This window comes from Staurois parvus, unplaced genomic scaffold (assembly GCF_062004578.1).
Source record: "Staurois parvus isolate SC_StPar_1 unplaced genomic scaffold, SC_StPar_1.0 ptg002119l, whole genome shotgun sequence".
NCBI lineage: Eukaryota > Metazoa > Chordata > Amphibia > Anura > Ranidae > Staurois > Staurois parvus.
Genome location: NW_028319915.1, coordinates 44,189 through 175,551, shown reverse-complemented (window position 1 = coordinate 175,551; position 131,363 = coordinate 44,189). Strand labels below are relative to the sequence as shown.

The 131,363-nt window shown below is 47.4% G+C and overlaps 2 protein-coding genes across 2 annotated transcripts; both read left to right on the top strand.

Moving 5' to 3' along the window:
• The first annotated feature begins 34,093 nt into the window (after window positions 1-34,093).
• LOC149432658 (uncharacterized) lies at window positions 34,094-64,781 on the top strand. Its single transcript, XM_089665083.1, has 4 exons — window positions 34,094-34,136; window positions 44,966-49,696; window positions 51,820-51,893; window positions 62,543-64,781. Exons 1-4 carry the CDS (start codon window positions 34,094-34,096, stop codon window positions 62,648-62,650), a joined length of 4,956 nt encoding a protein of 1,651 aa, XP_089521209.1. The 3' UTR covers window positions 62,651-64,781.
• Window positions 64,782-74,197: 9,416 nt separating this feature from the next.
• Window positions 74,198-106,981, top strand: LOC149432657 (uncharacterized). The gene is made up of 4 exons (XM_089665080.1): window positions 74,198-74,342; window positions 95,693-99,361; window positions 103,743-103,819; window positions 106,476-106,981. The coding sequence occupies exons 1-4, from the start codon at window positions 74,282-74,284 to the stop codon at window positions 106,575-106,577; spliced, it is 3,909 nt and encodes a 1,302-aa protein (XP_089521206.1). The 5' UTR covers window positions 74,198-74,281; the 3' UTR covers window positions 106,578-106,981.
• Window positions 106,982-131,363: the final 24,382 nt, after the last annotated feature.

The following is a 131,363-nucleotide window of genomic DNA, read 5'->3' as shown; positions in this document are numbered from 1 at the left end:
CTGGCCATCTTGAAACGCTCCTCGTTGGAGTACTTCTCCCTGAGGATTCCACTGGCTGGCTTCAGGGTACTCACATAAGAGCTTTGCCGGTGGACTGCCAGCTCCATGGAGTCAAGTTCAGGCCGCATGAGTTGCCTCTTAGTACTCCATACTCTCTCAGAGCTCGCCTTCATTCTCTTCAAATCCAGCTTTAGCTTGCTCAGCTTCTCCTCCTCCCTCTTGATCCTGGCCACATGAGCCGTCACCCATCCTCTGTAGGCAGCATACAATTCACCCTGTTTGGAGGCACTTCCCAGGTCATTGGTCTCCATTGGACCGGTACTCTGCTCCCCTGGGGGGGTACCCCCGCCCGGATCATGGCCGGGCTCCGCCATAGTTTGCCGGGCTTGGCCAAAAATTTAGCCCCAGGCCCGAATGAGGCCTCCAGGCCTCAGGGAGCTTCACACGCACACCACTCTGTCTGTGTCAGCAGCACCACGCCCACTTCCTCTCTCACAGGCTGCTGGGACCAGACTGTAGGATAGCTGGAGGAATCCTAGAAGGGTGTGCCAATTGCTAGGCTGCTCCTCAACCCTTAGAGTGAACCAGATTGTATGTCAGATTTGTATCTGCCTGTGTGTGGTCAGCCAGCTGGATTGGAGTGGAGTCTCCCTCTAGTGGTGGCCAGAGGTAGTGTGGGCTGTGAAAGCGTATCACGGCCGGTCTTATATATTCAAAGTAAGCCCCCCTCATTCCCTCTTACCCCAAGTCAGGGTCGGACGTGCACACCTCGGTTAGCTAAACGTTGTGGGCGTGTGCATGTGGGTTGGATCCGTGACATCCAGAGCAGCCTGTATTTCTCCTGAGGTGACCTGTGGGGGGGGTTTCTTTGAATCCCGGACAATTCTTCTCACAGTTATGGCTACAATCTTTCTTGGTCTATCTGACCTTGGCTGGGTATCAAGAGATCCCCGAACTTTCCACTTCTTAATAGGCGATTGAACAGCACTGATTGACATATTCAAGGCTTTGGACATCTTTTTATGTCCTTTTTCATCTTTATAAAGTTCCATTACCTTCTTAGGCAGGACTTTTGACAGTTCTTTTCTGCTCCCCATGGCTCAGTATCTAGCCTAGTCAGTGCTTCCACGTGAGAGCTAACAAACTCATTGACTATTTATACACTGACACTAATTGTGATTTAGAAAGCCACAGATGTGGGACATTAACCTCTAATTGGCATTGTAACCTCTGTGTGTGTCACCTTCTGTGTCTGTACCAAGGCTGAACATTCCAGGGGGTGGAGACTTCTAATCCAGGCCATTTGGGTGATTTCGGTTATCATTAGGATTTAAAAAGGAGTCAAACAACTCTGTGATAATAAAGGGCTTCATGTGATCATCATCCTTCAATAAAAAAGCATTTTTTGGCAGATCAGTCATATCAATGCCAAAATTTCACAATTTCTACCAGGGGATGCAAATTTGTGAGCACAACTGTATAAGTATGAATCAACCAAAAGTAATTCAAAAACTCAAGTCCAATCAATAAAGTGTTCTTCTGTGAACCCTCCTTTGGATAACAAAAAGTATGTGCAGCTGTCACAAATTCCCGTGCAGAGACATCCTCCACCATATATCTGCTCACCATCCCCCACCATACAGTACCATCCCCATACCATACCTACCATATAGTATTTAGTCCCCACCAATGGTACAAGTTCTCCCACTTACAAAGATGAGAGAGGCCTGTAATTGGCATCATAGGGAGACCTCAACTATGAGAGACAAAATGAGAAAACAAATCCAGACAATCACATTGGCTGATCTGGAAAGAATTTATTTGCAAATTATGGTGGAAAATAAGTATTTGGTGACCTACAAACAAGCAAGATTTCTGGCTCTCACAGACCTGGACCTTCTTCTTTAAGAGGCTCCTCTGTCCTGCACTCATTACCTGTATCAATGGCACCTGTTTGAACTTGTTATCAGTATAAAAGACACCTGTCCACAACCTCAAACAGTCACACTCCAAACTCCACTATGGTGAAGACCAAAGAGCTGTCGAAGGACACCAGAAACAAAATTGTAGACCTGCACCAGGCTGGGAAGACTGAATCTGCAATAGGCAAGCAGCTTGGTGTGAACAAATCAACTGTGGGAGCAATAATTAGAAAATGGAAGACATACAAGACCACTGATAATCTCCCTCAATCTGGGGCTCCACGCAAGATCTCACCCCGTGGGGTCAAAATGATCACAAGAACGGTGAGCAAAAATCCCAGGACCACACGGGGAGACCTAGTGAATGACCTGCAGAGAGCTGGGACCAACATAACAAAGGCTACCATCAGTAACACACTACGCCGCCAGGGACTCAGATCCTGCAGTGCCAGAGGTGTCCCCCTGCTTAAGCCAGTACATGTCCGGGGCCCGTCTGAAGTTTGCTAGAGAGCATTTGGATGATCCAGAAGAGGATTGGGAGAATGTCATATGGTCAGATGAAACCAAAATAGAACTGTTTGGTAGAAACACAACTCGTCGTGTTTGGAGGAGAGAGAATGCTGAGTTGCATCCAAAGAACACCATACCTACTGTGAAGCATGGGGGTGGCAACAACATGCCTTGGGGCTGTTTCTCCGCAAAGGGACCAGGACGACTGATCCATGTACAGGACAGAATGAATGGGGCCATGTATCGTGAGATTGTGAGTGCAAACCTCCTTCCATCAGCAAGGGCATTGAAGATGAAACGTGGCTGGGTCTTCCAACATGACAATGATCCCAAACATACCGCCCAGGCAACGAAGGAGTGGCTTCGTAAGAAGCATTTCAAGGTCCTGGAGTGGCCTAGCCAGTCTCCAGATCTCAACCCCATAGAAAACCTTTGGAGGGAGTTGAAAGTCCGTGTTGCCCAGCGACAGCCCCAAAACATCACTGCTCTAGAGGAGATCTGCATGGAGGAGGAGATCTGCATGGAGGATGGGCCAACATACCAGCAACAGTGTGTGCCAACCTTGTGAGGACTTCCAGGAAACGTCTGACCTCTGTCATTGCCAACAAAGGATATATAACAAAGTATTGACATGAACTTTTCATATTCACCAAATACTTATTTTCCACCATAATTTGCAAATAAATTCTTTCCAGATCAGCCAATGAGATTGTCTGGATTTGTTTTCTCATTTTGTCTCTCATAGTTGAGGTCTCCCTATGATGCCAATTACAGGCCTCTCTCATCTCTGTAAGTGGGAGAACTTGTACAATTGGTGGGGACTAAATACTTTTTTACCCCACTGTATATCTGCTCACCGTCCTCCCCCAAATATCTGCTCACCACCCTCCACCGTACATCTGCTCACCACCCTCCACCGTATATCTGCTCACCATCCCCCACCGTACATCTGCTCACCATCCCCCACCGTACATCTGCTCACCATCCCCCACCGTACATCTGCTCACCATCCCCCACCGTATATCTGCTCACCATCCCCCACCGTATATCTGCTCACCATCCCCCACCGTATATCTGCTCACCATCCCCCACCGTATATCTGCTCACCATCCTCCACCGTATATCTGCTCACCATCCTCCACCGTACATCTGCTCACCACCCTCCACCATATATCTGCTCACCATCCTCCACCGTACATCTGCTCACCACCCTCCACCGTATATCTGCTCACCATCCCCCACCGTACATCTGCTCACCATCCCCCACCGTACATCTGCTCACCATCCCCCACCGTACATCTGCTCACCATCCCCCACCATACATCTGCTCACCATCCCCCACCATACATCTGCTCACCATCCCCCACCGTATATCTGCTCACCATCCCCCACCGTATATCTGCTCACCACCCTCCACCGTATATCTGCTCACCACCCTCCACCATATATCTGCTCACCATCCCCCACCGTACATCTGCTCACCACCCTCCACCGTATATCTGCTCACCTCACGCAGTGTGACCCCACATTATACAATGTTTCGGTCTAACTACTCTTTTGGTCCCATATGGACTCAGAAGATCAGCTTGCTGAATGAGGACTCCAATGTAAGCTCCCTCCTGATAAACATCTTGGTGTCAGTCCTCATTAAAAAGAACTCCACATAGTGCTTTATCCTTTTAAACTTTTATTCATCAATTAAACATAAGAAATGCCCTCACGTTCCGGAGGTGTATATTGCACCAGGTATGATGAAGTGATGTACAGATTAGACACAAGGTGGCAGTATCATCTCAGCAGCAGAGTCCTGCACATGCTCAGAACAGACACCATCCGTAATATAATGCAAGGCAAAGCACGGGCCCTCTAAGTAAATTCAATTGCCTGCTATAATGCCGTTCCTGGAGCCGTTTCCAGAGTACTATAACCGCTGTCCCGATGAATGGTAACGTCATGACGTCATCCGCACACTCCTCCCCGACGCGTTTCGTCATCACGTGACTTTATCAAGGGGATACGATCAATAATTTGCCGCACTGAGACATGGCTTGTGTGCACTAGCGGCTACAGTATTTATATGGTCACTGTTTTAGGATCATTTTGTTTTGTTTTTATGCACCATAGTAAAGGTCAGAGGGTGTTACTGTGGTCAGTGTTTGTAGAGCAGCTGGAATGCCTAGGACCACCGCACGTTCTACAGAGTTCTACTGCAGCCTCAGAAAACGCAAGAACATATGTCAGGAATCTAGGAGTGACCAGAAAGGTGTGGACTGACACAGGGAAACGCAGGTCTCAGGTACAGTATAATACAGTTTATTATTAGCAACCCAGATATATATATAAACGCACAGTGAACAAACCAACCTTCCACTAATCTTAGGAGGTGCAGGAATTCAGGCGTAGTCAGGGCTGGAGAGGTGGAACGGTCAGGCCGGCCGTAGGGTTCTGTAATGACCGTTTGGTGGTACCTCTAGCGATCCCCAGGACAGGATTCCCCAGGGCGCGGATTCTAAGTCCCAGTCTGCTTATTCACCAGGGCCCCTGATGGTGGGGATGGACTTGGAGCAGACAGGAACCAGGTCGCGGCCCCTGAGTACACCTGCTAGTGGTAGAGGGATCCGCCAGAGGTATGTGCAGGTAGGGAAGCCTGATGTGAAGAGGCAGAAGGTGTGAGCAGGGACGGCTGGATCCGTGCAGGATGGATGGATGGCAGAGTAGTTAGCGTGGTCAGACGGGCCAGGTCAGCAATGTGCGGGCAGCAAGGTACCAAAGGAGCAGGCAGAGAATCGTCAGGGTCACAAGCCGGGTTCAGTAACTCACGGGCAACGCGGTACAGGGGATCAGGCAGAAGGATGGTCAGGCAAGCCAGGGGTTCAACAGGAGACGGTCAGCAGAGGTCAGGATCAAGCAGGGTCAGCAACGAAGCAGGAACACAGGATACCAGGTACAGAGGCTCATGGGAAAACATACACCAAGGCCCAGATCACAGGCCTGGTCATGCCTTAAATACACCTTTCTGCAATCAGCCCCAGGTTTGGCTGATTGCAGAAGTGAGCTTCTGGCTGCTGAGAACACCCGCTGGCCAGCTCTGGTACTGCAGCCCACACGGCAGGTGAGTCCCACCACCAGTGCTGAGTCCATTCCTGACAACATAATATGCAACGTACAAAATGTAAAGGCATAGTCACTAGGGACGCACCGAAATTTCAGGGGCCGAAAACACCCCTATTGGCCGATGTGAAAATAAGCACCGATACAGGTGCCGGAAATAACCCTGCCCCTCACAGCTGCTGCCCCTCGCCACTGCTGCCGCCAGCCGCCGCCGCTTGGTGATTCTCGGCCTTACCTGAGCAACCACCAAACAATCCCGGCGCAGGGCATAGAGATGTGTGAAGGAAAGGTGGCCTCCACTCATCTCTATGCCCTTGGAGGACCGGAGCGATGTCACTTTTGGTTCCGGCGCCTTGTAAACAGGCCATTTTTTTTTCAAAGTACTAGATCAATTATTTTTTTTGATCTAATGCTTTACATTGCAGAGGAGAGATGTGGGGTCCTATTTACCCCTGATGTCTCCATAAAGAGGACCTGTCACTAATTATGTCTCATTGTCCCCCCATATCTCTCCATAAAGAGGACCTGTCACTAATTATGTCTCATTGTCCCCCCATATCTCTCCATAAAGAGGACCTGTCACTAATTATGTCTCATTGTCCCCCCCATATCTCTCCATAAAGAGGACCTGTCACTAATTATGTCTCATTGATCCCACATCTCTCCATAAAGAGGACCTGTCACTAATTATGTCTCATTGTCCCCCCATATCTCTCCATAAATAGGACCTGTCACTAATTATGTCTCATTGTCCCCCCATATCTCTCCATAAAGAGGACCCGTCACTAATTATGTCTCATTGTCTCCCCCATATCTCTCCATAAAGAGGACCTGTCACTAATTATGTCTCATTGACCCCATATCTCTCCATAAAGAGGACCCGTCACTAATTATGTCTCATTGTCTCCCCCATATCTCTCCATAAAGAGGACCTGTCACTAATTATGTCTCATTGACCCCATATCTCTCCATAAAGAGGACCCGTCACTAATTATGTCTCATTGACCCCATATCTCTCCATAAAGAGGACCTGTCACTAATTATGTCTCATTGTCCCCCCCATATCTCTCCATAAAGAGGACCTGTCACTAATTATGTCTCATTGTCCCCCCATATCTCTCCATAAAGAGGACCTGTCACTAATTATGTCTCATTGTCCCCCCCCCATATCTCTCCATAAAGAGGACCTGTCACTAATTATGTCTCATTGACCCCATATCTCTCCATAAAGAGGACCTGTCACTGCTTATTTCTATCACAAGGGATGCATGCATTCTTTGTGATAGAAATAAAAGTGATTAAAACACTTTTTTAAAGGGACAATGTAAAAAGAAAAAAAAAGTTTAAAGCGCCCCCGTCCCCCTGTGCTCACGCGTAATGGTGAACGCATATGTAGGCCACGCCCACATATGTAAACGGTGTTCAAACCAGACATGTGAGGTATCGCCACAAACATCAGAGGAAGAGCAATAATTCCAGGACTAGACCTCCTCTGTAACTTTACACTGGTAACCTGCAGAAAATTTTAAAGCGTCACCCATGGAGATTAAGTACCGTAGTTTGACGCCATTCCATGAGCATGCACAATTTTAAAGCGTGACATGTTGGGTATCTATTTACTCGGCGTAACATCCTCTTTCATATTTAAGAAAATAAATTGGGCTATATATATTGTGGGGTTTTTTTTTAACCACTTCCCGGCCGGCTGTTGTATATAAACAGATGTTCGGTGGCAGTGCAGGGGCGGGTGGCCGTTTATAAATGGCCTCCCTGCCCCGTGCTTGTGCCTGCTCCCTGGGAGCGTGCAGCACTGCGACACAGTGCCTGCTCTGTCCTCCGGACACAGCGGAACACCGATCGTCAGATGGGACCTCTCTGCGAGGTCTCGATCATGTGATCACTGATTGGCTAATCAGTGATCACATGCAGAGTAGAAAGCAAGATGTCACTTCCTGACATCATTGCTCACTACTAGTGAAATCTGTGAATGATCACAGAGATCACATGGTACAGGGCTATTCACAACAGCCTTGTACCATGTGACAAGCTGTGACCAATCACAGCTCTTACAGTATTTCTCAATGGCTGCAAGAATGTCAGAACAGTACAGATATCCCCCAAATGTCAGGACGGTACAGATATCCCCCAAATGTCAGGACGGTACAGATATCCCCCAAATGTCAGAACGGTACAGATATCCCCCAAATGTCAGGACGGTACAGATATCCCCCAAATGTCAGGACGGTACAGATATCCCCCAAATGTCAGGACGGTACAGATACCCCCCAAATGTCAGGACAGTACAGATATCCCCCAAATGTCAGGACAGTACAGATATCCCCCAAATGTCAGAACAGGACAGATATCCCCCAAATGTCAGAACAGTACAGATATCCCCCAAATGTCAGAACAGTACAGATATCCCCCAAATGTCAGGACAGTACAGATATCCCCCCAAATGTCAGGACAGTACAGATATCCCCCAAATGTCAGAACAGTACAGATGTCCCCCAAATGTCAGAACAGTACAGATATCCCCCAAATGTCAGAACAGTACAGATATCCCCCAAATGTCAGGACAGTACAGATATCCCCCAAATGTCAGAACAGTACAGATATCGCCCAAATGTCAGAACAGGACAGATATCCCCCAAATGTCAGATCAGTACAGATATCCCCCAAATGTCAGGACAGTACAGATATCCCCCAAATGTCAGAACAGGACAGATATCCCCCAAATGTCAGGACAGGACAGATATCCCCCAAATGTCAGGACAGTACAGATATCCCCCAAATGTCAGAGCAGTACAGATATCCCCAAATGTTAGGACAGGACAGATATCCCCCAAATGTCAGAACAGTACAGATATCCCCCAAATGTCAGAACAGTACAGATATCCCCCAAATGTCAGGACAGTACAGATATCCCCCAAATGTCAGGACAGTACAGATATCCCCCCAAATGTCAGGACAGTACAGATATCCCCCAAATGTCAGGACTAGAGATGAGCGAATCGAACCAGGCGAACCGGAATTCGATACGAATTTCAGAAAATTTTCGATTCGCGGCGAATCCGAAATTTTGCCTACTTCGGGTGCGCGAATCGAAATTTTCCCGATCAGCCAGCAAAAGTGTCTCTGCAGAGAGCTCCGCTATTTCTGACATTTCTAAGACAGTTCCTTCACATGTACAGCGGTTGAAACATTGTATCTATTAGTTTCCATTTAGGATACAGATGTTTCAACCGCTGTACATGTGAAGGAGCTGTCAGAGAACTGTCAGAAGTAGAGGAACTCTGCACATACACTTTTTGCCGGCTTGGAATTATTCTTATTTTCATCCTACTTCTTCTTCTTCTTCTTCTTCATCCTCATCCTCATCCTCTTCTTCTTCTGAGGATGAGGATGAGGATGAAGAAGAAGAAGAAGAAGTAGGATGAAAATAAGATTAATTCCAAGCCGGCAAAAAGTGTATCTGCAGCGCTCCTCTAAGTGTATTTGCAGAATGTCATTTATGGAAAAAAATAGATACAATGTTTCAACCGCTGTATGGAGTGAGTGTCCCAGAACTGTCAGAAATAGACAGAAAGGCCCTGATTCACTATTGGGCGTGGGCGCATATTTATGGGCTTAAGCCCAATTTTCATGGGCGTCCGTCCATTTTTGACCCTGCAACCTAATTCACTATTGAGCAGAGCCCATAAGCAGACGCCCAATCTAATTCACAAAAAGACACACGCCCGGAATCAGACTCACAAAAGCAGACTTGCTAAGAAGCACGTCTAACACCATGAAAAATCACTGTAGAGACATGTTCACTTAGAAATTTGCTTTGCCAAATATCAGGACTTCACTTTAAACAATATCTGCTATTTCCAAAAAAATTAAGAATGTGTTAAAAATCGTTTTTCTCAAGGAAATCGACACAGTAAAAATCTAGATGCCCGTGCAGTGTCTTTGGCAGATAGAACTGAGCATGTGCAGAACACATTTTAGTCCTCTGCCATGGGCGTTTGCTTTTTAGCCACTGACTAATAGTGAATCTGATTGTGGATTCCTCTGACAGCCGGCACTCGGTCGCGACTACTGTGTTTAATAAACAGCATTAAGCATATCTTCATGTAATCTAATTAGATTTCCTTCGTTTTAGTGATTATATTTTTGTTTCTTATCCTTTATAATTATTTCTGTTATGATTTTACTTATTTTGAAGGTCTAGATAAAATTTATTTTGAAAGCTGAATGTAAAAATAAAGGTCCGCAATAAAAAAAAAAAAAAAAAAAACAGCGTGGGTCCCCCCTCTCATCCATACCAAGCCCTTCGGGTCTGGTATGGATATTAAGGGGGAACTCCACGCTGAAATTTAAAAAAAAAAACAGCGTGGGTCCCCCTCAATATCCATACCAGACCCTTATCCGAGCATGCAGCCCGGCAGGTCAGGAAAGGGGGGGGGGACGAGCGAGCGCCCCCCCCCTCCTGAACCATACCAGGCCACATGCCCTCAACATGGGGGGGGTGCTTTGGGGCAGGGGGGCTCCCCCCCCCAAAGCACCTTGTCCCCATGTTGATGAGGACAAGGGCCTCTTCCCCACAACCCTGGCTGGTGGTTGTGGGGGTCTGCGGGCGGGGGGCTTATCAGAATCTGGAAGCCCCCTTTAACAAGGGGGCCCCCAGATCCCGGTCCCCCCCCCTACGTGAATGATTCTGCGGTACACGGTCCACAGACTCATTCACAAAAAAACTAAGTGTGGTGTAAAAAAAACACAGTACAGGGTCTTTGACAAGTCCTTTATTAAAACAATGTCCCCCGAAGTAGATCCAACGTCAATCGCGGCGGCGGCGACCCGAAAAAAGGAAAAAAAAAAAAGGTTCCGCTCCCGTCCGAGGCTTCCAGCCTAGTGAAGAAAAGCCTAGCTGACAGTTCTTATATAGGTATGGGCGGGGCCAGCCGGGGACATCATCCCAGTGACCCGCCCCATGTCACATGCTTGCTGTTCCCGGCTGGCCCCGCCCATACCTATATAAGAACTGTCAGCTAGGCTTTTCTTCACTAGGCTGGAAGCCTCGGACGGGAGCGGAACCTTTTTTTTTTTTCCTTTTTTCGGGTCGCCGCCGCCGCCGCGATTGACGTTGGATCTACTTCGGGGGACATTGTTTTAATAAAGGACTTGTCAAAGACCCTGTACTGTGTTTTTTTTACACCACACTTAGTTTTTTTGTGAATGAGTCTGCGGACCGTGTACCGCGGAATCATTCACGTAGGGGGGGGGACCGGGATCTGGGGGCCCCCTTGTTAAAGGGGGCTTCCAGATTCTGATAAGCCCCCCGCCCGCAGACCCCCACAACCACCGGCCAGGGTTGTGGGGAAGAGGCCCTTGTCCTCATCAACATGGGGACAAGGTGCTTTGGGGGGGGGAGCCCCCCCTGCCCCAAAGCACCCCCCCCATGTTGAGGGCATGTGGCCTGGTATGGTTCAGGAGGGGGGGGGGGCGCTCGCTCGTCCCCCCCCTTTCCTGACCTGCCGGGCTGCATGCTCAGATAAGGGTCTGGTATGGATATTGAGGGGGACCCACGCTGGTTTTTTTTTTAATTCCAGCGTGGAGTTCCCCCTTAATATTCATACCAGATCCGAAGGGCTTGGTACAGATGGGAGGGGGGACCCACGCTTTTTTTTTATTATTTATGCAATAAAGGGAATTATTTTACATTCAGCTGTCAGTGGGGAACCCCGCTGACAGATGAAACATTAACTCATGGCTGTCGCTCCTACAATCCCGCATGAGTTATGTTATCAACTCATGCAGCATTTTAGTAATGAAAACCAATGCAGCGCTCATGTTTCAGCTGTCGGCGGAGTTCCCCACTGACAGTTGAATGTCAAAGTATTGCAGTGATTTATAAACAGTTCTTTAAATAACTGGCGTGGGGTCCCCCCTCCCATCCATACTAAGCCCTTCGGGTCTCGTATGGATGTTAAGGGGTAACTCCACGCTGAAATTAAATAAAAAACAGCATGGGGTACCCCCCTAAATCCATAACACATACTTATCCGAGCATGCAGCCCGGCAGGTCAGGAAAGGGGGGGACGACAACGAGCGAGTGCCTCCCCCCCTCCTGAACCATACCAGGCCACATGCCCATACCAAATTATTCAAACATTTGTAAACAGACCAATTAACTGAAATGGTTTGACATTTGTACCCCAAATATGACGTTCCCTGAGGCGTTGGTAAACCGAGGTACGCCTGTATTAGTATTGCAATCCTTTGTATTGGGATACATAGAACCAACATACATCTGAATTGGCAACATAGCACAACATTTGTGTCACATTGGAGATATCTGGCTAGTTAAACTGACCATGCCCAGGGACCTAGGATTGATTCACAGCACAGAAATACAGGCTGGGTTAGCAATGTAGCTCTGTGGGTTAGTGGTTAGCACTGCTGCCTCACAACTCTAGGGTTGTCGGTTCGAATCCCAACCCCGGCGAGGTAGTAGCATGATCTCTGTGTGTGGCTGTCTTCACATACATGTTCTGGCAACATCTTTGCATTCTGTCTAAATGATCCCTAAAATGTGAATTAGAATGAGGCCTTGTCTGTTGAAACACCTTCAAAGCTGCACCTTATGTGAATGTCATACAATGGGATAAGATAAGGGCCTGAATCACTAATAGATTTGATAATGATGGTTTACACTCCACCCACTTTTGTGAAGGATTTGGCAAGCAAAGAGCTGACAGAGAGAGAGAAGAGTGAGACGAAGAAGAGTGAGCGAGAGATACATATGAAGAGTGATAAAGAGAGACATTCAGAAGAGTGAGCGAGAGAGAAGAGCGAGCCAGTGAGACAAAGAAGAGTGAGCAAGAGATACATACTGAAGAGTGATAAAGAGAGACATTCAGAAGAGTGAACGAGAGAGAAAAGACTTGGTTGGTGAATCCACACATCAAACTTGTCACAAATCCTGGCGTGCATTTTTCCCCCAAATGCATAGCAGACCCTTATCCCAGCAGGCAGGTACCGCACGCCTTCAAAGATTTATTTCCTTTGTTGATTTTCCTGCTTCGCTCACACTATATGCAATTGAAAATTACTCTTTAAGTTGCCAATTTTACTGTGTTTTCTAGAGAATTACTAACTAGTTGTGTTTTCAATTGTGTGTAGCATTGCGATTTCTATTTGAGTCTAGATGTTAAATTGCTAATAAATGGCCACAATTCTCAAATACCTTTGAACTCTCGCTGCAACAAATGGTGTATGTTAATACACTCACATTCACATTCATTATATCCAATATCAGGTACGATGTCAATGCACAAATCGCACCTGAAATTGCACACCCTGGATGTGACTTGTCATGTGATTGGCATGGCCAGCAGCTTGCTCTTTGCATGGCAAATTGCACCCAATGTTACTGGGGGCCAACACCACTGTCACATCTAATCTGATGCGGCAATTGTCCAACTTACAGTGAAGTTGCACGAGTTCACAATCCAATTGGATGTGAACAGAGCCTACAGTGGCCAATAGGGTGCGACTTGGTCTACGATTTGCAAGTCGCCTGTCATGCCAATTGCATGGCAATCGCAAACAATGTTACTGGGGGCTACCCGGTCACATTAAAGCAGATTTCTAAGTGGTGTTATTGACACCACAGTCACATCATGTGACTTGCATAGAAGTTGCATGATTTCAAAGTCGGGGTACATGGTGATTTCAAGTGCAATTTGCAAGACATTTGACATCGATCTCTCAGCAAATTGCATGAAAAGTAGTGTATTCATTACTCTATTATTACTTGCGGCTCCAACCAAGTTTGAACCACAACAATATGAACGCTCCAATAGCATGCACATTGAGTGGGACTTGGCATGTGATTTGCACAACATGCAAGCTGTAAATCGTCTGCAAAGTCGCACCCTATTGTCTGCTATTAGAGTGACCACATGGGTGCGTTTCAAACACTGATTTCTATAGTAGTACATGTACTACTTTAGTGGCAATTTGCATAGAGATCTGTGTCAGATGTCTTGAAAATTGCATTGAAATGGTCAACTTTACTGTAAGTTGCATGATTTGTAAATCAGCTTTGCCCAGAGTGTAATGTTTGGTGATGTTTGATTTCTGGAGTGTTTTGCCAATTGATGGGAAATTCACCATACTAGTCAAATCGATTTGTCATTTTCAGTATTGCATACAAGATGTGGTCATGTGACTATCTTAACTCATGCGAGAATCTGGAGGGAATTGTGACCATAGTAGCAATAAAGGTTCCAATTGGGGTTCCCTTTCACATCCCTGCTCAATGTTCTGTTGTATGCTGCACACGTACATTTCACTGTATATATCTTTCTGATTTGTGGGGCCTGTATACCAAGGGTTAATGCAGGTAGGAAGCGGATTCATCAGGTGAAAACACTTTCACTGATCAAACTAAGGTCAGTGGTGGGTGTGGCTTCATTGGGTGTGGGGCCTTGTTTGGCGTGCTCCAAATACAACCTAGCTTATATAAAGACGTGCAGTAGGGAGTGATTTGGCCTGTTACTAGGCCGGGTGGTTTGTGACTAAGTCCTTGCTTGTAGTGGTTTGGGGGAGGAAGAGATTTTGTGCTGAATTGCCCCAGACACCACTCAGGCTGTGTTTGGAAGTGGGCTGGAAATGTTTGCATATTTTTGGCCTTGTAAAGTGTTTGTGTGTTATTGCACAATGATTGTGTTTTTTCTTTTTGCATTGAAAGCCTCACACATGTCAATCGTTTTGTTTAAAATCTGCTCTTGTTTTAATTTTGCTTGCTTATTTAGACTCAAATGCATTTTTCTTACAAACCTGCTGACAAATGTATGTGTAGGTGATTTGTAGAGGTGGGAGGGGATTTGTAGAGGTGGGAGGGGTTTTTCACATATGTCTTGTTTTCTTTATATTTTGATGTGTAGACTTTTTTGTGAATGGATCTTTATACTAAATGATTGTGTAAGTAAACCTTATGTGCACGAAAATGTTACTTGATTCATCTTCCCCTTTGTTTCCTGCTATAACCTGAGCACACACAGTTCATTAGAAGTATCTTTAGATTGTAAGCTCTTATGAGCAGGAGTGTTTTCTTTTTGCCACATCAATCCTATTTTTGTGACTCACCAAGATATTGACTGTACCTACTTGTTCCTGCTGACCAAATAAATGAAGATATATTTCATCAATAAATGTTTCACCGATGTTTTTGTGTTTATTTTATGTTCAATATATGAACAACCTTAATAGTTACTTTGTATACTTATATAATCTGCTCAAATGTAGCTTGTAAGAGCGTGAATATGCAAGTGTGTGCAAACTGGCTTTTTCAAAACCAAACAAAAAAATAAAAAACCTGCTTGCACCACAATATTATGTACTAATGAATATGTCACATTCACTGTGCAGCCAGCTACAGGTTTTCTACAATTTGATTTACAGTAATAAAATAGTCCCCACTGTATGTTTTTTGGCCTTTGGCAACAAAGATATATTAGCCAAGGTTTAAAAAGAAAAAAATCACTAAAACACACATTCGCGAAAGCTATCATAGCCGTGCATAGAAATGAGCGATCGTGCATAGATATGCGCGATCGTGCACAAATAAACGCCAAACAGGTGTCCCCCATGGCGCACGAGCAGCTATCCTCCCGGAAGTCCGTCATCTGGTGCGCACGCACCCGGAAGTGGTTGTGGGGAGTGTAAGTGGATGAGAAGTGGTTGGAGGTTTTGTGTTGGTTGAAAATTTTGATAACTTTATTGGCATTTGGACATGGCGAGAGCACAGTTCTCAACTGAGGAGATGATCCTTATATGTAAAGTAAGTGTGGCCATTGCAAATATGTTTATAACATGTGAGGGACAAGTAATTGTAATTTTGTGGGTGGGGCCTAGCAGAATCTCACTTGGTGCACATGCTACTTATCTGTACATTAGCTCCTGGGTATTGATGGGTCAATGATATTAACCACTTGCCTACTGGGTACTCCTACCCCCTTCCTGTCCTGGCCAATTTTCATCTTTCTGCACTGTTACCCTTTGAATGACAATTGTGCGGTCATGCCACATTGTACCCATCTTAAATTTGTATCAGTTTTTTCAGACAAATAGAGCTTTCTTTGGGTGGTATTGACTTGCTGCTGTGAGTTTTACTTTTTGCTCGATAAACCACAAAATAGCTCATAATGAATAAAAGTCTGTTTATATTATAACATTTGGTAAACTGGTAATTTAGCAACACTGATGTGCGTTGATGAGGCGGCACTGCTGGCCACAGGTGGGCGGAACTGTTGGGTGGCACTGGTGGGCACTGATCATCGGGGCCGACCCCTGCTTTGATAACTGCTGGTTCTCGGCAGTACTTTCCACACATTCTGACAGCGTGATGAAAGTGCAGCCAAGACCCGGCAAATGCATTTCCCGGTGATCAGCGTGTCATTGGACATGGCTGATCACATGGTAAAAAGCCGCTGTGATTGGTCTTTACCACATCACGTGATCAGCTGTGTCCTTAGGACACAGCAATCACGGAGAGCGCGTTCTGCCAGGATGTCATATGACACCCTCCCAGAGCTGCCTGGATGCAGTGTAGCGTTATTCGGCTATCTGCGGTCGCCAAATAGGTAACCAGCTAGGCCTTCATGGCTAATCTTTGAATATCTGGACATGTATACTGCGTATAATGCATTACATTCTACAATGTGTTGGTGTACATGGTATTACAGTGTGCAATGTGTTGCTGGATTCTGCATGACAGTGGACAGCGTATCACAGTGTGCAATGCGTAGCTCCAGCCTGCATGACAGTGTACAGTGCATTACAGTCTACAATGTGTGGGTGTACACGGTATCACAGTGTGCAATGCGTTGCTCCATCCTGCATGACAGAGTACAGTGCATTACAGTCTACAATGTGTGGGTGTACACGGTATCACAGTGTGCAATGCGTTGCTCCATCCTGCATGACAGTGTACAGTGCATTACAGTCTACAATGTGTGGGTGTACACGGTATTACTTTGTACAGAGTATTACAGTGTGCAATGCGTTGTACACTGCAGTGTGCACTAAAGCATTTTACACTCATGCACTGTACACACTAACGCATTTGACATTTCTAGTGTGCAATGCATTAGTGTGCAATGCCTTGGACAGTACAATGCATTTGCAATATTGGTGTATGTTTATTAAGCACAGATAATTCATCTGATTTTAGTTATCAAGGAGAAGTCTTCTCTGTCCCCCTGTTTATGAGGTGGAGGACAATTGTTTTCCGAAGAGGAGAGGAGACATTTTTTTCAAGGAGATCTGTATAGATTTCCAGAGATATGTGTAGATGGTTGAGGGGCTGCATGTGATCTCCGGAGATAATTGTGATTAATGATCACCTGAGTTAAACCAGTGAATGAAAAGTGTAAAAAAACATGGATTGAAAATAATCTGCACTGACCACTGTGCTTTGTCAAGCCACATATTGGCACATTCTGGTGTCACACAGATGCGATGTGAAATTTGCAGTGTTTTCTGTGCAAGCGCTGCACCGCATCACAACCGCAACCCCTTCATGCCACCTGCTGCGGCTTTCTAGGTGAAGTTACCAACACACCAATATTGGTCCACAAAGCGTATTGCGATTTGCCAAATTGGATGGCATGCCTATTCACACCCATGTGCATACCCTGAAAAAGGGTCCTGCACATTTTTGGCCCGGATGCGGTGCAATTTGAGGTGTGCAAAATGTTTGTCTCTAATTGCAACGCACACAAATTGCATGTGATTTGCCCAGGAGTGCGGTGTTAGACCACAATGCATGTATGTGAAGCCAGAATAAAAGGATGTGGATTTTGTCTATTTTTACTTGCGCATGTTAACATTATGGAAGTGCGTTATTCTTCTGTTTAACATGCTATAGAAATGCAACATGCATTTGGATGGAGTGTTTTTGTATGTGCATTTTGGAAGTATTCTAAACACACATTGACCCTAGGGCCACACCATATCTTATGCAGGCCATAGATGGGTCGAAAATCGGCCGATTTTTCGGCCGAAAATAAAATCGGCCGATTTTCGGATCGTTGGTGGGCTATTTGTTCGGCCGTTTTTCGGTATTTTGGCAGATTTTTTTTTCGGTAAAGTTGGAAAAAAACGGCCGAATTTGCCGATCGGCCGATTTTCGCGGCAATGATGGGCAAATCGGCCGATTTTTTTACTGATAAAAAATCTGCACATGAGCAGTGACCTGCAAGAGGAAGACAAAAAGAAGAAAAAGAAGAAGAGGATGATGATGATGAAGATGATGAAGAAGAGGATGATGATGAAGAAGAAGAAGAAGAAGATGATGAAGAGGAAGAAGAGGATGATGATGAAGAAGAAGAGGAAGAAGAAGAGGAAGAAGAAGGATGAAAAATGAGAGGAATTCCAGTATGGCAAAAAGTGTCCCTGCAGAGAGCTCCGCTATTTCTTTGACAGTTCCTTGACATTTACAGCGGTTGCAACATTGTATCTATTTGTTTCCGAATAAAAACATCTGTATCCGAAATGGATACAAATACATTGTTGCAACCGCTATAAATGTCAAAGAACTGTCAAAGAAATAGCGGAGCTCTCTGCAGGGACACTTTTTGCCGGCTGTAGACGGGATGAAAATCGGCCGATTTTTTTTTTACCATTGCTGGTAACGTCGGCCGCTTGAACAACCGATTTTTCCTTTTTTAAAAGAAAAATCGGCTGTTTTTCTCCCCGTCTATGGCCTGCATAAGCATTAGTGTGCCTGGGGGAGGGGGGGACCTTTGGCCTTTCCAAACACAGTAGATGCTCCAAGAATGTTTCCTTAAACTCTTGAAATGGTTAAAAAGGAAAGACACTCTAGATAGCCTGCACTGAGAATTGACTGTCATGATGACGTGTCAATGATTATTTGCTCTCATTTTTCAGGAGTGGTACTGCTTGCGGTTGAAGCTGGTAGAAATCCACCTTCACGTCCTCCACTCACCTTCACTTGTGGCCAGTGGATATTTTGTGGCCGCAGGCAAGAACTGGCATCGAGGACCTGCATAATGACCCTGGCATGCCAGAGGTGGTTTGGAAGCAGCACAGCAATTTGACCATCCCTTTCCTCTATGTTGGTTTTAGGGGTGCAGAATTGCTTCTCGTTGGTGAACGGACTGTCGCCGGATATCAGAGTCCCCATATTTTCAAGATATGTTTTAGCCATGTTGGCTTATTTTTATGTTATTTTCCAAGTGTGTGGCACCTAACCGCACAGTAGTGTGCTGCCATGCGTATTTGTGGCTGTGAATGGGGCTGTTTTTAATAGACGTGTGTAGGTGCAACAACGTTTTCATCATGGTACCTGCGCACATCTACATAGGGCATTGCATTTCTTTGCTGTGCTGGAAAATGTGTGTTCTTGCATGCGTTTCTGCACCACCAATGGTGTGAACAAGTCCTAAGGGCTGGTTCACACTATAGAAACAGTCTAGATGTGTTCCTGATGGGTTTTTTTCATGCCCTTTTGGCATGCATGTTTAGTGTGTTCCAGTACATTTTGGATGCGTTTTGGACATGTTTACATTGCATTTTTGTATCCCTTCCACTTATTTTTTTCTATTTTCTTTGTATTCAATGTAGTTAGGGACATGTGCGTTCTAGTACATTCAAGGACGTTTCAATGTGTTCCAGTACAGTTCTGTGCAGAAACAATGCAGCGTGGTCAACTTTGTTTACAGCACCTGCAATGCATTGAAAATGCAAGCGCTGATGTGAACTATGACATTGACAACCATATAACCTTCTTTCTGTGCGTTTGTGATGCTGAAAAAGCAACTGAAACACATGTAGTGTGAACTGGCCCTAAAGGTTATTAGAGGTCAGGGAACAGGACTGACCAGGAATTGTGAATTCAATCAGACTAGTGGTGAGATACAATCAGCAATTGTATAATAATGTGAGATCTGAGCTGTAGCTGATAGAAAATGAGACACATTCACTTGATCAGTAAATAGATAGTTAAAGAGTGGGGCGGTGATCCATAGATTTGCATATGGGACAGGTGATGATGGGGTGGGGGAGGGGGTCAAGTTGTATAAGGAGACAGATTTAAAAGAGAAAAAAGTTACAATGAAATATACACGGCATGAAACTTGCACATGACCTAATTGGCAGAAGAACAGTACGCAAGTAACATTCATCCACTTTCTAGTCATTAGGCAAAATCATAATTGATTGATCAATATTCCTGCCACAACCCAGAAAATTGATCTCCATTTTTTTGGGATGTTGCCAAGACTGGGATTAGAACCCATGACCCAAGTGCTGTAAGTTCTGAGCTCTAACCACTAAACCACTGTGGGAAACACAGTTTGAGTTATAATGTAGAATAAATACATTGTTTAAAAATGATAGAGCGAGCGCTGGTCAAATGATATAGACTAGTAAAATGGTCTTACACAAGATAAATATAACCACGAACAGTAGTGCATGAACTCGTGAAAGGTCATCCACCCCTGTGACAGTGTACTACACTATTGAGCACCTTTCTGGCTCCTGTGGCTGAGCTAATTCCTCCCCAGGACCATTTGGGCACCCACCCTGATGGATGGATGGATGGATGGATGGAGCTGGATGACTAACCCATAGCTGCCAGCATACCGCTGCACCCCCAGATGTGCGATGTGTATAACCCATGCACATTAATACTTTTGTTCTGGTGAGTGTAGACCAGTCCCAAGGGTGGTTTACCTTTCACGAGTTCATGCACTACTGTCCATCACGGAGAGACCACACGTGCCATTCATAGGCACTCTCTGAGTTGGTACTCTCACACGAAGGACATTCCATTATTCAGGAATGATTATATGAACTTATTTTAGCACGATTTACCAGTTTACATCATTATTGCAATTCTTTACACTTTTTGGTTTTTACATGCGTTCATTATTGATCACATGCATTTATAGCGCTGCACTTGTCTTTAACATAGAATAGTTATGTGATTAAAGAGAATGAAGACATATAACTATATTGGGAAATTAGAAGTATATAAATTATTTGAGATATAAGTGTGAAAATGTTTAACATTTGAAAATAGAATGTATGACATTCATTAGTAAATGCAATACTTTCCTGATCATTTTGGAGAAACAGCAAAAAAAAAAAAATAGCAAAAGAGAATTTTCAGAATGTAATAGTACAGCTGTATTAGAATTTTCTATCAGAAAAACGCCAATTTTAATAAAGCCCGCGCTTGTGCGCCATCTAGCGAATATATCCGGTATTGCACCTAAAAATGTGCCAGACAGGATACCTCATTCACTAATGGCAAAGTAGTCAGTAGACGCTCGTTAATGAGCTTGCTAGACGCTGGTCAGACCACTGATTGATTGACCGGAGTCTGCCTGAATGGTCAGTCTCTGCTATTACACTCACATCTTAGTGAATCAGGGCCAAACTGTCACAGAACTGTTCTTCTTCTCATCCTTCTCCTTCTTCTCATCCTTCTTCTCATCCTTCTTCTCATCCTTCTCCTTCTTCTCATCCTTCTCCTTCTTCTCATCCTTCTCCTTCTCCTTCTTCTCATCCTTCTCCTTCTTCTCATCCTTCTTCTCATCCTTCTCCTTCTTCTCATCCTTCTCCTTCTTCTCATCCTTCTCCTTCTCCTTCTTCTCATCCTTCTCCTTCTCCATCTTCTCATCCTTCTCCTTCTCCTTCTTCTCATCCTTCTCCTTCTGCTTCTCCTTCTCCTTCTCCTTCTTCTCATCCTTCTCCTTCTTCTCATCCTTCTCCTTCTTCTCATCCTTCTCCTTCTTCTCATCCTTCTTCTCATCCTTCTCCTTCTTCTCATCCTTCTTCTCATCCTTCTCCTTCTTCTCATCCTTCTCCTTCTTCTCATCCTTCTCCTTCTCCTTCTTCTCATCCTTCTCCTTCTTCTCATCCTTCTCCTTCTTCTCATCCTTCTCCTTCTCCTTCTTCTCATCCTTCTCCTTCTCCTTCTTCTCATCCTTCTCCTTCTCCATCTTCTCATCCTTCTCCTTCTTCTCATCCTTCTCCTTCTCCTTCTCCTTCTTCTCATCCTTCTCCTTCTCCTTCTTCTCATCCTTCTCCTTCTCCTTCTTCTCATCCTTCTCCTTCTCCTTCTTCTCATCCTTCTCCTTCTTCTCATCCTTCTCCTTCTCCTTCTTCTCATCCTTCTTCTCATCCTTCTCCTTCTTCTCATCCTTCTCCTTCTTCTCATCCTTCTCCTTCTTCTCATCCTTCTCCTTCTCCTTCCTCATCTCCAAGGGCATTTAAATTAAAGGTACAGTGTTCTGCACTAATTTAAAGGCTCTCTGAAGCCTAGAAACCCTTTTTATAAGTCATCTTCGTAGTGAATAAATTCGCATCGAATCGAATTTCTTCCTGGAATTCGCCGAATCAGCCGAATCGAATTTTTGAATACTTCGCTCATCTCTAGTCAGGACAGTACAGATATCCCCCAAATGTCAGAACAGTACAGATATCCCCCAAATGTCAGAACAGTACAGATATCCCCCAAATGTCAGAACAGGACAGATATCCCCCAAATGTCAGGGGGATATCTGTACTGTTCTGACATTCTTGGACCTCAAGAAATTAGATTGGCTGTCAGTACTTCAGGATTGATCAATATTCAGATCTATACCATAGTTTGTGAACTCTATAACTTTCCTACAAACTAAATAAAACATCCTAATTTGGGATATTTTCACCAAAGACATGTAGCAGAATACATCTCGGCCTAAATTTATGAAGAACAATTATTTATTTGCAAACTTTTATAACAGAAACAAAGAAAAACGTGTTTTTTTTCAAAATTTTCGGACTTTTTTGTTAATTTAGCAAAAAATAAAAACCCCAGCGGTGATTAAATACCACCAAAAGAAAGCTCTAGTTGTGTGAAGAAAATAATAAAATTTTTGTCTGGGTACAATGTTGTATGACCGCGCAATTGTCATTCAAAGTGTGAGAGCTCGGAAACCTGAAAAAAGGCCTGGGGGGGAAGGGGGAAAATTGCCCGGTATTGAAATGGTTAAAGGGGAACACTACATAGACATAATATATGCTGCCCATCCAATACGGGATGTTTAATTACAATATCCTAGAACTATTTATATTTATTTAGTGACTGTTATTATTGTTTTCAAGTCATTTGGGACATTTTTGTACCTTTATTCATTGATTAGTGCTGCACATATTTCTATGCGTTTTTCACAAGGTTTTATTTGGTTTCCTTGAGTGTCCAGCTGCTTACCCAGAAGGGCGCTCACTTTTATTGCTATTTTATTCTATTTTTAAAAATTGGTTTTGGTTTTCAGCCAAGTGGATCCTGAATTTTTGGTTTTGGCATCAGAATTTTCATTTTAGTGCGCCACTAATATTCACAAATGCCTGCAGTTTAGTGAATACAATTTAGAACTTGAACTATTAATACATGAGGAGGATTTCTGGGTTTGTGGGACTGTAAAAAACCTGGTTTGACAGCTCACATGACTGGCTTGCGACCGTCAAGGGGTTCGCCCTCATCAAGAATGATTTGCTAGTGAACACGGGGGGGGGGGGGGGGTGACATTACTAACGGGGCAAGGGAGGAGGTGGAATCCTTGTGGGTGGAGCTTCAAGGTGAAGAACAAACTAAAAATGAATAGTGGGTGTATGCTAAGAGCCTCTAAGACTAGAGGAACTGCCTGTCTCCTGGAACCTCCTCCATGCTCTTGTCTCCTGGAATCTCCTCCGTGCTCTCGTCTCCTGGAATCTCCTCCATGCTCTCGTCTCCTGGAATCTCCTCCATGCTCTTGTCTCCTGGAATCTCCTCCATGCTCTCGTCTCCTGGAATCTCCTCCATGCTCTCGTCTCCTGGAATCTCCTCCATGCTCTCGTCTCCTGGAATCTCCTCCATGCTCTAGTCTCCTGGAATCTCCTCCATGCTCTTGTCTCCTGGAATCTACTCCATGCTCTTGTCTCCTGGAATCTCCTCCATGCCTGTCTCCTGGAATCTCCTTCATGCTCTTGTCTCCTGGAATCTCCTCCATGCTCTTGAGACTGTGCTGGGAGACACAGCAAACCTTCTGGTAATGGCAGGTATTGATGTGCCATCCTGGAGGAGTTGGACTGCCTGTGCAACCTCTGTAGGGTCCAGGTATGGCCTCATGCTACCAGTAGTGACACTGACCCTAGCCAAATGCAAAACTAGGTAAAAACAGAAAAGATGAGGAGGAAAAAAAAATGTCAGTGGCCTCCACTTGTAACAACATTCCTGTTTTGGGGGTGGTCTCATTGTTGCCCATTTAGTGCACCTGTTGTTAATTTCATTAACACCAAAGCAGCTGAAACTGATGAACAACCCCCTCTGCGACTTACCTGACCAGATCCATATCCCAGGAGTTTCATGGACTTGATGCCAGACTCTGATTACAAAGTCTTCCTTTCAATTGTTTTTTAGCAGTGTATTTACTTACTTGCAGCATTTTATTGACTTGCAATGTGCCACTGAATTTACTGCCAAATTTGACTTCTCCAGAGGAGTCAGTTCCCTAGCACAGCTCCTTCCCTCCTTGTATGTCATAGCTGTCTCCTCTTGAGAATGTCTACTTTTCGTCTGTGAAGTGCTAGGTCAGATTGTTTGGGTCTGCGCAGTGACTGCTTGCATCATTTGGGGTCTGTGCAGTGCTGGGTCAGATTATTTAGGGTCTGTGCAATGCTGGGTTGGATTATTTGTTGTATGTGCAGTGCAGGGTCAGATTATTTAGGATCTCTGCAGTGCTGGGCCACATTTTTTAGGGTATGTGCAGTGCTGGGTAAAATTATTTAGGGTCTGTGCAGTGCTGGGTCGGATTATTTAGGGTCTGTGCAGTGCTGGGCATGCTTATTTAGGGTCTGCGCAGTGCTAGATTGGACTGTTTGGGGTCTGTGCTGTGCCCCGTCAGATTATTTGGGGTCTGTGCAGTGCTAGGCTGGATTATTTAGGGTCTGTGCAGTGCTGGGTTTGATTATTTGGAGTCTGTGCAGTGCAGGGTCAGATTATTTAGGGTCTCTGCAGTGTTGGGTCAGATTATTTAGGGTATGTGCAGTGCTGAGTTGGATTATTTTGGGTCTGTGCAGTGCTGTGTCAGATTATTTGGGTCTGTGCAGTGCTGGGTCAGACTATTTGGGGTTTGTGTTGTGCCCAGTCAGATTATTTGGGGTCTGTGCAGTGCTGGGCTGGATTATTTAGGGTCTGCACAGTGCCAGGTTGGATTGTTTGGGGTCTGTCCCGTGCACGGTCAGATTGCTTGGGGGTCTGTGCAGTGCTAGGCTGGATTATTTAGAGTCTGTGCAGTGCTGGGTTGGATTATTTTGAGTCTGTGCAGTGCAGGGTAAGATTATTTAGGGTCTCTGCAGTGCTGGGTCAGATTATTTGGGTCTGTGCAGTGTTGGGTTGGATTATTTAGGGTCTGTGCAGTGCTGGGTTAGATTATTTGGGGTCTGTGTTGTGCCCAGTCAGATTATTTGGGGTCTGTACAGTGCTGGGTCGGATTATTTAGGGTCTGCGCAGAGCTGGGTTAGATTGTTTGGGGTCTGTGCTGTGCCCGTTCAGATTATTTGGGGTCTGTGAAGTGCTAGGCTAAATTATTTAGGGTCTGTGCAGCGCTGGGGTGGATTATTTAGGGTCTGCGCAATGTTGGATCAGGTTATTTGAGGTCTGTGCAGTGCTGGGTCAGATTATTCAGGTTTTTGCAGTATTGGGTTGGATTATTTAGAGTCTGTGCATTACTGGATTGGATTATTTGGGGTCTGTGCAGTGCTGAGTTGGATTGTTTGGGGTCTGTGCAGTGCTGGGTTGGATTATTTAGGTCTGTGCATTACTGGGTTGGATTATTTGGGGTCTGTGCATTACTGGGTTGGATTATTTGTGGTCTGTGCAGTGCTGGGTTGGATTGTTTGGGGTCTGTGCAGTGCTGGGTTGGATTATTTGTGGTCTGTGCAGTGCTGAGTTGGATTGTTTGTGGTCTGTGCAGTGCTGGGTTGGATTATTTGTGGTCTGTGCAGTGCTGGGTTGGATTATTTGGGTCTGTGCAGTGCTGGGTTGGATTATTTGTGGTCTGTGCAGTGCTGAGTTGGATTGTTTGTGGTCTGTGCAGTGCTGGGTTGGATTGTTTGGGGTCTGTGCAGTGCTGATGAGACCCTCCAACCTTCTTATTGATGATTAGCCTGTATTAGTAAATCCAGGACACTGAATGTTACATGTCACATCCTCCTAGTTCCGGACGATCTGCCAAAGTAAACGATCAGTTAATGAAGTGTTGGGCAATGTTGTTGTATCAGCGGAGCAGATGTCAGAGGCTTTCATTTGTTTTCTTTCTGCCTGAGGCACACAGGAGATGTTTGTTTTCTCTGTCTTGTTCTTGAACTTCAGCCAGCCTTCAGTCTTGCACACGTTTATCGGCTCCTCCCCTTCAGTCTTGCACACGTTTATCGGCTCCTCCCCTTCAGTCTTGCACAGGTTTATCGGCTCCTCCCCTTCAGTCTTGCACAGGTGTACAAGCTCCTCCCCTTCAGTCTTGCACAAGTGTACCGGCTCCTCCCCTTCAGTCTTGCACAGGTGTATCGGCTCCTCCCCTTCAGTCTTGCACAGGTGTACCAGATACTCCCCTTCAGTCTTGCACAGGTGTACCGGCTCCTCCCCTTCAGTCTTGCACAGGTGTACTGGCTCCTCCCCTTCAGTCTTGATTTTTTTTATCAGGAAGCCTCCTGCTGGCCCCTCCCAACAGCCATGATCTGCCTTCATCACTTAGAGAAGCATAGAGACCTAGTGATGACATCACTGGATCTAAAATAAGGTGTGTAATGAAAAAGGTTTTGTTTATGTTGTTAGTATGTTAATGAGGCAGGAGGGACCAGGGAAGATGATTAATGAGGGGGGAGGGGCCAGGGAAGGTGATTAATGAGTGGGGAGGGACCAGGGAAGGTGATTAATGAGGGGGGAGGGACTAGGGAAGGTTATTGATGAGGGAGGAGGGACCCAGGAAGGTGATTAATGAGGGGGGAGGGACCAGGGAAGGTGATTAATGAGCGGGGAGGGACCAGGGAAGGCGATTGATGAGGGGCAGGGACCAGGGAAGGCGAATGATGAGGGGCAGGGACCAGGGAAGGCGATTGATGAGGGGGAGGGACCAGGGAAGGCGATTGATGAGGGGGGAGGGACCAGGGAAGGGGATTAATGAGAGGGGAGGGACCAGGGAAGGCGATTGATGAGGGGGGAGGGACCAGGGAAGGGGATTGATGAGGGGGGAGGGACAAGGGAAGGTGATTGATGAGGGGGGAGGGACCAGGGAAGGCGATTGATGAGGGGGGAGGGACCAGGGAAGGCGATTGATGAGGGGGAGGGACCAGGGAAGGCGATTAATGAGGGGGGAGGGACCAGAAAAGGTGATTAATGGGGGGGGAGGGTCCAGGGAAGGCGATTAATGAGGGGCAGGGACAAGGGAAGGCGATTAATGAGAGGGGAGGGACCAGGAAAGGCGATTGATGAGGGGGGAGGGACCAGGGAAGGGGATTAATGAGGGGGGAGGGACCAGGGAAGGCGATTGATGAGAGGGGAGGGACAAGGGAAGGCGATTGATGAGGGGGGGAGGGACCAGGGAAGGCGATTAATGAGAGGGGAGGGACCAGGGAAGGCGATTGATGAGGGGGGAGGGACCGGGGAAGGGGATTAATGAGGGGGGAGGGACCGGGGAAGGCAATTGATGAGAGGGGAGGGACCAGGGAAGGCGATTAATGAGGGGGGAGGGACCTGGGAAGGCAATTAATGAGAGGGGAGGGACCAGGGAAGGCAATTAATGAGGGTGGATGAACCAGGGAAAGCGATTAATGAGAGGGGAGGGACCAGGGAAGGCGATTGATGAGGGGGGAGGGACCAGGGAAGGCGATTAATGAGGGGGGAGGGACCTGGGAAGGCGATTAATGAGAGGGGAGGGACCAGGAAAGGCGATTGATGAGGGGGGAGGGACCAGGGAAGGGGATTAATGAGGGGGGAGGGACCAGGGAAGGCGATTGATGAGGGGGGGAGGGACCAGGGAAGGCGATTGATGAGAGGGGAGGGACCAGGGAAGGCGATTGATGAGGGGGGAGGGACCAGGGAAGGCGATTAATGAGAGGGGAGGGACCGGGGAAGGCGATTAATGAGGGGGGAGGGACCAGGGAAGGGGATTAAGGAGGGGGGAGGGACCGGGGAAGGCAATTGATGAGGGGGGAGGGACCAGGGAAGGCGATTAATGAGGGGGGAGGGACCTGGGAAGGAGATTAATGAGAGGGGAGGGACCAGGGAAGGCAATTAATGAGGGGGGATGAACCAGGGAAAGCGATTAATGAGAGGGGAGGGACCAGGGAAGGCGATTGATGAGGGGGGAGGGACCAGGGAAGGCGATTAATGAGGGGGGAGGGACCAGGGAAGGCGATTAATGAGGGGGGAGGGACCTGGGAAGGAGATTAATGAGAGAGGAGGGACCAGGGAAGGCAATTAATGAGGGGGGATGAACCAGGGAAAGCGATTAATGAGAGGGGAGGGACCAGGGAAGGCGATTGATGAGGGGGGAGGGACCAGGGAAGGCGATTAATGAGGGGGGAGGGACCAGGGAAGGCGATTAATGAGGGGGGAGGGACCAGGGAAGGCGATTAATGAGGGGAGAGGGACCAGGGAAGGCGTTTAATGAGGGGGGAGGGACCAGGGAAGGCGATTAATGAGGGGGGTGGGACCAGGGAAGGCGATTAATGAGGGGGGAGGGACCAGGGAAGGCGTTTAATGAGAGGGGAGGGACCAGGGAAGGCGATTAATGAGGGGGGTGGGACCAGGGAAGGCGATTAATGAGGGGGGAGGGACCAGGGAAGGCGATTAATGAGGGGGGAGGGACCAGGGAAGGCGATTAATGAGGGGGGAGGGACCAGGGAAGGAGATTAATGAGGGGGAGGGACCAGGGAAGGCGATTAATGAGGGGGGAGGGACCAGGGAGGCGATAAATGAGGGGGGAGGGACCAGGGAAGGCGATTAATGAGGGGGGAGGGACCAGGGAAGGCGATTAATGAGGGAGGAGGGACCAGGGAAGGCAATTAAAGTGCAACTACAACAGTACACAAATAAAAATCAATGCAAAAAAAAAAAATACAGAGAACAATAAATGCCTGAGAAAATATATTTTTCTTCCATATGGGAATGTGCAAAAAAAAGGGGTGATTTTCTTGGTGGGTGGGAGGGTTTACGGGAAAAAAAAATCATTTTTTTTCCCTCATGAAGATTCATCCAATTACAGCAGAGAAACATGAGGTCTCCTACCCTGCCAGAGAAGGTCAGCCTCCTGCAGCTTCTGTACAGCAGAGCTCAGACTGGCAACCACTAACAAACTAACCACGGCACCACCCGCCTGGAGTTATTATTATTATTATTATTACTACGAGTTTATATAGCGCCAAAGGGTTTGCTCAGCGCTGTACAATAGAGGGGGGACAATACAAGGCACAGTACAACAAAAACAGACAGCGTACGAGGGGTAAGAGGGCCCTACTCTTACGAGCTTACAATCTAGGAGGGAGGGGGTAAAGGTACAGTAGGAAGTGGCTGAGGGGGATGAAGTGGTGGGAGGAAAGAGGGAGGATGGCCGTTAGGTGAGGGTGGGGTAGGCTTCCCTGAAGAGATGGGTTTTGAGGGAGCGCCTGAATGTGAATAGAGAAGGCGACAGTCTGATGGATTGGGGCAGTGAGTTCCAGAGGATGGGGGAGGACCTGGAGAAGTCCTGCAATCGTGCATGGGAGGAGGAGACCAGGGAGCAGGATAGAAGGAGGTCCTGTGAGGAGCGAAGGGTACGGGTAGGGTGGTACCTGGTGATCAGGTTGGTGAGGTAGTCAGGGGCAGTGTTGTGAACGGCCTTGTAGGTCAGGGTTAGGAGTTTGCATGTTCTCCCTGTGCCTGTGTGGGTTTTCTCCGGGTACTCCAGTTTCCTCCCACACTCCAAAGACATGCTGGTAAGTGAATTGGATCCTGTCTAAATTGTCCCTAGTATGTGTATGTATGGATGTGAGTTAGGGACCTTAGATTGTACGCTCCTCGGGGGCGGGGACTGATGTGAGTGTACAATATATATGTAAATTGACGGCGCTATATAAGTACCTGAAATAAAAGGATAAATAATAAATAACACAAGGTGTCAGTCAGGTGTGCTGCATTGCAAGGAACATGATGTAGCTCTGTCATCACGCAGCATGGCAGAGCTGTTTAAATCTCAGGACTGGATGGAGAGAAATACAAATCCTAAAAATTATCTCTCATACAGTGAGGAACAGAAGTATTTGAACCCCCTGCGATTCTGCAAGTTCTCCCACTTCTCCATCATGGAGGGTCTGACATTCACATTGCAGGGGATTCCCACTCTGAGGACAGAATTCAGGAGATCACATTGTATGATTTGTAAAGAATGTATTTGTCTCGCACGGCTGAACAGAAGTATTTGAACCCCTGAGAAGATCCGTGTTAATATTTGGTACAGAAGCCTTTGTTTGCAATTACAGAGGTCAGACGTTTCCTGTAGTCCTTGGCCAGGTTTGCACTGCAACAGGGATTTTGGCCGACTCCTCCACACCGATCTCCTCTAGATCTGTCAGGTTTCGGGGCTGTCGCTGAGCAACACGGAGTTTCAGCTCCCTCCAAAGATGTTCTATTGGATTTAGGTGTGGAGACTGGCTAGGCCACTCCAGAACCTTGATATGCTTCTTACGGAGCCACTCCTTGGTTCTCCTGGCTGTGTGCTTCGGGTCATTGTCATGTTGGAAGACCCAGCCACGACCCGTCTTCAATGCTCTGACTGAGGGAAGGAGGTTGTTGCTCAAAATTTCACAATAAATGGCCCCATTCATCCTCTCCTTAATACAGTGCAGTCGTCCTGTCCCTTTCACAGAAGAGCACCCCCAAAGCATGATGTTACCACCCCCATGCTTCACAGTAGGGATGGTGTTCTTGGGATGCAACTCATCCTTCTTTTTCCTCCAAACACGACGAGTGAAGTTTAGACCAAAAAGTTCTACTTTGGTCTCCTCTGACCACATGACTTTCTCCCATGCCTCCTCTGGATCATCCAGATGGTCATTGGCAACCTTCAGACGGGCCTGGACATGTGATGACTGGAGCAGGGGAACCTTCAGACGGGCCTGGACATGTGATGACTGGAGCAGGGGAACCTTCAGACGGGCCTGGACATGTGATGACTGGAGCAGGGGAACCTTCAGACGGGCCTGGACATGTGATGACTGGAGCAAGGGAACCTTCAGACGGGCCTGGACATGTGATGACTGGAGCAGGGGAACCTTCAGACGGGCCTGGACATGTGATGACTGGAGCAGGGGAACCTTCAGACGGGCCTGGACATGTGATGACTGGAGCTGGGGAACCTTCAGACGGGCCTGGACATGTGATGACTTGAGCAGGGGAACCTTCAGACGGGCCTGGACATGTGATGACTGGAGCAGGGGAACCTTCAGACGGGCCTGGACATGTGATGACTGGAGCAGGGGAACCTTCCCTGCAATGCATGATTGGAAACCATGACGGCGTAGTGTTCTACCGACAGTGACCTGTGAAACTGTGGTCCCAGCTCTCTTCATGTCATTGACCGGCTCCTCCCTTGTAGTTCTGGGCTGATTCCTCACCTTTCTTATCATCAGTGATACCCCACGAGGGGACATCTTACATGGAGCCCCAGTCCGAGGGAGACTGACACTCGTCTTTAGCCTCTTCCATTTTCTAACAATTGCTCCAACAGTTGATTTATTTTCACCAAGCTGCTTGGCAATTGCCCCGTAGCCCTTTCCAGCCTTGTGGAGGTCCACAATTTTGTCTCTGGTGTCTTTTGACAGCTCTTTGGTCTTGCCCATGGTAGTAGTTGGCGTCTGACTGACTGTGGAGTGGACAGGTGTCTTTAAAGAGCTCAGACAGGTGCTACTAAGTGAGATGAATGAGTGGAGTAGAGGTGGACTTTTTAAAGGCGCAGTAACAGGTCTCTGAGAGCCAGAATTCTTGCTGTTTCTTAGGTGTTCAAATACTTCTGTTCAGCCGTGCGAGACAAATACATTCTTTACAAATCATACAATGTGATCTCCTGAATTCTGTCTTCAGAGTGGGAATCCCCTCCAATGTGAATGTCAGACCCTCCATGATGGAGAAGTGGGAGAACTTGCAAAATCGCAGGGGGTTCAAATACTTCTGTTCTATCACTATGTGTGTATTTAATTATTTGTGATGTTCAGCTTCACAAATCACTACTAAGTAACCTTTTCCCTATTTATTTTTATTATTATTATTATTATTATTATTATATTTATTTATATATTTATTATTTATAGATTTATAATTATATTTATAATTATATAATATATACAGTCATGGCCGAAATTGTTGGCACCCTTGATATTTTTCCTGAAAATCAAGTATTTCACACAAAAAAGGTATTGCATTAACACATGTTTTGCTATACACATGTTTATTCCCTTTGTATGTATTGGAACAAATATAAAACAGAGGCAGAAAAGCAAATATGACATAATGTCACACAAAACCCCAAAAATGGGCTGGACAAAAGTATTGGCACCCTTAACTTAATATTTGGTTGCACACCCTTTGGAAAACATAACTGAAATCAGTCGCTTCCTATAACCATCAATAAGCTTCTGACACCTCTCACCCGGAATTTTGGACCACTCTTCCTTTGCAAACAGCTCCAGGTCTCTCTTATTGGAAGGACACCTTTTCCCAACAGCAATTTTAAGATCTCTCCACAGGTGTTCAATGGGATTTAGATCTGGGCTCATTGCTGGCCACTTCAGAACTCTCCAGCGCTTCTTTGCCATCCATTTCTGAGTGCTTTTTGACGTATGTTTGGGGTCATTGTCCTGCTGGAAGACCCAGGATCTTGGACGCAAACCCAGCTTTCTGACACTGGGCCCTACAGTGCGACCCAAAATCCTTTGGTAATCCTCAGATTTCATGATGCCTTGCACACAGTCAAGGCACCCAGTGCCAGAGGCAGCAAAACAACCCCAAAACATCATTGAACCTCCACCATATTTTACCGTAGGTACTGTGTTTTGTTCTTTGTAGGCCTCATTCCGTTTTCGGTAAACAGTAGAATGATGTGCTTTACCGAAAAGCTCTATCTTGGTCTCATCTGTCCACAAGACGTTTTCCCAGAAGGCTTTTGGCTTACTCAAGTACATTTTGGCAAACTGTAGTCTTGCTTTTTTATGTCTCTGTGTCAGCAGTGGGGTCCTCCTGGGTCTCCTGCCATAGCGTTTCATTTCATTTAAATGTCGACGGATAGTTCGCGCTGACACTGATGCTCCCTGAGCCTGCAGGACAGCTTGAATGTCTTTGGAACATGTTTGGGGCTGCTTATCCACCATCCGGACTATTCTGCGTTGCAATCTTTCATCAATTTTCCTCATCCGTCCACGACCAGGGAGATTAGCTACAGTGCCATGGGTTGCAAACTTCTTGATAATGTTGCGCACTGTGGACAAAGGCAAATCTAGTTCTCTGGAGATGGACTTGTAACCTTGAGATTGTTGATATTTTGCCACAATTTTGGTTCTCAGGTCCTCAGACAGTTCTCGTCTCCTCTTTCTGTTGTCCATGCTTAGTGTGGCACAGACAGACACACAATGCAAAGGTTAAGTGAACGTCTCTCCTTTTTATCTGCTTTCAGGTGTGATTTCTATATTGCCCACACCTGTTACTTGCCCCAGGTGAGTTTACAGGAGCATCACATGCTTGTAACATTCTTATTTATCCGCAGTTGTGAAAGGGTGCCAATACTTTTGTCCAGCCCATTTTTGGAGGTTTGTGTGACATTATGTCGAATTTGCTTTCTTTCCTCCCTTTTTTTGTTTTGTCCCAATACACACAAAGGGAATAAACATGTGTATAGCAAAACATGTGTTAATGCAATACGTTTCGTGAGAAATACATGATTTCCTGGAGAAATATCAAGGGTGCCAACAATTTCGGCCATGACTGTATATATATACATATATATATATATATATATATATAAATTAGCATTATATTATTATTATTATTTTTTGTTATTATTATATCATTGTTATTATAATTATTATTATATATTTATTTATATATTTATTATTTACATATGTATAATTATTATATATTATTTATATATAATATCATTATATTATTATTATTATTATTGTTGTTAGATTATTATTATATCATTTATTATTATTATTTATTTATTTAGTATCTTGGACATTCAGAACCTTTTCCTAGTTTTGTAAGGGACCCTTTCCGACCAATGGTGGAGGTGGTGGAGGTGGTGGAGGTGGTGGAGCAATACGAGGTGTGATGATCTGGCGTGATGGTATTCCTGCCCTTTGTTCTCTTGTGGGTATAATGAGAAGAGCGGATTCATGTCACATCAACAGTCACACCCAGATACTTAATATCATCTCCAGGAAGGAGCGCGCCGCCCCCATACACCACTCCAGACGCCATGGATCTCCGGGTGACCTCCATCCTCCTCTGCCTGGTCGGGGGTAAGTAGGGAGGGTGCTCCTCATGTCTGGGGGGGACCCTTGCGGTGGAAGGAATTGTGTTCTGTGTGTCTGATATCCTCAATAGAAGACTAAAGCCACACGGAGAGAAAATCGCGGGAAAAATCCCGATTTCTGAGCGACCGTAGGATAATCTGACCGTTAGTACGTGGCTTTCGTCCGAAATTGTTTGACGGGAAATCCAGGGACGGACTGACAACTCGGGGCCCCCGGGCAATAGGGGATCATGGGGCCCCTGTGTCCTTGCCCAAACTCAAAAAAGCCTATGAAAAAGGTACCAGGGGCATCTCATGGGGCCCCCTACTGAGCCCGGGCCCTCGGGCAGTGCCTGAGTTTCCACATGGTCAGTCCGCCCCTGGGGAAATCTTATCAGATCGGACGACTTTCGTTTAACCGCTTCCACGCCGCCCTATGATGGAAATACTGCTACAGGGCGGCACGGGTGCGCAAAATCACACATATATATATATATATTGGCAACACAGTGGCCAAATGGTTAGCACTTCCACCTGGCAGTACTCAGGTCGTAGGTTCATATCCCAACCCCAGCACCACCTGCCTGGAGTTTGCATGTTCTCCCTGTGCTTGTGTGTGTTTTCTCCAGGTACTCCAATTTCCTCCCACACTCCAAAGACATGCTGGTAGGTGAATTGGCTCCTGTCTAAGTTGTCCCTAGTATGTGTATGTATGGATGTGAGTAAGGGGGATATGATCTCCATGTAGAATACATAAGGGGGATATGATCTCCATGTATAATACATAAGGGGGGGGATATGATCTCCATGTATAATACATAAGGGGGGGTATGATCTCCATGTATAATACATAAGGGGGGATATGATCTCCATGTATAATACATAAGGGGGATATGATCTCCATGTATAATACATAAGGGGGATATGATCTCCATGTATAATACATAAGGGGGGGGTACGATCTCCATGTATAATACATAAGGGGGGATATGATCTCCATGTATAGTACATAAGGGGGGTATGATCTCCAGGTATAATACATAAGGGGGGGATATGATCTCCATGTATAATACATAAGGGGGGGGATATGATCTCCATGTATAATACATAAGGGGGGATATGATCTCCATGTATAATACATAAGGGGGGATATGATCTATAGGTATAATACAAAAGGGGGGGGATATGATCACCATGTATAATACATAAGGGGGGATATGATCTCCATGTATAATACATAAGGGGGGATATGATCTCCATGTATAATACATAAGGGGGGGTATGATCACCATGTATAATACATAAGGGGGGGGGGTATGATCTCCATGTATAATACATAAGGGGGGATATGATCTCCATGTATAATACATAAGGGGGATATGATCTCCATGTATAATACATAAGGGGGGATATGATCACCATGTATAATACATAAGGGGGGATATGATCTCCATGTATAATACATAAGGGGGGATATGATCTCCATGTATAATACATAAGGGGGATATGATCACCATGTATAATACATAAGGGGGGATATGATCTCCATGTATAATACATAAGGGGGGGATATGATCCCCATGTATAATACATAAGGGGGGGATATGATCTCCATGTATAATACATAAGGGGAGGGATATGATCTCCATGTATAATACATAAGGGGGGTATGATCTCCATGTATAATACATAAGGGGGGTATGATCTCCATGTATAATACATAAGGGGGGTATGATCTCCAGGTATAATACAAAAGGGGGGATATGATCTCCATGTATAATACATAAGGGGAGGGATATGATCTCCATGTATAATACATAAGGGGGATATGATCTCCATGTATAATACATAAGGGGGGATATGATCTCCATGTATAATACATAAGGGGGGGATATGATCTCCATGTATAATACATAAGGGGGATATGATCTCCATGTATAATACATAAGGGGGATATGATCTCCATGTATAATACATAAGGAGGGATATGATCTCCATGTATAATACATAAGGGGGGATATGATCTCCATGTATAATACATAAGGGGGGGATATGATCTCCATGTATAATACATAAGGGGGGATATGATCTCCATGTATAATACATAAGGGGGGATATGATCACCATGTATAATACATAAGGGGGGATATGATCTCCATGTATAATACATAAGGTAGGATATCATCTCCATGTATAATACATAAGGGGGGATATGAGCTCCATGTATAATACATAAGGGGGATATGATCACCATGTATAATACATAAGGGGGGATATGATCTCCATGTATAATACATAAGGGGGGGATATGATCCCCATGTATAATACATAAGGGGGGATATGATCTCCATGTATAATACATAAGGGGGGATATGATCTCCATGTATAATACATAAGGGGGGATATGATCTCCATGTATAATACATAAGGGGGGATATGATCTCCATGTATAATACATAAGGGGGGATATGATCACCATGTATAATACATAAGGGGGGATATGATCACCATGTATAATACATAAGAGGGGATATGATCACCATGTATAATACATAAGGGGGGATATGATCTCCATGTATAATACATAAGGGGGGATATGATCTCCATGTATAATACATAAGGGGGGGATATGATCTCCATGTATAATACATAAGGGGGGATATGATCTCCATGTATAATACATAAGGGGGGATATGATCTCCATGTATAATACATAAGGGGGGATATGATCTCCATGTATAATACATAAGGGGGGATATGATCTCCATGTATAATACATAAGGGGGGGATATGATCTCCATGTATAATACATAAGGGGGGATATGATCTCCATGTATAATACATAAGGGGGGATATGATCTCCATGTATAATACATAAGGGGGATATATGATCTCCATGTATATTACATAAGGGGGGATATGATCTCCATGTATAATACATAAGGGGGGATATGATCTCCATGTATAATACATAAGGGGGATATGATCTCCATGTATAATACATAAGGGGGGATATGATCTCCATGTATAATACATAAGGGGGGATATGATCTCCATGTATAATACATAAGGGGGATATGATCTCCATGTATAATACATAAGGGGGGATATGATCTCCATGTATAATACATAAGGGGGGATATGATCTCCATGTATAATACATAAGGGGGATATGATCTCCATGTATAATACATAAGGGGGGATATGATCTCCATGTATAATACATAAGGGGGATATGATCTCCATGTATAATACATAAGGGGGGATATGATCTCCATGTATAATACATAAGGGGGGATATGATCTCCATGTATAATACATAAGGGGGATATGATCTCCATGTATAATACATAAGGGGGGATATGATCACCATGTATAATACATAAGGGGGGATATGATCTCCATGTATAATACATAAGGGGGGAATATGATCACCATGTATAATACATAAGGGGGGGATATGATCTCCATGTATAATACATAAGGGGGGATATGATCTCCATGTATAATACATAAGGGGGGATATGATCTCCATGTATAATTCTTTTTAATATATTTTTATATATAAATATATATATATATATATATATATATATATATATATATATATATATATTTACATCAGGTCAGACTGGATGGACCACTTGATCTTTCTCTGCCCTCACTTTTCTGTGGTCTATGTTTCTATGTCTGAATGAACACACATGAATAGTGACTGCAAAAAACAGAAACCAGCAAATTTTGCATGTCAAAAACCAAGGCATGATGAATGCATCAATAGCCTACACATATGTAGCACCCTCCTCGGTCGCTAGGGGGCGCTAGATTCTAATGTTACGTATACACTATAAGAAAATCATACAAAACTTTTCATACGAAGACCGATCGTCCGATAATCGGAACGTTAGTACACAGCTTGCAAGAGATGATCACGACAATTCGTGCGACAGTATCCGAAGGGACAAGCGCAAAAAATACCAGATCGTACGATTTTAATTTAATCAGTACATTACAATACATGACATCACTTTCTAAATTCTTTTCTTTGGTACGAGAATTTTTGTTTCTTTAGTAATCTTTTCACTTTCGATGTGAAACTAGCAGGCGAAAAAAAAACAGGCGATCGTTCGTCCGATATTCTCATCGTGTGTATGGGGCTTAATCCTCAGTTAGAAGAGCTGATGGTGTAATAGCCAGGGATCAAACTGTGGTCAGGGGCTGAGAAGCTCTGCAGATTAGCTTTCTGAGGCTTCCCCTCGCTGTGAAACTTTGGATATTATTGAAGCAGGGGGTAAGGAGTGGCTGGTTTGCACTCTCAAGGGATCCCAGCCAATCCCCAACAGCAGGCTTGGCAAGGGGCCAGGACAGCCCTTAAGGCCCCTTTCACGTGAGTTGTCCATTTTTCAGGCGGACCCGATTGGTCCATCCATAGATTTCTATGGACTGGCGAGTGTCAGCGGACAATACCCTGAGAGCGGCCACCAACCCACCAGCTCACAGAGGACTGAGTGAGTAGACCTACACCCCCTGGACCATAAAGGGGAAGAAGCGGTCCAGCAGAAGGCCTGAGAGCGGCCACCGACCCACCAGCTCATGGACAGAGGACTGAGTGAGTAGACCTGCACCCCCTGGGCCAGTAAGGGGAAGGAGCAGCCCAGCAGAAGGCCTGAGAGCAGCCACCGACCCTCCAGCTCATAGACAGAGGACTGAGTGAGTAGACCTGCACCCCCTGGACCGAAATGGGGAAGGAGCGGCCCAGCAGAAGGCCTGAGAGTGGCCACCGACCAACCAGCTCACAGACAGAGGACTGAGTGAGTAGACCTGCACCCCCTGGGCCAGTAAGGGGAAGGAGCAGCCCAGCAGTAGGCCTGAGAGCGACCACTGACCCACTAGCTTACAGACAGAGGACTGAGTGAGTAGACCTGCACCCCCTGGACCAAGAAGGGAAAGGAGCGGCCCAGCAGAAGGCTGAGAGCAGCCACCAACCCACCACTTCACATACAGAGGACTGAGTGAGTAGACCTGCACCCCCTGGGCCAGTAAGGGGAAGGAGCGGCCCAGCAGAAGGCTGAGAGCAGCCACCAACCCACCACTTCACATACAGAGGACTGAGTGAGTAGACCTGCACCCCCTGGGACAGTAAGGGGAAGGAGCACTGGATTAGCTGCTACCCAGGACTGTCTTCCCTTAAAGTGACAGGCACTGGGTCCCCTGCCCAAGGATTCACCCAGAAAAGCTGGATCAGGGGTCTGGGGTCTGGTTTGGTACACCAGGAGATGCTGGCTGGCTCTACAGAAGAGGATTTTTGCTGCTAAAGAGACTTGTACATAGTTCCAGGAAGATTGTCCTCGGTTGCCAGTTCCCTTGGCCATCCCTTACACCCATTACCTCATCCAACTTTATATTCCCATAGTAAAATCCCAAAAATAAAAAAAAGACGAGCTCAAGGACTGATTACTGTCTCCTGGATGCACGTCTGAAAGGGAAAATGCATGTTGCCTGGCTGTGCAGGACTATAGGGGGACCCAAAACCCAGCAACTCCAATGGGGGGTAGTGCTACATATAAAGTCTGCTGTAAAAAAAAACACAATTCTCCTGGCATTAACCTCTTCCTGTCTGGCCCATGTCAATAAATGGCCAGGCGGGAGCGCTGCCGATGCGGGTGGACATTGCAAAACATCCATTGCATCCATTGCCTGTGCGCACTCCCTGGGAGTGCACGGCACCACGATCGCTGTATGGGACCTCATTGTGAGATCCCAGTTCATGTGATCCCTGATTGGCTAATCAGTGATCACATGAATAGTAGTATACAAGATGTCACTTCTGACATTGTTGCTTACTACTTGTAAAATCTGTGAATGATCACAGAGGTCACATGGTCCAGGCCATTCACAACATCCTTGTACCATGTGACAAGCTGTGACCAATCACAGCTCTCACAGTATTTCTCAATGGCTGCAAGAATGCAGCCAGAGAGAAGGAGAAATGATTGTACAGCCTTTATGGGTGTAAAAGCAATCAGTGTAAAAAAAGAAAAAAAAAATCTTCATCACCCCCCACAAGTAGTACAGTGTCACCATGGTGACACTGTACTGATAGGGTGACAGTATGTAAAAAAAAACAAATAATAATATAAAAAAATAAAATAAAAATGTAAAAAAATGTTTTGAAAAATTATAATTTTTGGTTATAAACTAATTTGTTTTTTTTTTGTTTTTTTTTTAACTAAAAAGATAACTGAATACATTTTGGCCAAGATTTATGAAGAAAGATTATTTATTTGCAAAATGTTATAAGAAAAACACTTTTTTCATTTATATAGCAAAAAAATAAAAATCCCAGCGGTGAATAAATACCACCAAAATAAAGCTTTATCTGTCTCAAAAAAAATGCTAAAAAATTCATATGGGTACAGTGTTGCATGACCGCGCAATTGTCATTAAAAGTGTGAAAGCGCTGAAAGCTGAAAATTGGCCTTTGGGGGCGAGAAGGGGGGGAAAGTGTCCGGACTGGATGGGGGGGAAAGTGTCGGGACTGGAAGGGGGGAAAGTGTCCGGACTGGATGGGGGGGAAAGTGTCCGGACTGGAAGGGGGGAAAGTGTCGGGACTGGAAGGGGGGAAAGTGTCCGGACTGGAAGGGAGGGAAAGTGTCGGGACTGGAAGGGGGGGAAAGTGTCGGGACTGGAAGGGGGGGAAAGTGTCGGGACTGGAAGGGGGGGGAAGTGTCCGCACTGGAAGGTGGGGAAAGTGTCCGGACTGGAAGGGGGGGAAAGTGTCCGGACTGGAAGGGGGGAAAGTGTCCGGACTGGAAGGGGGGGAAAAGTGTCCGGACTGGAAGGGGGGGAAAGTGTCCGGACTGGAAGGGAGGGAAAGTGTCGGGACTGGAAGGGGGGGAAAGTGTCCGGACTGGAAGGGGGGGAAAGTGTCGGGACTGGAAGGGGGGGGAAGTGTCCGCACTGGAAGGGGGGGAAAGTGTCCGGACTGGAAGGGGGTGAAAGTGTCCGGACTGGGAGGGGGGGAAAGTGTCCGGACTGGAAGGGGGGAAAGTGTCCGGACTGGAAGGGGGTGAAAGTGTCCGGACTGGAAGGGGGGGAAAGTGTCCGGACTGGAAGGGGGGAAAGTGTCCGGACTGGAAGGGGGAGAAAGTGTCCGGACTGGAAGGGGGTGAAAGTGTCCGGACTGGAAGGGGGTGAAAGTGTCCGGACTGGAAGGGGGTGAAAGTGTCCGGACTGGAAGGGGGGGAAAGCGTCCGGACTGGAAGGGGGGGAAAGCGTCCGGACTGGAAGGGGGGGAAAGCGTCCGGACTGGAAGGGGGGGAAAGCGTCCGGACTGGAAGGGGGTGAAAGTGTCCGGACTGGAAGGGGGGGAAAGTGTCCGGACTGGAAGGAGGGGAAAGTGTCCGGACTGGAAGAGGGGGAAAGTCAGTTTCACACATATGCAATTATGGTGTGCTGACACACATTGAAATTAATGCATTTGATATTTCGTTATACTTTTTTTTTTTATTTGTTGACATTCGTTGTGCATTTGGAGCTTTGTATATAGTCGAATCGCCAAAAGTCATATTTTCTTCTGGAAATCGATCTGTTACGAAACACATACAGTGAAGGAAATGCGTATTTGCTCCCCGGCTGATGCTGAATGTTCGCCCCTCACACAGAAATGATCGGTCTAACAATGGAATGTTCGCCCCTCACACAGAAATGATCGGTCTAACAATGGAATGTTCGCCCCTCACACAGAAATGATCGGTCTAACAATGGAATGTTCGCCCCTCACACAGAAATGATCGGTCTAACAATGTTATGTTCGGTGTAACACTGAGAGACAGAATACAACAACAAATTCAGCAGAAATGCATCTAACAAATGATGACTGATCTGCATGTTCATGAGGGAAAGAAGGATTTGATCCCCTTCACAAAACATGACTTAGTACTTGGTGGCAAATCCCTTGTTGGCAATCACAGAGGTCAGACGTTTCCTGGAGTTGGCCCCCAGGAAGGATTTTGGCCCACTCCTCTTGGCAGATTTTCTCCAAGTCATTAAGGTTTGGTGGCTGACGTTTGGCAACTCGAACTTTCATCTCTCTCCACAGATTTTCAGCCGGATTAGGGTCTGGAGACTGGCTAGGCCACTCCAGGACATTAATGTGCTTCTTCTTGAGCCGCTCCTTTGTTGCCTTAGCCGTGTGTTTTGGGTCATTGTCATGCTGGAACACCCATCCACCACCCATTTTCAATGCCCTGGCTGAGGGAAGAAGGTTCTCACCCAAGATTTGATGGTACATTGCCCCGTCCATAGTCCGTTTGATGCGGTGCAGTTGTCCTGTGCCCTTAGCAGAAAAACACCCCCAAAGCAGAATGTTTCCACCACCATGTTTCACAGTTGGGATGGTGTTCTTGGGGTCATAGGCAGAATTCCTCCTCCTCCAAACACGGTGAGTTGAGTTGATGCCAAAGACCTGGATTTTGGTCTCCTCTGACCACAACACTTCCCACCAGTCCTCCTCTGCATCATTCAGATGTTCAGTGGCAGACTTCAGACGGGCCTGGACATGGGCTTTCTTGAGCAGAGGGACCTTGCGGGCACTGCAGGATTTCAGTCCTTGTCGGCGTAGTGTGTTACCAATTGTTTTCTTGGTGACTGTGGTCCCAGCTGCCTGGAGATCATTGACAAGATCCTCACGTGTAGTTCTGGGATGATCCCTCACTGTTCTCATGATCATTGACACTCCACGAGGTGAGATCTTGCATGGTGCACCAGACCTAGGGAGACTGACACTTGTTTTGTGTTTCTTCCATTTGTGAATGATTGCACCAACTGTTGTCACCTTCTCACCAAGCTGCTTGGCCATAGTTTGGTAGCCCAGTCCAGCCTTGTGTAGGTCTACCATCTTGTCCCTGACATCCTTGGACAGCTCTTTGGTCTTTGCCATGGTGGAGAGTTTGGAATCTGATGGTTTGATGGCTCCTGTGGACAGGTGTCTTTTATACAGGTAACACAATGAGATTAGCAGCACTCCCTTTAAGAGACTGCTTCTAATCTCAGCTTGCTACCTGTACGAAAGACACCTGGGAGCCATAAATCCTGCTGAATGATAGGGGATCAAATCCTTCTTTCCCTCATGAACATGCAGATCCGTCATCATTTGTTAGACACATTTCTGCTGAATTTGTTGTTGTATTCGGTCTCTCAGTGTTACACCGAACATTCCATTGTTAGACCGATCATTTCTGTGTGAGGGGCGAACATTCCATTGTTAGACCGATCATTTCTGTGTGAGGGGCGAACATTCCATTGTTAGACCGATCATTTCTGTGTGAGGGGCGAACATTCCATTGTTAGACCGATCATTTCTGTGTGAGGGGCGAACATTCCATTGTTAGACCGATCATTTCTGTGTGAGGGGCGAACATTCCATTGTTAGACCGATCATTTCTGTGTGAGGGACGAACATTCAGCATCAGCCGGGGAGCAAATACACATTTCCTTCACTGTATGTCGATTACATGTCACATCCTCCTAGTTCTGGATTCTTGCCCAAGTAAACGATCTGTTAATGAAGTGTTGGGCAATGTTGTTGTATCAGCGGAGCAGATGTCAGAGGCTTTCATTTGTTTTTTTTCTGTCTGAGGCACACAGGAGATGTTTTCTTTGTCTGTCTCGATATTAAATTCTCTTCGGTCTTGCACAGGTGTACTGGCTCCTCCCCTTCTGTCTTGCACAGGTGTACCGGCTCCTCCCCTTCAGTCTTGCACAGGTGTATCGGCTCCTCCCCTTCAGTCTTGCACAGGTGTACCGGCTCCTCCCCTTCAGTCTTGCACAGGTGTATCGGCTCCTCCCCTTCAGTCTTGCACAGGTGTACCAGCTCCTTCCCTTCAGTCTTGCACAGGTGTACCGGCTCCTCCCCTTCAGTCTTGCACAGGTGTATCAGCTCCTCCCCTTCAGTCTTGCACAGGTGTACCAGCCCCTCCCCTTCAGTCTTGCACAGGTGTACCGGCTCCTCCCCTTCAGTCTTGCACAGGTGTACCGGCTCCTCTCCTTCAGTCTTGCACAGGTGTACCGGCTCCTCCCCTTCAGTCTTGCACAGGTGTACCGGCTCCTCCCCTTCAGTCTTGCACAGTTGTACCGGCTCCTCTCTGGACTCAAATGGCTTACTGCAAATCTTACATCGATCCAGTTGCTGTGCCCGTTGGCAGGTCTTCTCTCCCCTTGGCCTGATCTCACAAGTTTGGCTATGAGCAGTGGGAGCCATTGGCTGTCAGTTAAATCCTATGAGGAGGGAGAAGGGGGTGGGGCCAAACTGCATCATGTGTGTCTATGGATGCACACAGCCCGGCTCAGGAGTGTGCCCACATATGTGCCACCATAGGAAGAGAAGGAGCAGAGAGAGCCAGTAGGGGACCCCAGAAGAAGAGGTAAGGGGAAGCTCTCTGCAATACCCTTGAGAACACACATGGAAAGAGATATTCTTTTCTTTGTGTGATAGCATGGGATGGCCATTAAAGGACACTTGTGGCACAAGATCATGGAGGCCACCACTCCTGCCCTCAGTTTCTGGACATGCTAGTTGCCTGGCTGCCATGCTTTTCCATTGGTCTTCAAACTTTTTGAGGCACAGGCCTGGAACAAGTGTGCAGATCAGGAGTTGTAATTTCACTTTGACTTGCTGATCTGCAAGTAGGGTGCCAATATGTTCTCTGACGGAGCAACGGTAGCTTCATTTTCCCCAGATTACTGATTTCCTGTCATCTACACAGACTGCCTACTTCTGCTTTTGAAAATGTAATTTATTTTAATAATAACATCTTATCTTTTTTACCATTTTAGTGCCCTTACCTCTTCTCTCCGACATCAGCTCACAACCCCCAACTTGGAACAGGAAAGATCCTTCAAGGAATATCACTGAACTATCTCCAGTGACACCAGAACTTTTTGTCTCTGTAAATGTCACTGCTGTGGACCCAGTGCCCTCAGAGTCTTCAGTTCCAGCAACTTTTCAGAGCGGAGGGTCCTCACCAATATTCTCTCCAACCAAATCCGAGAAGCCCATCTCTCCTCCAAACCCTGTTAGTGAGACCATGTTGTCGAACAGCAATATGACTGATGTGGGATCTATTATAATAAACCAAACCATCACATCACCTCCTAAAAGACCACAGGCGGTCACTTTTCCTGGTCCAGAAACTGCTTCCACTGAACTTCTGGTCACCTCAGGACCATCTGCCACCATGATAATGGAAGGGAAAACCAGAAATATTGCCACCAACACTTACCCTTCTGGATATTTGGCCAAAGTTTCAGCTGAAAATGCTGTTTTAATGGATCCAAAAACTTACTCAACATCATCCACTGCTTCAACTGCACCAACTTACCCACACACCTACCCAATATCAACAACAGCCACAACTGCACCATCCTACCCACAAACTTTCTCAACATCATTAACAGGCACAACGGCACCAACTTACCAACAAACTCACCCAAAACTATCAACTGCCACAACTGCACCAACTTACTCAACATCAACTGCCACAACTGCACCAACTTACCCACAAACTTACTCAACATCATCAACTGCCACAACTACACCAACATACCCACAAACTCACCCAACACCATCAACTGCCACAACTGCACCAAATTACCCAACATCATTAAGTGTCACAACTGATCCAACTTATCCACAAACTTTCCCCACGTCAGCAAGAGCCACAACTGCACCAACTTACCCAATGTCATCAACTGCCACAACTGCACCAACTTACTCAACATCATCAACTGCACCAACTTACTCACAAACTTACTCAACATCATCAACAGGCACAAATGGACCAACTTACCCAACATCATCAACAGCCACAACTGCACCAACTTACCCAACATCATCAACAGGCACAACTGCACAAATTCGCCCAACACCCCTGACTGCCACAACTGTAGCAACTTACCCAACATCATCAACAGGCACAACTGCACAAATTCGCCCAACACCCCTGACTGCCACAACTGTAGCAACTTACCCAACATCATCAACAGCCACAACTGCACCAACTTACCCAACATCATCAACAGCCACAACTGCACCAACTTACCCAACATCATCAACAGCCACAACTGCACCAACTTACCCAACATCATCAACAGTCACAACTGCACCAACTTACCCAACATCATCAACAGTGACAACTGCACCAACTTACCCAACATCATCAACAGCCACAACTGCACCAACTTACCCAACATCATCAACAGCCACAACTGCACCAACTTACCCAACATCATCAACAGCCACAACTGCACCAACTTACCCAACATCATCAACAGTCACAACTGCACCAACTTACCCAACATCATCAACAGCCACAACTGCACCAACTTACCCAACATCATCAACAGCCACAACTGCACCAACTTACCCAACATCATCAACAGCCACAACTGCACCAACTTACCCAACATCATCAACAGCCACAACTGCACCAACTTACCCAACATCATCAACAGCCACAACTGCACCAACTTACCCAACATCATCAACAGCCACAACTGCACCAACTTACCCAACATCATCAACAGTCACAACTGCACCAACTTACCCAACATCATCAACAGCCACAACTGCACCAACTTACCCAACATCATCAACAGCCACAACTGCACCAACTTACCCAACATCATCAACAGCCACAACTGCACCAACTTACCCAACATCATCAACAGTCACAACTGCACCAACTTACCCAACATCATCAACAGTCACAACTTCTCCACAAACTTTCCCAACATCATCAACAGTCACAACTTCTCCAACTTCTCCACAAACTTTCCCAACATCATCAACAGGCACAACTGCACCAACTTACCCAACATCATCAACAGCCACAACTGCACCAGCTTACCCAACATCATCAACTTACCCAACATCATCAACAGCCACAACTACACCAACTTACCCACAAACTCGCCCAACACCATCGACTGCCACAACTGCGCCAACTTACCCAACATCATCAACAGGCACAACTACACCAACTTACCCACAAACTCGCCCAACACCATCGACTGCCACAACTGCACCAACATACCCAACATCATCAACAGCCACAACTGTACCAACTTACCCAACATCATCAACAGGCACAACTACACCAACTTACCCACAAACTCGCCCAACACCATCGACTGCCACAACTGCACCAACTTACCCAACATCATCAACTTACACAACATCATCAACAGCCACAACTGCACCAACTTACCCAACATCATCAACAGCCACAACTGCACCAACGTACCCAACATCATCAACAGCCACAACTGCACCAACCAACCCAACATCATCAACAACCATAACTGCACCAATTTCTGTAGTATCAGTAGGAACTACAACCAAAGCAATATCTTCTAATATGTCTAATGTCACATCACTAGCTGCCCAAGCTGTATCAGCATCATCTAGTATTACTAATTCTCCATCACCAAGTGCAGCACCTGGGACAACGATGGCTCTTACAAGTCCAATAACATCATCGGCAACCAAATCAACACTATTACCATCATTGCCACCAGCAGCACCTAATATTACCAACTCTACTTCACCAGCTACCACATCTGCCTTAACGATGGCTTCTGTCACTCTAAACCCATCACTTGGAAGCCAAACGTCACCCATATCATCTAATGTAACCAACTTAGCATCTCCAGCTATCACACCTGCACTGATGACTACTCTTACAAGGCAAGCAACATCACTGGGAACATCAACAACACTATTGCCATCTAATGTAACCAACTCCTCATTATCATTGGCAAAAACTGCACCTATGATGTCTAATATGACCAACTCTACATCACCAACTACCACAGTTCTACGAATGTCTCTCAACTCTACAACCGTCCAAACTGAACCAACCTCATTTTCTGTCACCAATGAAACATCACCATCCACCAAAGTTGTACCAATATTGTCCAATCTGCCTTCCAACACAACACAAGCTACCTTGAGTTTCCCATCATTATCCAGTATAGCTAGTTCAGCATTATTCACTACCATAACTGTGCCAATAACATCTAATGTTACTAAGCTTCCATCACCAACAGTATCCAATAACACCGGGTCAGCTTCAACTTCAAGAACATTAAGCATGAATACCACTATACCACAAGTTACTGGGACTATACGGTCTAATGCCACAGACTTCACATCACTGACTACCAAAACTGCACCCGTAACACCATATATCACTAAAACCATTATGTCAGATAAAGCAGCTACAGCGTCTAATATCACCGGAGTCTCTTCTGCAGATGCAACCACCATGCCAAAGTCCAATACTTCAGATGCACCAAAATGGTATAACGCCACCACATTGCTGTCCCCAGCTGCCACCAATGCACCTATAATATCTGCTTTAAGTACCTCTATATCGTTAGATGCGAGAACTGCCGCAGAAATGTCTAATGTTAGTCAGTATTCATCACCATCAACCACAGCAGTGCCTGGAACGTCCAACATTACTCCTTCTGTATCTCCATCTTTACTAATAATGCCCAATATAACTAGATCAGCATTATTAGATTCCAGAACTGCCCCAATAACATCTAAAATATCTACGACCCTAGGAGGTCCTACAGCTGCAGCCACAATGAAGAATACCAATGATGTAATGCCAACAACAAATCTGAATATATCACTGGTTGCTGGAAGTACTCCAGTACCATCAAGGATAATTGACTCCACATCGATGGCTACCAAAACTACACCAAGAATATCTGACGCCACAGACTCTGCTGTAACCAAAACAACAGATTCAACATCAACTAACTTAGTTGTGACCCTAACATCTACCATAAATCCACCAGTAACGACTATCATCTCTTTTGCAGGACCACCGGCTCCAACAACTGCTTCAATAATGATCGATAATGCTCTCTCTTTACCAACCACTACTGCTATAGCATCAATCAAAACTAACCAGACTCCGGCCATATCCCCCCTTACTACATCTGTTCCAACGGTGTCTCATACCATCGCTTCTACCTCAGCAGTTAGCAAAACGGCACCGATAACATATACTGTAAATGGAGCTTCATCACCAACAACAGTCTCTACTATCATTGATGACACATCAAGACCCTCTGCACCAGTGAATCCCACCATGGCACAATACACCTCTAAGGCCTCTTCACCAAATAGAGTTTTCGAGAACAATACCATCCCAGTAATGCCTGGAATTAGTGTGTTGAGCAGTACGTCAACCCTGGAAAAGGTTTCTACAATTGCCAAAACGCCAGCAAGTGCCGCAACTATTTCTACAACTGGTGCTCCATCAACCAGTACCACAACTATACCTTTTAATACAACTTTGACGATTATGAGAACAACATTTTTGGCTGAAACTAAGCCAGTAAACATGAGCTTCCCAACTAAGACGTCAACTGCTTCCACACTGGAACAGGCCAATGCTACCAAAACTACCACTAACATAACTGATGGCACTGCTGAAATGTGGCCTACAGAGATTGTCACCTTGGGAACCTATGAGTCAGACAGCAGAGGTAAGTGGTCAAGATTTACACATTACTGTAGAGCTACCCCCTCAAGGACCGCTGATTTGTTTCCCAGGTTACTGTCCCATTAGTGCAGCGGCAGGCCAGCTAACAGCAACATTCAATCCTCTGGCTCAAGAGACAGTCTAGGGGTTGTTTTTTTTAAAGTTTATTGGATGGGGTTTAGGGTAGCTGTGGGATGCTCCAGAACACTGAACAGGAATGTAAGGACACTCTTCCCTTTGCAGCTACTTCCTAACATTGTCCTTTGAGCGAGTGGACATAAAATGGGCAGCACTGGAGGACCAATAGCAATGTTCGAAGCCAGGAAAGCCTATACAGTTCCTTGAAAAATGAGGAGCAAGCCAAAGGTTGGTAACAAGTGGTTACAGGTAGGGATCAAGCAGAAGTGCTGTGGAGGAACAAGTCCAAGGTCAGTAATGAGTGGTTGAAGGTTGGGATCAAGCAGAAGTGCTGTCAAGGAACAAGCCAAAGGTTGGTAATGAGTGGTTGAAGGTTGGGATCAAGTAGAAGCTTAGTTGAGGAGCAAGCCAAAGGTCTGTAACAAGTGGTTGCAGGTAGGGATTAAGTAGAAGAGTAGTCAAGGAACAAGTCAAAGGCTGGTAACAAGCATTTGCAGGTTGGGATCAAGCAGAAGTGTAGTCAGTAAACAAGTCAAAAGGTCGGTAACAAGTGGTATCAGGTAGGGATCAAGCAGAAGTGATGTTGAGGAAGAATCCAAAGGTCGGTAATGAGTGGTTGCAGGTAGGGATCAAGCGGAAGTGTAGTCGAGGAACAAGCCAAAGGTTGGTAACGAATGGTTGGGATCAAGTAGAAGCTTAGTTGAGCAGAATGCCAAAGGTTGGTAATGAATGGTTGCAGGTAGGGATCAAGCGGAAGTGTAGTCGAGGAACAAGCAAAAGGTTGGTAACGAATGGTTTGGATCAAGTAGAAGCTTAGTTGAGCAGAATGCCAAAGGTTGGTAATGAATGGTTGCAGGTTGGGATCCAGCAGAAGTGTAGTTGAGGAGCAAGCCAAAGGTTGGTAATGAATGGTTGCAGGTTGGGATCCAGCAGAAGTGTAGTTGAGGAGCAAGCCAAAGGTTGGTAATGAATGGTTGCAGGTTGGGATCCAGCAGAAGTGTAGTTGAGGAGCAAGCCAAAGGTTGGTATTGAATGGTTGCAGGTTGAGATCCAGCAGAAGTGTAGTTGAGGAGCAAGCCAAAGGTCGGTAATGAATGGTTGCAGGTTGAGATCCAGCAGAAGTGTAGTTGAGGAGCAAGCCAAAGGTTGGTAATGAGTGGTTGCAGGTTGAGATCCAGCAGAAGTGTAGTTGAGGAGCAAGCCAAAGGTTGGTAATGAATGGTTACAGGTTGGGATCCAGCAGAAGTGTAGTTGAGGAGCAAGCCAAAGGTCGGTAATGAGTGGTTGCAGGTTGGGATCAAGCGGAGGTGTAGTTGAGGAGCAAGCCAAAGGTCGGTAATGAGTGGTTGCAGGTTGGGATCAAGCGGAGGTGTAGTCGAGGAACAAGCCAAAGGTTGGTAACGAATGGTTGTGATCAAGTAGAAGCTTAGTTGAGCCGAATGCCAAAGGTCGGTAGTGAGTGGTTGCAGATTGAGGTTAAGCAGAAGCGTAGTCAAGGAACAAGCCAAAGGTCGGTAACAAGCGGTAGGGAAGATACGAATGGCAGCAGGAGTGACAAAGTGAGATATTAGTTGGAGAGAACACAATGATCTGGCAAACAGGAAGTACAAAGGCATGGGTTAAATAGGAAGTTCGTGGGGGGAGCAAAGAGGTCAAGGTTCCCTAGAATCAAAGTTCAAGACAAGATTGTCCAAGGAGCTGTCCAGCATCTCAGGTGGCTCAGCGAGCAGAGGTACTGTCAGATACAGCAGAGGATGCAGGTTCAGATCTGGGTCCTGACACTATGACTTGTCTGAGGATCGCCCCACAATGAGACGTTTCTAAAGCTCTGCTGTTTCAGGGAATGTTCCTGGACAGTAGATGATTTCCCGCAGTATATAATAAGAGTCAGTATTCCCTGTTACACTAATGAGTGATACAGTCTACACCTGACGATCTCTGACAGTCCAGTGTGCAGAATATAATGAGATCTGTCTGTTTGGTCAACAGGAATCATGGCGCTGAGATTAAGACTGGAGTCAACTGCCATTTATCCTTTAACAACCCAGGCCATTCTGAAACTGGTAAGTGCTTTGTTTCTGCAGGTTCTGGGGATGATCCAAACAAAGATGGGGGGGGGGATCCCCGTAAAGTGTTCTAAGTAAGACTTTCTGTTCACACAAGGGAGGATACAGGAGGTAGAAGAGCTTACACTCTATTAGGGTATAATGGAGGATACAGAAGGTAGAAGAGCTTACAATCTATTAGGATATAAGGGAGGATACAGAAGGCAAAAGAGCTTACAATCTATTAGGGTATAAGGAGGATACAGAAGAGAGAAGAGCTTACAATCTATTAGGGTATAAGGGAGGATACAGGAGGTAGAAGAGCTTACACTCTATTAGGGTATAAGGGAGGATACAGAAGGTAGAAGAGCTTACAATCTATTAGGATATAAGGGAGGATACAGAAGGCAGAAGAGCTTACAATCTATTAGGGTGTAAGGGAGGATACAGGAGGTAGAAGAGCTTACAATCTATTAGGGTATAAGGGAGGATACAGGAGGTAGAAGAGCTTACAATCTATTAGGGTATAAGGAGGATACAGGAGGTAGAAGAGCTTACAATCTATTAGGGTATAAGGGAGGATACAGGAGGTAGAAGAGCTTACAATCTATTAGGATATAAGGGAGGATACAGGAGGTAGAAGAGCTTACAATCTATTATGATATAAGGGAGGATACAGGAGGTAGAAGAGCTTACAATCTATCTGGATATAAGGGAGGATACAGGAGGTAGAAGAGCTTACAATCTATTATGATATACGGGAGGATACAGGAGGTAGAAGAGCTTACACCCTATTAGGGTATACGGGAGGATACAGGAGGTAGAAGAGCTTACAATCTATTAGGGTATAAGGAGGATACAGGAGGTAGAAGAGCTTACAATCTATTAGGGTATAAGGGGGGATACAGGAGGTAGAAGAGCTTACAATCTATTAGGATATAAGGGAGGATACAGGAGGTAGAAGAGCTTACAATCTATTAGGGTATAAGGGGGATACAGGAGGTAGAAGAGCTTACAATCTATTAGGGTATACGGGAGGATACAGGAGGTAGAAGAGCTTACAATCTATTAGGGTATAAGGGGGATACAGAAGGTAGAAGAGCTTACAATCTATTAGGATATAAGGGAGGATACAGAAGGCAAAAGAGCTTACAATCTATTAGGGTATAAGGGAGGATACAGGAGGTAGAAGAGCTTACAATCTATTAGGATATAAGGGAGGATACAGGAGGTAGAAGAGCTTACAATCTATTAGGGTATAAGGGAGGATACAGGAGGTAGAAGAGCTTACAATCTATTAGGGTATAAGGAGGATACAGGAGGTAGAAGAGCTTACAATCTAATAGGGTATAAGGGAGGATACAGGAGGTAGAAGAGCTTACACTCTATTAGGGTATAAGGGAGGATACAGGAGGTAGAAGAGCTTACACTCTATTAGGGTATAAGGGAGGCTTACACTCTATTAGGGTATAAGGGAGGATACAGAAGGTAGAAGAGCTTACAATCTATTAGGGTATAAGGGAGGATACAGGAGGTAGAAGAGCTTACAATCTATCTGGATATAAGGGAGGATACAGAAGGTAGAAGAGCTTACAATCTATTAGGGTATACGGGAGGATACAGGAGGTAGAAGAGCTTACAATCTATTGGGGTATAAGGGGGGATACAGGAGGTAGAAGAGCTTACAATCCATTAGGATATAAGGGAGGATACAGAAGGTAGAAGAGCTTACACTCTATTAGGGTATAAGGGAGGCTTACACTCTATTAGGGTATAAGGGAGGATACAGAAGGTAGAAGAGCTTACAATCTATTAGGGTATAAGGGAGGATACAGGAGGTAGAAGAGCTTACAATCTATTAGGGTATAAGGGAGGATACAGGAGGTAGAAGAGCTTACAATCTATTAGGGTATAAGGAGGATACAGGAGGTAGAAGAGCTTACAATCTATCTGGATATAAGGGAGGATACAGGAGGTAGAAGAGCTTACAATCTATTGGGGTATAAGGGGGGATACAGGAGGTAGAAGAGCTTACAATCCATTAGGATATAAGGGAGGATACAGAAGGTAGAAGAGCTTACACTCTATTAGGGTATAATGGAGGATACAGAAGGTAGAAGAGCTTACAATCTATTAGGATATAAGGGAGGATACAGGAGGTAGAAGAGCTTACAATCTATTAGGGTATAAGGGAGGATACAGGAGGTAGAAGAGCTTACAATCTATTAGGGTATAAGGGAGGATACAGGAGGTAGAAGAGCTTACAATCTATTAGGATATAAGGGAGGATACAGAAGGTAGAAGAGCTTACAATCTATTAGGGTATAAGGGAGGATACAGGAGGTAGAAGAGCTTACAATCTATTAGGGTATAAGGGGGGATACAGGAGGTAGAAGAGCTTACAATCTATTAGGATATAAGGAGGATACAGGAGGTAGAAGAGCTTACAATCTATTAGGGTATAAGGGGGGATACAGGAGGTAGAAGAGCTTACAATCTATTAAGGTATAAGGGGGGATACAGGAGGTACTCAATCCCCCCAAAATATTTTCCTATTACATTTCTACATTCTTTCTGGGTCTCTGTTGCAGATCCTCATGATAGTTTACCATACAGAGATCAGTGGAGTCTCCCTCTAGTGGTTATCTGTGTACTACGCTATGCAGAGGAGTAGCAGGCAGACATCACCATGTGTGATGAGGGGATTCAGCCGCTCAGTAAGTCTTTTTTTGAACTTCAAACTATGAGGAGTAAAGCAAAGTCCTTATTCAGTGCTGCAAATCACTAGGCAATCCATGATATTCAGGAATAAAATATGGCTGTCCCCACAATTATTAGAAACAAGGAGACAAAGCCATCTTCTCCTATCCTTTCACTAGCTAACTCTCCTCGCCTGAAATACTCTGCGCTGCTGGAGGACTCCGCTCCTTCCTCTATAACTCCTCTCCTGAAATACTCTGCACTGCTGGAGGACTCCGCTCCTTCCTCTATAACTCTCCTCTCCTGAAATACTCTGCACTGCTGGAGGACTCCGCTCCTTCCTCTATAACTCCTCTCCTGAAATACTCTGCACTGCTGGAGGACTCCGCTCCTTCCTCTATAACTCTCCTCTCCTGAAATACTCTGCACTGCTGGAGGACTCCGCTCCTTCCTCTATAACTCCTCTCCTGAAATACTCTGCACTGCTGGAGGACTCCGCTCCTTCCTCTATAACTCCTCTCCTGAAATACTCTGCACTGCTGGAGGACTCCGCTCCTTCCTCTATAACTCTCCTCTCCTGAAATACTCTGCACTGCTGGAGGACTCCTCTCCTTCCTCTATAACTCTCCTCTCCTGAAATACTCGGCACTGCTGGAGGACTCCGCTCCTTCCTCTATAACTCCTCTCCTGAAATACTCTGCTCTGCTGGAGGACTCCGCTCCTTCCTCTATATCTCTCCTCTCCTGAAATACTCTGCACTGCTGGAGGACTCCGCTCCTTCCTCTATAACTCTCCTCTCCTGAAATACTCTGCGCTGCTGGAGGACTCCGCTCCTTCCTCTATAACTCCTCTCCTGAAATACTCTGCACTGCCGGAGGACTCCGCTCCTTCCTCTATAACTCCTCTCCTGAAATACTCTGCACTGCCGGAGGACTCCGCTCCTTCCTCTATAACTCTCCTCTCCTGAAATACTCTGCACTGCCGGAGGACTCCTCTCCTTCCTCTATAACTCCTCTCCTGAAATACTCTGCGCTGCTGGAGGACTCCGCTCCTTCCTCTATAACTCCTCTCCTGAAATACTCTGCTCTGCTGGAGGACTCCGCTCCTTCCTCTATAACTCCTCTCCTGAAATACTCTGCACTGCTGGAGGACTCCGCTCCTTCCTCTATAACTCCTCTCCTGAAATACTCTGCGCTGCTGGAGGACTCCGCTCCTTCCTCTATAACTCCTCTCCTGAAATACTCTGCACTGCTGGAGGACTCCGCTCCTTCCTCTATAACTCCTCTCCTGAAATACTCTGCACTGCCGGAGGACTCCGCTCCTTCCTCTATAACTCTCCTCTCCTGAAATACTCTGCACTGCTGGAGGACTCCGCTCCTTCCTCTATAACTCCTCTCCTGAAATACTCTGCACTGCTGGAGGACTCCGCTCCTTCCTCTATAACTCTCCTCTCCTCAAATACTCTGCACTGCTGGAGGACTCCGCTCCTTCCTCTATAACTCCTCTCCTGAAATACTCTGCACTGCTGGAGGACTCCGCTCCTTCCTCTATAACTCCTCTCCTGAAATACTCTGCTCTGCTGGAGGACTCCGCTCCTTCCTCTATAACTCCTCTCCTGAAATACTCTGCACTGCTGGAGGACTCCGCTCCTTCCTCTATAACTCCTCTCCTGAAATACTCTGCTCTGCTGGAGGACTCCGCTCCTTCCTCTATAACTCTCCTCTCCTGAAATACTCTGCGCTGCTGGAGGACTCCGCTCCTTCCTCTATAACTCCTCTCCTGAAATACTCTGCTCTGCTGGAGGACTCCGCTCCTTCCTCTATAACTCCTCTCCTGAAATACTCTGCTCTGCTGGAGGACTCCGCTCCTTCCTCTATATCTCTCCTCTCCTGAAATACTCTGCACTGCTGGAGGACTCCGCTCCTTCCTCTATAACTCCTCTCCTGAAATACTCTGCACTGCTGGAGGACTCCGCTCCTTCCTCTATAACTCCTCTCCTGAAATACTCTGCACTGCCGGAGGACTCCGCTCCTTCCTCTATAACTCCTCTCCTGAAATACTCTGCGCTGCCGGAGGACTCCGCTCCTTCCTCTATAACTCCTCTCCTGAAATACTCTGCTCTGCTGGAGGACTCCGCTCCTTCCTCTATAACTCCTCTCCTGAAATACTCTGCACTGCCGGAGGACTCCGCTCCTTCCTCTATAACTCTCCTCTCCTGAAATACTCTGCACTGCCGGAGGACTCCTCTCCTTCCTCTATAACTCCTCTCCTGAAATACTCTGCGCTGCTGGAGGACTCCGCTCCTTCCTCTATAACTCCTCTCCTGAAATACTCTGCACTGCTGGAGGACTCCGCTCCTTCCTCTATAACTCCTCTCCTGAAATACTCTGCGCTGCTGGAGGACTCCTCTCCTTCCTCTATAACTCCTCTCCTGAAATACTCTGCACTGCTGGAGGACTCCGCTCCTTCCTCTATAACTCTCCTCTCCTGAAATACTCTGCACTGCCGGAGGACTCCTCTCCTTCCTCTATAACTCCTCTCCTGAAATACTCTGCACTGCTGGAGGACTCCGCTCCTTCCTCTATAACTCCTCTCCTGAATTACTCTGCACTGCTGGAGGACTCCGCTCCTTCCTCTATAACTCCTCTCCTGAAATACTCTGCACTGCTGGAGGACTCCTCTCCTTCCTCTATAACTCTCCTCTCCTGAAATACTCTGCTCTGCTGGAGGACTCCTCTCCTTCCTCTATAACTCCTCTCCTGAAATACTCTGCTCTGCTGAAGAAGTTCTACCATCTTTAATTCTTCCAGGCAGCCATGACCCTTTGTTGATTCTTGCTGTTGGTGTCGGTGGACCATGACTTTGCAGACAGGTTCCTCTTGTACCCCCTGGGGGGGTTTCCTATAATTGGGTCTCTTCCCATCAGAGCTGTAGAACCTGTTCTTCATTCCAGATCTCAGAAGATAGGAGTGATCTGTAAACATTGCGGAATGTGTGAGCTGAGGGCACTATGGAGAGATACTAATCCACACAACAAAGGAGCTTCTATTGTTTGTAGAACCCGCCCCCCCATGTACGCCCTCATCACCCGCCCCATCACCCCCTCCCCACTCAGCGCAGTGCCTGTCCCGCCATACAGAGGCCTGTGGGACAGTTATAGGACAGTTTCACCTTTTAGTCCTCCTGCACACAGGACGTTTTTACAGCGGCTAGTTTTGGCTTTTGGCATTTTTTTCTACAGCCAGTAACCTCCCCAGCATGTTATCCTATGCGTCCGTACACACACAGGCTTTCATCAGCTTTTTTTGGAGGGACCCCCAGAACTAGAGGGTTTCTAGAGAGGCATCCAGTGTGCATGAGGACTTAGCTGGCCATAGATAGATACACTATAATGCCGAGAGTATTGGGCCCGCCCTCCAAATCATGTGATTCAGGTGTTCCAATCCCCTCTTAATCATGTTATTCAGGTGTTCCAATCCCCTCTTAATCATGTGATTCAGGTGTTCCAATCCCCTCCCAATCATGTGATTTCAGGTGTTCCAATCCCCTCCAATCATGTGATTGAGGTGTTCCAATCCCCTCCAAATCATGTGATTCAGGTGTTCCAATCTCCTCCAAATCATGTGATTCAGGTGTTCCAATCCCCTCCTAATCATGTGATTCAGGTGTTCCAATCCCCTCCATATCATGTGATTCAGGTGTTCCAATCCCCTCCAATCATGTAATTCAGGTGTTCCAATCCCCTCCAAATCATGTGATTCAGGTGTTCCAATCCCCTCCAATCATGTGATTCAGGTGTTCCAATCCCCTCCCAGTCATGTGATTTAGGTGTTCCAATCCCCTCCCAATCATGTGATTCAGGTGTTCCAATCCCCTCCAATCATGTGATTCAGGTGTTCCAATCCCCTCCCAGTCATGTGATTCCGGTGTTCCAATCCCCTCCAATCATGTGATTCAGGTGTTCCAATCCCCTCCATATCATGTGATTCAGGTGTTCCAATCCCCTCCCAATCATGTGATTCAGGTGTTCCAATCCCCTCCATGGACACAGGTGTATACAATCAAGCCCCTAGGCATGCAGACTGCTTCTACAAACATTGGTGAAAGAATGGGTCGCTCTCAGGAGCTCAGTGACTCCAAGTGTGGTCCCGTGATAGGTGGCCACCTGGGCAATAAGTCCATCCGTGACATTTCCTGGCTAATAAATATTCCACGCTCAACTGTTAGTGGGATTATAACAAAGTGGAAGCAACTGGGAACAACAGCCACTCAGCCACCAAGTGGTAGGCCACGTCACATGACAGGGCGGGGTCAGCGCATGCTGAAGCGCACAGTGCGCAGAAGTCACCAACTGTCTGCAGAGTCAATAGCTAAAGACCTCCAAACTTGGTGTGGCCTTCAGATGAGCCCAACAACAGTGCGTAGAGAGCTTCATGGAATGGGTTTCCATGGCCGAGCAGCTGCATCCAAGCCTTCCATCACCAAGTGCAATGCAAAGCGTCGGATGCCATGGTGTAAAGAACGCCGCCACTGGACTCTAGAGCAGGGGAGGCGTGTTCTCTGGAGTGACCAATCACGCTTCTCGGTCTGGCAATCCGATGGGCGTGTCTGGGTTTGGTGGTTGCCAGGAGAACGGTACTTGCCTGACTGCATTGGACCAAGTGTAAAGTTTGTTGGAGGGGGGATTATGGTGTGGGGTTGTTTTTCAGGGGTTGGGCTTGGCCCCCTAGTTCCAGTGAAGGGAACTCTTAAGGCGACATTTTGGACAATTTCATGCTCCCAACTTTGTGGGAGGAGTTTGGGGATGGCCCCTTCCTGTTCCAACATGACTGCACACCAGTGCACAAAGCAAGGTCCATAAAGACATGGAGGAGCCAGTTTGGGGTGGAGGAACTTGACTGTCCTTAGTACTTAGTTAAAAAAATCAGAACTCCTAAATATATAGTATGTTGTACAGAGAAGAACAGCAGTACAAATCTGTTAACAGGTCAGGTCAGAAAGGGAAAACAGGTCTACAGACATTGTAATGTGTAATATTCAATATTTTTTACAAACCAGCAACAGTATAGTTACATAGTTAGTCTGGCTGAAAAAAAAAAGTCCATCCAGTTCAACCACTAAAAATAAAAAAGTTATAATCCTACACCCACAGTTGATCCAGAGGAAGGCAAAATCAAAGCAAAGCACGGTCCAATTTGCTCCTGCAGGGAAAAAAAATTCCTTCCTGATCCCCCGAGAGGCAATCGGATATTCCCTGGATCAACTTTCCCTATAAATTTTATATCCAGTTATATTCTGTGTATCCAAGAAATAATCCAGGACTTTCCTACAGCAATCCACTGAGCCGGCCACAACCAACTCTGGAGGGAGTCTATTCCACATTCTCACAGCTCTTACTGTGAAGAAACCTTTCCGTGTTTGGAGCAGGGGTGGACTGACAACTCATGGGGCCCCTGTGTCCTTGCCAAAACTCTGAAAAGTCTATGAAAAAGGTAGCAGGGGCATCTCATAATGCCCCCTACTGACCCCGAGCCCTTGGGCAGTGCCCGAGTTTCCAAATGGTCAGTCCGCCCCTGGTTTGGAGATTACATTTCTTTTCCTCCAGACATAAAGAGCGCCCCCTTGTCCTCTGTGATGACCTCAGGGGGAAGAACTCTACACCGAGTTCACTATATGAACCATTGATGTATTATACATGGAGATCATATCCCCCCTTATGTATTATACATGGAGATCATATCCCCCCCTTATGTATTATACATGGAGATCATATCCCCCCTTATGTATTATACATGGAGATCATATCCCCCTTATGTATTATAGATGGAGATCATATCCCCCTTATGTATTATACATGGAGATCATATCCCCCCTTATGTATTATACATGGTGATCATATCCCCCCTTATGTATTATACATGGAGATCATATCCCCCTTATGTATTATAGATGGAGATCATATCCCCCTTATGTGTTATACATGGAGATCATATCCCCCTTATGTATTATACATGGAGATCATATCCCCCCTTATGTATTATACATGGAGATCATATCCCCCCTTATGTATTATACATGGAGATCATATCCCCCCCTTATGTATTATACATGGAGATCATATCCCTCCTTATGTATTATACATGGAGATCATATCCCCCCCTTATGTATTATACATGGAGATCATATCCCCCCTTATGTATTATACATGGAGATCATATCCCCCCTTATGTATTATACATGGAGATCATATCCCTCCTTATGTATTATACATGGAGATCATATCCCCCCTTATGTATTATACATGGAGATCATATCCCCCCTTATATATTATACATGGAGATCATATCCCTCCTTATGTATTATACATGGAGATCATATCCCCCCTTATGTATTATACACGGAGATCATATCCCCCCTTATGTATTATACATGGAGATCATATCCCCCCTTATGTATTATACATGGAGATCATATCCCCCCTTATGTATTATACATGGAGATCATATCCCCCCTTATGTATTATACATGGAGATCATACCCCCCTTATGTATTATACATGGAGATCATATCCCCCTCTTATGTATTATACATGGAGATCATATCCCCCCCTTATGTATTATATATGGAGATCATATCCCCCCCCTTATGTATTATACATGGAGATCATATCCCCCTTATGTATTATACATGGTGATCATATCCCCCCTTATGTATTATACATGGAGATCATATCCCCCTTATGTATTATACATGGAGATCATATCCCCCCTTATGTATTATACATGGTGATCATATCCCCCCTTATGTATTATACATGGAGATCATATCCCCCCCTTATGTATTATACGTGGAGATCATATCCCCCCCCTTATGTATTATACGTGGAGATCATATCCCCCCTTATGTATTATACATGGAGATCATATCCCCCTTATGTATTATACATGGAGATCATACCCCCCTTATGTATTATACATGGAGATCATATCCCCCCCTTATGTATTATACATGGAGATCATATCCCCCCTTATGTATTATACATGGAGATCATATCCCCCCTTATGTATTATACATGGTGATCATATCCCCCCTTATGTATTATACATGGAGATCATATCTCCCCTTATGTATTATACATGGAGATCATATCCCCCCTTATGTATTATACATGGAGATCATATCCCCCCTTATGTATTATACATGGAGATCATATCCCCCTTATGTATTATACATGGAGATCATATCCCCCCTTATGTATTATACATGGAGATCATATCCCCCTTATGTATTATACATGGAGATCATATCCCCCCTTATGTATTATACATGGAGATCATATCCCCCTTATGTATTATACATGGAGATCATATCTCCCCCTTATGTATTATACATGGAGATCATATCCCCCCTTATGTATTATACATGGAGATCATATCCCCCCATGTATTATACATGGAGATCATATCCCCCCCTCCCTTATGTATTATACTTTGGAAAATGAGTAGAACCTGTTGTTATGAATTGATTCCAGATATCACTTTGAGGGGGGTAGGCTTGATAGGCCATTGAATCCTCAAAGGGGAGTTGTACCACAGGGAGTGTAAGGAATTCCCCGGGGAATAGTGAAGGCTGACATTGTATGTAGACAAGGGACACGTGTTGGGGAAAGGGTTTTCCAGGCATCCAGGATCCATGACTGAGATAAATGGGATTCAGGGAGTGGACACAATCAAGGATTTTCCTTCTTCAGAGTATTTAAAAGCGTTGCGGTGGAAGCATGTTTTAGAGTAGGCATCATGTTGACTATGAGAGGGGAAGGTCCAAGTCTTCTATTTGGTTTAGTCCCTCAACTTCGGAGAAGTCTTCCATTTGGTTTAGTCCCTCAACTCCGGAGTCCCGTGGTGATAGAGAAGGGGAGTGTGGGTCGTTCAGTTTTACATTGGTGTATTTTTGTCTTTGTTCCACAGATATGTTCCATGCTCCTCCAGGATCTGTCAGCTAAACATGCAACATTGACCTGGGGACCGCAGAGGACATCAACAAACTGCGACACCTTCCTGGACGCCTCATCATAAGGCGGAGAGCGCTCCTCCATATGGATCTGCTTATATTCATTTAGGTTGACCACATTCCAGATGCCCAATGGGATACCAGAAAACCAAATCTTCCTGCTGATGGGCTTCCCATTACATCCATATAGCAAAATTAGGACCTGCGTGTGGGCGGGGCAAGCGTGTGGTAGTCATTTAAGGGACCCGGGCCAGCCAACGTCTTCTAGGAACGTCCTTGTTTTTAGAAGGACAGCAATGCAATTGTTACTCCAAAATATAAATATAGAAAATAAAACAATGGGGCATCCATACCAACAAAGGAAACAAAGTATCCAGGACACAGGAGTCAATAAAAACATAGTAACAATTTATGGAAAAGAAATATCCAGATTTATATCTTGGTAGAAGAAGTGCAGCATGATGGTAACTGAGAAGTGACAGTCGGACCGATGGAGTAACGCAGAGCCGCTGGAGCCGTGTGCGTGTCAGTGTGCGCAAAACAGAATCTGGGCCGGTGAGATGCCACGAGGCTGCGCTGTTACCGGATCTGTTCTAAGTGCAAAGCTATACTCCGAAGGATCAAGGTGGGCGAGAGTGGGTGGGCACAACGCGTTTCAGACGCTCCGCCTCCTTGTTCCTGGATATTTGTTATCAATAAATTGTTACTATGTTTTTATTGACTCCTGAGCCATGGCTACATTGTTTGCTTCGCATGTCTACTCGGATCTTCCTCTGATCTGTCACCGCGGAGTTCATCATCCCCCCCCCCCTTATTCCTCCAGCAGGCTGTTATCAATTTTTTCCCGCCCGTTCTGGAATGGCCCCCCATTCACTATATCCGCTCTCCCAGGACCCCGCATTTACTATATCCGCTCTCCCCGGACCCCGCATTCACTATATCCGCTCTCCCCGGACCCCGCATTCACTATATCCGCTCTCCCCGGACCCCGCATTCACTATATCCGCTCTCCTCGGACCCCGCATTCACTATATCCGCTCTCCCCAGACCCCATATTCACTATATCCGCTCTCCCCGGACCCCGCATTCACTATATCCGCTCTCCTCGGACCCCGCATTCACTATATCCGCTCTCCCCGGACCCCGGATTCAGTATATCCGCTCTCCCCGGACCCCGCATTCACTATATCCGCTCTCCCCGGACCCCGCATTCACTATATCCGCTCTCCCCGGACCCCGCATTCACTATATCCACTCTCCCCGGACCCCGCATTCACTATATCCGCTCTCCCCGGACCCCGCATTCACTATATCCGCTCTCCCTGGACCCCGCATTCACTATATTCGCTCTCCCCGGACCCCGCATTCACTATATCCGCTCTGCCCGGACCACGCATTCACTATATCCGCTCTCCCCGGACCCCGCATTCACTGTATCCGCTCTCCCCGGACCCCGCATTCACTATATCCGCTCTCCCCAGACCCCGCATTCACTATATCCGCTCTCCCCGGACCCCGCATTCACTGTATCCGCTCTCCCCGGACCCCGCATTCACTATATCCGCTCTCCCCGGACCCCGCATTCACTATATCCGCTCTCCCCGGACCCCGCATTCACTATATCCGCTCTCCCTGGACCCCGCATTCACTATATCCGCTCTCCCCGGACCCGCATTCACTATATCCACTCTCCCCGGACCCCGCATTCACTATATCCGCTCTCCCCAGACCCCGCATTCACTATATCCGCTCTCCCCGGACCCCGCATTCACTATATCCGCTCTCCCCGGACCCCGCATTCACTATATCCGCTCTCCCAGGACCCCGCATTCACTATATCCGCTCTCCCCGGACCCCGCATTCACTATATCCGCTGTCCCAGACCCCGCATTCACTATATCCGCTCTCCCCGGACCCCGCATTCACTATATCCGCTCTCCCCGGACCCCGCATTCACTATGTCCACGGCTTTCCCAGAAGAGTTGAAGCTGTTATAGCTGCAAAGGGCGGGGTCAACTCCATATTGAACCCTACGAACTAAGACTGGGAGGCCATTAATGTTCATATGTGTGGAAAGGCCTGGCGGCCCAATACTTTGGGCAATATAGTGTGTGATTGAACAGTGCTCCATGAGATGGTCAAAACCTTTTTTTTTTTTTATAACCTAATCCTGCTTTAAACTTCTCCACAACTTTATCCCTGACCTGTCTGGTGTGTTCTTTGGCCTTCATGATGCTGTTTGTTCACTAATGTTCTCTAACAAACCTCTGAGGGCTTCACAGAACAGCTGGATTTATACTGAGATCACATGACACACAGGGGGATTCTATTTACTATATAGAAGACTTATGAAGGCAGATGGTTCCACTAGATTTTAGTTAGGGGTATCAGAGTAAAGGGGGCCGAATACAAATGCCGTCACGCTTTTCACAGATTTATTTGTAAAAAATTTTGAAAACCATTTATCTTTTTCCTTCAACTTCACAATTATGTGCCACTTTGTGTCGGTCCATCACATCCAATCCCAACAAAATACATTTACGCTTTTAGTTGTAATGTGACAAAATGTGCAAAAATTTCAAGGGGGGTGAAGACTTTTTCACAAAATACACAAAATGTTATAGCGTTCCGTTAAAAAAACAGAAGATCAACATGAAAAGAGGAATGTTGTAAAAAAAAGGAATTTGGCCGTAAGGTCTTGTCTCAGCTAGGAGAGAGGGAAGGGGAATCGTCTCTTCTCCGAGTCATTCAGCAGTCTATATAATCTGATCTACCCTGCTCATCAAATCCATTTTACAGTAAAGCTGTAGAACATTTGTTGGAAAATCTCCTTCCCTGTGTGGGCACTGTGGGTGGGGCTAGCATAGGGCCGAGCTTTGGGGTAGAGGTTGATGGAAAGAGGGTGCCTACAGCATACTGCTATGTAAAGTTGCAGCCCAAGGAAGTTGTCCTTCCGGTAGGCCCAATATAGGCCCCATCAAGAACTCATCTAAGGGGACCTACTCTGAGGGAACGGGAAGTGCTGGTTGACATCCCCACATTAAAGTTGAAAATGAACTGTACAGTGTTTTTGATGTCAGGTCCAAGGAGACAATGGTGAATTTGTATTTCAGAAAGAACTGTGTACTCAGTTCCAAGAGGGTAGAACATTAAAAGTGGTCTACAGGCCAGGAACATGTGAGCGGTCAGGATGGTGGAGTTCCTCAAACTGCATGGGTATGGCACCATATTCTGTTCCTGGTGCAGGAGGACGGTGGGAGGTCCTGTGTGGGCACTCTGGGTGGGGCAAGCATAGGGCCGAGCTTTGGGATAGAAGTTGATGGAAAGAGGGTGCCTACAGTATACCGGTATGTAGGTATGTAGCCCAAGGAAGTTGCCCTTCCAGTAGGCCCAATATAGGCCCCATCAAAGAACTCATCTAAGGGGACCTACTCTGAGGGAACGAGAAGTGCTGGTTGACATCCCCGCATTAAAGTTGAAAATGAACTGTCCGGTGTTGTTGATGTCAGGTCCAAGGAGACAATGGTGAATTTGTATTTCAGAAAGAACTGTGTACTCAGTTCCAAGAGGGTAGAACATTAAAAGTGGTCTACAGGCCAGGAACATGTGAGCGGTCAGGATGGTGGAGTTCCTCAAACTGCATGGGTATGGCACCATATTCTGTTCCTGGTGCAGGAGGACGGTGGGAGGTCCTGTGTGGGCACTCTGGGTGGGGCAAGCATAGGGCCGAGCTTTGGGATAGAAGTTGATGGAAAGAGGGTGCCTACAGTATACCAGTATGTAATGTTGCAGCCCAAGGAAGTTGCCCTTCCAGTAGGCCCAATATAGGCCCCATCAAAGAACTCATCTAAGGGGACCTACTCTGAGGGAACGAGAAGTGCTGGTTGACATCCCCGCATTAAAGTTGAAAATGAACTGTCCGGTGTTGTTGATGTCAGGTCCAAGGAGACAATGGTGAATTTGTATTTCAGAAAGAACTGTGTACTCAGTTCCAAGAGGGTAGAACATTAAAAATGGGCTACAGGCCAGGAACATATGTGGGCACTGAGGGTGGGGCAAGCATAGGGCCGAGCTTTTGGGATAGAGGTTGATGGAAAGAGGGTGCCTACAGTATACCAGTATGTAATGTTGCAGCTCAAGGAAGTTGCCCTTCCGGTAGGCCCAATATAGGCCCCATCAAAGAACTCATCTAATGGGACCTACTCTGAGGGAACGGGAAGTGCTGGTTGGCATCCCCACGTTAAAGTCGAAAATGAACTGTACAGTGTTGTTGATGTCAGGTCCAAGGAGACAATGGTGAACTTGTATTTCAGAAAGAACTGTGTATTCAGTTCCAAGAAGGTAGAACATTAAAAGTGGGCTACAGGCCAGGAACATGTGAGCGGTCAAGATGGTGGAGATCCTGCAAACTGCATGGGTATGGTACCATATTCTGTTCCTGGTGCAGGAGGACGGTGGGAGGTACCTTTGCCCAGCATGAAAATTGCTGGCAGCGAATCAGAGCCCTGCTAACACTCTGAGCTATATTAGTGCATCCACCACTACACAGCTGAAACTGTTTCTTGCTCAAGCTTTGTGTATCAGTGCCACTTGGACCTTAGAAGAAGGAGGTAGACCCCATAACCCCCCTGGCGGTATTCCCGAGTGTAGCTCGGGGTAAAGTTTCAGCACCACAAGCAGTAACCCCCCCCCCCCCCCGAGCTACACTCGGGAATACACTGCAGCATTGCTCCGGGATCTCTTCTTCACTTACCTTGTCCTGCGCTCCCGCGATGTCCCCCCTGCAGTGTCCCCAGCAATGTCCTCCAGCCGATGCCGGCATCCGTCTTCCGGGTTCTAGTCCCTGCGACGTCGGGACGTACGGGGGACAGAACTGGCGGGAAATTTGAAAATTGTAAACGTGACATTCACTAAATACACTAAAATCACATAGTATAACATTCCTGTATCCAACCATTTCACATACATTGTGTCCCGAGTGCTTTGTCCGGCGCCCTGCCTGCATTTTTACCGCCCTTTCTGCCTGGAAACTGAGAAACGTCCATGGCGTCCAAAAAGCGTCCCTTTAGGTCAGACGCGGTTTTAGACCGGCTAGAGAACAGCGATAGTAAATCAGAACCACTTGCAGAATTGAGTGATAATGATTGGTGGGGGAAATTCCTCATCAGACACTGAAAACGATTCTGCGACTGAGCTCAGCGATGTGCGAACTTGGCGCTCTATTTCACATTTCAGTGTTTTTGGTTTGATTATATTATTGAATTACATTTATTATTATTATATTATTATTTTTTATGATTATTTATTATATTATAATTTATGATTTCGTGTTTCAAGTTTTATCCTCCCCGGGATGTTTACTAGACTCTTGTTCAGAGAGATTTCAGTGAGTTATTCCTAAAAATTACAGGCCGACAATAAAAAAAACAACATATTTCCATGCAAAAAAATGTACCGCTTTGAGCACAGAAATACTGACATAATCGGACTGGTAGGGAGGTTAACCACCTCCCGTCCGGCCGTTGTATATAAACGGCCGGATGGTGGCAGTGCAGGGGCGGGTGGACGTTTATAAATGGCCTCCACGCCCCCTGCTTGTGCGTGCTCCCTGGGAGCGCACAGCACCACGTTCCGGTGCGCGCTGTGTCCTCTGGACACAGTGGAACACCGATTGCTGTACGGGACCTCTGTGTGATGTCCTGATCATGTGATCACTGATTGGCCAATCAGTGATCACATGCAGAGTAGTAAGCAAGATGTCACTTCTGTCATCATTGCTTACTACATGTGAAATCTGTGAATGATCACAGAGATCACATGGTACAGGGCTATTCACAACAACCTTGTACCATGTGACAAGCTGTGACCAATTACAGCTCTCACAGTAGTTCTCAATGACTGCAAGAATGCAGCCAGAGAGAAGGAGAAAATGATCGTACAGCCTTTATGGGTGTAAAAGCAATCAGTGTAAAAAAAAATAAAGAAAAAAATCTTTATCACCCCCCCCACCATGGTGACGCTGCACTGCTAGGGTGACAATATGTAAAAAATAAATAAAGAATAATAATATAAAAAAATAAAATAAAAATGTAAAAATGTTTAAAAATTATAATTTTTGGTTATAAACTAATTTGGGTTATTTTTATTTTTACTAAAAAGATAACTGAATACATTTTGGCCAAGATTTATGAAGAAATATAATTTATTTGCAAAATGTTATAAGAAAAACACTTTTTAAAAAAAATTTTGGACTTTTTCATTTATATAGCAAAAAAGTGGTGAATAAATACCGCCAAAATAAATTTTTATGTCTCAAAAAAATGCTAAAAAATTAATATGGGTACAGTGTTGCATGACCGCGCAATTGTCATTCAAAGTGTGATAGCACTGAAAGCTGAAAATTGGCCTGGACTGGAAGGGGGGGGAAAGGGTCTGGAAAGGGGGGAAAGTGTCCGGACTGGAAAGGGGGGTGAAAGTGTCCAGACTAGAAGGGGGGTGAAAGTGTCCGGACTGGAAGGGGGGGAAAGTGTCCGGACTGGAAGGGGGTGAAAGTGTCCGGACTGGAAGGGGGGGAAAGTGTCCGGACTGGAAGGGGGGGAAAGTGTCCGGACTGGAAGGGGGTGAAAGTGTCCGGACCGGAAGGGGTGAAAGTGTCCGGACCAGAAGGGGGGGAAAGTGTCCGGACCGGAAGGGGGGGAAAGTGTCCGGACCGGAAGGGGGTGAAAGTGTCCGGACTGGAAGGAGGGAAAGTGTCCGGACTGGAAGGGGGGGAAAGTGTCCGGACTGGAAGGGGGGGAGTGTCTGGACTGGAAGGAGGCGGGAGTGTCTGGACCGGAAGGGGGTGAAAGTGTCCGGACTGGAAGGGGGGAAAGTGTCCGGACTGGAAGGGGGTGAAAGTGTCCGGACTGGAAGGGGGGAAAGTGTCCGGACTGGAAGGAGGTAAAAGTGTCCAGACTAGAAGGGGGGAAAGTGTCCGGACTGGATGGGGGTGAAAGTGTCCGGACTGGAAGGGGGGGGAGTGTCTGCACTGGAAGGGGGGAAAGTGTCCGGACTGGAAGGGGGGGGGAGTGTCTGGACTGGAAGGGGGGAAAGTGTCCGGACTGGAAGGGGGTGAAAGTGTCTGGACTGGAAGGAGGTAAAAGTGTCCAGACTAGAAGGGGGGAAAGTGTCCGGACTGGAAGGGGGGAAAGTGTCCGGACTGGATGGGGGTGAAAGTGTCCGGACTGGAAGGGGGGGAGTGTCTGGACTGGAAGGGGGGAAAGTGTCCGGACTGGAAGGGGGGGGGAGTGTCCGGACTGGAAGGGAGGGAAAGTGTCCGGACAGGAAGGGGGTGAAAGTGTCCGGACTGGAAGGGGGGGGAGTGTCCGGACTGGAAGGGAGGGGGGTGTCCGGACTGGAAGGGAGGGAAAGTGTCCGGACAGGAAGGGGGTGAAAGTGTCCGGACTGGAAGGGGGGGAGTGTCCGGACTGGAAGGGAGGGGGGTGTCCGGACTGGAAGGGGGGGAAAGTGTCCGGACTGGAGGGGGGGAAAGTGTCCGGACTGGAAGGGGGTGAAAGTGTGCGGACTGGAAGGGGGGGAAAGTGTCCGGACTGGAAGGGGGGAAAGTGTCCGGACTGGAAGGGGGAGAAAGTGTCCGGACTGGAAGGGGGGGAGTGTCCGGACTGGAAGGGGGGGGGACTGTCCAGACTGGAAGTGGTTAAGGTCTGTTCTAAATATTTAAACTGATAGTGCAAATTAAAAAAAACCCAATCACCGGCAGTATTCTCGTTTGCAGTCTTTCCCGTTGAGTTGCTGCAGGAAGTTCCGTGTCCGTATTTCCCGTCTCGGAAAGGTAGGTGAGACTTCTCTGTGATTACTCGGATGAGCCAATAACAGGTTTAGAGTGAGAAAATACCGAGACAAACCTGAACCGACAACCTGACAATGACTGAGACTCGCTGGGAATTCCTGAAGGTTAACAGACCGGCTCCTCTATGAGGACACAAATGCAAAAACCTTCATTAGAAAATAGTTGTTTTTTCAGTAAAGATTCCAGTTTTTCTGTGTGCCGCCTCCACTGTTGTTGCTACTTTTCCCTTCATATTTCTAGAGCACTCTTCTGAGGACTCAGAACGCTTATTAGATTGGTGGTGGGATTTCCGAAAGGAAGGATGGTGCTAGAAGTCACGGTGAAGAGATGTGTTCTGGGTCTGTTTTTAAAAACATTCAGAAAAGGCACTTCCCAGACATTGGATCTAGAGAAGGTTCTGTTGGGACAATGAATCCAAAGAACATGCTTCCTGAACAATGGATTCTGAGTGGAAGTTTCCATAGAATGGATTCAGAGGGTGCTTTCCAACAATGGATCCAGAGAGGGTGCTTCCCTGAGAAGGGATTTAGAGAGGGAGCTTCCTGGACGATGGATCCCTACAGGGTGCCTCCCAGACAATGGATCCAGAGAGAGTTCTTCCAGATAAATAGATCCAAAGAGGATGCTTTCTGGACAATGGATCCAGAGGGTGATTCCTAGTCATTGAATTAAGGGAAGATGATTCCCGGACTAGGAATCCAGAGAGGGCACTTCTCAGTGAATGGATCCAGAGTGGATGCTTCCCAGACTATGGATCCAGAGAGGATACTTTCCAGGCAACAGGTTCAGAGAGGGTGTTTCCTGTACAATGGATTCAGAGAGAAAGTTTAGGATACTTCCTAGAAAAGGGATCTTGATAGGGTGCTTCCCGGATAATGGATCCAGAGAAATATCTTCCAGATAAATAGATCCAAAGAGGGTGCTTTCTGGACAATGGATCCAGAGAGAGTTCATCCCAGTAAATGGATCCGGAGAGGGTGCTTCCTGGGCTAAGGATCCAGAGAGGATGGTTTATGGACAATGGATCCAGAGAGGGTGCTTTCGAGGCAACAGATTCAGAGAAGGTGTTTCCTGGACAATAGATCAAGAGAGGGTGCTTCCTGGAAAATGGGTCTGGAGAGGGTGCATCCTAGACAATGGATCCAGAGAGGGTGCTTCCCTGAGAATAGATTTAAAGAGGGCACTTCCTGGACAATGGATCCAGAGAGAGTTCTTCTAGGTGAATGGATCCAGAGATTGTTCTTTCTTGACAATGGAATCAGAGAGAGTTCTTCCAAGTGCATGGATCCAGAAAGGGTGCTTCCTGTACAATGGATTCAGAGAGGAAGTATTCAGACAATGGATTCAAAGAGGATGTTTCCTACACAATACTTTCAGAGAGGGTGCTTCCCGGAGAATGTATCTGGAGAGGATACTTCCCCAGAAAAAGGATCTTGATAGGGTGATTCCCAGACAATGGATCCAGAGAGAGTTCTTCCAGATAAATAGATCCAAAGAGGGTGCTTTCTGGACAGTGGATCCAGAGAGGGTGCTTCCCAGACAAAAAATTAAGAGAAGATGATTCCTGAACTATGAATCCAGAGGGAACTTCTCAGTAAATGGATCCAGAATGGGTGCTTCCTGGACTAAGGATCCAAAGTGGGTGCTTCCTATACAGTGGATCAAGAGAAGATGCTTTCAAGACAACAGATTCAGAGAGGATGTTTCCTGAAAACAGATCAAAAGAGGGTGCTTCCTGGAAAGTGGATCCAGAGAGGGTGCTTACCAGACACTGAATCCAGAAAGGACGCATCCTAGACAATGGATCCAGAGAGGGTGCTTTCCAGGCAACAGATTCAGAGAGTGTTTCCTGGTCAATGGATCAAAAGAGGGTGCTTCCTGGAAAATGGATCCAGAGAGGGTGTTTCCCAGACATTGAATCCAGAGAGGGTGCATCCTAGACAATGGATCCAAATGGGGTACCTCCCAGGCAATGGATTCAAAAAGGGTTCTTCCAGACAATTGATCCAGAGAGGGAGCTTCCAAGTAAATGGATCTAGCGGGGGTTCTTCCCAGACTATGGTTACAGAGAGGGTGCCTCCCACACAATGGATCACAGTGAGTTCCATATTGCGGGTGCTGCATCATAGCATGCACAAGGTCCAAGAGAGTTTTGGATGGATTCCGAGCTTGAGTTATTTTCCTTTCTCATTCCTGTCAGGTACACGGGGTCCAAATTATTTTGAGATGTAGTTGGCCAACTATAAAGGATATCCTCCATTTAAATGGATTCCAGTGTACAGAGTGAAGAATTGGGGTGATGAGATAGTATTTTCGTGGCTTCAGGATTTCCAGCATCATCTAGCTCTTTCCTCCCTAACCTGACTGTCCCTGGCTCTGTCCCTTTCTTCCCCAGCCTGACTGGCGCTGGCCCCACCCCTTTCTTCCCCAGCCTGCTTGTCCCTGGCCCCGCCCCTTTCTTCCACAGCCTGAGTGTCCCTGGCCCCACCCCTTTCTTCCCCAGCCTGCTTGTCTCTGGTCCCGCCCCTTTCTTCCACAGCCTGAGTGTCCCTGGTCCGACCCCTTTCTTGCCTAGTCTGACTTCCCTGGCCCCACCCCTTTCTCCCCCAGCCTGACTGTCCCTGGCCCCGCCCCTTTCTTCCACAGCCTGAGTGTCCCTGGCCCCACCCCTTTCTTCCCCAGCCTGCTTGTCCCTGGCCCCGCCCCTTTCTTCCACAGCCTGAGTGTCCCTGGTCCGACCCCTTTCTTGCCTAGTCTGACTTCCCTGGCCCCACCCCTTTCTCCCCCAGCCTGACTGTCCCTGGCCCCGCCCCTTTCTTCCCCAATGACTGTCCCTGGCCCCACCCCTTTCTTCCCCAATGACTGTCCCTGGCCCCGCCCCTTTCTTCCCCAGTCTGACTTCCCTGTTCCCACCCCTTTCTTACCAGTGACTGTCCCTGACCCCGCCCCTTTCTTCCCCAGCCTGACTGTCCCTGGCCCCACCCCTTTCTTCCAAAGCCTAACTTCCTGGTCCCACCCCTTTCTTCCCCAGTGACTGTCCCTGGTCCCACCCCTTTTTTTCCCCAGTGACTGTCCCTGGTCCCGCCCCTTTCTTCCCCAGCCTGACTGTCCCTGGCCCCGCCCCTTTCTTCCCCAGCCCGACTGTCCCTGGCCCCGCCCCTTTCTTCCCCAGCCTGACTGTCCCTGGCGCACATTCAGTTCTTTCAGTGATGAAGGCTCAGGCATGTGTTGGTATTACCTAGGGCGGCCTTTATGTAAGTTCAGCCTGCCTAGGCACGCCCACTCTTCCAGACTGACACCCACCAAGGCATTTTGATATTCGCATAAGTCCTCCCACTGCTTGCATCAGGACTGAGGGCTCTTGAGAGGAGTGCTAAGGCCGGGTGCTGTGATGCTATGCGTTTCATAGAGAATCACAGAGACCCAGTGACGGCATCAATGAGGCTAAACTAAGGTATGTAATGAAAACAGAAAGGTTTGATTAAACATTGTCATTCTTGTGTTGATGAGGGGGGGGGGGTGGTAATATAAGCAGATTAAGCTTGAGCTGTAAAGGTCGTTCACCTGTCCACCTTCGCGGGAACACTAGTCCGCCCGTCCCCTTTTTGTACACATTGTTTCCTCCTGGTCACGTGTGAGCCGTGTTCAGTCCCAGTATTGATGATCTCCATCGTGATCACTGATAAAGAATGTGGATTTTCCTCTTTGCCTCTCCCCATGTCAGTCAGTAGACCGTTCCAACCATTTCACAGCCTGACGAGTCGGTGAGCAGAGCGTCCTCCAGTGTGTGGGGGGAAAACGGAACCCCGGATTTTATTGTGCGTCCTACCTCCCCCCCCCTGAAATAATGGCGGGACCCCAACTTGGAGGACTTTCTGGGATTATCTCCATCCAGCTGCTCATTTTTGGTAAGTTTTTGTAACAATTCGTGAAGAAAAATATGTTCCTTCACAGCGACATCGAACCCCAAAGCAGAGCGCGTTATATTGCAGATTATCGATTCTTACCTGCGACGGCTGCATTCCTTTTCTTTTTTTTTTTTTTTACAGCCTTTCTTTGATTTATTTTCACCCGGTGATCCAGCCAGTAAGTCAACAGACCAAGGTTTCCTCCAAATACAGCAGTTACAGGGATGAGACAAACCATTTACTAATGACAGGGGCGCTTACAAGGATTAGCATTTATTTATGTATGGAAAGCCTTTATCCCAAAAGGAAAAAAAAAAATGGTTTGCTGTAACTGCTTATAAAGTGTGAGCCGGAGTTCTGCTTCAGTTTGTTAGTGTATCTAAATCTGCTAGTCCAACTAACACTTCCATACTTCCATACAGACTGACAATGCTGCTGTGCCTCCTGTGCTCCTTCCTCCAGAGTGGGGTGCTCTAATCTTTATTATTTATTTCAGGTACTTATATAGTGCTGTCAATTTATGGAGCCCTTATATATACTCACTGCTGTGAGCGTATATATATATATATAGTGTACACTCACATCAGTCCCTAATCCTCAAGGAGTGTACAATTGAAGGTCCCGAATGCAGGCCATAGACAGGTCGAAAATCGGCTGATTTCTGCACCATTAGTGGGTTAATTGGTCGGCTGTTTTTTGGGCTTTTTGCATATTTTTTTTATCGGCCAAGTTGGAAAATTCGCATCAGAGTTTGACGATCGCCCGATTTTCCTGGCAAAGAGGAAGAATAGAAAGAAGAATTCCAGCCCGCTATTATATTTTATCAGAAAAGTTTTGCGGTTGCAACAAATGTATCCAATTGTATCCAAGTAAAAACATCTGTATCCGAAATGGATACAAATGGATGGAAATGGATACAAATGGATGGAAATGGATACAAATGGATGGAAATGGATGGAAATGGATACAAATGGATGGAAATGGATACAAATGGATGGAAATGGATACAAATGGATGGAAATGGATACAAATGGATACAAATGGATGGAAATGGATACAAATGGATACAAATGGATGGAAATGGATACAAATGGATGGAAATGGATACAAATGGATGGAAATGGATACAAATGGATGGAAATGGATGGAAATGGATACAAATGGATGGAAATGGATACAAATGGATACAAATGGATGGAAATGGATACAAATGGATACAAATGGATGGAAATGGATACAAATGGATACAAATGGATGGAAATGGATGGAAATGGATACAAATGGATACAAATGGATACATTGCTGCAACCGCAAGACTTTTTCATGTCAAATATAATAGCGGAGCTCTCTGCAGGGACAGAAGTAATTATGGGGCTAAATGCCGGCCGCAGACGGGACGAAAATCGGCCGATTATTTTTACAGTTGGTGGTAACGTCGGCCGATCAAACAACCAATTTTTCATTTTTTTTTTTAAACGGCCGGTTTTCAACCCGTCTATGGACTACATAAGGCAGGCCATAGACGGGTCGTTTATCGGCCGAATTTTTGGCCGAAAAATGAAAAATAGGTGGTTGCTGGCAGCAATGCTACCACCAATGTCCACGAAAAACGGCCGTTTTCTGTGGATTTTCCAACATGACCGATAAAAGTAAATGAGAAGATCCGCGAAAAACGGCAGATGGGCTGGCCCCACTAACGGCGCGATTATCGACCGATTTTTCGTGTGGAGGAAAATTCAGCCGATAAACGACCCCGTCTATGGCCTGCATAAGGCTGGCCATACATTATTCAATTTTGCTTGAGATGTTTGCTTTAGATTTACCAAAAAACATATAATACGAGGTCAACTGTAACAACACTTTCAATTGTATCCAATTAGGAAAGCCCTTACACTACATAGTTGCAGGTAAATCTAAAGAAAATTGGACAGAAAATTGTAAGAAAATGTATGGTGTATGGCCAGCCTAACTTAGGCTAGCCATACATTATACAATTTTCATGAGATTTTTGCTTTAGATTTACCAAAAACCATATAATAGGAGGTCAAACCTAACAACACTTTCCATTGTATCCAATAAGGCCGGCTCTTGCACTACATAGTTGAAGGTAAATCAAAAGGAAATTGGGCAGAAAATTGTATAGTGTATGGCCAGCCTTACATTCATAACCATACTAGGGCCAACTTAGATAGGAGTCAATTATCCTCCCAGCAGGTCCTTGGGAGGAAACTGGAGTACCCGGAGGAAACCCACGCAGGCACTGGGAGAACATGCGAACTCCAGGCAGGTGGTGGCATGGTTGGGATTTGAACCAACGACCTGAGTACTGCCAGGGGGAAGTGCTGACCGTTCAGCCACTGTGCTGCCCAATACAGGAGGTGTGTTACTCAGGTTTCATGCTGCCCTAGGCAACACAAAAATTGGCTCCCCCCCCCCACGGAGAAATCAGTCATTCAATCGGCCGACATTACCACCAACGGCAAAAATAAATCAGCCGATTTTCGTCCCGTCTACGGCCGGCATTTTTACTTCTGTCCCTGCAGAGAGCTGCGCTATTATATTTTACATGAATATAGTCTTGTGGTTGCAACATTGTATCCATTTGTATCTATTTATATCCATTTCCATCCATTTGTATCCATTTCCATCCATTTGTATCCATTTGCATCCATTTGTATCCATATGTATCCATTTGTATCTATTTATATCCATTTCCATCCATTTCCATCCATTTGTATCCATTTCCATCCATTTGCATCCATTTGTATCCATTTGTATCTATTTATATCCATTTGTATCCATTTCCATCCATTTGTATCCATTTGCATCCATTTGTATCCATTTGTATCCATTTGTATCTATTTATATCCATTTCGGATACAGATGTTTTTATTCGGATACAAATGGATACATTGTTTTATACTTTTCATATAAAATATAATAGTGGACTGGAATTCTTCTTCTTCTTCTTCTTTTTCTTCTTCTTCTTTTTTTTCTTCTTCTTCCAGGTCACGGCTCATGCGCAGATTTTTTATTGGTAAAATGATCGGCCGATTTGTCCATCATTGCTGGGAAAATCAGATGATCGTCAAAATCGGCCGCAAATTTTCCAAATTTACCAATCAAAAAAATGCGCAAAAACCCTGAAAAATGTCCGACCAATTAACCCACTAATGGTGCGAAAATCGGCCAATTTTTTTTTTCGGCTGTAAAATCAGCTGATTTTCAGACCCGTTTATGGCCTGCATAACACTGACAAACACCCCCCCCCACCCGAGAGAGGAGCCTTCCACTACCACCACCCCATACACACTGGCAACCCCCCCCCCCCCCACCCTGGCGAGAGAGGAGACACTCACCTTCACAGCTCCGGACATCCCCGGGAACGAGAGTCAGGCTCTGTATACACTATCAAGCAGCCTGAAGTCTCTCTCAGATCCTACCTGGTCCCCATGTTGCTGCTGCCCCCCTGAAAAATGCCACCCTAGGCAAATGCCTTGTTTGCCTTGTGGTAAATATGCCCCTGGTGTTGGATAATATATAAAAAGTGTATATAGACCAAAGATACTATATTCATGATGCCCCTGGTGTTACTTACCAGATCACCAGGTGAAAACAAAGCAGAAAAAAGTCTGTAAAAAGGAAAACGAATGCAGCCACCACATGGAATGATCGGTACGCTGCAATCTAGGACACTTTCGGTTTGGGATTTATTGCCGCTTTAAGAAACAGACGGTAGTTGCCAATAAAGATATTTCCGAAATCAGCAAAGAATTCAGAGAATGAATGACTCCGTGAGATATACACATAGCAAAAAATGTTGGTAAAAGTAAAGATTTAAAAAACAAATATCGCCAAAGTAGTACTAATGAGCTGACCGCACCGGGCTTCAATCCCAGTAGGTTCGGAGACAAAGGATGATCAAACAAATGGCATGGGGGGGGGGGGGGGGCGTCTGGGCATGGCCCTGGGGGGATGTACCAATGCAAAAAGAAAAAAAAAATTAAAAATGGCGTTTGGATTGAAGCAGTGATATTAACCCCTCACCTACCGGGCACTGTCACCCCCTCCCTGCCCAGGCCAATATTCAGCTTTCAGAGCTGTTGCACTTTGAATGACAATTGCGCAGTTATGCAACACTGTACCCATATGACGGACGTATCATTTTTTTTTACACAAATAGAGTTTTCTTTTAATGGTGAATTGACCCGCCTGTACCTTGTATACAACCTATCACAGTAATCCGAATATTTACAATGAAACAAGTGTATTTAAATGACTGGTGAATGACAGTTCCCTGCAGCTTCCATCTTTGTATACAGGAGGGGGGGAGGTCATCCTATCTGTCTCGGACCCCTAGGCCCCATTCAGACCTTGCATAGTGTGAACAAGATATTCCCGCTCACCATTTTATAAAGCGCCATTTACACGTGAAAAGGCGTGTCACACATTGGGGAGCCCAGTCACTTCATGGCCATTTGTCGCCCAAACCAAACTCCCCCCTCCTTCTCAGCAACCAATGTAGCACAATGTTTAACACTTTCTGCTGTGACAACAAACTCAGCAGAATGTCATTAACCCCTTCCAGTCCAGACGCTTCCCCCCCCTTCCAGTCCGGACACTTTCCCCCCCTTCCAGTCCAGACGCTTCCCCCCCCCTTCCAGTCCGGACACTTTCCCCCCCTTCCAGTCCAGACGCTTCCCCCCCCTTCCAGTCTGGACACTTTCACCCCCTTCCAGTCCAGACGCTTCCCCCCCCTTCCAGTCCGGACACTTTCACCCCCTTCCAGTCCAGACGCTTCCCCCCCCTTCCAGTCCGGACACTTTCACCCCCTTCCAGTCCAGACACTTTCACCCCCCTTCCAGTCCGGACACTTTCCCCCCCTTCCATTCCGGACACTTTCCCCCCTTCCAGTCCGGACACTTTCACCCCCCTTCCATTCCGGACACTTTCCCCCCTTCCAGTCCGGACACTTTCACCCCCCTTCCATTCCGGACGCTTTCACCCCTTCCAGTCCGGACACTTTCCCCCCCTTCAAGTCCGGACACTTTCCCCCCTTCCAGTCCGGACACTTTCACCCCCCTTCCAGTCCGGACACTTTCCCCCCCTTCAAGTCCGGACACTTTCACCCCCTTCCAGTCCGGACGCTTTCACCCCCTTCCAGTCCGGACACTTTCACCCCATTCCAGTCCGGACACTTTCCCCCCCTTCCAGTCCGGACACTTTCCCCCCCTTCCAGTCCGGACGCTTTCACCCCCTTCCAGTTCGGACGCTTCCCCCCCCTTCCAGTCCGGACGCTTCCCCCCCCCCCTTCCTGTCCGGACACTTTCCCCCCCTTCCAGTCCGGACGCTTTCACCCCCCTTCCAGTCTGGACGCTTTCACCCCCTTCCAGTCCGGACACTTTCACCCCATTCCAGTCCGGACACTTTCCCCCCCTTCCAGTCCAGACGCTTTCCCCCCCTTCCAGTCCGGACGCTTTCCCCCCCTTCCAGTCCGGACGCTTTCCCCCCCTTCCAGTCCGGACGCTTTCAGCCCCTTCCAGTCCGGACGCTTTCAACCCCTTCCAGTCCGGACGCTTTCACCCCCCTTCCAGTCCGGACACTTTCACCCCATTCCAGTCCGGACACTTTCCCCCCTTCCAGTCCGGACACTTTCACCCCATTCCAGTCCGGACACTTTCACCCCCTTCCAGTCCGGACACTTTCACCCCCCTTCTAGTCCGGACACTTTCACCCCCCTTCCAGTCCGGACACTTTCACCCCCCTTCCAATCCGGACACTTTCACCCCCCTTCCAGTCCGGACACTTTCACCCCCCTTCCAGTCTGGACGCTTTCCCCCCCTTCCAGTCTGGACGCTTTCCCCGCCTTCCAGTCCGGACACTTTCACCCCCTTCCAGTCCGGACACTTTCACCCCCTTCCAGTCCGGACGCTTTCCCCCCCTTCCAGTCCGGACGCTTTCCCCCCTTCCAGTCCGGACACTTTCCCCCCTTCCAGTCCGGACACTTTCACCCCCTTCCAGTCCGGACACTTTCCCTCCCTTCCAGTCCGGACACTTTCCCCCCTTCCAGTCCGGACACTTTCCCTCCCTTCCAGTCCGGACACTTTCCCCCCTTCCAGTCCGGACACTTTCCCTCCTTCCTGTCCGGACACTTTCCCCCCCTTCCAGTCCGGACACTTTCCCCCCTTCCAGTCCGGACACTTTCCCCCCTTCCAGTCCGAACACTTTCACCCCCTTCCAGTCCGGACACTTTCCCTCCCTTCCAGTCCGGACACTTTCCCCCCTTCCAGTCCGGACACTTTCCCCCCTTCCAGTCCGGACACTTTCCCCCCCTTCCAGTCCGGACACTTTCCCCCCCTTTCAGTCCGTACACTTTCCCCCCTTCCAGTCCGGACACTTTCACCCCTTCCAGTCCGGACACTTTCACCCCTTCCAGTCCGGACACTTTCCCCCCCTTCCAGTCCGGACACTTTCCCCCCCTTCCAGTCTGGCTTTCAGCGCTGTCACACTGTGAATGACAATTGCGCGGTCATGCAACACTGTACCCATATGAATGTTTTAGCATTTTTTTTATACAGATAAAGCTTTATTTTGGTGGTATTTATTCACTGCTGGGATTTTTATTTTTGTTCTATATAAATGAAAAAGGCCAAACATTTTGAAAAAAAGTGTTTTTCTTATAAAATTTTGCAAATAAAAAATCTTTCTTCATAAATCTTGGCCAAAATTTATTCAGTTATCTTTTTAGTAAAAAAAAAAAATAACCCAAATTAGTTTTTAACCAAAAATTATAATTTTTCTAAAATTGTTTTACATTTTCATTTTTTTTTAATACCATTATTTATGTTTTTTTTTTTTATCACACGATAATTTTTTTTTACACTGATTGCTTTTACACCCATAAAGCAGGGAAGCAGGGAGGACGTTTATAAACAGCCACCCGCCCCTGCACTGCTTCCGTCCGCTTATATACATGGGTCAGGAAGAATTTGCACCGGAGTGCGTGAACGGCGAGTTCCCTGCACATTTCCTGCACCACATATGAAACGTGTTGCCCTCACAATCTGCATGTAGGAGCCAATCTAATGTTAATGGCACCCCAAAAGCAAATCTCAAACGCAGTGCATTGGCAGGCACCAAGTCGCATCTCACCGCCATACCATGCATTGCGCTGCAATTTCCAGCCCATTCAAATGAAAGGCATAATCACAGGGCACAGGAATGCATGGGTTCAAATCTGCATGTTCCTGGGCGATCCCAACATAAAGCAGACCTTATCCTAGATGAGGGTCCTACAGTCAGGTCCATAAATATTGGGACATGGACACAATTCTAACATTTTTGGCTCTATACACCACCATAATAGATTTGAAATGAAACTAACAAGATGTGCTTTAACTGCAGACTGTCAGCTTTCATTTGAGGGTATTTACATCCAAATCAGGTGAACGGTGTAGGAATTACAACAGTTTGCATATGTGCCTCCAACTTGTTAAGGGACTAAAAGTAATGGGACAGAATAATAATCATAAATCAAACTTTCACTTTTTAATACTTGGTTGCAAATCCTTTGCAGTCAATGACAGCCTGAAGTGTGGAACGCATAGACATCCCCAGACGCTGGGTTTCATCCCTGGTGATGCTCTGCCAGGCCTCTACTGCAACTGTCTTCAGTTCCTGCTTGTTCTTGGGGCATTTTCCCTTCAGTTTTGTCTTCAGCAAGTGAAATGCTCAATCGGATTCAGGTCAGGTGATTGGCCATTGCAGAACATTCCACTTCTTTGGTTGCTTTTGCAGTCTGCTTTGGGTCATTGTCCATCTGCACTGTGAAGCGTCCAATGAGTTGTGAAGCATTTGGCTGAATATGAGCCGATAATATTCCCGAAACACTTCACAATTCATCCGGCTGCTTCTGTCAGCAGTCACATCATCAATAAATACAAGAGAAGCAGTTCCATTGGCAGCCATACATGCCCACGCCATGACACTACCACCACCATGATCACTGATGAGGTGGTATGCTTAGGATCATGAGCAGTTCCTTCTCCATCCTCTTCTCTTCCCATCACTCTGGTACAAGTTGATGTCGGTCTCATCTGTCCATAGGATGTTGTTCCAGAACTGTGAAGGCTTTTTTACATGTCGTTTGGCAAACTCTAATCTGGCCTTGCTGTGTTTGAGTTAAAGCACATCTTGTTCGTTTCATTTCAAATCCATTGTGGTGGTGTATAGAGCCAAAAATGTTAGAATTGTGTCCATGTCTCAATATTTATGGACCTGACTGTATATAAATTAGTGGGGGACATCCACAGAAAAAAAAAGACATGGGATTCCCCTTTAATTCATATGGTTTTCTAAATGTTAAGAGGTGCAACATGCTAAAAAAAAAAAAAAAAAAACACCTTTTGGATCCGATATGGATTTGAAAGGGGAACCCTACATGAAAAGTAAAAAAAATAGCGTGGGGTTCCCTTCTATCCTAACCCATACCAGCCCCTCAACTCGGGGGAGAGGACTAGAGATGAGCGAATTATTCAAAAATTCGATTCGGCTGATTCGCCGAATTTGCGGAAGAAATTCGATTCGATGCGAATTTATTCGCTGCGAATTTAACTTATTAAAAGGGTGTTTCTAGGCTTCAGAGAGCCTTTATATTAGTGCAGAACACTGTACCTTTAATTTAAATGCCCTTGGAGTCTGCTGGGGAAGAGAAATAATACTGTCAGTCAGTATGACATGCAGATGAGTGCCGTCGATCTTAGAATCACCGCACACTTCACTCATTTGGGCAGTCACGGGGCACGACGAAGAAGAAGAAGAAGAAGAAGAAGAAGAAGAATGAAAAGAAGAAGAAGAAGAAGAATGAAAAGAAGAATGAGAAGAAGAATGAAAAGAATAATGAAAAGAAGAATGAGAAGAATGAAAAGAAGAATGAAAAGAAGAAGAAGAAAAATGAAAAGAAGAATGAGAAGAAGAATGAAAAGAAGAATGAAAAGAAGAATGAGAAGAATGAAAAGAAGAAGAATGAAAAGAAGAAGAAGAAGAAGAATGAAAAGAAGAAGAAGAAGAATGAAAAGAAGAAGAAGAAGAATGAAAAGAAGAATGAAAAGAAGAAGAAGAAGAAGAATGAAAAGAAGAAGAAGAAGAATGAAAAGAAGAATGAGAAGCAGAATGAAAAGAAGAATGAAAAGAAGAATGAGAAGAATGAAAAGAAGAATGAAAAGAAGAAGAAGAAGAATGAAAAGAAGAAGAATGAAAAGAAGAATGAAAAGAAGAAGAAGAAGAAGAATGAAAAGAAGAAGAAGAAGAATGAAAAGAAGAAGAAGAAGAATGAAAAGAAGAATGAGAAGAAGAATGAAAAGAAGAATGAGAAGAATGAAAAGAAGAAGAAGAAGAATGAAAAGAAGAAGAAGAAGAATGAAAAGAAGAATGAAAAGAAGAAGAAGAATGAAAAGAAGAAGAAGAAGAATGAAAAGAAGAAGAAGAATGAAAAGAAGAATTCCAGTACAGCAAAAAGTGTATCTGCAGAGAGCTCCGCTATTTCTGACAGTTCTCTGACAGTTCCTTCACATTTACAGCGGTTAAAACATTGTATCTATTTGTTTCCGAATAAAAACATCTGTATCCTAAATGGAAACAAATAGATACAATGTTTCAACCGCTGTAAATGTGAAGGAACTGTCAGAGAACTGTCAGAAATAGCGGAGCTCTCTGCAGGGACACTTTTTGCCGGCTGTAGAAGGGATGAAAATCGGCCGATCGGGAAAAATTCGATTAGTGCATCCGAAGTTTGCTAATATTCGGATTCGGTGCGAATCAAATTTTTCCTAATATTCGAAACGAATTCCACTTCGCCAAGTTCGATTCGCTCATCTCTAGAGAGGACCTTTTAGGGAGGAACCATGTTTATGAGGACAGGGGTCTCCTCCCACAACCCTGGCTCAGGGGTTGTAGGGGTCTACAAGCCGGGGACTTATAGGAATCTGGCATCCTCCATATACCCCCCTCCCCCCATATGTGAATGAGTAAAGGGTGCAAAGAAAAATGTACGTTAAAAAAAAAAAGCCAGTTTTTGACAAGTACTTTGATTTAAAAAAAATTCCCAAAAATTCCCATTCATCCTTCCTCAACCATGTTGTCCAGAGATGTAGATCCGTGTCAGTCACAATCACCACCCACCGACCTGGGAATCCTTGGAAAAAATGGCCTGGAGATTCCCTGCTAATTCATAGCAAACCCTGAGTGACATCACCCAGGAGACCCCGCCCACTTGAATAGATAAACTGTGAAGCAATATGAAGTAAAGGTCTTTCAGCAGAGTTAATGGACCTGCTGAAAGTAATGGGACTTTTTAGCAGGTCCCATCACTCCGCTGAAAGACCATTGCTTCACAGTTGATCTATTCAAGTGGGCGGGGTCTCCTGGGTGATGTCACTCAGGGTTTGCTATGAATTAGCAGGGAATCTCCAGGCCATTTTTTTCTAAGCATTCCCAGTCATGTAAGTGAATGGAGCCGGTGACATCACTGTTTTTTTCTATAGACTCGGCAGTGCCTATGACTTTCAGGCCTGGAGAAGCAAGAGGAAATGAGAGGAAATCTTTAAAGTGAATGGGAATCCCATCTCGTGTTGGCCATACACGTATTGGTTTTAGAACCAACATTTGTACGAATATTCGCATGAATCTTCATATGAAAAGTCTCATCAGTACAATTATTGATACACTTGTCAAAAGTATTGGGCCCGCCCGCCAAATCATGTGATTCAGGTGCTCCAATCCCCTCCCTATCATGTGATTCAGGTGTTCCAATCCCCCCCATGGACACAGGTGTATACAATCAAGCCCCTAGGCATGCAGACGGCTTCTACAAACATTGGTGAAAGAATGGGTCGCTCTCAGGAGCTCAGTGACTCCAAGCGTGGTCCCGTGATAGGTGGCCACCTGGGCAATAAGTCCATCCGTGACATTTCCTGGCTACTAAATATTCCACGCTCAACTGTTAGTGGGATTATAACAAAGTGGAAGCAACTGGGAACAACAGCCACTCAGCCACCAAGTGGTAGGCCACGTCACATGACAGGGTGGGGTCAGCGCATGCTTCTCGTTCGACAGCAGCGCCTGACCCCACAAATGTGCTTCTGGAACAGGGGCAGACTGACAACTCATAGGGGCCCCCGGGCAATAGGGGATCATGGGGTCCCTGTGTCCTTGCCCACACTCAAACCACACCCAAAAAAGCCTATAAAAAAGGTACCAAGGGCATTTCATGGGGCCCCTACTGACCCCAGACCCTCGGGCAGTGACGGAGTGCTCGAATGGTCAGTCCGCCCCTGTTCTGGAAGACCCTTCCCATAGACACCCTCCTAAACCTTGTGGACGGCCTTCCCAGAAGAGGTGAAGCTGTTATAGCTGCAAAGGACGGGGCCACCTCAATATTGAACCCTACGGACTAAGACTGGGAGGCCATTAAAGGTCATGTGTGTGGAAAGGGCGGGGCCAACTCAATATTGACCCCTACGGACTAAGACTGGGGGGCCATTAAAGGTCATGTGTGTGGAAAGGGCGGGGCCAACTCAATATTGAACCCTACGGACTAAGACTGGGGGGCCATTAAAGGTCATGTGTGTGGAAAGGCAGGTAGCCCAATACTTTTGGCAATATGGTGTAAATGTATGGTGACAATTACAGGATTATGCATCCATTGTTATAGACTTAGCAGCTTCTTAAAGAACTTCTTCTCCTTCCTGATGAAGGAGTTAAGTTCAACCAGGAAAAGATACTCTAAAAAAAAAACCCCAATATGCAGAGCAGTTGTGAGTTTATTTTCGATATACTGTTTATATATACAAGGGTTGGACAAACTTATTCGCCATCTTGGAAACCCAATCCATGTGATGACATCATCACTGCGAGCCTCCCTGCACCCCTCTGCTACTCCCCAAGCCCTGGACACCACCGGAGCGGCGGCCAAAGGACCTGATGCTCCCACTGGACCTCCATCACTTGACACGCCTACCTGTTGCCTACCTATGTGAGTGCAATTTTACCATGAAATCTGCCTGATTGTAACCGTCTACACTTAGAGTGGCGCTGCCGTCTCTTCTCTACCTGCATTAGGAGGATCTACAAACTCTCACAGCCGGCTGCCTCCTCGGACAAGTCCATACTTCTACAAGCCCCCCACTACCGATGGACTTGGACCCCACCTCCACATGGACCTTCTACTAACCCCCATTGCTGATGGTCCATCCCCAAACGCACGCAGCTTAGATGCGTCTTTCCGCTCCCCCCCCCACTCACCTCTGAATATGGAAACACTCCATGATTTGCAGGTGCGGAAGTGACGTCATGTTTGGCCGTGAAAGCAGAATTGATGTAACATCCTTTGGCTTCCGCTGTGTGATGAGACACCTAGCTGACAGGTGGGAAGCCTCAGTTTCCTCATTCGCTGAGTGCTCTGCTAGTAATACGGAGTCATGTCAGAGATTACTGAGCTTCAAAGAGAGCAAATTGTTGGTGCCGCTCAGCCGGTGCCTCTGTGACTGAAGTTTCCAATTTATTTGCCGTGTGGCGAGGTTCCGGATCGAAGGTTATGACGGCGTATGCAGTTTCCGGGAAAACGTTGTCTGATAAGAGTGGTCGAACAATAAAAGAGAACAATTCCCAGCTCAACTTACCAACCAGTTTGCAACCAAACCTCATTCTATCCATTATTATTTATGTGCCTCTACTATGGGGGCTCCCAGAATGTATGGAGTTGGGAACTGCAGAGTATTGGAGTGCTGTGACGGGGATCTCGCATGTATTGGCAAATGTGTGCTAACTAAACCCCTGCTTTTAATGCATACTGTTAGACGGGACAATTCGGTTGGTTGCAAGTTGGTCGGTAAGTTGAGCTGGGAATTTTTTTAGTGAAAAGTATACCTTATGGTGCCGATCCAAGCTATGGATGGAAGGAAAAGAATCACCCCCACCGGCAAGTGAGAATGGGGGAGCATGAGTCCGAGCGATTCCAGTGTCTGCCAATACAAGTGAAGGGATGGACGCTGCTCAACCGACCCCATTACCAGGGGCGGACTGACCATTTGGAAACTTGGGCACTGCCCGAGGGCCCTGGGTCATTAGGGGGCCCCATGAGATGCCCCTGGTACCTTTTTCATAGGCTTTTTTGAGTTTGGGCAAGGACACAGGGGCCCCATTATCCCCTATTGCCCAGGGGCCCCCATGAGTTGTCAGTCCGCCCCTGCCCAGGAGTCCAATGTTAAGGAATGGCCGCAGCCTCCGTACTGTCCATTCTCTCTGATTCGTTTTGCTTCACGCACCAGAACTTGGCCACAGAGGTAGTGAGGAGCCAGGAAATATATATATGCATCATTGGGCACGATGCATACAGTATCTCCCAGAAGTGAGTCCCCCCTCCCCCACCTAAATATATATATATATACAGTATCTCCCAGAAGTGAGCCCCCCCTCCCCCACTTATATATATATATATATATATAGTATCTCCCAGAAGTGAGCCCCCCCCCCTCCCCCACCTATATATATATACAGTATCTCCCAGAAGTGAGTCCCCCCGCCTATATATATATATATATACACAGCATCTCCCAGAAGTGAGTCCCCCCTCCCCCACCTATATATATATATATATATACACACAGTATCTCCCAGAAGTCAGTCCCCCCCTCCCCCACCTCTATATATATATATACACAGTATCTCCCAGAAGTGAGTCCCCCCTCCCCCACCTATATATATATATATATATATATATACACACAGTATCTCCCAGAAGTGAGTCCCCCCCTCCCCCACCTCTATATATATATACACAGTATCTCCCAGAAGTGAGTCCCCCCCCCCCCCCTCACATTTTTGTAAATATTTGATTCTCTCTTTCCACGTGACAACACTGAAGAAATGACACTTTGCTACAATGTGATGTAGTCAGTGTACAGCTTGTATAACATGGAAATTTTCTGTCCCCTCAAAATAACTCAACACACCGCCATTAATGTCCAAACCGCTGGCAACAAAAGTGACTCCACCCCTAAGTGACGAGGTCCAAATTGGGCCCAAAGTGCAATATTTTGTGTGGCCGCCATTATTTTCCAGCACTGCCTTAACCCTCTTGGGCATGGAGGTCACCAGAGCTTCACAGGTTGCCACTGGAGTCCTCTTCCACTCCTCCATGACGTCATCACGGAGCTGGTGGATGTTAGAGACCTTGCGCTCCTCCACCTTCTGTTTGGGGATGCCCCACAGGAGAGGAAAGCCGATAATCGGCATTACTCAGAAGGGACATGTACACTGATCATCGGGGCACTGATAATCATTGTATCCCCATCAGTGCCACCTGTCAATGTCCATCAATGCCACATGTCAGTGCCCATCAGTGCCACATCAATGTCACATATCAGTGCCTACCAGTGCACATCAATTCCACATATCAGTGCCCATCTGAGCTGCCTTTCAGTGCCAGCCAGTGCCGCCTATCAGTGCCCATCTGTGCCACCTATCAGTGCTGCCAATCAGTGTCACCTATCAGTGCCCATCAGTGCTGCCTAACAGTTCCAGTCAGTGCTGCCTAACAGTATCAGTCAGTGCTGCCTATCAGTGCCATATCAGTGCTGACTTTCAGTGCCCATCAGTGATGCCTGTCAATGCCCATCAATGCCATCTACCAGTGCCTCCTCATCAGTGCAGCCTATCAATGCAGCCTATCAGTGCCCATCACTGCAGCCTCATTAGCGCACATCAGTGAAGGAGAAAAATTAATTATTTACAACATTTTATAACAGAAACAAAGAAAAAAACATATATTTTTTTCAAAATTTTTAGTTTTTGGTTTGTTTAGCAAAAAATAAAAACCCCGAGGTGATTAAATACCACCAAAAGAAAACTATCTGTCTCAATAAAAGAGAAAAATTTCATATGAGTACAATGTTGCATGACTGCGTAATTATCATTCAAAGTGTGACAGCGCTGAAAGCTGAAAATTGGCCTGGACGGGAAGGGGTTATAAATGCCCGGTAGGCAGGAAGGGGGTAGAAGTGCCCGGTAGGCAGGAAGGGGGTAGAAGTGCCCGGTAGGCAGGAAGGGGGTAGAAGTGTCCGGTAGGCAGGAAGGGGGTAGAAGTGTCCGGTAGGCAGGAAGGGGGTAGAAGTGTCCGGTAGGCAGGAAGGGGGTAGAAGTGCCCCGTAGGCAGGAAGGGGGTAGAAGTGTCCGGTAGGCAGGAAGGGGGTAGAAGTGTCCGGTAGGCAGGAAGGGGGTAGAAGTGCCCTGTAGGCAGGAAGGGGGTAGAAGTGCCCTGTAGGCAGGAAGGGGGTAGAAGTGCCCGGTAGGCAGGAAGGGGGTATAAGTGCCCTGTAGGCAGGAAGGGGGTATAAGTGCCCTGTAGGCAGGAAGGGGGTAGAAGTGCCCTGTAGGCAGGAAGGGGGTAGAAGTGTCCTGTAGGCAGGAAGGGGGTAGAAGTGTCCTGTAGGCAGGAAGGGGGTAGAAGTGCCCGGTAGGCAGGAAGGGGGTAGAAGTGCCCGGTAGGCAGGAAGGGGGTAGAAGTGTCCTGTAGGCAGGAAGGGGGTAGAAGTGCCCGGTAGGCTAGGGGTTAAAAACAATACACGGCTAACCAGCCCAAACGTATCAGCAATGTTCTCTATAGCACGAGGTTGACGCGTTTCGCTTGTTAGCTTCCTCAGGACCGTAGAGATCGGAGGCACAGAGATTAATTGCCGTAGCTAAATATATGCAGTATATAAACATACATAAAACATTCATCGTGTAAAGAAATTTTCCAGAGAAAACAAACACTGAAAACTCTTCTCAGCAAGCGCACAAACCGATACAGACGGGGATGGGGGGCATCAGCACACGCAGGGAGAAGACAAAGTAGTCTTGAGTGGGCATCCATGTCCATTATTCATCCTGATGTCCCAAATATTATGGTATCCTCACCCAGAGGAAACCCACAAAAATATCAAATAAAATAAAACAGAGGGGCGGAGGAAAAGGGGAGGGGGGGGCGGACCCAAACACCAAGCAACAATGTACCACTTACATGGTAGAAGAGCAAAAAGCAGAACATCATCTATAGGTGTGTATAGGTGGATCCATAGAGGGCATATCATCCATAGAAAGTGAAACTCAAAAAATGAGAATCTGGTGCAAAAGTTCATTTATTTCAGTGCAGCAACTTAAAAGGTGAAACTAATATATGAGACTCATTCCATGCAAAGCAAGATAGTTCAAGCCGTGATTTGTCATCATTGTGATGATTATGGCTTACAGCTCATGAAAACCCCAAATCCACAATCTCAGAAAATGAGAATATTGTGAAAAGGTGGAATATTCTCGGCTCAAAGTGTTCCACTCTAATCAGCTCATTCAGCCATAACACCTGCAAAGGGTTCCTGAGCCTTTAAATGGTCTCTCAGTCTGGTTCAGTAGGAATCACAATCATGGGAAAGACTGCTGACCTGACACCATCACTGACACCCTCCATAAGGAGGGAAAGCCTCAAAAGGTCATTGCAGAAGAAGTTGGATGTTCCCAAAGTGCTGTATCAAAGCACATTAATAGAAAGTTATGTGGAAGGGAAAAGTGTGGAAGAAAAAGGTGCACAAGCAGCAGGGATGACCGCAGCCTGGAGAGGATTGTCAGGAAAAGGCCATTCAAAAGTGTTGGGGACTTTCACAAGGAGTGGACTGAGGCTGGAGTCAGTGCATCAAGAGCCACCACACACAGACGGATCCTGGACATGGGCTTCAAATGTCAGATTCCTCTTGTCAAGCCGCTCCTGAACAACAAACAACGTCAGAAGCATCTTCCCTGGGCTAAAGAAAAACGGACCTGGTCTGTTGCTCAGTGGTCCAAAGTCCTCTTTTCTGATGAGAGCAACTTTTGCATCTCATTTGGAAACCAAGGACCCCGAGTATGGAGGAAGAATGGAGAGGCCCAAGGACCCCGAGTATGGAGGAAGAATGGAGAGGCCCAAGGACCCCGAGTATGGAGGAAGAATGGAGAGGCCCAAGGACCCCGAGTATGGAGGAAGACTGGAGAGGCCCAAGGACCCCGAGTATGGAGGAAGAATGGAGAGGCCCAAGGACCCCGAGTATGGAGGAAGAATGGAGAGGCACAAGGACCCCGAGTACGGAGAAAGAATGGAGAGGCCCAAGGACCCGGAGTACGGAGAAAGAATGGAGAGGCCCAAGGACCCGGAGTACGGAGGAAGAATGGAGAGGCCCAAGGACCCAGAGTATGGAGGAAGAATGGAGAGGCCCAAGGACCCTGAGTATGGAGGAAGAATGGAGAAGCCCAAGGACCCCGAGTATGGAGGAAGAATGGAGAGGCCCAAGGACCCTGAGTATGGAGGAAGAATGGAGAGGCACAAGGACCCCAAGTATGGAGGAAGAATGGAGAGGCACAAGGACCCCAAGTATGGAGGAAGAATGGGGAGGCCCAAGGGCCCCAAGTATGGAGGAAGAATGGAGAGGCCCAAGGGCCCCGAGTATGGAGGAAGATTGGAGAGGCCCAAGGACCCCGAGTATGGAGGAAGATTGGAGAGGCCCAAGGACCCCGAGTATGCAGGAAGATTGGAGAGGCCCAAGGACCCCGAGTATGCAGGAAGATTGGAGAGGCCCAAGGACCCCGAGTATGGAGGAAGAATGGAGAGGCACAAGGACCCTGAGTATGGAGGAAGAATGGAGAGGCCCAAGGACCCCGAGTATGGAGGAAGAATGGAGAGGCACACACTGCAAGATGCTTGAAGTCCAGTGTGAAGTTTCCACAGTCTGTGTTGATTTGGGGAGCCATGTCATCTGCTGGTGTTGGTCCACTGAGCTTCATTAAGTCCAGGGTCAGCGCAGCCGTCTACCAGGAGATTTTGGAGCATTTCATGCTTCCTTCTGCAGATGAGCTTTATGGGGATGCTGACTTCATTTTCCAGCAGGACTTGGCACCGCCCACACTGCCAAAAGCACCAAAACCTGGTTGAATAACCATGGGATTACTGTGCTTGATTGGCCAGCAAACTTGCCTGACCTGAACCCCATAGAGAATCTATAGGGCATTGCCAAGAGAAAGATGAGAGAAATGAGACCGAACAATGCAGAAGAGCTGAAGGCCGCTATTGAAGCATCCTGGTCTTCCATAACACCTCAGCAGTGCCACAGGCTGATAGCTTCCATGCCACGCCGCATTGAGGCAGTAATTGCTGCAAAAGGGGCCCAAACCAACTACTGAGTACATATGCAGCTTCTACTTTTCAGAGGTGCGATATTGTTCTATGTACAATTCTTGTTTTATTGAGGGATGAAATCTGCAATCCTGGGACCGTGTTTTCAGAACCCCCAGCACACTAATTGCAGAGGCGTGTGTAGGCCTTTTTGTAGAGGCCAAACCATGGTTCTAGGCTCCACCCCAGCAGACAGGAGGTCATTGTCTAGGAATCAGGAGGGCTCCACCTGGGAGAGGTGGGAGCCAGAGCAGCAAGGGGCAGTATACCTGATAGAGCCAGGAGGATGAATCTTTGTTTTGTGTGCACTGATGGTGGATACCCCTGCGTGGGAAACCTATATTGTATGGAGCTTTCTTTTAAATAAAATTGGGCAAAAACGGCCCTGAAAAAGAAGAAAAGCGAGTGGCTGTGTGCTTCAAAAGTTCTACCTGTGATGCCAGTTCCCACAACACCTATACATACAAGCGGTTCTATGGATGATATGCCCTCTATGGATCCACCTATACACATCTATACATACAAGCGGTTCTATGGATGATATGTCCTCTATGGATCCCCCTATACACACCTGTACATACAAGCGGTTCTATGGATGATATGTCCTCTATGGATCCCCCTATACACACCTATACATACAAGCGGTTCTATGGATGATATGTCCTCTATGGATCCCCCTATACACACCTATACATACAAGCGGTTCTATGGATGATATGTCCTCTATGGATCCCCCTATACACACCTATACATACAAGCGGTTCTATGGATGATATGTCCTCTATGGATCCACCTATACACACCTATACATACAAGCGGTTCTATGGATGATATGTCCTCTATGGATCCCCCTATACACACCTATACATACAAGCGGTTCTATGGATGATATGCCCCGTATGGATCCACCCATACACACCTATACATACAAGCGGTTCTATGGATGATATGTCCTCTATGGATCCCCCTATACACACCTATACATACAAGCGGTTCTATGGATGATATGTCCTCTATGGATCCCCCTATACACACCTATACATACAAGCGGTTCTATGGATGATATGCCCTCTATGGATCCCCCTATACACACCTGTACATACAAGCGGTTCTATGGATGATATGCCCTCTATGGATCCCCCTATACACACCTATACATACAAGCGGTTCTATGGATGATATGTCCTCTATGGATCCCCCTATACACACCTATACATACAAGCGGTTCTATGGATGATATGTCCTCTATGGATCCCCCTATACACACCTATACATACAAGCGGTTCTATGGATGATATGTCCTCTATGGATCCACCTATACACACCTGTACATACAAGCGGTTCTATGGATGATATGTCCTCTATGGATCCACCTATACACACCTATACATACAAGCGGTTCTATGGATGATATGTCCTCTATGGATCCCCCTATACACACCTATACATACAAGCGGTTCTATGGATGATATGTCCTCTATGGATCCCCCTATACACACCTATACATACAAGCGGTTCTATGGATGATATGTCCCGTATGGATCCACCTATACACACCTATAGATGATGTTCTGCTGTTTGCTCCTCGACCATGTAAGTGGTACATTGTTGCTTGGTGTTTGGGTCCGCCCCCCCTCCCCTTTTCCTCCTCCCCTCTGTTTTATTTTATTTGATCTTTTTGTGGGTTTCCTCTGGGTGAGGATACCATAATATTTGGGACATCAGGATGAATAATGGACATGGATGCCCACTCAAGACTACTTTGTCTTCTCCCTGCGTGTGCTGATGCCCCCCATCCCCGTCTGTATCGGTTTGTGCGCTTGCCGAGAAGAGTTTTCAGTGTTTTATGTTTTCTCTGGAAAATTTCTTTACACGATGAATGTTTTATGTATGTTTATATACTGCATATATTTAGCTACGGCAATTAATCTCTCTGCCTCCGATCTCTACGGTCCTGAGGAAGCTAACAAGCGAAACGCGTCGACCTCGTGCTATAGAGAACATTGCTGATACGTTTGGGCTGGTTAGCCGTGTTTTGTTCTGAAACACTGAGTGACTATATTCATTTTTGAAGGACACAATTTTATGTTTTTTACACTGATTTGTATTTGGACACTTTTTTGTTATTTTATAATTTTGGGTTTTTTTAAATTATTGATTCATACATTTCTTTATGATTTGGGAATTTATAGATGGTATAGGTAGCATACAGTATGATTATTCACAGATTGATACACCTTTAGGGTGAAGGTGTTTATTTATGCTATTGGGTATACTTCTGGATGTAGATTTTATTTAGGGGATACCGTCATTTTAGACACTGTTTTGTTCTTAAAAAAGTCAAATCTATGTTGTCTTCAATAAAATATGTCATTTTTATAGATGCGAGTCTGTCCTATACTGCAGCAGTCAAGTCCCATGCTGTTCCTTTGGGGTATTTTACTATTGTTTATCAGGGATGTCGGGGATGTCGGGGATGTCAGGGATGTCGGGGATGTCAGGGATCTCGGGGATGTCGGGGATGTCGGGGATGTCAGGGATGTCGGGGATGTCGGGGATGTCGAGGATGTCGGGGATGTCGGGGATGTCGGGGATGTCGGGGATGTCGGGGATGTCGAGGATGTCGAGGATGTCGGGGATGTCGGGGATGTCGGGGATGTCGGGGATGTCAGGGATGTCGAGGATGTCGGGGATGTCGGGGATGTCGAGGATGTCGGGGATGTCGGGGATGTCGGGGATGTCGGGGATGTCGGGGATGTCGAGGATGTCGGGGATGTCGGGGATGTCGGGGATGTCGGGGATGTTGGGGATGTCAGGGATGTCGGGGATGTCAGGGATCTCGGGGATGTCAGGGATGTCGGGGATGTCGGGGATGTCGGGGATGTCAGGGATGTTGGGGATGTCAGGGACGAGGTCTACAATATAATGTTACTGTATTTCACAAATATATGTTCTGGAATTAAGGAAACTCTAGATTTAGGGAATTGCCAGGAATCAAATCTGACGTATTTACATTGTATTTATGGCATTCACAGCCACTCCCTAGCAATATTAGTGCTCGATTCTCTTCCATCCTATGGATTTACACTGATATTTTGTTCATTTTCTGTTCTGTTAGCTTTTGCAGCAACTATAACTACAGCTTCAGTGATAACCGATTCTCCATCAACAACAGAGTCTACAACTTCAACCACAGCTGGGCCCATAACAACTACTGAGACTACAACCTCAATAACTGAGTCCACACCGACAACCGGGACTTCAACCTTTAATGCAACGGAGTCCACACCAACAACTGAGACTACAACCTCTACAACTGAGACCACACCAACAACTGAGACTACAACCTCTACAACTGAGACCACACCAACAACTGAGAATACAGCCTCAACAACAACTGGGTCCCCACCAACAACCGGGACTACAACCTTTAATGCAACGGTGTCCACAGCAACAACTGAGACTACAACCTCTATTACAACTGAGACCACACCAACAACTGAGACTACAACCTCAACAACAACTGGGTCCCCACCAACAACCGGGACTACAACCTTTAATGCAACGGCGTCCACAGCAACAACTGAGACTACAACCTCTACTACAACTGGGTCCCCACCAACAACCGGGAGTACAAGCTCAACAACAACTGGGTCCCCACCAACAACTGGGACTACAACCTTTAATGCAACGGTGTCCACAGCAACAACTGAGACTACAACCTCTACTACGACTGAGACCACACCAACAACTGAGACTACAACCTCAACAACAATTGGGTCCCCACCAACAACCGGGAGTACAAGCTCAACAACAACTGGGTCCCCACCAACAACCGGGAGTACAACCTCAACAACAACTGGGACCCCACCAACAACCGGGACTACAACCTTTAATGCAACGGTGTCCACAGCAACAACTGAGACCACACCAACAACTGAGACTACAACCTCAACAACAACTGGGTCCCCACCAACAACCAGGACTACAACCTTTAATGCAACGGTGTCCACAGCAACAACTGAGACTACAACCTCTATTACAACTGAGATCACACCAACAACTGAGACTACAACCTCAACAACAACTGGGTCCCCACCAACAACCGGGACTACAACCTTTAATGCAACGGAGTCCACACCAAAAACTGAGACTACAACCTCTACTACAACTGAGACCACACCAACAACAACTGACAGTACAACCTCATCCACAACTAAATTCACACCAACAACTGAGACTAGTGAAACTACAATATCAACCACAACTGAATCTACAAGAACAACTTCAACCACAAATACGTTTACAACTGAGACCACAACCTCAACTATAACTGAAACCATAGCAACAACTGCAAACACAACCACAACTGAATCTATACCGACAGCTAAGATTACAACTTCAACCACAACGGAGACGACACCAACAACTGAGACTACAACCTCAAGCAGAACTGAGGCCATACTAGCAACTAACAGTACAACCTCAACTACGACTGAATCCACACCAACAACAACCGCAACACCACCATCTACCACTCCAATACCAGAAACCACAACACCAACTACCACTACAATACCGCAAACTACAACACTACCTACCACTCCAATAGTTCAAACCACAACACCACCCACCACTTCAATAGTTCAAACCACAACACCACCCACCACTTCAGTTGTGCAAATCACAACACTACCTACTACTACAATAACAGAAACCACACCACCACCTACTACTTCAGTAGTTCAAATCACAACACCAACTACCACTACAATAGCGCAAACTACACCACTACTCACCACTCCAGCAGTGCAAACAACCACACCACCCACCACTCTAATACCAGAAACCATGACACTCCCTTTCAATCCAGTAGTGCAAACTACACCACCTACCACTTCAATATCAGAAACCACAACAGCACCTACCACTGCAGTTGTGCAAATCACAACACTACCTACCACTATAATAGCGCAAACAACAACATCACCCCCCACTCCAATACCAGAATCCACAACCCCACCTATCAATCCAATAGTACAAACCACAACGCTACCTACCACTACAATACCAGAAACCACAACAGCACCTACTACTTCAGTAGTTCAAATGACAACACTACCTACCACTACAATAGCGCAAACAACACCACTACTCACCACTCCAGCAGTGCAAACAACCACACCACCCACCACTCTAATACCAGAAACCATGACACTCCCTTTCAATCCAGTAGTGCAAACTACACCACCTACCACTTCAATATCAGAAACCACAACAGCACCTACCACTGCAGTGGTGCAAATCACAACACTACCTACCACTACAAGAGCAGAAACCACAACATCACCCCCCACTCCAATACCAGAATCCACAACCCCACCTATCAATCCAATAGTACAAACCACAACGCTACCTACCACTACAATACCAGAAACAACACCACCACCCACCACTCCAGTAGTGCAAACCACAACACCACCCACCACTCCAATACCAGAATCCACAACACCACCCACCACTCCAATACCAGAATCCACAACACCACCCACCACTCCAATACCAGAAACCATGACACTGCCTTTCAATCCAGTAGTGCAAACTACACCACCTACCACTACAATAGCAGAAACCACAACACCTCCTACCACTCCAATGATTCAAACCACAACATTCCCTACTACTACAATAGTTCAAACCACAGCATTCCCTACCACTCCAACACCAGAAACCACAACACCACCTACCACTCCAATAGTTCAAACCACAACACCACCTACCACTCCAACACCAGAAACCACAACATCACCTACCACTACAACACTACCTAACACTACAATAGCAGGAACCACAACACCACCTAACACTACAATAGCAGGAACCACAACACCACCTACCACTACAACACTACCTAACACTACAATAGCAGGAACCACAACACCACCTACCACTACAACACCACCTAACACTACAATAGCAGGAACCACAACACCACCTACCACTACAACACCACCTAACACTACAATAGCAGGAACCACAACACCACCTACCACTACAACACTACCTAACACTACAATAGCAGGAACCACAACACCACCCACCACTACAACACCACCTAACACTACAATAGCAGGAACCACAACACCACCCACCACTACAACACTACCTAACACTACAATAGCAGGAACCACAACACCACCTACCACTACAACACTACCTAACACTACAATAGCAGGAACCACAACATCACCTACCACTACAACACTACCTAACACTACAATAGCAGGAACCACAACACCTCCTACCACTACAACACTACCTAACACTACAATAGCAGGAACCACAACACCACCTACCACTACAACACCACCTAACACTACAATAGCAGGAACCACAACACCACCTACCACTACAACACTACCTAACACTACAATAGCAGGAACCACAACACCACCTACCACTACAACACCACCTAACACTACAATAGCAGGAACCACAACACCACCTACCACTACAACACTACCTAACACTACAATAGCAGGAACCACAACACCACCCACCACTACAACACTACCTAACACTACAATAGCAGGAACCACAACACCACCCACCACTACAACACTACCTAACACTACAATAGCAGGAACCACAACATCACCCACCACTCCTACAGCACAAACACCACCACCTACCACCCAATCTCCATCTAATTCCACAACTCCATCTCCAAACTGGGCCACAACTAAATCTAGCTTCAGCAGCACACAGTACTCCTCCGTTGCAACAGGTAGGTCTCTTCCAGTTACTGTCAGCTTACCTATTTATTACATTTCGGAGTTATAGACGTTGATGGTTTCCTTGTAGGACTTGCTGTACTGGACCGCATTGTAATTCTTGCAGAAACATGTCTGGTGTTTTGGTAAACTTCCCGAGAGTTGAACCACCCGGCGGTCCATATTATCACTCAAGGACTCTATTGGTTAGGTATCTGTCTGTGAGATCCTGGCCTACACATCGGTGGCCACCACGAGGGGCTCCCAACTTTCCCAGCTGGATTAATAATATGACAAATGTAACAGGAGGAGCTGGGAACATGTAATCATGCAGGAGGAGCCGGGAACATGCAATCATGCAGGAGGAGCCGGGAACATGCAATCATGCAGGAGGAGCCGGGAACATGCAATCATGCAGGAGGAGCCGGGAACATGCAATCGTGGGTGAGGACACCCAAAACTTCCAGAACAGAGTAGGGAAATCTCAGGGATCGAGTATCCAAGGCATATCGGAAGTCAGGAGCCAAGTCAGGTCCCACTTTGTGAGGTTTCACCGGAAGGGGCGTGGTCTTTGTGAGGTTTCATCGGAAGGGGGCGTGGTCTTTGTGAGGTTTCATCGGAAGGGGGCGTGGTCTTTGTGAGGTTTCATCGGAAGGGGGCCTGGTCTTTGTGAGGTTTCATCAGAAGGGGGCGTTGTCTTTGTGAGGTTTCATCGGAAGGGGGCGTGGTCTTTGTGAGGTTTCCCCGGAAGGGGGCGTGGTCTTTGTAAAGGTTTCATCGGAAGGGGGCGTGGTCTTTGTGAGGTTTCATTGGAAGGGGGCGTGGTCTTTGTAAGGTTTCTTTGGAAGGGGACGTTGTCTTTGTGAGGTTTCATCGGAAGGGGGCGTGGTCTTTGTGAGGTTTCATCGGAAAGGGGCGTTGTCTTTGTGAGGTTTCATCGGAAGGGGGCGTTGTCTTTGTGAGGTTTCATCGGAAGGGGGCGTTGTCTTTGTGAGGTTTCATCGGAAGGGGCGTGGTCTTTGTAAAGGTTTCATCGGAAGGGGGCGTGGTCTTTGTGAGGTTTCTTCGGAAGGGGCATGGTCTTTGTGAGGTTTCATCGGAAGGGTGCGAGTTCTTTGTGAGGTTTCATCGGAAGGGGGCGTTGTCTTTGTGAGGTTTCATCGGAAGGGGGCGAGGTCTTTGTGAGGTTTCATCGGGAGGGGGCGTGGTCTTTGTGAGGTTTCACCGGAAGGGGGCGTGGTCTTTGTGAGGTTTCACCAGGAGGGGGCGTGGTCTTTGTGAGGTTTCATCGGAAGGGGGCGAGGTCTTTGTGAGGTTTCACCGGAAGGGGCGTGGTCTTTGTGACACCCTAAAAAACATTAGCAACCTAGAAAAAGTAGATTTGACTGAGCAATAATTGACCCCCAGCAACAACAGATCCCCTTCAGCAACAATAGATCTCCACCAGCGACAACAGAAACCCCGAGCAACAATAGACAACCCATCAACAAAAGATCCCCACAAGCAACATTAGATACCCCAGCAACAATAGATTTGTCTGAGCAATAATAGACCCTCCTACAACAATAGACACTCCAGCCACAATAGATCCTCACCAGTAAGAATAGACACCCCCACCAACAATAGATCCCCACTAGCAACAATAGACACCCCAAACAACATTAGACAACCCAGCAAAAATAGATTTGACTGAGCAATAATAGACCCTCCAGCAGCAATTATCCCACACAGCAACAATAGACATCTCCAGCAACAATGGATTTCCCCAGCAACAATAGACACTCCAGCCACAATAGATCCTTGCTAGCAACAGAAAACACCCCCAGCAACAATAGATCCCCACCATCAACAATAGATATCTCCAGCAACAATAGATTTCCCCAGCAACAATAGATCCCCATCAGCAACAATAGACATCTCCAGCAACAAAAGATCCCCACCAGCAACAATAGATCCCCACCAGCAACAATAGACACCACAAACAACATTAGACAACCCAGCAAAAAAAGATTTGACTGAGCAATAATAGACCCTCCAGCAACAGTAGATCATGCAGCAACAATAGACACCCCAAGCAACAATAAACCCACTCATTGGACAATAGACATCCATAGCAACAATAGACACTCCAGCCAAAATAGATCCTCGCCAGCAACAATAGACACCCCCAGCAACAATAGATCTCTACAAGCAACAATAGACACCCCAAACAACATTAGACAGCCCAGTAAAAGTAGATTTGACTGAGCAACAATAGACACCCCAAGCAACAATACACTCACTCAGCAACAAAAGATTTCTGCAGAAACAGTAGACACCCCAAGCAACAATAAACCCACACAGCAACAATAGATCCACCCAGCAACAATAGCCCCCCCAGAAACAATAGATTCACGCAGCAACAATAGATCCTCGCCAGCAACAATAGACACCCTAAACAACATTAGCAACCCAGAAAAAGTAGATTTGGCTGAGCAATAATTGACCCTCCAGCAACAATAGATCATCCAGCAACAATAGACACCCCAAGCAACAATAAACCCACACAGCAACAATAGATTTCCCCAGCAACAATAGACATCCCAAGCAACAATAGACACTCCAGCCAAAATAGATCCTCGCTGGCAACAATAGACACCCCCAGCAACAATAGATCATCCAGCAACAATAGACACCCCAAGCAACAATAAACCCACAAAGCAACAATAGATCCACCCAGCAACAATACCCCCCCCCCAGAAACAATAGATTCACGCAGCAACAATAGATCCCCTGGCAACAATACACCCACTCATGAAGAATAAACACCCCCAGCAACAATAGATCCAACTGAGCAATAATAGATCCCCCAGCAACAATAAACCCACCCTGCAACAATAGATCCCCTAAGCAATAACAGATCTGACCAAGCAACAATAGACCCCCCCCAGGCAACAATAAACTCACCCAGGAATTGTAAACACCCTCAGCAACAATAGATCCCACAGCAACAACAAACCCGACCCTGCAAAAATAGGTAACCACAAGCAACAATAGATCCCCCGAGCAACAACAGATATTCTCATACTAAGGCAACACAGTGGCTGATGCAGGCCATAGTTGGGTCGAAAATTGACCGATTTTTTTGGCCAAAAAAAAAAAAATCGCCCGATTTTCGCACCGTTAGTGGGTTAATTGGTCGGCCCTTTTTTGGGGTTTTGGCACATTTTTTATATCGGTAAAGTTGAAAAAAAAATCTGTCGATTTTGCCGATTGGCCAATTTTCCCGGCAATGATGGGCAAATCAGCCAATCTTTTTACCGATAAAAAATCTGCACATGAGCCGTGACCTGCAAGAAGAAAAAGAAGAGGAAGAGAAAGAAGAAAAAGAAGAAGAAAAAGTAGGAAAAGAAGAAGTAGAAGAAAAAGAAAAGAAGAAAACGAAAAAGAAAAGAAGAAGAAAAAGAAGAATTCCAGTCCGCTATTATATTTTATATGAAAGTCTTGCGGTTACAACAATGTATCCATTAGTATCCGAATAAAAACATCTGTATCCGAAATGGATACAAATGGATACATTGTTGCAACCGAAAGACTTTTCATATAAAATATGATAGCGGAGCTCTCTGCAGGGACAGAAGTCATTAAATGCCGGCCGTAGACGGGACGAAAATCGACCGATTTTTTACCGTTGGTGGTAACGTCGGCCAATCGAACGACCGATTTATCGTTTGTTTGTTTTTTTAAAATGGACAGTTTTTGACCCATCTATGGCCTGCATAAGTGGTTAGCACTTCCGCCTGGCAGTACTCGGGTCATGGGTTCAAGTCCTGGCCACGGCACCACCTGCCTGCAGTTTGCATGTTCTGCCTGCGTGGGTTTCCTCCGGGTACTCCGGTTTCCTCCCACACTCCATAGACATGCTGGGAGGTTAATTGGCTCCTGTCCAAATTGTCCCTAGTATGTGTATGTATGAATGTGAGTTAGGGACCGTAGATTGTACGCTCCTCGGGGGCGGGGACTGATGTGAATGTACAATATGTATGTAAAGTGGACAGCACAGTGGCTAAATGGTTAGCATTTCCACCTGGCAGTACTCGGGTTGTTGGTTCGAATCCCAACCATGGCACCACCTGCCTACAGTTTGCATGTTCTCCCTGTGCCTGCGTGAGTTTCTTCCGAGTACTCCAGTTTCCTCCCACACTCCAAAGACATGCTGGGAGGTTAATTGGCTCCTGTCTGAATTGTCCCTAGTATGTGTATGTATGAATGTGAAGTTAGGGACCTTAGATTGTACACTCCTCGGGGGCGGGGACTGATGGGAATGTACAATATATATGTAGATTGATAGCGCTATATAAGTACCTGCGATAAATTCTGTATTTCTGATCACGAATGACGTTTCTTCTCTTGAAGGTTCCCTTGTGTTGAGGTTCGTCATGCAAAGCTCCTTTGCCATAGATTCAACTGTAATGAGCGTCTTACTACAGCAGGTAATGCGCAATGTCACACTGCCCCCCTCTGGACACTTTTTGAACAGCATAATCTGGGCATTGCCTCTTGGCTCAGACATTGCGGCTCATCGATGATTTCCAACAAAACTGCCATTTTTAGTTTTTGGTCGATTGAACACCACGCAGGCGCCCCTTTGGGGGGGATCAAAGTGAACGCAGACCCAGAATCCATTTTTCCGTATATCTGGGATCTCTGCATTCAGTTTTCTAAACCTAAAAAAACAAACATTTTATTATATCGCCGGTTTCCTGTTCTTAGATGTGACGGCTGCATTTGTTTTCCTTCTTTAGGCTTCTTTCCTTTATTTCTTCTGGTGATCCTGTCAGTAACACACCTCCTAAGGTGTCCTCACTCTGGATGGAGGAGCAATGGAGGCACCTTTGAACAGCAATATTGTCAGTCTGGGGGGGAGGGGAGTGGTAGATGTACTAGAATTAGATGGGCTTGACTGGGGTCTCCAAACTACGGCCCGTGGGCCAAATGTGCATCGCTACACGCCTTTCTCTGATCCGCAGCTGATGTGATCAGTTTCCACTGTGTAGGGGGCCCTGATGTAAGGGAGACTCTGATTGGGGTCCCTGATGCAAGGGAGACTCCGATTGGGGACTCTGATGCAAGGGAGACTCCGATTTGGGTCCCTGATGCAAGGGAGACTCCGATTGGGGACCCTGATGTAAGGGAGACTCCAATTGGGGACTCTGATGCTAGGGAGACTGCGATTGGGGACCCTGATGTAAGGGAGACTCCGATTGGGGACCCTGATGTAAGGGAGACTCTGAGTGGGGACCCTGATGCAAGGGAGACTCTGACTGGGGACTTTGATGTAAGGAGGCATTCTGATGGGGACTCTAATATAAGAGGGATTCTGATAGGGATGGAGACTCTTTTGGGGACCCTGATATAAGAGAGATTCTGTTGTGTACACTGATGTAAGGGGGACTCTGATGTGGACTGATGTAAGGGGGACTATGATGTGGACTCTGGTGTAAGAGGGACTATGATGTGGACTCTGATGTAAGAGGGACTCTGATGTGGACTCTGATGTAAGAGGGTACTTTGAAGGGGACTCTGATGGGGGGGGGGTGGCTCTGATACGGAACCGGCTGTAAAGAGGGATTTTGATGTAGAGAGTACTTTGCTGGGGAAATTAAATGTAAGAAGGGACTCTGATGTAAGGAGGACTCTAGTGGGGATTCTGATGTAAGGAAGTGGGGGGCTTCGAATGAGATACTGATGTAAAGAGAAAGTTTGAAAGGGACTTTGGTATTAGAGGGGCTCTGAAATAAGTCAGGAGTCTGATGGGGACCCTGATGTAAGGAGGGATTTGGATGAGGACTCTGATGCAAGGGGGTACTCTGTAGAAAACACCTTTTCTTCCTTCTTTCTGAGCGATCACATGACCTCTGTTCTCAGCTGCAAATGGAGCTTAGAGAGCTGGGGGGTGGAGACTGCAGGAGGGGGGGGGGTGGAGACTGCAGGAGGGGGTGTGGAGACTGCAGAAGGGGGTGGAGACTGCAGGAGGGGGGGTGGAGACTGCAGGAGGGGGGGTGTCCGCAGGAGGCAGAGAAACAGGAGTACACTGATCTTCACTGTGAATGGCTGTGCAGAGGGGCGTGTCAGCACAAGTCTGACCACTGAAGGACAGGCAGGCTGCTCTCCCAGCACAGCCAGAAAACTGACCACGCTGACATGGATGTGCTCGTATGCCTAGTGTGGTCAGTGTGATATAGGCGGCCACAAAGGAAGCAATACAAAGAGAAGAGGGGACGTCTTCCTGGTACAGCCGGGCACAGGTCACGGATATGAATTGCCGGGGTCACATGTTCTGCCAGAGGGTCCAAACTGCAGCTCAGCTGGCTGAATTCATGCATCATGGGGCCGACCCGTCTCAACACAAGCTGGTCTATCGATCGACCTCTATGGAAGGGGCATAGTGGAACATTTCTCCCAGCTGCAGCCAATCAGCTGGGGGTTTATTGAGGAACTTAATAGTTTTTTATTTCTTCAATCTGCTGGCTGAGCAAAAAAAAAAACTAGCAGTGTATGGCCAGATCAACTCTGGGATCAGCCAATCCGTGTGCAGGGTGACTGGTCTTGTCTCCGCCCCTTCCTGTAGTTCTCTGTAGTGGGTGGTGCCTGCTGGGCCCTTCCCACCGCTCTGCTCTCTCTCTGCTTGTGCAGGGTGACTGGTCTTGTCTCCGTCTCCTCATGTAGTTTTCTGTAGTGGGTGGAGCCTTCTGGGCCCTTCCCACCGCTCTGCTCTCTCTCTCCTTGTGCAGGGTGACTGGTCTTGTCTCCGCCCCCCTCCTGTAGTTTTCTGTAGTGGGTGGAACCTTCTGGGCCCCTCCCATAGCTCTACTCTCTACATGGGCTATGTACACCTAGTGGTGATGTCACTGCTACTTTTACAAGGTGATAGCTGGGTTTGTACAGGTGTTTGGTGCACACAGTGGATTTAGATCCTTCATGGCGATTGTGGGATATATTTAAATGATTTTGTGCTCAGTTTTAAAATGATGCTTTCTTATTGGATGCTCAGTTTTCTGCTTCCTTTGTTACTGTATATTGTAGAACACAAATCATTGAAGGTTGCTCGTGTTCCCGCCATTTACAGGACTCTCTTGTGTTTTTCAGACATGCAGTGTATTGCGTTCCCTGTCACGCACTGGAGACGCCACACTGACCTATGGGGTGAACCGGACCACGGTGAAATGCTCTTCACTCGCTCTCTATTAGTCCGACCCTCCAGAAGATTCTACACAACGTTCGATACTAATACAGCACTTGGTGAAACATGGAATACACTTTTTTTTTGGCCGTTTGTATTGGGAGTCCCCTCCCCTGCGGATCTGCTTCATTCAAAAGGGGCTGGACTCCCAACTATTTACAGAATATGAATAGAGATGATTTGGAGAAATGTGATACTGTAAGACTTTCACTGCCAATCCCTACAGGCCGGGAGTCAATGGTGTGGCCAGCACAGCCATTGCTGCAATTGGCCACCAGATGGCACTGAAAAAAGAAGTCCCCTCCTCTGAGGATCTGAGTGTTTCATTCGAAGGGGCTGGACTTCCAGCTTAAACAAAAACAACTATATAATATAAATACTTATTTTTTATTAAAGACTTTACCATTTAAAATGTAGACTGATGATGTCATTGGCGCAACCAACATGAAATAGATAGGTGGCACTGAAAGCAGGAAGTTCCCTCCTTTGAGGATCTGAGTTTTGCATTCAAAAGGGGCTGGACTCCTAGTTTTTTTACAGAATATGCATTTAGATGATTTGGAAAATATGATATTGTAAGACATTCACTGCCAATCCCTACAGGCCGGGAGTCATTAGAATAACTAGCCCAGCCATCGCTGCAATTGGCCACCGGATGGCACTGAAAACAAGAAGTCCCCTCCTCTGAGGATCTGAGTGTTTCATTCAAAGGGGCTGGACTTCCAGCTTAAACAAAAACAGCTATATAATATAAATACTTATTTTTTATTAAAGACTTTACCATTTAAAATGTAGAATGATTATGTCATTGGTGGAACCAACATGAAAGAGCTAGGTGGCACTGAAAGCAGGAAGTCCCCTCCCCTGAGGATCTGAGCATTGCATTAAAAAGGGGCTGGACTCCTAGCTTTTTACAGAATTTGTATATAGTTGATTTGGAAAAATGTGATACTGTCAGACATTCATTGCCAATCCCTGCAGCCATTGTTGCAATTGGCCACCAGGTGGCACTAAAAACAGGAAAGTCCCCTCCCCTGAGGATCTGAGTACTTCATTCAAATGGGGCTGAGTTCCCAACTTTTTGCAGAATATGAGTAGAGATGTTTTGGAAAAATGTGATACTGTAAGGCTTTCACTGCCAATCCCTACAGGCCGGGAGTCAATAGAATAGCTAGCCCAGCCATTGCTGCAATTGGTCACCAGGTGTCACTGAAAACAGGAAGTCCCCTCCCCTGAAGATCTGAGTGTTTCTTTCAAAAGGGCTGGACTCCTAGCTTTTTCCAGAAGATGCATATAGAGGATTTGGAAAAATGAGATACTGTAAGACTCACTGCCAATCACTACAGCCCAGGAGTCAATAGAATAGCTAGCCTGGCCATTGCTGCAATTGCCACCAGCTGTCACTGAAAACAGGAAGTCCCCTTCCCTGAGGATCTGAGTGTTTCATTCAAAGGGGTTAAACTTCCATCTTAAAGAAAAAACTATATAATAAAATACTTATTTTTTATGAAAGACTTTACCATTTAAAATGTAGAATGATGGTGTCATTGGTGGAACCAACATGAAAGAGCTAGGTGACACTGAAAGCAGGAAGTTCCCTCCCCTGAGGATCTGAGTGTTGCATTCAAAAGGAGCTGGACTCCCAACTTTAAAAAAAAATGCATATAGATGCCAGGAGAATGAAATAGCCAGCACAGCCATTGCTGCTATTGGCCACCAGGTGGCACTGAAAACAGGAAGTCCCCTCCTCTGAGGATCTGAGTGTTTCATTCGAAGGGGCTGGACTTCCAACTTAAAAAAAAAACAAACTATATAATACAAATACTGATTTTTTTATGAAAGACTTTACCATTTAAAATGTAGAATGATGGTGTCATTGGTGGAAACAACATGAAAGAGCTAGGTGACACTGAAGCAGGAAGTTCCCTCCCCTGAGGATCTGAGTGTTGCATTCAAAAGGGGCTGGACTCCCAACTTTTTATGAAAAATGCATAAAAGCGATTTGGAAAAAGATTTTCACTGCCAATCTCTGCAAGCCAGGAGTCAATAGAATGGCCAGCACAGCCATTGCTGCAATTGGCCACCAGTTGGCAGTGAAAACAGGAAGACCCCTCCTCTGAGGATCTAAGTGTTGCATTCAAAAGGGGCTGGACTCCCAACTTTTTACAAAAAAAAATGCATATAGATGATTTGGAAAAATATGATACTGTAAGATTTTCACTGCCAATCTCTGCAAGCCAGGAGTCAATAGATTGGCCAGGACAGCCATTGCTGGTATTGGCCACCAGGTGTCACTAAACACAAGAAGTCCCCTCCTCTGAGGATCTGAGTGTTTCATTCAAAGGGGCTGGACTTCCGTTCCAACTTAAAAAAAACAACTATATAAATACTTATTTTTTTATGAAAGACTTTACCATTTAAAATATAGAATGATGATGTCATTGGTGGAACAGACATGAAAGAGCTAGGTGACACTGAAGCAGGAAGTTCCCTCCCCTGAGGATCTGAGTGTTGCATTCAAAAGGGGCTGGACTCCCAACTTTTTACAAAAAATGCATAAAAATGATTTGGAAAAAGATTTTCACTGCTAATCTCTGCAAGCCAGGAGTCAATAGAATGGCCAGCACAGTCATTGCTGCAATTGGCCACCAGTTGGCAGTGAAAACAGGAAGTCCCCTCCCCTGAGGATCTTACTGCATCGTTTAAAAAGGCTCAGGGCTCCCGACCGTAAAAAAAAAAAAAAAAATATATAAAATAATAATACTTATTTTTTCATATGAAAGACTTTAGAATACAAATGGTTCCGGATCACGGAATGGCCCATAGCCTTGTATTCCCAACAAGCCATTTATACTGTAGAACGATGATGTCATCAGTGCCACCAACATGTAGGAGCCGTGTGAACAAGTGATGAGGATTCCATTGACAATACATGTACAGATTCTGGCTGCAAGTCAATGATACGGATTGGAAAACTTGAACTTCTGCCAGGAACATTTCCTCTCCTCCGGGACATTTGTATGCATACGATGCAAAGATTTTTTGCGCTTTTTGCAGACCGTTCCTACTCACTTCCCGAAGTGGGAGGGTCTACCCTCCTAATATAATCACATGATCAGTCCTATGGTTGCTATAAGATAATAAATATATATTCATAAAATAACAATGTATTAATTATTTATTTAACAAATAATGAAAGGGAAAAGCTGCAGGCAACCAATCAGATGAGCAGAAATTGACACGGCGTCACGGTTGCAGAGAAGCAGCGCGTGACATTTCTGGTGTTGAAAATTTCTGATTACTGCAAATTGAAATGAAGAAAAAAAGATGATTTTGCATTAAATAAATTTGAAAATATCTTGTTTTATCAAAATATATATGTGATCTTTTTTTCATGAAAATTGCGTTTCCCTTTAACCCCTTCCTGTCCGGCCCATGTATATAAACGGCCGGTAGGGAGCAGTGCAGGGGCGGGTTGCCATTTATAAACGGTGCCCACCATTTTAGCCTGTGTCTTGATGATCAGTGTACATGTCCTCTCAGGAATGCCGATTACCGGCTCTCCTTTCCTGACGAGCTGGCAGCATGAGGCGATGATTGCCGATAACCGACAATTCCTATCTACATGTGATCAGCTGTGATTGGACACAACAGATCACATGACAGAGCCTACATCATCGGCTCTTTCAGCTGATCGGTGATCCGCTGTATCCCAGGAACACAGCGCACCACCGATCACTGTGCGCCCCCACGAGAGCGCGCATGCGCAGTTAGAATGGGAGGACGTCATATGACGTCCCCCTAGAACAAGACAGTCGCCGCTCTCCCGTCATTTCCTTATATGGCGGGCGGGAGGCGGTTTAACCACATGCCGCCCAGCCACCGCATATAAACGGTGGCAGGGCGGCGCTCGTAGGCAAAAGCACGTTTTAAAACGGCTGCCTTCAAAACAGGTAGGGGGCGCGCACCTCTGCCTATCCCGCGGGTGTCAGCAGCGGGTCTCCGCCACCAGATCACGGCCGTTTTCCCGCGATGAGTGGTAATTAGAGATGAGCGAAGTATTCAAAAATTTGATTCGGCTGATTCGGCGAATTCGAGGAATAAATTCGATTCGATGCGAATATATTCGCTGCGATTTTAACTTATAAAAGGGTGTTTCTAGGCTTCAGAGAGCCTTTATATTAGTGCAGAACACTGTACCTTTAATTTAAATGCCCTTGGAGTCTGCTGGGGAAGAGAAATAATACTGTCAGTCAGTATGACATGCAGATGAGTGCCGTCGATCTTAGAATCACCGCACACTTCACTCATTTGGGCAGTCACGGGGCCAAAACCAGAGTGTGGAGCCACAGTGTGGCGGTGGAGGCAGCAGCAATGGGAGGCCATACAGCACCCTATGACAAAAATGGAACCCACCAGCAGTGTGAGGAGACCTGAAAGTGGCACATGGCAGAGTGTGGCGATGGAGACAGCAGCAATGGGAGGCCGTACAGGGACCCATGACACACTCTGGACCTGGCAGCAGCATGAGGAGGCGGTACAGGGGCCCATGACAGATTACGGGCCTGGCAGTAGCAATGGGAGGCCCGTAATCTGCCAGCACCCTATGACAAAAAATGGAACACACCAGCAGTGTGAGGAGACCTGAAAGTGGCACATGGCAGAGTGTGGCAATGGAGACAGCAGCAATGGGAGGCCGTACACGGACCCATGAGACACTCTGGACCTGGCAGCAGCATGAAGAGGCGGTACAGGGGCCCATGGCAGATTACGGACCTGGCAGCAGCAATGGGAGGCCCGTAATCTGCCAGCACCCTATGACAAAAAATGGAACACACCAGCAGTGTGAGGAGACCTGAAAGTGGCACATGGCAGAGTGTGGCGATGGAGACAGCAGCAATGGGAGGCCGTACAGGGACCCATGAGACACTCTGGACCTGGCAGCAGCATGAAGAGGCGGTAAAGGGGCCCATGGCAGATTACGGGCCTGGCAGCAGCAATGGGAGGCCATACAGGGACCCATGACACACTCTGGACCTGGCAGCAGCATGAGGAGGCGGTACAGGGGCCCATGGCAGATTACAGACCTGGCAGTAGCAATGGGAGGCCCGTAATCTGCCAGCACCCTATGACAAAATGGAACCCACCAGCAGTGTGAGGAGACCTGAAAGTGGCACATGTTTGGGGCATGATTCATGGCGGATTTAGTCAGTTGTGTCAGGAACTGGTGGTTTGAAATCCAGACTAATCCACGCCTGATTCATTTTCACAAACGTGAGTCTCTCCACACTTTGGGTGGACAGTCGTGTCCTCCGCGGAGTTACAATACCTCCTGCCGCACTAAACACGCGCTCAGATGCCACGCTACTGGCCGGGCATGACAGCCTTTCAAGGGCAAATTCAGCTAGTTGGGGCCAAAGGTCAAGTTTCGTTGCCCAGTAGTCAAGGGGATTGTCTACCTCGGTTGGCAGGGTGCTGTCCAAGTAGGCCTAAGCCTGTTGTTTGAGCTCCTGCTCCAGGTCCACCTGATGCTGCTGCTGCTGCTGCGGCTGGTTAGTAGTTTCCTCACTGCGCTGGTGAAGAAAGCTACTCATCATCGACTGCAGACTGAGGCAGCCGCTGCTGGTGGAGCTGCCACTGCTCCTACCACCCCACCCCTCCCCTGCTGCCATGGCAGCGGACCGCGAGCGCACAGGGCCCACAGTGTCTGAGGATGGACGTTGGTGCACAAAGGCAGAGACCAGCTGACTATATAGGTGGTTTTTATAGTACGTTATTTTGGCCTCCCTCTCAGCAGGTGTTAAAAAGGCCACCATTTTTGAACGGTAGTGAGGGTCCAACAAGGTGGACAGCCAAAAGTCATCCCTCTGTCTGATGGTTATTATTCGGCTGTCGCTACGCAAGCAACCGAGCATGCTATGGGCCATTTGTGCCAAGGAATGCGAGGGACTCCCTGCCTCCATCTCCACAGCATACTGCCACGGTGCGTCTGGGTCCTCTGTCTCCTCCTCCTCCTCTACCAGATGCTCCTGCTCCTCCACTCCTGTCCGCTGAGTGGAAAAACCACCCATTTCACTCAATAATTCCTGAGCACCAATGTCCTCCTCTACCTCCTCCTCTTCTTCCTGTCCGGCCCCCACAGGGGTCATGTGGCGTTGAGATCTGTGCGCCACGTCTACCGCACCCTGACCAGCCATTGTTAACAGCATTTGTTCAAGGACGTGCAACAGAGGAATGACGTCGTTCATCCCATAGTCCTGCCGACTCACGAATAGCGTGGCCTCCTCAAAGGGCCTGAGCAAGCGGCAGGTGTCACGCATGAGCTGCCAATGGCCGACATCGAAGTTACACAGGGAGTACCTTTATCCGCTTGTAACATCAGGAAATCTGTGATGGCCTTTCGCTGTTCGTAAAGGCGGTCTAACATATGTAGGGTTGAATTCCACCTTGTTGCAACGTCACAGCATGAGGAGTCGGTACGGGGGCCCATGGCAAATTACGGGCCTGGCAGCAGCAATGGGAGGCCCGTAATCTGCCAGCACCCTATGACAAAAAATGGAACACACCAGCAGTGTGAGGAGACCTGAAAGTGGCACATGGCAGAGTGTGGCGATGGAGACAGCAGCAATGGGAGGCCGTACAGGGACCCATGAGAGACTCTGGACCTGGCAGCAGCATGAGGAGGCGGTACTGGGGCCCATGGCAGATTACGGGCCTGGCAGCAGCAATGGGAGGCCCGTAATCTGCCAGCACCCTATGACAAAAAATGGAACACACCAGCAGTGTGAGGAGACCTGAAAGTGGCACATGGCAGAGTGTGGCGATGGAGACAGCAGCAATGGGAGGCCGTACAGGGACCCATGAGACACTCTGGACCTGGCAGCAGCATGAAGAGGCGGTAAAGGGGCCCATGGCAGATTACGGGCCTGGCAGCAGCAATGGGAGGCCCGTAATCTGCCAGCACCCTATGACAAAAAATGGAACACACCAGCAGTGTGAGGAGACCTGAAAGTGGCACATGGCAGAGTGTGGCGATGGAGACAGCAGCAATGGGAGGCCGTACAGGGACCCATGAGACACTCTGGACCTGGCAGCAGCATGAGGAGGCGATACTGGGGCCCTTGGCAGATTACGGGCCTGGCAGCAGCAATGGGAGGCCCGTAATCTGCCAGCACCCTATGACAAAAAATGGAACACACCAGCAGTGTGTGAGGAGACCTGAAAGTGGCACATGGCAGAGTGTGGCGATGGAGACAGCAGCAATGGGAGGCCGTACACGGACCCATGAGACACTCTGGACCTGACAGCAGCATGAAGAGGCGGTACAGGGGCCCATGGCAGATTACAGGCCTGGCAGCAGCAATGGGAGGCCCGTAATCTGCCAGCACCCTATGACAAAAAATGGAACACACCAGCAGTGTGAGGAGACCTGAAAGTGGCACATGGCAGAGTGTGGCGATGGAGACAGCAGCAATGGGAGGCCGTACACGGACCCATGAGAGACTGTGGACCTGGCAGCAGCATGAAGAGGCGGTACTGGGGCCCATGGCAGATTACGGGCCTGGCAGCAGCAATGGGAGGCCCGTAATCTGCCAGCACCCTATGACAAAAAATGGAACACACCAGCAGTGTGAGGAGACCTGAAAGTGGCACATGGCAGAGTGTGGCGATGGAGACAGCAGCAATGGGAGGCCGTACAGGGACCCATGAGACACTCTGGACCTGGCAGCAGCATGAAGAGGCGGTACAGGGGCCCATGGCATATTACGGGCCTGGCAGAAGCAATGGGAGGCCCGTAATCTGCCAGCACCCTATGACAAAAAATGGAACACACCAGCAGTGTGAGGAGACCTGAAAGTGGCACATGGCAGAGTGTGGCGATGGAGACAGCAGCAATGGGAGGCCGTACACGGACCCATGAGAGACTGTGGACCTGGCAGCAGCATGAGGAGGCGGTACTGGGGCCCATGGCAGATTACGGGCCTGGCAGCAGCAATGGGAGGCCCGTAATCTGCCAGCACCCTATGACAAAAAATGGAACACACCAGCAGTGTGAGGAGACCTGAAAGTGGCACATGGCAGAGTGTGGCGATGGAGACAGCAGCAATGGGAGGCCGTACAGGGACCCATGAGAGACACTGGACCTGGCAGCAGCATGAAGAGGCGGTACAGGGGCCCATGGCAGATTACAGGCCTGGCAGCAGCAATGGGAGGCCCGTAATCTGCCAGCACCCTATGACAAAAAATGGAACACACCAGCAGTGTGAGGAGACCTGAAAGTGGCACATGGCAGAGTGTGGCGATGGAGACAGCAGCAATGGGAGGCCGTACACGGACCCATGAGAGACTGTGGACCTGGCAGCAGCATGAGGAGGCGGTACTGGGGCCCATGGCAGATTACGGGCCTGGCAGCAGCAATGGGAGGCCCGTAATCTGCCAGCACCCTATGACAAAAAATGGAACACACCAGCAGTGTGAGGAGACCTGAAAGTGGCACATGGCAGAGTGTGGCAATGGAGACAGCAGCAATGGGAGGCCGTACACGGACCCATGAGACACTCTGGACCTGGCAGCAGCATGAAGAGGCGGTACAGGGGCCCATGGCAGATTACGGGCCTGGCAGCAGCAATGGGAGGCCCGTAATCTGCCAGCACCCTATGACAAAAAATGGAACACACCAGCAGTGTGAGGAGACCTGAAAGTGGCACATGGCAGAGTGTGGCGATGGAGACAGCAGCAATGGGAGGCCGTACAGGGACCCATGAGACACTCTGGACCTGGCAGCAGCATGAAGAGGCGGTAAAGGGGCCCATGGCAGATTACGGGCCTGGCAGCAGCAATGGGAGGCCGTACAGGGACCCATGACACACTCTGGACCTGGCAGCAGCATGAGGAGGCGGTACAGGGGCCCATGGCAGATTACAGACCTGGCAGTAGCAATGGGAGGCCCGTAATCTGCCAGCACCCTATGACAAAATGGAACCCACCAGCAGTGTGAGGAGACCTGAAAGTGGCACATGTTTGGGGCATGATTCATGGCGGATTTAGTCAGTTGTGTCAGGAACTGGTGGTTTGAAATCCAGACTAATGCACGCCTGATTCATTTTCACAAACGTGAGTCTCTCCACACTTTGGGTGGACAGTCGTGTCCTCCGCGGAGTTACAATACCTCCTGCCGCACTAAACACGCGCTCAGATGCCACGCTACTGGCCGGGCATGACAGCCTTTCAAGGGCAAATTCAGCTAGTTGGGGCCAAAGGTCAAGTTTCGTTGCCCAGTAGTCAAGGGGATTGTCTACCTCGGTTGGCAGGGTGCTGTCCAAGTAGGCCTAAGCCTGTTGTTTGAGCTCCTGCTCCAGGTCCACCTGATGCTGCTGCTGCTGCTGCGGCTGGTTAGTAGTTTCCTCACTGCGCTGGTGAAGAAAGCTACTCATCATCGACTGCAGACTGAGGCAGCCGCTGCTGGTGGAGCTGCCACTGCTCCTACCACCCCACCCCTCCCCTGCTGCCATGGCAGCGGAACGCGAGCGCACAGGGCCCACAGTGTCTGAGGATGGACGTTGGCGCAGAAAGGCAGAGACCAGCTGACTATATAGGTGGTTTTTATAGTACTTTATTTTGGCCTCCCTCTCAGCAGGTGTGAAAAAGGCCACCATTTTTGAACGGTAGCGAGGGTCCAACAAGGTGGACAGCCAAAAGTCATCCCTCTGTCTGATGGTTATTATTCGGCTGTCGCTACGCAAGCAACCGAGCATGCTATGGGCCATTTGTGCCAAGGAATGCGAGGGACTCCCTGCCTCCATCTCCACAGCATACTGCCACGGTGCGTCTGGGTCCTCTGTCTCCTCCTCCTCCTCCTCTACCAGATGCTCCTGCTCCTCCACTCCTGTCCGCTGAGTGGAAAAACCACCCATTTCACTCAATAATTCCTGAGCACCAATGTCCTCCTCTACCTCCTCCTCTTCTTCCTGTCCTGCCCCCACAGGGGTCATGTGGCGTTGAGATCTGTGCGCCACGTCTACCGCACCCTGACCAGCCATTGTTAACAGCATTTGTTCAAGGACGTGCAACAGAGGAATGACGTCGTTCATCCCATAGTCCTGCCGACTCACGAATAGCGTGGCCTCCTCAAAGGGCCTGAGCAAGCGGCAGGTGTCACGCATGAGCTGCCAATGGCCGACATCGAAGTTACACAGGGAGTACCTTTATCCGCTTGTAACATCAGGAAATCTGTGATGGCCTTTCGCTGTTCGTAAAGGCGGTCTAACATATGTAGGGTTGAATTCCACCTTGTTGCAACGTCACAGCATGAGGAGTCGGTACGGGGGCCCATGGCAAATTACGGGCCTGGCAGCAGCAATGGGAGGCCCGTAATCTGCCAGCACCCTATGACAAAAAATGGAACACACCAGCAGTGTGAGGAGACCTGAAAGTGGCACATGGCAGAGTGTGGCGATGGAGACAGCAGCAATGGGAGGCCGTACAGGGACCCATGAGAGACTCTGGACCTGGCAGCAGCATGAGGAGGCGGTACTGGGGCCCATGGCAGATTACGGGCCTGGCAGCAGCAATGGGAGGCCCGTAATCTGCCAGCACCCTATGACAAAAAATGGAACACACCAGCAGTGTGAGGAGACCTGAAAGTGGCACATGGCAGAGTGTGGCGATGGAGACAGCAGCAATGGGAGGCCGTACAGGGACCCATGAGACACTCTGGACCTGGCAGCAGCATGAGGAGGCGATACTGGGGCCCATGGCAGATTACGGGCCTGGCAGCAGCAATGGGAGGCCCGTAATCTGCCAGCACCCTATGACAAAAAATGGAACACACCAGCAGTGTGTGAGGAGACCTGAAAGTGGCACATGGCAGAGTGTGGCGATGGAGACAGCAGCAATGGGAGGCCGTACACGGACCCATGAGACACTCTGGACCTGGCAGCAGCATGAAGAGGCGGTACAGGGGCCCATGGCAGATTACAGGCCTGGCAGCAGCAATGGGAGGCCCGTAATCTGCCAGAACCCTATGACAAAAAATGGAACACACCAGCAGTGTGAGGAGACCTGAAAGTGGCACATGGCAGAGTGTGGCGATGGAGACAGCAGCAATGGGAGGCCGTACACGGACCCATGAGAGACTGTGGACCTGGCAGCAGCATGAAGAGGCGGTACTGGGGCCCATGGCAGATTACGGGCCTGGCAGCAGCAATGGGAGGCCCGTAATCTGTCAGCACCCTATGACAAAAAATGGAACACACCAGCAGTGTGAGGAGACCTGAAAGTGGCACATGGCAGAGTGTGGCGATGGAGACAGCAGCAATGGGAGGCCGTACAGGGACCCATGAGACACTCTGGACCTGGCAGCAGCATGAAGAGGCGGTACAGGGGCCCATGGCAGATTACGGGCCTGGCAGAAGCAATGGGAGGCCCGTAATCTGCCAGCACCCTATGACAAAAAATGGAACACACCAGCAGTGTGAGGAGACCTGAAAGTGGCACATGGCAGAGTGTGGCGATGGAGACAGCAGCAATGGGAGGCCGTACACGGACCCATGAGAGACTGTGGACCTGGCAGCAGCATGAGGAGGCGGTACTGGGGCCCATGGCAGATTACGGGCCTGGCAGCAGCAATGGGAGGCCCGTAATCTGCCAGCACCCTATGACAAAAAATGGAACACACCAGCAGTGTGAGGAGACCTGAAAGTGGCACATGGCAGAGTGTGGCGATGGAGACAGCAGCAATGGGAGGCCGTACAGGGACCCATGAGAGACTCTGGACCTGGCAGCAGCATGAAGAGGCGGTACAGGGGCCCATGGCAGATTACAGGCCTGGCAGCAGCAATGGGAGGCCCGTAATCTGCCAGCACTCTATGACAAAAAATGGAACACACCAGCAGTGTGAGGAGACCTGAAAGTGGCACATGGCAGAGTGTGGCGATGGAGACAGCAGCAATGGGAGGCCGTACACGGACCCATGAGAGACTGTGGACCTGGCAGCAGCATGAGGAGGCGGTACTGGGGCCCATGGCAGATTACGGGCCTGGCAGCAGCAATGGGAGGCCCGTAATCTGCCAGCACCCTATGACAAAAAATGGAACACACCAGCAGTGTGAGGAGACCTGAAAGTGGCACATGGCAGAGTGTGGCGATGGAGACAGCAGCAATGGGAGGCCGTACACGGACCCATGAGACACTCTGGACCTGGCAGCAGCATGAAGAGGCGGTACAGGGGCCCATGGCAGATTACGGGCCTGGCAGCAGCAATGGGAGGCCCGTAATCTGCCAGCACCCTATGACAAAAAATGGAACACACCAGCAGTGTGAGGAGACCTGAAAGTGGCACATGGCAGAGTGTGGCGATGGAGACAGCAGCAATGGGAGGCCGTACACGGACCCATGAGACACTCTGGACCTGGCAGCAGCATGAAGAGGCGGTACAGGGGCCCATGGCAGATTACGGGCCTGGCAGAAGCAATGGGAGGCCCGTAATCTGCCAGCACCCTATGACAAAAAATGGAACACACCAGCAGTGTGAGGAGACCTGAAAGTGGCACATGGCAGAGTGTGGCGATGGAGACCGCAGCAATGGGAGGCCGTACAGGGACCCATGAGACACTCTGGACCTGGCAGCAGCATGAAGAGGCGGTACAGGGGCCCATGGCAGATTACGGGCCTGGCAGAAGCAATGGGAGGCCCGTAATCTGCCAGCACCCTATGACAAAAAATGGAACACACCAGCAGTGTGAGGAGACCTGAAAGTGGCACATGGCAGAGTGTGGCGATGTAGACCGCAGCAATGGGAGGCCGTACACGGACCCATGAGAGACTGTGGACCTGGCAGCAGCATGAGGAGGCGGTACAGGGGCCCATGGCAGATTACAGGCCTGGCAGCAGCAATGGGAGGCCCATAATCTGCCAGCACCCTATGACAAAAAATGGAACACACCAGCAGTGTGAGGAGACCTGAAAGTGGCACATGGCAGAGTGTGGCGATGGAGACAGCAGCAATGGGAGGCCGTACAGGGACCCATGAGACACTCTGGACCTGGCAGCAGCATGAAGAGGCGGTACAGGGGCCCATGGCAGATTACGGGTTTGGCAGCAGCAATGGGAGGCCCGTAATCTTCCAGCACCCTATGACAAAAAATGGAACACACCAGCAGTGTGAGGAGACCTGAAAGTGGCACATGGCAGAGTGTGGCGATGGAGACAGCAGCAATGGGAGGCCGTACACGGACCCATGAGAGACTGTGGACCTGGCAGCAGCATGAGGAGGCGGTACAGGGGCCCATGGCAGATTACGGGCCTGGCAGCAGCAATGGGAGGCCCGTAATCTGCCAGCACCCTATGACAAAAAATGGAACACACCAGCAGTGTGAGGAGACCTGAAAGTGGCACATGGCAGAGTGTGGCGATGGAGACAGCAGCAATGGGAGACCATACAGGGACCCATGAGACACTCTGGACCTGGCAGCAGCATGAGGAGGCGGTACAGATTACGGGCCTGGCAGCAGCAATGGGAGGCCCGTAATCTGCCAGCACCCTATGACAAAAAATGGAACACACCAGCAGTGTGAGGAGACCTGAAAGTGGCACATGGCAGAGTGTGGCGATGGAGACAGCAGCAATGGGAGACCGTACAGGGACCCATGAGAGACTCTGGACCTGGCAGCAGCATGAAGAGGCGGTACAGATTACGGGCCTGGCAGCAGCAATGGGAGGCCCGTAATCTGCCAGCACCCTATGACAAAAAATGGAACACACCAGCAGTGTGAGGAGACCTGAAAGTGGCACATGGCAGAGTGTGGCGATGGAGACAGCAGCAATGGGAGGCCGTACACGGACCCATGAGAGACTGTGGACCTGGCAGCAGCATGAGGAGGCGGTACTGGGGCCCATGGCAGATTACGGGCCTGGCAGCAGCAATGGGAGGCCCGTAATCTGTCAGCACCCTATGACAAAAAATGGAACACACACTAGCAGTGTGAGGAGACCTGAAAGTGGCACATGGCAGAGTGTGGCGATGGAGACAGCAGCAATGGGAGGCCGTACAGGGACCCATGAGACACTCTGGACCTGGCAGCAGCATGAAGAGGCGGTACAGGGGCCCATGGCAGATTACGGGCCTGGCAGAAGCAATGGGAGGCCCGTAATCTGCCAGCACCCTATGACAAAAAATGGAACACACCAGCAGTGTGAGGAGACCTGAAAGTGGCACATGGCAGAGTGTGGCGATGGAGCCCGCAACAATGGGAGGCCGTACACGGACCCATGAGAGACTGTGGACCTGGCAGCAGCATGAGGAGGCGGTACAGGGGCCCATGGCAGATTACAGGCCTGGCAGCAGCAATGGGAGCCCCTTAATCTGCCAGCACCCTATGACAAAAAATGGAACACACCAGCAGTGTGAGGAGACCTGAAAGTGGCACATGGCAGAGTGTGGCGATGGAGACAGCAGCAATGGGAGGCCGTACAGGGACCCATGAGACACTCTGGACCTGGCAGCAGCATGAAGAGGCGGTACAGGGGCCCATGGCAGATTACGGGCCTGGCAGAAGCAATGGGAGGCCCGTAATCTGCCAGCACCCTATGACAAAAAATGGAACACACCAGCAGTGTGAGGAGACCTGAAAGTGGCACATGGCAGAGTGTGGCGATGGAGACCGCAGCAATGGGAGGCCGTACACGGACCCATGAGAGACTCTGGACCTGGCAGCAGCATGAGGAGGCGGTACAGGAGCCCATGGCAGATTACGGGCCTGGCAGCAGCAATAGGAGGCCCGTAATCTGCCAGCACCCTATGACAAAAAATGGAACACACCAGCAGTGTGAGGAGACCTGAAAGTGGCACATGGCAGAGTGTGGCGATGGAGACAGCAGCAATGGGAGGCCGTACAGGGACCCATGAGAGACTCTGGACCTGGCACCAGCATGAGGAGGCGGTACTGGGACCCATGGCAGATTACGGGCCTGGCAGCAGCAATGGGAGGCCCGTAATCTGCCAGCACCCTATGACAAAAAATGGAACACACCAGCAGTGTGAGGAGACCTGAAAGTGGCACATGGCAGAGTGTGGCGATGGAGACAGCAGCAATGGGAGGCCGTACAGGGACCCATGAGAGACTGTGGACCTGGCAGCAGCATGAGGAGGCGGTACTGGGACCCATGGCAGATTACGGGCCTGGCAGCAGCAATGGGAGGCCCGTAATCTGCCAGCACCCTATGACAAAAAATGGAACACACCAGCAGTGTGAGGAGACCTGAAAGTGGCACATGGCAGAGTGTGGCGATGGAGACAGCAGCAATGGGAGGCCGTACAGGGACCCAGGAGAGACTCTGGACCTGGCAGCAGCATGAGGAGGCGGTACTGGGGCCCATGGCAGATTATGGGCCTGGCAGCATCAATGGGAGGCCCGTAATCTGCCAGCACCCTATGACAAAAAATGGAACACACCAGCAGTGTGAGGAGACCTGAAAGTGGCACATGGCAGAGTGTGGCGATGGAGACAGCAGCAATGGGAGGCCGTACAGGGACCCATGAGACACTCTGGACCTGGCAGCAGCATGAAGAGGCGGTACAGGGGCCCATGGCAGATTACAGGCCTGGCAGCAGCAATGGGAGGCCCGTAATCTGCCAGCACCCTATGACAAAAAATGGAACACACCAGCAGTGTGAGGAGACCTGAAAGTGGCACATGGCAGAGTGTGGCGATGGAGACAGCAGCAATGGGAGGCCGTACAGGGACCCATGAGACACTCTGGACCTGGCAGCAGCATGAATAGGCGGTACAGGGGCCCATGGCAGATTACAGGCCTGGCAGCAGCAATGGGAGGCCCGTAATCTGCCAGCACCCTATGACAAAAAATGGAACACACCAGCAGTGTGAGGAGACCTGAAAGTGGCACATGTTTGGGGCATGATTCATGGCGGATTTAGTCAGTTGTGTCAGGAACTGGTGGTTTGAAATCCAGACTAATCCACGCCTGATTCATTTTCACAAACGTGAGTCTCTCCACACTTTGGGTGGACAGTCGTGTCCTCCGCGGAGTTACAATACCTCCTGCCGCACTAAACACGCGCTCCGATGCCACGCTACTGGCCGGGCATGACAGCCTTTCAAGGGCAAATTCAGCAGTTGGGGCCAAAGGTCAAGTTTCGTTGCCCAGTAGTCAAGGGGATTGTCTACCTCGGTTGGCAGGGTGCTGTCCAAGTAGGCCCGAGCCTGTTGTTTGAGGTCCTGCTCCAGGTCCACCTGATGCTGCTGCTGCTGCGGCTGGTTAGTAGTTTCCTCACTGCGCTGGTGAAGAAAGCTACTCATCATCGACTGCAGACTGAGGCAGCCGCTGCTGGTGGAGCTGCCACTGCTCCTACCACCCCACCCCTCCCCTGCTGCCATGGCAGCGGAACGCGAGCGCACAGAGCCCACAGTGTCTGAGGATGGACATTGGTGCACAAAGGCAGAGACCAACTGACTACATAGGTGGTTTTTATAGTACGTTATTTTGGCCTTCCTCTCAGCAGGTGTGAAAAAGGCCACCATTTTTGAACGGTAGCGAGGGTCCAACAAGGTGGACAGCCAAAAGTCATCCCTCTGTCTGATGGTTATTATTCGGCTGTCGCTACGCAAGCAACCGAGCATGCTATGGGCCATTTGTGCCAAGGAATGCGAGGGACTCCCTGCCTCCATCTCCACAGCATACTGCCACGGTGCGTCTGGGTCCTCTGTCTCCTCCTCCTCCTCCTCTACCAGATGCTCCTGCTCCTCCACTCCTGTCCGCTGAGTGGAAAAACCACCCATTTCACTCAATAATTCCTGAGCACAAGTGTCCTCCTCTACCTCCTTCTCTTCTTCCTGTCCTGCCCCCACAGGGGTCATGTGGCGTTGAGATCTGTGCGCCACGTCTACCGCACCCTGACCAGCCATTGTTAACAGCATTTGTTCAAGGACGTGCAACAGAGGAATGACGTCGTTCATCCCATAGTCCTGCCGACTCATGAATAGCGTGGCCTCCTCAAAGGGCCTGAGCAAGCGGCAGGTGTCACGCATGAGCTGCCAATGGCTGACATCGAAGTTACACAGGGGAGTACTTTTATCCGCTTGTAACATCAGGAAATCGGTGATGGCCTTTCGCTGTTCGTAAAGGCGGTCTAACATGTGTAGGGTTGAATTCCACCTTGTTGCAACGTCGCAGATCAGGCGATGCTGTGGAATTCCGTTCTGCCGCTGCAGCTCAAGGAGGGTGTGCTTTGCGGTGTAGGAATGGCTGAAATGCATGCAAAGTTTACGTGACATTTTAAGGATGTCTTGCAGTGGGATGGTGGATTTTAGGAACCGCTTGACAACCAGATTTAACACGTGAGCCATGCATGGCGCATGGCACAACCTTCCTTGACGCAGAGCAGACACCATGTTCTTTCCGTTGTCGGTCAACATGGTTCCGATTTTCAGTTTGCGCGGAGACAGCCATCTGTCGATTTCTCTGTTCATTACACTGAGAAGTCCCTCCCCTGTGTGACTACGTTCGCCAAGGCATACCAGGTGCAGCACAGCGTGACACCGTTGCGCCCTGCACATGTGATATGCCGGTCGGGTAATGGGACTTGGCACGGGGGTGGCGGCTGAGGACACGAAGGAAGAAGAGGTGGTAGAGGCGGACATCTTTGCTGGACCAAGGACGTGCAAACGTGGAGGCAAAAGCGGCGTGACCTGTCCAAGTTGCTAGTGCGGCTGTGCCGGCACCACGTTCACCCAGTGGGCCGTAAATGACATGTACTGTCCCTGACCGTAGTTACAGCTCCACACGTTGGCGCTGCCGTGCACTTTGGCAGAGACCGACATGCTCAAAGACTGGCCCACCATCTCTTATACATGTGAATGCAGGGCTGGCACTGCCTTTTTGGCGAAGAAATGACGGCTTGGCACTCTCCACCGCGGCGCGGCACAAGCCATCATTTCTCGGAAAGGTGCTGAGTCCACCACTTGGAAAGGGAGAGACTGCAGCACCAGCAACTTGGACAGGAGGACGTTCAGCTTTTGCACCGTCGGGTGCGTGCTCGCAAACTGTTGTCTCTTGGAAACGGATTCCAAGAAAGACTGCTGACGGAATCCGTGAAGAGGAGTAGCAGGAGAAGGAGCATCGGCAACCCACCGACTGTTTTGCTCGCTGCCAAGCTGCCACCCTCTTCTCCTGATGATGCGGAAGCAATAGCCTGATGACGACGAGGCTGCCAAGTGCGATCAACCTCCTCATCATCAACAATTAGGGTCTCCGCCTCCTTACCTGTGTCTAAGTAACAATTCTGTGTCCCTCAGTAACAATTCTGTGTCTGTCCCTGAGTAACAATTCTGTGTCCCTAAGTAACGTTTCTGTGGCCCTAAGTAACGGTTCTGTGTCCCTCAGTAACAATTCTGTGTCTGTCCCTGAGTAACAATTCTGTGTCTGTCCCTGAGTAACAATTCTGTGTCTGTCCCTGAGTAACAATTCTGTGTCCCTTAGTAACAATTCTGTGTCCCTCAGTAACAATTCTGTGTCCCTCAGTAACAATTCTGTGTCCCTGAGTAACAATTCTGTGTCCCTCAGTAACAATTCTGTGTCCCTCAGTAACAATTCTGTGTCCCTCAGTAACAATTCTGTGTCTGTCCCTCAGTAACAATTCTGTTTCCCTCAGTAACAATTCTGTGTCCCTCAGTAACAATTCTGTGTCCCTCAGTAACAATTCTGTGTCTGTCCCTGAGTAACAATTCTGTGTCGGTCCCTGAGTAACAATTCTGTGTCTGTCCCTGAGTAACAATTCTGTGTCCCTCAGTAACAATTCTGTGTCCCTCAGTAACAATTCTGTGTCTGTCCCTGAGTAACAATTCTGTGTCCCTCAGTAACAATTCTGTGTCCCTCAGTAACAATTCTGTGTTCTCAGTAACAATTCTGTGTCTGTCCCTGAGTAACAATTCTGTGTCTGTCCCTGAGTAACAATTCTGTGTCCCTCAGTAACAATTCTGTGTCCCTGAGTAACAATTCTGTGTCTGTCCCTGAGTAACAATTCTGTGTCCCTAAGTAACGTTTCTGTGGCCCTCAGTAACGGTTCTGTGGCCCTCAGTAACAATTCTGTGTCTGTCCCTGAGTAACAATTCTGTGTCTGTCCCTCAGTAACAATTAGGGTCTCCGCCTCACTACTAGCCCCCTCGGCTGCGTGTGGGTCAGGAGACAGACCTGTCTCTAGACCGGCTACCGAGCCACTCTCCTCGCCACTACTTCTTCGCCTGGCTGCTGAAGAGGCGGATGTCTCACCCCGTTCCTGACCGCCCTCTGTTAGCTCTTCCTCACTGTACAGTGGGGCTGAGCCCACAGCATGCGATACTTCGCTTGGTGAGGGAACACCAAAGGACAGGGGCAGGTAGAGGACACGTGATTTCAGTGGGCTTGCTCCCGGGCCATGCCAACTAACGGTTGTGTCTGACGTACCCACCGACCGTTGGCTGTAGGTGTCAGAGGTGACCTGGGAAGAGGAAGACGACCGAGCCAACCAATCGATGACGGCAGGTTTGTCGGTGGAGACACGACCGCTGGATGACACCGGGAGCACTGGCCTCTGGCTGCCACTAGTGCTGCCTCGACCCCTTCCTCTGCTGCCATGTTTACTCGCTCCTAAAACATTGCCTCCTCTGCCACTCCTCTGCATGTTGCCTGACATACTCTTTAATTCAACGATTCTGTGTCCCTGAGTAACAATTCTGTGTCCCTGAGTAACAATTCTGTGTCTGTCCCTGAGTAACAATTCTGTGTCCCTGAGTAACAATTCTGTGTCCCTCAGTAACAATTCTGTGTCTGTCCCTGAGTAACAATTCTGTGTCTGTCCCTGAGTAACAATTCTGTGTCTGTCCCTCAGTAACAATTCTGTGTCCCTCAGTAACAATTCTGTGTCCCTCAGTAACAATTCTGTGTCCCTCAGTAACAATTCTGTGTCTGTCCCTGAGTAACAATTCTGTGTCTGTCCCTGAGTAACAATTCTGTGTCCCTCAGTAACAATTCTGTGTCTGTCCCTGAGTAACAATTCTGTGTCCCTAAGTAACGTTTCTGTGGCCCTAAGTAACGGTTCTGTGTCCCTCAGTAACAATTCTGTGTCTGTCCCTGAATAACAATTCTGTGTCTGTCCCTGAGTAACAATTCTGTGTCCCTCAATAACAATTCTGTGTCCCTCAGTAACAATTCTGTGTCCCTCAGTAACAATTCTGTGTCCCTGAGTAACAATTCTGTGTCCCTCAGTAACAATTCTGTGTCCCTCAGTAACAATTCTGTGTCTGTCCCTCAGTAACAATTCTGTGTCCCTGAGTAACAATTCTGTGTCCCTCAGTAACAATTCTGTGTCCCTCAGTAACAATTCTGTGTCTGTCCCTGAGTAACAATTCTGTGTCCCTCAGTAACAATTCTGTGTCCCTCAGTAACAATTCTGTGTCTGTCCCTCAGTAACAATTCTGTGTCTGTCCCTCAGTAACAATTCTGTGTCTGTCCCTCAGTAACAATTCTGTGTCCCTCAGTAACAATTCTGTGTCTGTCCCTGAGTAACAATTCTGTGTCTGTCCCTGAGTAACAATTCTGTGTCTGTCCCTGAGTAACAATTCTGTGTCTGTCCCTGAGTAACAATTCTGTGTCCCTCAGTAACAATTCTGTGTCCCTCAGTAACAATTCTGTGTCTGTCCCTGAGTAACAATTCTGTGTCCCTCAGTAACAATTCTGTGTCCCTCAGTAACAATTCTGTGTCTGTCCCTGAGTAAAAATTCTGTGTCTGTCCCTGAGTAACAATTCTGTGTCTGTCCCTGAGTAACAATTCTGTGTCTGTCCCTGAGTAACAATTCTGTGTCCCTCAGTAACAATTCTGTGTCCCTCAGTAACAATTCTGTGTCCCTCAGTAACAATTCTGTGTCTGTCCCTGAGTAACAATTCTGTGTCCCTCAGTAACAATTCTGTGTCCCTCAGTAACAATTCTGTGTCTGTCCCTGAGTAACAATTCTGTGTCTGTCCCTAAGTAACAATTCTGTGTCCCTCAGTAACAATTCTGTGTCTGTCCCTGAGTAACAATTCTGTGTCCCTAAGTAACGTTTCTGTGGCCCTAAGTAACGGTTCTGTGTCCCTCAGTAAAAATTCTGTGTCTGTCCCTGAGTAACAATTCTGTGTCTGTCCCTGAGTAACAATTCTGTGTCTGTCCCTGAGTAACAATTCTGTGTCCCTTAGTAACAATTCTGTGTCCCTCAGTAACAATTCTGTGTCCCTCAGTAACAATTCTGTGTCCCTGAGTAACAATTCTGTGTCCCTCAGTAACAATTCTGTGTCCCTCAGTAACAATTCTGTGTCTGTCCCTCAGTAACAATTCTGTTTCCCTCAGTAACAATTCTGTGTCCCTCAGTAACAATTCTGTGTCCCTCAGTAACAATTCTGTGTCTGTCCCTGAGTAACAATTCTGTGTCGGTCCCTGAGTAACAATTCTGTGTCTGTCCCTGAGTAACAATTCTGTGTCCCTCAGTAACAATTCTGTGTCCCTCAGTAACAATTCTGTGTCTGTCCCTGAGTAACAATTCTGTGTCCCTCAGTAACAATTCTGTGTCCCTCAGTAACAATTCTGTGTTCTCAGTAACAATTCTGTGTCTGTCCCTGAGTAACAATTCTGTGTCTGTCCCTGAGTAACAATTCTGTGTCCCTCAGTAACAATTCTGTGTCCCTCAGTAACAATTCTGTGTCTGTCCCTGAGTAACAATTCTGTGTCCCTAAGTAACGTTTCTGTGGCCCTCCGTAACGGTTCTGTGGCCCTCAGTAACAATTCTGTGTCTGTCCCTGAGTAACAATTCTGTGTCTGTCCCTCAGTAACAATTCTGTGTCCCTCAGTAACAATTCTGTGTCCCTCAGTAACAATTCTGTGTCCCTCAGTAACAATTCTGTGTCTCTCAGTAACAATTCTGTGTCCCTCAGTAACAATTCTGTGTCTCTCAGTAACAATTCTGTGTCCCTGAGTAACAATTCTGTGTCCCTCAGTAACAATTCTGTGTCCCTCAGTAACAATTCTGTGTCTGTCCCTGAGTAACAATTCTGTGTCTGTCCCTCAGTAACAATTCTGTGTCTGTCCCTGAGTAACAATTCTGTGTCCCTCAGTAACAATTCTGTGTCCCTCAGTAACAATTCTGTGTCTGTCCCTCAGTAACAATTCTGTTTCCCTCAGTAACAATTCTGTGTCCCTCAGTAACAATTCTGTGTCCCTCAGTAACAATTCTGTGTCTGTCCCTGAGTAACAATTCTGTGTCTGTCCCTGAGTAACAATTCTGTGTCTGTCCCTGAGTAACAATTCTGTGTCTGTCCCTCAGTAACAATTCTGTTTCCCTCAGTAACAATTCTGTGTCCCTCAGTAACAATTCTGTGTCTGTCCCTCAGTAACAATTCTGTTTCCCTCAGTAACAATTCTGTGTCCCTCAGTAACAATTCTGTGTCCCTCAGTAACAATTCTGTGTCTATCCCTGAGTAACAATTCTGTGTCCCTAAGTAACGTTTCTGTGGCCCTAAGTAACGGTTCTGTGTCCCTCAGTAACAATTCTGTGTCTGTCCCTGAGTAACAATTCTGTGTCTGTCCCTGAGTAACAATTCTGTGTCTGTCCCTGAGTAACAATTCTGTGTCCCTCAGTAACAATTCTGTGTCCCTCAGTAACAATTCTGTGTCTATCCCTGAGTAACAATTCTGTGTCCCTAAGTAACGTTTCTGTGGCCCTCAGTAACAATTCTGTGTCTGTCCCTGAGTAACAATTCTGTGTCTGTCCCTGAGTAACAATTCTGTGTCTGTCCCTGAGTAACATTTCTGTGTCTGTCCCTGAGTAACAATTCTGTGTCCCTCAGTAACAATTCTGTGTCCCTCAGTAACAATTCTGTGCCTGTCCCTGAGTAACAATTCTGTGTCCCTAAGTAACGTTTCTGTGGCCCTAAGTAACGGTTCTGTGTCCCTCAGTAACAATTCTGTGTCCCTAAGTAACGTTTCTGTGGCCCTAAGTAACGGTTCTGTGGCCCTCAGTAACAATTCTGTGTCTGTCCCTAAGTAACAATTCTGTGGCCCTAAGTAACGTTTCTGTGGCCCTAAGTAACGATTCTGTGGCCCTAAGTAACGATTCTGTGGCCCTAAGTAACGTTTCTGTGGCCCTAAGTAACGTTTCTGTGGCCCTAAGTAACGTTTCTGTGGCCCTAAGTAACGATTCTGTGGCCCTAAGTAACGTTTCTGTGGCCCTAAGTAACGTTTCTCTGTCCCTAACTCTCTCCCTCAATACAGTCAGGTCTGCCTCTCTTGAATGACTGGAGGCAAATGGAGAATTCTAAAATGGCCGCCATTTATTGCTCGACCATTACACAGTGCTGGCTGGCTGGCTGCTGATTGGCTAATGTGATCACATGTCATGAATGAATGCATTATGGGTCAGCGCGCCTTGTCTGCGCGCCTTCCCAGACATCCCCGCTCCGTCGCCGCACATGTCGCCGCCATTTTAGGAAAAATTTCGATTCGCGTATCCGAAGTCTGCTAATTTTCGGATTCGTCGCGAATCGAAATTTTCCTAATATTCGAAACGAATTCCACTTCGCCTACTTCGATTCGCTCATCTCTAGTGGTAATCACTGACACAGAGCAGGGCTGCATTGTTTACACACAGCCTGCTCTGTGACAGTTCGCCGACAAGCTACAGAGGGAGAGAAGAGTTTCTCTCCCTCCATCAGCTCCCCCCTCCCTCAAATCCCCCCCCCGCCCAGTACACACCCCCGCCCCCTAGTAAAACACTCCCCTTACACAGCAAATTCTAAAAATGTTACCCCCTTCCTCCCCAGTGACATTAGTACAGTTTCAGTGGTTTTTTTTCACTGATCACTGTATTGGTGTCACTGGGGATGTCAGTGACCCCAAGTCAGTTCCCCCCCCAGTGTCAAAATGTCCGCCGCAGTCCCGCCATAAGTCGCTGGTCGCCGCCATTATTAGTATAAATAAAAATTAAAAATCCCAGTATCTTTCCCGCCATTTGTAAACGCAATAACTTTCACCTAAACCAATTAATTTACACGTATTGGGTTTTTTTTTAGCAAAGACATGGAGCAGAATGCATTTTGGCAGAAATTTATGACTAAATTTGATTTTTGCATATTTTTTTTACTGGACATGTTTTATAGCAAAAAGTCCAAAATATTGTTTTTTTTTCCTCAAAATTGTCAGCCTTTTTTTTTATAGCGCAAAAAATAAAAACCACACAGGGGATCAAATACCACCAAAAGAAAGCTCAATTTGTAGGGGGAAAAAAAGGATGTAAATTTCATTTATGTACCGTATTGCATGACCGCGCAATTGTCCGTTAAACGAGCGCAGCGCTGTATAGCAGAAAAATGGCGTAAATTTCAGTATTTATACCATAGTTTGTAGACGCTATAACTGTCACACAAAGCAATCAATATACACTTACGGGGATTTTTTTTACCAAAAACATGGAGCAGAATACATTTTGGCCTAAATTTATATCCAACTTTGAGATTACTATATATTTTTTATAGCAGAAAGTAAAAAATATTGTTTTTCTTCAAAATGTTTGGCCTTTTTTTGTTTATAGCGTGAAAAATAAAAAGCGCACAGATGATCAAATACCACCGAAAGAAAGCTCTATTTGTGTGAAAAAAAAGGACGTAAATTTCGTTTGGGTGCAGCGTTGCATGACCGCGCAATTATCAGTTGAATTAGTGCAGCGCTGAGTAGCAAAAAGAGGCGTGGTCATAGGGGGGGGGTAAATCCTCAGGAG

Excerpts from the sequence above, each read along its gene's own strand:
- LOC149432657 (XM_089665080.1), top strand. The coding sequence starts at position 74,282 with ATGGCGGGACCCCAACTTGGAGGACTTTCTGGGATTATCTCCATCCAG. Across the intron at positions 99,362-103,742 it reads GTACTCCTCCGTTGCAACAG|GTTCCCTTGTGTTGAGGTTC; the intron begins GTAGGTCTCTTC and ends CTTCTCTTGAAG. Across the intron at positions 103,820-106,475 it reads TGAGCGTCTTACTACAGCAG|ACATGCAGTGTATTGCGTTC; the intron begins GTAATGCGCAAT and ends TGTGTTTTTCAG.
- LOC149432658 (XM_089665083.1), top strand. The coding sequence starts at position 34,094 with ATGGATCTCCGGGTGACCTCCATCCTCCTCTGCCTGGTCGGGG. Across the intron at positions 49,697-51,819 it reads CTATGAGTCAGACAGCAGAG|GAATCATGGCGCTGAGATTA; the intron begins GTAAGTGGTCAA and ends TTTGGTCAACAG. Across the intron at positions 51,894-62,542 it reads CCCAGGCCATTCTGAAACTG|ATATGTTCCATGCTCCTCCA; the intron begins GTAAGTGCTTTG and ends TTTGTTCCACAG.